This window comes from Stegodyphus dumicola, chromosome 5 (assembly GCF_044657685.1).
Source record: "Stegodyphus dumicola isolate Sdum_Otavi_A_Nest chromosome 5, ASM4465768v1".
Lineage (NCBI taxonomy): Eukaryota > Metazoa > Arthropoda > Arachnida > Araneae > Eresidae > Stegodyphus > Stegodyphus dumicola.
In genome coordinates this window covers 121,748,467-121,892,645 of record NC_140772.1, presented here as the reverse complement: position 1 = coordinate 121,892,645, position 144,179 = coordinate 121,748,467, and the positions used below count along the sequence as shown (strand labels likewise).

Here is a 144,179-nt window from a genome sequence, read left to right as displayed (position 1 = left end):
GGTCGTCTTCGAGTGCTTTTCCCCCAAATCCTCTCTTTTTTATTCTTTGCATTAGACCAGTGTTTCCCAACCTTTTTTAAGCTCCCCCCAGCATATACATAATTTTTAATATTTAAAAATTGAAATGTTCTCGAAAGAAACTTGAATGATAGCTTCTAGGAAGAAATGACTACGAAATTTTGTGAGCAAACACAGTAAGTGAACTTTAAAAACATGGAGGACTGAAATTCAAGAAAAAACTCATTTTAGTGAAAGTTTTTCATTTTAAGTATTAGTAATTTTTATTATTTAAATTTAGCGAAGTCCTTGCGCTTGATACTTGCTGCAAAGAAATTTTATGTCAGGTTCCAATTTAGATAACTTGAGTCTCAAGTCTCCTGGTTTCATTATATCCAACCGATTCTGGTTTCCTCACAAAGTTATGTCATCGCTCTTTTTACATTAAATAAAGTTTTCATTGACTCATCAATTTGCATTTCTGCGAGTTCTTTTTACTGCATATTTGAAATATCAGCCAAATCCACTAGCATTGGCTGCATCATCCAAGTTGGGAAATCAATTTGTTTTAAGTTATAAAATCTTTCAAATCAGCCGATAAAATTTTCAGATAACAAGTATAGCGGTATCAATAACAGCATAAGAAAATTTAAAATTTAAGAGTAATTCATATCAGAATAGCGGTAGTCACGCCACATTTTTGGAGCCAATGAGACTTTCAAAATTTTTGTGGTAAATAGAATATGCCTGACATAATTCAACAAAGATAATGAAAACATATAGTATCTTCCTTTTGCATCGACATAAGTTTTATTTGCTCCTTGAAGTTGTTTATTTAATATATTTAATTTTTCAAAGATATCGGCTAAATAACCCACAATTGCCTTGTTATAATCCATTAACGGATTTTTCATTTCAGGTTTGTCGCTTAAAAAATAACTAAGAGTATCAAATAGTTCCATAAATCTTTCCAAGCAGTTCCCTTTTGACAGCCTTCTTACTTCAGTGTGAAGTACAAGTCTCATATAGTCTTCATTTTGTTCTTCATAAAATAACGTTAAAAGACGTTCACATTTGGCCCTAGCTTTAATAGCATTGATACACTTTATAAATGAATTTACTACTTCATTTAGAACAGGCGAATTGTTTTTAGCTACCAGGTTTCCTCTATGAATATCACAATGCACAAGAAGCATTTCTGGATTCTCATCTTTTATCAAGTTGAAGCAACCCTTTTTCTTATTCCCTGCTTTATTTTATTTTTCAACCATCATATTAGGAGCACCATCTGCAATATAAGATGTATTATATTTTTTATTGGTATATTTTTATATCTATGTAATTTTGTAGCTTACTATAAATATCTTTGGAGGTAGTGATGCTTTCTAATGATTTACAGAAGAACATTTCGTCGGCAAAATCCCCTTTATGAATATATATTACATAAGTTACAATTACGGCCTCACTGTCTCTCAAAGTTGGTTCATTCATTTGCACCCAAAACTTTCTTATTTTCAGCTTTTCAACAAGTTGTATTTCAATATCCTCATTTAATCTTTCTTCTGAAAACAGTATTGTTATTTAGTGGCATAGCTTTAACGTCTTTGTCATCTTTTTCTAGAACAGTTTTAAATGCTGATATTGATGGTTTGATTCAATTCTCCCCTATAGTACGGTTTTTCCCAGCTTAAACGATGAGTAATGAAATTTGATAGCCTCAAGAGCACGATTAACAGTTGCATTATGAGCAGTAATTAGAGATTTTAAAATTACTCTTTTTTCAAAAATTTTCTTTAAGTGTGAAAATAATTCAAATCGGAATTAATATCAGCATTATGTTTCGCCTTCAAATGTGCCTCAAGACGACCTAGTTTCATTAATTCATTGGTCAGGCATTATTGGCATAAAAAACAAAAGTTGACCGGGTATGAAACCAAATTTTAAATATGCCTCCGAATACCGAGGAACGTTTTTTTCTTGCTTGCACCCCTCATTTCACTAAGGGCTGAAAGAAAGAAACATAAGATCTATATAAACAAAGCTGAAAGCAGCTGCTGTTGCCATTCAAGGAAAGAATAATATACCGGTTGCCATTCCTACAGTAAAAAATAAAATAAATTCGTTGGCTGAAATGTGAGAGAAACGTCTGGAAAGCACCATGTGTCAGTTATTTAAATGCCTTTAAAAGCATTTAAATGTCCATGTTTACAGCGAGAATCCTTTATAAAATAATTAAAATGCACCGCAATTTAAAAACTTTTTTACGTATACATCATTTACATTTTTCTTTATTTTGGGGAATAAAAAATGGAATTTCGAAAAATTTTGACTTCATGAAACATATTTAGAACGTCCTTTGTCCCCTTAAACTCTGGACGAGTCCATTTTCGAATTGCCCCCCTTGACAGTCACATTGCCCCCTTGTGTGGCGTGGGCCCCACGTTGGGAAACACGGCATTAGACGAACTGATTCTTAAGAAGTTTTTTAAACGAATGTAGACAAGCATAAATTTTAATAATTTACAACAAATGTTTATTAGTGAAACTAAAACTTGCATGAGTTAGCAGAGAAACATATACCCATTACTGTAAATCATTCCTGATCAAATACTTTTTGTTTAAATACTTTCGCCTGCAACATATGTTTAGTGAAGAAATTCTGCAAAAATATTTACGTGGTATTCAACATCTAATAGGTACGAAGCATTTTACTTTTCGAAATTTCCAGAAACTTTCAACGATAAAATCAAAAATGGAAGCTGGAGCTTCATATTTATTTATTTACTTTAGATTTGTCTTCTTGTGATAAGAGGGGTTTGGCGAAGGCTACTTATACTTAGTACATGCATCGTCATAAACGTAGTGAATCAAGGTAAAGAATTTTTAATGCGTTTCACCAAGATTCTGTGCCATTAAAAGGCGTGCTGCTTAATTTCTTTTTCCATTTCCCCCCTTTTTTTTATCTCATTACCTAGTTATTTCATACATTCCTAATTATACTAGTGCCGTTCGTATCTAGAAAAGATATAATTTCTTCATTGCCGAACCTTTATATTAACCATATGCAAGGCAGGCGCCAGAGCCGATGCAACCGTGCGGTAGAATTTAGGAGCTTTTAGAATTGATAGAAACATCGAGCAGCAAAATTTAAAATAGCCTAATTTTTAGAATATAGGGATGTACTAGGCAGGGCAATTTAAGATAGCGCCAGACAGCAGAATTGAGGACCCGCAGATATTGCACTCGCAGAGATTGCGGCACAATACCTAGTACCGGCCCTGACCATATGTAATGCTATTTACCATAAATGTGATCTTTACTGTTCTTCCTGTAAATTATAAATGCTAAAATTATGATAATGCGTATTTTTGTTGCATAAATATGTAATATCGCTAACCGGTGACGAGCGGCGAAAGTCACTGAACACTGTTAGTTCGGGCTAGGCTCGAGTCTCGGCGGACGGGCTGGCTGCATGGGCGTTTCAATCGTTTTCTCATGTGTCACGTGGATATGAGCTAGTTTTTGTTAAAAAGTTCTCCATGGGGCATCCTCCCGTTTTGTGTAGCGCCTAAAGGCGGAACACGTTTAAAATAATAATAATTAAAACATACATATATCTTAAATTCTTCGTCTTGAAAAAGGGGATGAAATAATGGTAATTCATTTCCAACTATAATAATGAACCTTTTATTATGAAATTGGTGTATTTCTTTTCTTTTCTTTTCTTTTTCTCCCCTCCCCACATGCATCGAGATATTTTAAAGATTTGCTTTTGAATCGATTCAAAAATGCTAATTAATTTCCTAAATCCGCTTTCTTTAAATGTGTCTTTAAATGCATGTAAGCTCGTTTTACAACAGATTTTATTAGAATTAACTAAACTAAATTATTAATTTTGATGTCTGCGATGAGCTTATTCTGTTTGATTGTATTTGTGTTCGGACAATTAAACTTCAAATATTTAAATTCTAATTTTATTTGAATTAAGATTTAGTCCAATATTGTTTATAAATAAAAACAAAAAATGTGTTAGCATTTAATCTCAGTATTTATTTATTCATTGTCAAGTTACATGGTGTTTGTATGCTCAAAATACATGCAAATTTATCTCAAGCTTCTAGTATATATTTTATTTAGAACACTTCGGGGGAAGGGGAAGTTTCCTCACCATTCACTCAAGAAACTGTCCATCATTTAATGGAATATTTTTTGAAAATTAAAAATATATATATGTTAATATTCTTAAGATCCCAAACTGCGATTTTAAGTTCATAACTGCAAAACCTATAATTTATTATCATTGTAATTATGGTTGCCAATGTCGACAATTACATTTTTACCTCTCACCAACTCTCTCTCTCTCTGTATATATATATATATATATATATAGGTAAGTGAGGTAATGCTTTCGTTCCAAATATTTGATAGCGAGTTTTCAGTGAATAAGCCCAAATTAGGGCCTCCACAACACGTTTTTGCTATTTTTAGAATGATGTCTGTCTATCTGTGTATCTATATGAGTGTTGCGATTTTTCGTCCGCGATAACTCTTATACGAAACTTCCAAAAACTTTTTTTTTTTTTTCATATTTAAGCTTATAAGGTATTTCTCCCGTCTTCTTAGCGTGCCTTCGTGGTGTAGGGGTCTGCATGCTGGGCGCGTATTCCAGAGGTCCGTGGTTCGATTTCCGGTGAAGGATTGCTCATTTTTCATCACTGATTTAAAAATAACCTAATGTCTCTACAGTGGCAACCGAACTAAAAAAGGGAGTGGATCATGATTCTTTACCACCATTTGGCGATTGGGTCTCCTAATACCCAGTCGCCCTTTAAAAGGGGGCGTATATAAGATATTTCTCCCGTCTTCTTAGCATGCCTTCGTGGTATAGTGGTCAGCACACTTGACACGTAGAGAGGTCCGTGGTTCGAGTCCTGGTGAGGGCATTGCTCATTTTTCATCTCTACTGCTTCCGAAATAACCTAATGTCTCTACAAAGTTACTTGCAATACCGTAACAATTATTAATGAAAAACTATATTAAAATATAACTAAACCTTTTCAATTTTCGTATTTATGACTTTATATCAACGGGAACAACATATTAGATTTTGGATAAAATTTCTGCATCGAAAGTGATGCTTTACTTGAATCTATGAACAGACTTTCGTAAAAAAAAATATAATATGATAACAATCCAAAACTTCTCAAATTTGGTATGGAATGAGAGCAATATATTGCATTTATAAGCATTAAATACTATGCTTATAAATAAAATACTATGCTTGGAGTTATGTTAATGCAACAAGAACAAGCTCATAATTAAGACGAGATCTCTTTATGAAGCAATTAAATGTAATAGACTCAATGCTCAGTTTTGTGCTCGTTTCAATTTTTTTATTTTTTATTTATTTATTTATTTATTTTTTATGTCGGAGCACTTTTCACAGGAATAGGACGCTGCCACCAAATATCGCTGTTTTGTATGATTTTTAAAGAAATAATATAGCACATGCAAATGATATAGCGAATATAAAAGGAAAAGTATAACAACGGTTCACTCTGTCGGAAATTCTACAGATATGCTTCTAAAATTTCTGCGATTGTTAATTCATTTGATTTGTGAATTCGAAACACTACATGATCAGATACTATGATACTATGATTGATGTGATATATTCAGATCAAAGAATGACAAATAATATGTACACCAGCACGTATAGCTATCATTGTCCACTTTGTGGGAGAACAGAATGCTAAAAAAATGAGTAGTGCTTATAATAAAACAATGAGCCATAAAGTTTATAAGCAATTAGTTTTTATTTGATTATAACGATGGACCAGAAGTGACAGTTTATACTCAAAGCTCGTTGCTATTTCGCGAATTCCATGTCTTAATATGGAATTGGCGAGAATTCATGTACTAGCCTCATCAAATCTTTTTAATACTTTACGTACAAGCATATTTTGAAGGATAAATACTTTTAGGCAAAAATTTAATAAGAATTTGAGCACATCATTTTGATCAAATTCACCATACGTAAATAAACTTACAAATGAGGCACAGATCTATTTTCTTCATCAAAATGTATGAAAATACTCCTTCCCCTCGGACAATAATTTTGTTTCCTAATTTTCCACTCCAGGGAAGTCATGTGTCAAATATGGTTTATGCGTTTATGATCCACTCTGATACACCCTGCCTCATCAAGCATGGCTCCAACCGTTGATCTCTTTCCCCGCATCTATTCCAGGTACTCCCCGTCGCCCATCTTAGGTTTACAAAAGAAACAAGCATCCAGCCTCTCTGTAAAACATGTGCTTCGTAACGAATCTTTGAATATTCGCCTTAACATATAGAGACTTCATATTCTTAATCGAGATCAGATGTTCATCTTAGTACTTTAATGTTATGTTTTTATGGTACCAATAACTGAACTAACCAATCGGATAAAACGAGCTTTGTGTGCTATTAAGCAAATGTAGACTCTTTACCGATAACAGTGCATTTCTAGAGTTTGCTAATACGTCTTTATGTAATTAAGTCTCTAAGTTCCCTCCATTTATCTGATGGATTCCATCGTTTAAATAAACCTATATGCATATTTATTCAAATCGATGCGATTTAAGTTTCCAGTGATTGATGGAAGGGAACTGTCATCTATTTAGATACTACCTTCGAAGATTTTCTTTAAAAGAAAGAGGAAATTCACTCTAGGAAGATGGGTTCGTTTAAGTGGATTTGAGACCAGTCAAAACGGATATTTTCGTTGAATTATGACACCCAAGATTTTTCCCGATTACAGTACTCCTTTTACTTCATACCTATAAGGTGGAAAAAATAAAACTTTTCTTATTCTATCTTTTCAAAGAAGGATATTATTATGAAACAGAAAATGGAAAAATCTCCATTAAAAATTCAACGCTTTCTAGTCTTTTAGTAGTCATTACTGCACATGTAATCAGTTAAAGGTGACATTTCTCCTCAAATTTCCAAATTTAATGAAGGATACTGATGGAAATTGAAAATAATAGTTTTGAGAAAATTTTGCTCTTTCGTTTTGGTTTTAAAGATTTCGAAGACATAGCATGACTGAAATTTAATATTCAATTAGTGTATAAGGAATTTCTCACGCCTTCCTAGCGTGGCTGCATGGTGTAGTGGTCTGCACGCTGGGCTGGTATTCCAAAGGTCCGTGGTTTGCTTCCCGGCGAAGGCGTTTGCTAATATTCCATCTCTCCGACTTTTCCAAAAATATATCTAATGTCTGTAGAGTGGCGCCCGAACTGAAAGGGTGTTGGATGATGATTCTCCTCACCCAGGATTTGGCGATTGGGTCCCCTAAAAACCCTAGTCACCCTTTAAAAGGGGGAGTATATAAGGTATTTCTCCCGCCTTCTTAGCGGGCCTTCGTGGTGTAAAGGTTCTGCACGCTGGGCCGGTATTCCAGAGGTCCGTGGTTCGATTCCCAGCGAAGGCGTTTGCTCATTTTTCATCTTTCCTGATTTCAAAAAAAAAATACCTAATGTCTCTACAATGTAATGTAAAGGATATACATATAATTTAATGTAAGCAGAAGCGCAAAAAAGAAAGAAAGATTTTTGCAATTAAATTAGAATTTTTTTCGACAAAACATGCAATTCGGCCAAGGGCAAGAAAGACAAAATTTTTCTGTGCACAAGAATTTAAAGTTAACATTTGATCCCATTGGGCGGAAAGAAAGTTGATGCACTAAAGAACACAAGAAGAACATTATTCAATCACTTTTAAAGCAAAAAATTCATTTGAATTATGACACCCAAAATTTTTTGCGATTCCAGTACTTTCTTTACTTCATATAAGATGCTAAAAATAGACCTTTTCATATTCTTCTAACCTGTAATGCTCCATCCCAAACTTCCTTGAAAATTTCAGTTCAATGGAAACTTTGCAGTATTCAAATGCTATAAATCTTTTGGTTCAAAGTACAATATGAATTTTTCTGTTATTTCAGAAAGCATTTATGCGTGAATACAGATTTAATTCTTAAAAAGTTCTTCAACTGCTTTGCAGAAACAGAAGAAATTGTAATTTCATGGATAAAAATGTAATGCATGTCTAAGCAGACATGTAAGGAATACATGTAGAATTGTAATAAATAATTTTGCAGCGAACGAAAGAATTCTGAAAATAATTTGAAATAAAACTAATTACTTGAAGAAGCATGTTGATAAAAACCAAAGTTATAGAGTTTATTCTTCTTATTCAATTGTAAAATAAAAAATAAAAAAAAAAAAATAACCCAAAGGGGCAATTTGTCCAGAAAGCTATTAATTTCGTTTTGGCATTTTGAGTTGAAAATTTTAAATGTCGGTTCACTTTTCAAACTGTTGCCACCAAATATTACAGCCTTGTATGATATTTAAAGAGAAGAATCTGCATGAATGTACATATCTTTCTTGCACTCTGAAAACGCAACAGTACCTAGAGACATTAAATTTTGAATAACGCCACGTGAATATGGGCATCTGGAAACTCAACTTTGGAATATATTTTATTATCTAATTCATATTTTGTAAAAAACTTTAACAAATTTTTGGTTAAAAGACTGAATGATTTTCAAAGCGAGCAATGGCAACACTGTACGGGGGAAAGGGGGGGAATTATCTCCAATGCACGAGAATGTATCGAAAATGCTAACGATATGATCTTTTTAAAATCCTTTTGTGATATTGCTGCTTAACTGAATTTTATGGTATAAGTGCGAAGAACATACTATTTAATAAAGAAAGCTAAAACACAAAACGTTAAAAAAAAAAAAAAATCTGAAAGCTTTCAGATTTTACATTACTCCCAAAGGGGCGTTTTTTAACGTTTTGTGTTTAACCTTTACTTATTAAATATCATGTTCTTCGCACTTAAAGAATTTTAAAATGAGCATGTCTTTAGATTTTCCGATACACAGTCTCGCGCGCTGGAAATAAAAAAGTCCCCTCCTTCCCCCGCCGTACAGTGTTGCCATTGCTCGCTTTGAAATCGTTGAGTTTATTAACAAAAAAATCATTAAAGGCTTACAAAGCATGAAATAGATAATAAAACAAATTCCAAATGTGGACTTCCAGATGCCCATATTCGGTGGAAACGTACGTTATTCAAAATTGGATGGCTCTAGGTACCGTTGTTTTATCACAATCTGAGAAACATATATACGTTTATGCAGCCTCTTCAATATTTCATTTCTTTAAATATTACAAAAACGAAAAAAGATGAAAGCAACGGTCTCCCACATCAGCTTACACTTAATTCGTTATAGGCATGTTTCCAAGCGTAAAAAGAAGCGGAGATATCTTTGAAGAGATTTTCGGAGTAGATAAATGTAATAGAAAACTCATTTTCACTAAAAAAGTTTCCAAGTTTTTAATAGTAAAAAGTTACTCTGGAGAACAATTAAAACTGAATTAATGAGAGTTATGCTGAGGATGACGATGAAACGGAATATGGAACACTAGCCATACTGAAGACTTGAGCAAAGTCCTTTAATTTGTAGAGCAAAGTCCTCATGCTTTTGTTATGCTATCCATGTTCCATTGATAAAAAAAGAACGTCATCATATGGCGGCTGATAGAATTAAAAGATAATAAAAGTGGGGTAATATTTTTTTTTTAGAAAAAAAGTTTCATGAAAAGTACGTAAGAAAGTTGACAAAATTTTATAAGTTGCTTAAGTTTTGATTGAGTTTGTTTGTTTTAGTTTTATTGTGAATTCTTTTGTCCGAAATAAAATATTTTCTGGATTCTTTACTTAACTGAAAGAAATAGACTGTATTTATTAATTAAAAAGTTTGCTAAAATGTAAGCAGTAGTACTTGCGCACTTGAATTTTAGAATTTCAAATAATACCAGAAAAGTCTAAGCAAATGAAGAATACGTAGCATTAAAAATTTCGTCTCTATTAATGGAGTTTTCGTTTATTCGAAATGGTTACGGTCCCAGTTAACTCAGGTAATTGGGCTATTATTGTGTGTAGCTGCTGTTTCTGTTTTATCTTAAAATTAGATTTGAAAATTTTCTCGAACACCTTGAAGTAGAATAGCTATGTAATAAGGAAATTATTACGCCATCGAAATTCTAATGTAAGTTTATGGAACTGTACTAGGATTATATTAAAAAAAATATGATGCCAAACACCACATAACTTCCTTGTATAGTGTATTAAATTTTACACATGTTTTTGCTGCACTTCTTTTAAATTTTTTTCTCCGAATTATTCTAACTTAATTAACCTTTTTCTCAAGACTCATTGAAAATGATATCAGTAGCTGAAAATTTTGAAATTAAATAGCCAGGTCACCTTTTTGTCGCGCGGCGGTCAAACTTCTTATAATTTTATTTTTTCATAACGAGTATCTCAAATATAAGTATATGAACCGGAAGACCGCATTAAAAGTTAGATTTTGTTATCTGTCAATTTTTTTTTTAAATATGGCTTTGCCAAAACATGACTGCTTTTGTCATTAAAAACATTTTTGTAATTGGAAGTATATATACTTAAGAATCTTACGTACAGATATCACTACAAAGAATTGTACAAATAGATTCGGCGACGGTCAAAATGGATATTTCCATTGAAATATGATAACCGAAATTCCTTGCGATTACAATACTTCGAGCAAGGAAATCAAAAATTAAGGCTTATCTGCCTCCCCCCCAAAAAAACGAAGTAAATATGAAAATTTATTAGTAGAGCAAGGAGGCAATATTTCACCAAGCTTACGAAATCCCTTCTTAATGCCAGAAGTCGCTATAATATTTTGACGACATTTTATTCACGAGCAGCAGCAATTCTCTCTACTTTTCTTCCTCGCATCAGTACACAAATATTTCTCTCTTTTTCTTCCGCCGCTTCCCTAAAAGCAAATTCCAAAATGGTAGTGTTGGTAGAAGGGAGGTGGAAAGCAAGCAGAAGATTGAGAAAGTGACAAATGGGTGATGATGCTACGTGGCGAGGCACGACAGATTTATAGATGATGGGTGTAGGAGGGCAATTGGTCCTCCGTCCGTTTAGAGCGTCCGTTTTATGAGTCCGGCTTGATGAAAGTTGACAGTTAGGGGCTTTAGGTCGTTACACGCCGCCCGTGTTAATAAGCCGCAGCCTCCATAAATCTAATCGAGGAAAGGGTTCAATCTATTTATTCCATGGATCATAGGCAACTCGGAGGAGGAATGGTGTCGACTAGGCTAATTGCCAATCAGGGGAGTCGTTGTTTTCACACGCAGTACGTAATAGAAATGGGGAATATTTATCGTAAACGCATCACTTTCTCCTGCTATCGGAACTCTTCAAGACCGTTATATGGCTAGGGTGGAACCTGATGTATTTAATCTGCTGGTCAGACTTTTCATCTTACGTCTACGTCCAAATTAAGTCTCTGACGCGCTTTAATAAGATTTTGTTTATTATGCACGTGAGAAAGCAGGTTTACAAATCAATGTCGTGTTCAAGGATAAAAATCTGATGCTGTCAATATGATTTCCTGTTTTATGTGATAAAATTTTTCTTAAAATATTACTTCATTAAAAATCACGCGCTTTTATTTATCATTAGTAAACGGCTGACGAGATTAAGTGCATTTATTAGCAACAGTCTTTTTTTATTTTTTTCATTTTCATTTGATTAGAGTATTTTATGATTTCGAGTAGATACTTTTGCTACTTTTAATAGCTCGGATTAGTGATGGTTGATGAATTCTCCTTATGATACTCATAATTTCCATTTAAAATTCATTTAGTATTGCGACTTTTATCAAACCAAAGTGAAAAGCATAAACACAATGAATGTATGATGATTTCTGAGGTTATAGACATCTGTAGATTAGTCTTTTCTTTTGTTGCAACACTTCAGATTGTATTACATTATATTATACGTTACCAATCGACCATGCGCCTAAACAAATGCGAATCTGTAAATGTTACCATTCCATTTGGCATAAGATTCTTATTTATCTTTCAAATTGCTTGCTTCCTTACTGTTTTACTCAAGTATTTTATGATGAATTACTTAGTAATGAATAAACTTGAGTAAAACCTACTCATCATTTCTAATTTAATTTATATTTTCTAAATTGCAGTGTTCAATATTGTATAAGCATATATAAATGAAATGTTACGAGTACGCTGATTTCGTGGATCTGTCGCAAAATTAGTTAACTTGCAGTTTTCCTCAGACCGATCTTAGAAACGGTTTGGCCGAATGGGTGTTTTCATGGTTTCTCCATATTGATAATATGAATATAAGCAGTTTTCCTCAAGAAAATCCTCTACGAAGGCATTCGCTACATGCTTTGCCCTAATTAATTAAACAGACAAATATATCCAGGATCCGAAATTATTTTTATTACAGCGAAACATGCGAAAGTATACTCAGATGATCATGTTTGTTAAACTACAAGGTTATTGAAAAAGAAACCCTAATCATAAACATATCACTCCAAAACTTTTAAACATACCTGTATGCTATACATGTTATAGCGGCGAAGAAGTGACATACATTTTTAAGAAGCATTCACATGCAAGTATTTACCAGTTGCAAGACTTTGAATTAAGAGGGGGTTTTAAGAGCATACAGCTTCACCAGACTTAAGAAGCAACACACAAAGGGGCGAGGAGTATTTCAATAAAAGAAAATGATTTATAAAAAAAACTACGGGCTGTGTGACTTAGCTTTTGCTTTCCTTTTCTTTCTTTCTCCCCCCCCTTCCCGAGAGCTTGAATTCACAACAAGAAGTTCCTATAAAAAGTCGCTTATCGTTATAAATGCGGCATTTGGTTGAGGTTACAAATCCCTATTTTCGTTTTTCAGACATTTTGACAATTTTGTATGAAAAGTTGATATTAAATGAAAATTTTGGCATGCGCTAAAGTAAAAATTAGCTTTATTAACTTTCATATTATACTTTTATAATACTTAAAAGAATCATAACTCGAATGTCGTTGTTAATGCTGTCTAGAGATTCAGAAACTTTTTCACAACTTTTAAGTCATACCTTTTGATGTATATGTAAAAAAAAAGTATGTAAAAGGAAATTCTCAGTTTAATTTTTAATATACCTGTAAATCTAATTTTTAACTTAGTTATTTTCGCTTTATATCTTAAGATGCTTATAATAAACCTATTTAACCTTCGTCATTTCAATATTAATCCCCGTCATATGATTCGTACTAACTCTAATGATGCAGTTACATACACTTCAGTTAATACTATTAAAACCTAAATTAGTCTATATTTTGTTTTTCATCTCCTCTGCATGTTTTCGGGATGTAAGTGGTAGCACATCTGGCTAACATCGGGAAGATCTAGAGTTCAAATCTCTACAAACGTATATATAAAATTTTAATATTTATTGTTCCCTGAATAGTAGAACTGTAAATATTCTAACACCCATATTGGAATCTTCACATTCTTCTCTTGCTTCCTGTAAGAGAGTTTTGTCAAGAACAAATAAAAAAAATTATTCAACTGGCCACGGTTGCTGTTACTTTTTAATACGCAAATTCCGTCATCATGAATGTGTGAAGGATTGGATTATTCAATTATGGCAAAGCACACGAGGGCTAGCTGCCTAAAGGGAGGGATGCCTTCGTGGAGGAATTTCTAAGGGAAACTGGCTCTTGTATACGTTATGCATGGGGAAAACCACGAAAATGCCCATGCAGCCAGCCCGTTCGCGGTATTCGAACCTCGGACCGAACTACCAGTGTTCAGCGTCTTTACCCCTCGGCCGCTGGTGGGCCTGAATGTATGAAGGAAAAATTATAATGAAAGTATTTTTCATCCCAATAATAATAATGCATTTTTTATTAACCTAAGGAAATACTACTCGGGATGTTATTCGCACAAAATTCGACCTGGAGAAATATTCATCAACCGTCAATGAGATGGTTAAGTTCGAAATACACAGCATTAAATTATAACTCAATGCCGCTTCACCAGAATGAAATTTTATCTGAATAATAACAATAATTCCTCCTTAAAGTAGGAGACAATAATTTACTTGCTATTATAGCTATAAGTAGTCAGGTTAATGTTATTTCAGAAGTGCTTTGTGTTATATTTATAATTATGAAATTTTAGGTAAAGAAATTTGTCTGCTCCTGAAAATTTCTAAAATCATTTAATTGTCATGCAAAATTAGGATATTAAATAGAGGTATCGAATAATTGTAAATTCTCTCTTAAATTATTTTATTACTGTCTTTACGTTATGTTACATTGCCTAAATCACAATTGTATTTTTATAATTATGACGTATATCAATTTAAGAAAAACATAAACAAATGCTTTTATAATCTAATTAATAGTAATTGCTTGTACTTAAGTAGTGATGCTGAAAATGAAACATACTGTTGTGATAATGTTGAAGAAAATAAGAATTCTTGCGAAAATGTTTAGCTAAAAGAATTATTAAATGATTATAGACATGCATTTGCGAAAAGCAAATTTAATGTAAGTTGTATTTATATTTAGCCTCCAAAGGTAATATTAACTTCAGAACTTTTTATAGATTGTGAGCCATATAGAGTAAGCCATAAGGATAATAATGAAATACAAAAATGAATAGAAGTATTGCATGTAAGCATCATAAAAACAGCATCCTTTTACTGCAGGCCCACCAGCGACCGAGCGGTAAAGTCGCTGAAAACTGGTAGTTCGGCCCGAGGTTCGAATCCCGCGAACGGGCTGGCTGCATGGGCATTTTCGTGGTTTTCCCCATGTGTAACGTGTATACGAGCCAGTTTCCCTTAGAAAGTCCTCCACGAAGGCATCCCTCTCCTTAGGCAGATAGTCCTCGAGGCTTTGCCATAATTAAATAACCTAACCTAATCTTTTGCTGCACCAATAAATATAGCTTATAAGAAAGATGAGAATTCAAAAATTAGCTAATGTATTGATTAAAAAAAAAAGCTTAAACAAATTTAACAAAGATTTAAAACCCGTATCTAGAACAGATGCATTTGCTAGATTAATTAATATATAAAAAACTGTTTTCTATATTAGATCCAATATTTGTTTATTGGCATATAAAATTAAGCGAAAAAGAATACTGAAAGATTAGCATTCAACAACGAACATTGGTCTTTATGAATTTAACAGGTTACCTTTTATTTGGAAAATTCTCCAGCTGTTTTTCCAAGAACACTTAATTTTAAATCGATATCAAATTCAGTTTGCTTTATTTTGATAAATATCATAGTAGTTTCTCAAAGCTTCGAAAAACATTTAGAACACTTTAATGTATGATATATGTAAGTTGGAAAACGTAAACCTAAAATATTCAAAATGCTCCTTTGGTAAAGAAAAGATAAATTTTCTAAGCTATGAAGTTCAAGTTAGGAAGTATCAACTCAGCAACTCAAATATTAAAGTTATAAAAGCTCTCCAAAAGTTTTTAACATCTACAAAGCTTTCTTAAATCTATCAATGCCGCCGAGACGGTATAGTGATTAGGGGAACCTATTGCGGTACCGAAGGGCTCGTGACTGAACTCCGGAGAAGGCATGGATGTGTGTAAATGTGTAGTATCTTTGCGGCATGAGGGCACTCTAAATATGAGGTGAGCCGAAAAACTTCTCGTGTTCTTTTGTGCAAGGGGAGAGGGATGGGAGACCCTCGGAGCACCCTTCGCGATGCTCTTCCTAAAAAATTGTTGAAGTAGAAATCCAACCTCCTTCAGACTCTGGCAATCGTCCTTCCATGAAATACATGGACAAGACAACAGTGACAAACGTATGAACGAATATCATAAATTTATTCAAAACTGTGCAAAAATTAGAGGCCCTTTTAATCAGTTTATAAGATATTTCTCCCACTTCTTAACGAGCCTTCGTGATGTAGTGGTTCTGCACACTGAGCCGGTATTTCAGAGGTCCGTGGTCCGATTCCCGGCGAAGAGGGTTGCATATTTTTCCTCTTTTCTGCTTCCAATTAATCTAATGACTCTACAAGTTCACTTTAAAAATATATTAAATAGTAAAACTGCTTTTCAGAATTTTAGAGATGCTTTAACTTCCAAACCCATTTTAACATTATTTAATTCAAATTATTCCTGTATGTATTTGTAGACGTCTCCAAAGAAGCTGATGATGTAATGAAACGAGAGCAGCCAGATTGTACTTTAACCTCTTAAAATACCCTTCTCATGAATTAAATATCCTATGAAAAAATTATGCAATTACTGAACTATAAAGTCTAGGAGTTATATATCTGTAGATAAATTTTATTACTATTTGCATGGAAGTTATTTTACTGTACATACTGATCATGCTGCTTTGTTTGGATAACATTATAAAGCATTCAACAGGTAAATTATTTCGAAAGTTTTTAAAATTATCTATGCATGAATTTGATATTAAGTACTATTGAAGCTGATATGTTAACACTGTAATCCTATTCGTCAATATTTATATGAAAAACCAATTTATTGTCTTTAAAAAAAGATTGGAGATCATAAAAATTAGGTAACTTTTGTAATCCTAAATATAAGAAAATAATTGTTTTGATTACAAGGAAGCAATGTTTTGACAGTATAAAATTGTGAGACTTGTATCTCTCCATATAAATTTACTTGAAAAACTCATATTGAATTTGGTCACATTTTTTTCTGCTTTAAATTAGTTATCACTTTTATATTACTGGGCAGATAGTTAAGCTTATTATAAATTATTGTAAGCATTGTCAAGAAAGTCAATTTAATAAGAACAATAAAGCAAAGAAATTTGGTCTAATGTAATCTCTTTCCATCTGTAAGTGAAACGTTTGAAATTCTGTTAATTGGTACTGTGGATTGTTTAAATAATTATCATTCTTCTTAAAAAGTATTCGAAATGCTGCTCATTATATATGGACATTTTCTTCCAAAAAGTGTAAATGCAGATATTTATATAAATTTTTTAAAACAAATTTTTAAATTCAAATTCCAAAGAAATTTCAAGTGATAGAAGGGCTGCACTTATTTCTTCAAAAGTTAAACATTTTTTTAAGAACACTATGCTGCGTAATTATTAACTATTGCTAATAGACCACATACTAACGAAAAGTAGAAAGAGTTATTCAAACTTTTATAATCAGATTAAAATGTAAAAAAAAATTCTTATCAAGGTATCATTGCGTGGATAAAATTACTGCCTCACATTTCTGAAGATATAATAACACACCTCCTTTTGTAACAAAATTTCTACCATTTTATTCAATGTATAGCAAATTATCATAGATTCCTTAATTAAATAGTAGGATTTATATCTACCAAAAGAAGAAGGGAAAAACATTGCACAGAAAAGGTCTGATGATTGTCATAATGTACACAAAGAAAGTTACGATACTCATCTTAACATAAGTAGTTTCAAACTTGATGATTTTGTAATAGAAGATGAATTTCAATATCGCAGTACTAGAAAACGTCAACATCCTTTTCCAGGCCCTTATCACACCAATAAACCAAATCTTCACACTAAAAGCAGATTTGAAATTGTGCGCTCTACAAGACTCAGAGCTCCTAACCCTGTAAACGAGTTTAATATAAATGTTAGAAATAATAAAATAATTTTTTAAACTAAGGTAATTAAAAAAAGTCCAATTCCTTCTTTAGAATTCTTTTATTTTATAAACTCTATATTACCAGATGTTTACCAGATGTAACAATGTTTTAAACATGGTGAAAACTGGAAAAAAAAAAAAAAAAAAAAAAAAAAAAACCTGATTTTTGGCAAATCATTTCCGAATTTGACGCTTTTCTAATTTACTTCCTTTCCTCTTTCTTTCTTTCCGGCCCACTAGCGGCCGAGCGGTAACGTCGCTGAACACTGGTAGTTCGGTCCGAGGTTGAAATCCCGCGAACGGGCTGGCTGCATGGATGTTTTCGTGGTTTTCCCCATGTGTAACGTGTATACGAGCCAGTTTCCCTTAGAAAGTCCTCCACGAAGGCATCCCTCCCCTTAGGCAGATAGCCCTAGTGTGCTTTGCCATAATTAAATACGCCAACTTTCTTTCTTTCCAGAGTTTTTCCATTCAAGAATGATGTGTATCTCATTATATGAGATAAAAAGCACGGTATAATAAGTAACTGATTAGAATTTCACAGTAATAGCGCATACGTTGGCTAAGCAACTTCCTCTGAACAAAGAAATGCATACATGTTAGCCGCATAAATAGAGGGCTGAAGTGTAATTCGTTATCTGCCAGCGGTAAACATTTCATGAAAAATCACTATGCTACCTTAACAACAAATAGCCCGAACCAACCAAGCCGTTTAGAGGAATCGAATGTTTAACATGCCAGAAAGAAAAATTTTCTATTTTGAAATCGCACTTCGTATACAGCCTCATCAATAACGAGGAATACTTTAATAATATTTCAGTTACAACTTTTATATACTTCGTCAGTGAGGCATGTGTGGAAGCAGTGGGTTCAAAAGAATCGGGCAAGTCGCAAATTGGTAATACACCACAAAATGTTACATCAGCACAGGATGACTGACACTTTAGGTTCATGAAAATGACAAACCGTGCAACATTCGAGGACTGCTATACGTGCACAACATCCAATTGTAAGTCATATTTGCACAACATTCGAGCACTGCTTTATGTGCATCATTCTCAGCTCCAAAACACTGCCAGCGTCTGCTGAGCAATAATGCGCATGCATTTCTTTGCGCAGGATACCTTGACGTGAAAGTATTCATGCCTGCGGCTGCAATGAGCTCGTAGGAATAGCAGTTGGCTTGCATGTTGGGAGCAGATTGTCATTTCGGATGAATTCCTCTTCAATACGGGGTAAAACGATAGTTGAATACTCATTAAACGTCATAAGAGCGAATGCCACTTTCCGAAGTGTGTTATTCAGCATCATACCGAATGATCGCCGAGTATGTTGGCGTGGAGCGCCATTGGATACGATGAGCGATCTCTAAAGGGTGAAAATACTCTCTTCAGAACCGCTACTTCAGGAAGGTGTTGAGCCCGAAATAATACCATTCGTTCAATACATTCCTGGAGCAGTGTTTCAACAGAACAGTCCACTGCATTGCTAGATTTGTTCAAGATTTTTCAGATATGTTAGATATCGCTTCTTCTTCGGCTTGACCATTCATTTTGACATATCGCCTATTGGATGTACGGGATTTTGTGTATTGACAATTCATCCCACAGTGAATATATTCGGATCAACTTTCGACTCTGTCAGAAGCAGGGGCAGGGAAAGTGGACGGAGTACCAGAACTTCGCCTATGGATTTACAAGTGTTGCCCCGTCTGACTACTGTATTAAGGCAACATTCATCACGGAGCACACCTCGGGAACTGGCTCAGAGAGGAATGCACCACACAGTGAGCAATTTTGTGTTGGTATTTGGATATAGCTTTAATGCACATTTGTATTTCATTTTTCATAAGGGCACGCTTTTTTTCGTTTCATAGAGGATCTTATTGGATCCATGCATAAATATTTCATTTAGTTTACGGCATATTTCTACTTAAATAAATTTACAAATTCATTAGCATTTATATAGGAATCTGCTCACTTCTCTGCATTTCTGTGCTGCTGAAATATTATCCGTTCATTTCTTTCGTCATATGTAACTCTGCGAATATCATCCCTGTCTGTAATTTTTCGAGAATGTTTTCTGAACAAGAAATAAAAAGCGTCATCGCTGCTATACGTTTATGAATCGAATTTCACCATTAATAATTACGTCATTATCAAAAATAATTTATTACATGAATCATAGCTTATAATATATGAAAAACTGAAAGGTTATCGCTCGAAAACAGAGTTTCCATAAGAGTTTTAGCGCTGCACCGCTACGCCCTCTAAAAAGAATTCTAAATTGACCTGATAATTAATGATTCACGTTATTGAACTATTTATGTTATTCGGATGTAAACTATATTAACATTTAATCAGGTATTCTAAACTGTATGATCTTTAGTTACGTTCATTTTGTAATTTTCTTACACTTTTATATCGAGAAAAACTCAGTAGAAAAGAAAAAAAATTATTTAAGAAAGTACTTGTATATATGATGAAAAGAAAATTAAAAACTAAAAAAAAAAAAAAAAATCTCAAAGCTTTCAGATTTTACATTACGCCCAAAACAGGCGTCCCGGTGGCTTCTCGAATGCGGTCAAGAGGAGGACCTTGACGTTAATTGAGAAAGGGAAAATAAGCAGGTGCGTTAGGGATCATAAGGCAGATTTACTGTAAAAGAAAAGTATTTTTAGGTCTCATTCAGTATTCTACAGAGCTCTCTATTCTTCACTGTAAGTCAGTAATGCATACAAGGATACACATGGTACTAGAAACTAGAATGGAAGCAAATTATATTGGATACGAAAAGTTTTGAAGTCAAAATTCCATTTAATTTATTTTAATTATTTATTTACTATATCTATTTATTACTAATTATAATGGAGTGGAATATTTGAATTGGCTGAATATTTAAAACATTATGACTGCGAGAATATAAAAAAATTATTTAACTTCATTCTGAAGAATTTTCCGCAGTCTAGTTTGCGTTATTTTATTCATAAGACTCAAATAAAAACAATTATTGTTCATATGTCATTAGAAAATTAACCAAAAAGCAACGACCACAATGTAATCGAAAAACAGTTCTTAGACGGGAAAATGTTGAAAGGCATTTGGTTTTCTCAGATACTCAGCTACTTCGCATGCATGTAACATAGTATTCGAAATGAAAACTCAATATTTACTGCAGATTCATTGATGTAACAAATATCTGTCTTTCTACTCCTATGGCTTTAAAAAACATGTTATTTGCCTTACAGTTTATCGTTCAATAATACATTTTCATTGTACAAAATTGCATTCATTCGAAGAATTCGATTTCTATTTTCCTCTGTATGAAACTGAATGTAGAGAAGTTAGATGTTTAAACGACCCCACATTTTCTCGAGATCCCGAGCAAGATTACCCCTCCTTTTCAGCTCCCCCCGTGAAAAAAAAGGTTGTAAATTTACAACTTGACCGCATATAGGCTGATTTCGGCGTCTCATCCCTAAGGTAATACCCCCCAAAGGGGTGTTTCTTTAACATTCTGTGTGTTACCTTTATTTATTAAATATCATGTTCTTCGCACTTAAAACATAAAATTCAATTCAGCAAAACCACAATATAATTTTAAAAGAGCATATCATTAGAATTTCCGATACACAGTCTCGTGCGCTGGAGATAATTTTTTTTTTTTTTTTTTCCATACAATGTTGTCATTGCTCGCTTTGAAATCGTTGAGTTCTTAATCAAGAACTCATACATGCTCTACGAACTATGAAATAGATAATAAAACAAATTCCAAATTTGGGCTTCCAGATGCCCATATTCGAGTGGAGACATACGTTATTCAAAATTGGATGTCTCTAGGTACCGTCTTTTATCACAATGCGAGAAACATGCACACATTTATGCAGTTTCTTCATTATTTAATTTCTTTAATTATAATACAGGGTGATAATATTTGATGGCACCAATTTGAAAAGTGATTCAGACTTTCAAAATTTTCGAAGCAAAATGCCAAAACCAAATTAACAGCCCTACTGGGCTAACGCCCTTCGGTCTAATTATATACTAATAAGTGGATAAATTTAGTAATGTACTGTTTACTAATGCAACAGAAAATCAGATACTAATGTTAACCGATTAAAGATTAATTGAAGCTTCAGAAAACTTCTACAAACGTCTACAGCAGATGAAACAATTCAGATAAAAAAAAAAAAAAAAAAAAAAAAAAAAAGCTGAAAAATTATGCTGAAATTCACTAGACAGGAAGGAATGGAATTTGCTCAATTTAAGTTTCATTAATTCATTAAATTTTATTCATTACTGGCAAACATTTTCCTTAGTTAAGGCTAAAAATTAAAAATTGTGAGTTCGCAGCTATGCATAGAAACGCAATTAATAGGTTAAATAACAATATATTAATAGGTTAAATATATAATCAAGAGGTCAGTTATATATACATATATATGGTTATTAATTATTAGGTCTGATAATTGGATTACAGCAAAATACTAGAAGGTTAACTACCGTAGGGATGGGATGACTTCGTGGAGAATTTGAAAGGGAAAATGACTCGCACTGGTGTACACATGGCAGAAAACCATGAAAACTCCCATACAGCCAGCCCATTGGTGCTATCACTGCGCGAGAGGCAAGCTCTTTAATTTATTTTCTATTTGTCATTTATCTTCCAGACAAATAATTTCCAAAATTTCATCCTTTTCTACTTAACAAACTGAATAAACGCATTTCTTATTTTACATAACTAATTTTTTTATTATTGTTTTCAATTCCTTCTTATATTTGATGCAGTTTGAAATATATTCATAATATATCCAATTGTTAATTGTGAATATTTTCAGCATTAATATAAGGGATTAAAAAAGTTTCTAACGCTATGTATTATATTTCTAGGGATTTTAATGCGCTATTCATCAATTTCTTTTTAAACCCTTTGTCAATATTTGTACTTTATTGCTTCTGTTGTGTATTAGAACTCATTTATTGTGATCTCGTATTCATATGTTATATTTAAATAGATTTTTTTTTTTAAATTTTCAACATTATTCCAATTAAAAAGTATTTTTAACATCCTATTAATTAATTACTTTGGTACTAAATAATGGTTTGCACGCCACTTTACAATAATGAGATTTGCATTCTAATTCAGACTCCATTAGCCCTATTTGCAAAGTAAGACTTCATATTAAAAGTTTCTCTAATAGATGAAATTTATAATAAATCTGATTTATGTGTTTTATAACAGTTTTAATAATTACTTATTTAATAAAAATTATTTAAAAAACATTATATAACATTATTTAACAAAAAAATTACATCACCAAATTTAATAAAATTTACTAATTATTATAAAATATATTCCTCTTTATTATAATTTTATCAAGAAAGACATTTCGAATGCCACGAAAAAGCTGCTTGCCATTAAAACTGTTATCCCGTGAAGGAAAGCCATTAACTAAATCGTATTTATTACACAACTACATCACAGTGAAAGGATAAAAATGCTTAAATTTTGAAGTATTTTTAGGTACAAAACAGGTAAAAATCAGAACCACAAATCCGGCTTAGACAACGATAGCAGCTGTTACAAGACTGGGCAAGGAGTCGAGCAGACTTTGTACGGCAGTTACGGATAATGCAAGTGAAGCGGCTTCATTTCTGTGCCCGAATTATTTCTAGTACTGATTGGCGAATGTTTTCATGTCAATCTTTTTCCAGCTGGTATGAGATCTGAAGAACGTGCCGGCCAAGCAGGAGTCGACCACCGTAAGTATTGAGAAAAGTAGGGCAGCTTGGGAAAGGTCACAACCCATGGAGGTAGGAAAGGGAGGAGGGGCCATTCCGCGCTAGAAGTGAAGCACTGCTTTGAAGCTTGGGTCACCAGACGGGGTGTTCTTTGTTTACATTCAGAAGCTCGCTTGACAAGATTCTGATAGTATTTCGACACACGACAGTTCCACAGAAATCGAAAAAGGGACACTCTCGCATGAAAGAAACATTCATAGTGTAATGGATAATAGCAATTTGTACAGTTTACTGACATTTACGCAAAAATCCATCATTTTTCGATAACTAATAACAGCGATTTTGATTATGAATTTGTTTTATAAAATTCTAAGCTGTTGCACTACAAAAATATAGATTTTAAGAAAATTGCTAAAAGAGATCTGCCAAAATTCATTTTCTAGATGATTTGAAAAGTTTGAAACTTGATGGCTAAATGTAAATATAAAATTATGTATGTTAAAATATTTGTAATTAGGCACATAGGTCAGATTAAGTTTTTATTAAATAGAGTAACGCATGCAAGGGCTATCTGCCTAAAGAGAAAGATGCCATCGTGGAGGAATTGTGAAGAAAAACTGACCTTTGAGTGGGTATTAAAAATAATACTTATAATTTTCATTCAAATTATATTCATATATATTTTTTATGTAAAACTTTCGGGTGTATGCTAAATTAGTGTAAATTACTTTACACGAAAAATATAGTGAATGTACAGAAATTAAAGATTTGCACATGCCGGAAATGAAAAATAGGAAATATGTATGGGTATTTATGCATGTGCTTGCAAAAAGCATGTATCTGCCTTTGACAAAATACTTAAATATTCATTAAATTATTTATAAATGTATTTGAAATGAAGAATTTATTCACTTATAAATAACACTTATAAGTACTGTGAAGAAATCTAATGATTAAATGTATCTAATTTATAATGATTATAAATGTTATCTAAATATATAATAACCTTAATATTGAATTGTAAACATAAATTGAAATCCTGTTGACAAATACGTTATAAAACTATTTAAGCAAGAATTGTTCGTATTGGAAAGCAATCTGTTAAAAGGTATTGTAAAGCAAATGCTACGAGATGCGCACTTAAGAACGTAATAAAGAGTTTTGGAATATGTATTGTTGAAATGAAGGGTAAAAAAAAAAAAAAAAAAAATCTGATAAGTATAATTAAAAGAATTATTCCCTTTACATTTTATAATAACTCAGTTACAAGTTTTAAATAATACTTAAAAAAAAAAAAAAAAAAAAAAAACAAAACTTATTTTATTCCCTTTCAGAAATGTTCAGAGAAAGTCAGCGAAATACTTATTTAAAGTATTTCGCTAATTTCTAATAATTCTCTAATTTAAAATGAACCGAATAGAGCATTAATTATAAATTGACTTACATTTTTCGATTTAAAAGAAGCCAAAAAATCATGTCATATTTAAGAAAGTATTTTAGGAAGAAGCTCTATAAATAGAAAAGAAATAATGCATAATTTTAATATTAATAATACAATAAACTTTGATCTTAATTTTTGTACCTTAACCGAATAAAATCGAATTGCCTTATTTTTTTTTCTAATGTAATTAACGAAAACTTGTGAAAATATTTCATTCAAATTAAACCATTCTGAGAAAACTGTCCTGTGAAAAGTATAGCATTTAATTCCGTTCAGAATGAAATGTTGTTTAAAAATATGTTGTTTTCACATACTTAGGACTCTGAAGTGTTGTAGAAAAAGAAAATATATACATTTATATGTATATTTGCGACGTAATTACAAAATATTTACACCCGAACGCGTCAAATCCCATAGAACTCAATGGTAAATGACCCAATGTATTGGTCACCACGTAGGAATCGCCGTTGCTTCAGAGCAGGGTACGGAGAAACTTGTTTAGGGCGACTCCATCTTACTTCCTACCTCCATGTCACAACCAGCAGCATTAAAGCTCAGTAATGTAAAAGGACAACTCACCGAAGTAGGGGATATGCCGTCTAGAAGTGAATGAGAAGTGAACTCAATTAGCACACCATGCCATCAATCCAAATGCGGGCCGATATGAAGATGAAGAATACGAGTTTGAATATTCGTTTTATCGTTGCTTCGCATACGGATACTGCCATTATTCTGTTATAAACAAAAGTGAAATTCGCTAGAAAGCTAACGTGGCCCTTGTGAGTCACTGAAGGCCCTGATTCCTGTGCAGTAGCGTCGAAGGAAAGCCGAAACAATATTCGCCCTACTGGACATTCCGCAGTGTTGCAGACGTCATTATATCGTGCGCATGGACCTTATAAGAGATCCATGATCGTGCGTGGAAATACTAAGTACTGTGTAACATACGATGACCTTCGGCCGTGAACATACCCAGTTTCATCAGTCGAGGTACATGACGTGGCTATACTCTCCATGAAGGTGGACGATGGTGAAGGAGCGTTGAGATACCGCAAATCGCTATTTGTATCTTTTAAAATCAGCCCTGTCATAGATTGCTTAGTTTTGCTTTTAATCTTCTAATAACTAAAATTGGGAAGTTTTCAATCTAAATTTTGTGGTGAATGTAGGGAAGGAGGTCGATTCTTTTGGAATTAATTCGAAGTAGCAGTGTATAATAATGGAACCTTAATTGTCATTTTATCTAACAATTTAATAGTCTCAACATAAGTTTTTCAGAAACTGATATTCAAAAACTGGCTCTATCTGCCATTCGAAAATACCTGCCGTTGTGAAGAAATAGAAATTTGGCTGCTCGCTCACCTTGCCAGTTTTTGTTTCTTTCCCAAAATCGCGGTTACAGCAAGTTCTGTTAGTTTCTTTTCTTTTTGACTTGCTTTAGGTTAAATTAGATTAAATGATTACATCAAAGCATCTCTGTTTTCTTCCTATGAAAAAAGATGCCTTTCTGAAGGACCTTTAAAGGGACACAGGCCAATATTCACGTTATACATGTTGAAAATGACGAGAACTTCGCTGTTGACAGCCCGTTCTCTGAAATCTGAACTCAATCGAACTACCATTGCTCAACGATCGTCCGCTTATGGACACTGACTTGCGTTCCCAGACATATATGACCTCTTCTATTCACCGACTATCTTGCGATAATTCGTAATTTGGAAATTTTATTTCCACGATCATACAACTGTTTACAGTACAACTGTTTACAGTTGCACACCTCACCCTCTTAGCGGAATCGGCTATAATATAATAAAGGCAATAACAAATAGAAATAACACCAGGAACCATCTGAAAGTTTGTGGTTATGATGCTCTTGTTGTGCCTGTTGCGTTAGCAGTTGTATAAACATTTTGTGCCATTGCCTAAGAAAAGGTGGGCGCCATCAGTGACCGAGTCATTAAGACTGCTAAACACTGAGAGTTTGATCGGGTTCAATCCTAGGCGAACGGGCTGGCTACATGGTTGATTTTTCCCTTGTGTAATGTGAATATGAGCCATTTTCTCTTAGAAAGTCCTCCTCAAAGACTTCCCTCACGTTTAGGGAGATAGCCCTTGCGTGTTGTGCCACATTCGAGTGACGTAGCTTAATTTTAAAGAAGAGTCAAAACAGGTTCATATTTGTAGAGATTAAACCTACACAATGAGATTTTTCCACTATCGGGAGCCGAAATACCAGTTTTTCACAGCTTTAACCAATCAGTATTAGTACCCTTGCAATGAAGTAATTCCATCTGGAGCAGGAGATAGCCGTCGCAGCTTTATGCAAACAACTATTACCAAATGTAAATCATAGTATCTATTTTGAATAGTCAACCTCCATCGCATCGTACATGATCAATGTTTATATATGTATATTATATTCATATATATATACTATTCAAAAGAATGTACTATATTCTTTTGAAACAATTTTGTTTGTACTTAGCAGCTTTGAGCGCTAGTTACCTAGTTTGTTTCTCTGATAATTTTTTTCAAAATGAAACTTTCATGTTCTAATATTTGTAATTCAGTTTCATTTAAAATTCAATTATTAACTTTCAATTTCCTTTTTACGAATAGAGAATGTTTGTTAAATTTCAATTTTAATATATATATATGTGTGTGTAAGAAAAATAAAGAATATATACTAAAAGATTAAATTAGCAACTTAAATTCCTTTCCATATTCTAAAAGTAGTAACCTCTAATTGCACTGCGTCATTTCGAGACTAATCCATGTCATATGTTTCTTACATAATTCTGATGATGTAAATGGAACTAAATCAGCCAATAGTAATTTTACAACAGTATTAACTATCCAGTCAAAATGTAAAATGCATTGAGAACCAAAACTACCTCAGTCTGAATTAAAATTTCACCCTGAAATTAATCCACTTGCTTTCAACGCTTTGGCCAGTTGGACTGCTGTTTGTCTGCTCCTTCTACCTTACTGCAAATTTATCTAAAATGTAAGCTTTTTGGAATAGGCACAATTAATATGCCAATTTGATTGTGGTCACAACATGTTTCTTGAAATAAAAAAAAAATGAAGATCAACACTTCACGCGATCAAAATTCCTGCTGGTCATTACTTCTGAGTTTGATTTTATCACACACACACACATATATATGTAGTATTTTAATTGCGTTAGAGGAATCCGGTACTTTTAACAGCTTGCAGTCGTCATGGCCAGGGGATGCATATTTTGATGCGCTGCAACTTAACGTCTACGTTAGTAGTTATAAGGTAGTTGGATAGATGAAGGCATCAACCACAAACTAGCCGTATGTAGCCGTTTCAAAACATAATTTTATTCCATCATAATTCAAATCAGATCATTTTTGTACATAAGGAATTTAGCCAATCATATTTAAATACGATAAATTTTATGTGCACTGATTTTAAATGTACGAAAATGAAGGAAGTAGTTCCTTGCGAAGAGTTTTTATACTATACTAAGTAGTATGATGCATAAGTACAGCTAAACTGTGACTGGTTACTTTTATATTGTTATGTAATATGGAAAGATCTCGAATTTGGGAGAACAGATGAACTCAGGGGGGAGAACACCAAATTTAGAATAGTTAATTTTGAGGTTGCCAGTTATTTCTTAGATATATTTATAAATTCGTTCATATGTCTTGATAATGTGCTTTTAATAACCTTACTGTGCATTCGGGTGGGTAACTCTCTCACTGTATATCATTAATGAAATAATCTTTCTGCTGAAAATTAACTATTTACAAACATGTTTCCGTAGAAATCGAATTCGGATTTATCTTTTAAATAAATAGTATTCTACAGTTCTATTTGTATAATTATTCATTATTACTTTGAATATCTTTATATCTGTAACTACTTAATAATACTGAGCTACAGTTTTCGTTCAATATCTTTATACCTAATATACTTTAACAAAAATGAGTTACGGTTTTTGTATTTGAAGTATAAATTTTCAAATAATTAGAAGTGACATAATGCTTATAATATTTGTTACGAAATTCCATTGAATAACCATGAATTAAATTCCACTTATCGCTTTCGAAACATTGAATTTAAAAGTTTTTGCCGTTTTTTCTTAAAAAAAAAAATGTTGCATCAAAAACAGAAATTTCAAGCAAGCTGCCTAAACCAAATATTTTGAGTAATTAGAAAGGGAAGGATTTATTAATAAATCTACGATTTTGGGGGTTTTATTACATTATTGCAAAGCCCTCAAGGGCTATCTGCCTTAAAGGAGGGATGCCTTCGTGGAGGACATTCTAAGGGAAACTGGCTCGTATACACGTTACACATGGGGAAAACCACGAAAACGCCCATGCAGCCAGCCCGTTTGCGGGATTCGAACCTCGTACCGAACTACCAGTGTTCAGCGACGTTAGCGCTCAGCCGCTGGTGGGCCTAATAAATCTACGTATCTTAGTTTTAATTAATTGGATTTGTAAAAAACGTTTTTTTTTTTTAAATCAAAATTACAAAAAGTAATATTTCTGCCTTTCTCAATTTAAGCTCAAAATACAATTCAATTTATCAACCCGGTGAAATCCATAAGAATTGTATTTATTTTTTTTGTAAGGTACCGTTATTTAAAATATGACGAAATGAAAATACAAACCGCCTGTTCCACCGAGAGAAGAAATGCTATTAATGATTAACATGCCAAGTTTAGCAAAGGATCACTAAATGAGTAATTACTTGAAATCTGACATTCAAGGACTGTTAGCGTAGAAGTAACTTTGAAGAAGAAGAAAACTACGAAATCTTGGCGGAAGTTTGGAAGTATTCTGCTTTTATTTGGACGCGCATTATTTTACCTAAAGTGAGACTACTTTTCCATTTGGTGACCTGACAACGACTGAAATGCCATTACTCATTTTTACTCAGTGAGCACCGGTTATCAGTTTGTGAGGTCAGAGTTGGAAAGGCTTTTCTTTAAGATGATGTTGATATTGAAAGTTTGCGAATATAACACCATGTTGTAGGGTTCCTGAACAAAACGCTGTACCGAAATCATTCCAGCGGCATTTATTTCCTTCTTGTATTATACCATGTAATACTATCGCATATTTTTGGAACACCCTTCCATCTATATGTATATAAGAAATTAACGTGACTGATGCCTTATTTTGAAAGGTCTTTTTAATAGTATACTCACTTAGGTCCAAATGAAAAATTCGCTCTAGCACACTGAGTAGCGTAATGTATCTTGAGCAAGAGACTATTTTAGAGTCCTTTGCTGAATTTCAAAACCAAATTTTGTTTTCCTAGTTCTCTTAAAGAAGCATGGCTATAACAAGGAAGCAATGTTCTAGCTAATTTATTCATATTTTGACAATTTTTATAAAATTTCAAAAATAAACATATAAAGTATTTTCTATACTCAGCTGTAAATATAAATAACAATAGATCCTCATTTTCTCTGCGTTTAAAATTTTTATGCCAATATTAAGTCTCAATATTTGTATTAAGAAGAGAAGGGGGGGAATCTGAATTTAATTTTTGTTACAATTTGACAAATTAGAAAATGAGAAAACCGCATAAAGGGAAAATTTATTTTCAGAAGACGAGTTTCTTTATTGATTATAAGGTTCTCAGATTCTGCATGAACTAATTGCTTAATCACCATATGAAAATTCAGTCAAATTTAACAGAAACAAATTAAGTGGAGAAATCACATTGAGCATTAATAACGTAACTATCTCTTCCTCAAGCTTAATTTCACTTCCTTGTACGAAGTAAAGGAAGTATTGTACTGTAACAAAAATATCCCTTTTGACCGCTATCGAATGCAATTTAACGATGTTTTTGTGCGATATCTGTACGTAAGGACAGAATAAAGGACTCTTTTCCCCAAAACGGGTTGCAAAAAGGATTTAAAATGGATTCAGAAGAGATTTATTCATAACGTCTGTATGTACGTATGTATGTATGCATCTCGCGTAATTCAAAAACGAGTAGCCCCAGAACGTTGAAATTTTGTATATAGGGCTGCTATAACAATAGTTGCGCATCTCCCTTTTTGGTTGCAATCGGCCACATAAAAAGTATGTGTATGACACATACTTTTGATTATATATATGTAATATATATGTAATGCACACACTCTGTTACTCGGCTCCGTGAACTCAGTTTTTTATTCTTATATGTTGGTAAATTATGCTTTTTTTGCTTTCAAAATGATTGAATTATGTTGTCGTTACCTTCTAGTTAAGGTTTTTATGCATTTATTTAATCTGTTTGCAATAGTTGCAATTTTTGCCAGCTGATCGAATTGCTTGTTTTTGCATAGAAGCTCTAATTTTATTTGTAAAAATAGTTTTTTTCTAATTGTTTTAACTGTATTTGGTGCTTTATATTTTTCTATATTTTTCCATTTTTAATAAAGATATTTTGAGATTTTATGTATTTTTGCCTTGCCGCGAAGTGAGTACTGAATTAATTGAATGAGAAATATATCTATAATGAAATATGTTTAAATGAAATGCAGGAAAAAATGAGTGTAATTTATTATTCCGTACAAGGAAGTCGTATGGTGTACAAATCAGATTTTTTAAATTCACCTGAACCCTAAAGAAGGTAAATCTCTGTTTAAAGATAACTCAACAACTTGCCTGGCTACCAACTGCTTCATCTACGGATTGACCAGCTCACTGAATCCACGGACATCGTTATTGTTTTGTAAGTAGTTGGGTTACATTTAAACTAAACTCGGCGACACAAACAGACCATAGACAGGCATGGCCGGCAGGGATATCTGGTTTCTAGGCCATGGGCTTCAAGTAGCTTGTGCATCTTAGCCTGGACAAGTGGTCAGCTTGTCGCAGACCCTCGGTGCTTAGTCCCCAAGCGAACTTGGTACTCACTTTTTATCGACCCACTTCAGGGATGAAAAGCTGAGTCAACCTTGCCCAGCCCGAGGATCGAAGCCCGGACCCGTGGTGCTGCTGCGTGACGCGCTGCCGCTGCGCCACCGGGGCCTCTGGATTACATTTAGTACTTTAAATTCTAAAAAGAGTAGGACAATTAATTTAAAAATTTTTATTTATAACACATTTTATAAAAAAATGTTAACATGATTTCCATTTTTAAACAAGATGAAGTACTACTATCATTGGAATAATTTTTTTAAAACTATTATACACAAAAGAGGTCTTAATTTTCATTATTTGCAAAAAACATACAATCTGTTTACCATATTTGGACACAACTAAATTAGAGTAAACATTACATAAATTAGAGTAAACATTAAACAGGCTAAGATTCATAGTAATATAAAGTTATTTATAAATGACTAAAATTATTCGTAGGAAATAAATGAAATTATAAATATGACTAAAAGGGATCTCATCAAATGAGATATTTTATAATATCTTTTCAAATGCTGTCATTTAGAACTCTTTCACGGTAGTGCATATATTGTACTAAAACATTCAAACAGTAAACAGTCTAATGAGTAATTATCATACATGTTTAATCACTAAGCTCAAGTATTCCATGAGGAAAATTTAGGTAATCTTAATTACAACATTTAATAGGTAATATTACATAGACAATTAGCTGATTTCTGAAACCTCTCTTGTCAGCAATTCATCATTGGATCAACCAAGGAATCGTTTAGAATTTATAAAACAAATTACTTCCTGTGCACTTTCTTTGTAATAAGAAAAATAATTAAAACCTTACCGACAGAAAATATGACAATAGTATAAAATGCGTTCATCAAGTTATAATTTTATGAAACAATTTTCAAGCATTTGAGATGCTAAATAAAAAAAGATATAATAAACGAACTAAACATATCGTCGGTATCGCAAGCCAAAACTATTAATTTGTGCATATTCTCATGTACATCAGTCTTTTTATTTTTAAGATTTTTTTAATGTTTTAATATCACTTCAAAATATATAAAAAAGCATTATTATGCAGAAGTCTTAATTCGATATGATTTAGCATTACTTTAACATTTGATAATGATTTTCAAACGCACCATTGTTGTAGATTTTACATTATATGCAAGATCTTTCTATGAAAGGAATCAAATTTAACTATATATATATATATATATATATATATATATCTTTAAATTTGTTACATTATCTACTCAGTAGATTCGAATTTACTAACGTTTTGCTATTATTAATTTTTATTCCTGTTTAAAAAAAGTATCTACTTAAGATGTTTCTAATTTATCACTAATTTCAAATGAACTGGTGACTGAAAATCTTTGGCGGATAAGTACAATATGCATACTGAGAGTCCAAACTATGACTGTCAATATATTGAAAAGTCTACCACAGGATATAACCTTCGCACTAAATATCTGATGAAGTGTGCAGATAAAACCATTCAGTTAACATAATGCTTACCAGAGGTTAAAATACTGGTTATTTGCGTAAAATAAGTTTTGCAACACCTCTTAGCATTTATGAAAGTTTTTTTCATCTTCCTTCAACATGCTGAAATACAAATTTTCTCGTGAATAACATTTCTTTGTTCATTCGCGTCAAGAAAGATTGGTAATTTAAGAATGTATAACTGTAATGCATTTTCATCTTAAATTTCGAGTATTCCAAGACGCACATTCAGAGTGATCATTCCTAAAGACTATTTCCTGCGACTTTTTGAATCCAGTTTACGAATACAGACACTCTAGAGTAGATACCGGGAAGCTGTTTTCGGGCACATCCGACACCAGCCGATACGATACCAATGATGCTGAATGTCTTCCCATCTTTCATAATCAAAGGTCCTCCGCTGTCTCCCTAAAAAGGAAGAAAAAAATTCAATTGAAAGAAAGCTTACACCGCATATTTACTGATATTAAATTTTTCATTAGTTTAATCTACCCATTTTCCCAAATAATAATTTTTTAAACAAATAGCAGAAACGACACAAATACCAATAAAATACAGAAAAAAAAAAACTGTATTTTAAGTTTTTGATATTCGTGTAATTCCCTTCTTTGAATTTTCATTGAATTTGAAAGGAGGTTGTTTCTTAACTATAATATTTGAATGGTTACTAAAGCTCTTAAATCAAGACTTGTGTAGAGCAAATGTTTGTTAGACGCCAATATATAAAAGCAAGCGTACTGTCACATAAGTGGTCGACAAATAGATAAAAAGTAAAAAGGGTCTATATTCAGCTATACTTAACTTAGAAATAACATATTAGAAAATTTTACAAATAACAGCAATAAGCATACTTATAAGTTCTGACAGGCCAGAGTTTAAGATTTTTCAGAACTCGCAATCATAGTTTACAGTGATTCAATTGTTTTCAATATTGAGGATATTATGGTGAAATTTTAAAGAAATTTGCAAATTATGTCAATTTCCATTTCTTCATCAATTCAGTTGTTACAAATGTGCTACAAATAATAAGTGATATATTTGTTATGTATAGCATGTGACATATTGCACAAAGTTGTATTTTTATGCTCCTAAATGCCTAAATAGGACTGGTGTAATTGAATATGAAAAACAACAGGGTCCTGCAGATAATTAATATATTATCGACAAAAATAATGTTATCTTGAAGAGTTAATGATTACAGGAAAAACTAAAAAATCCTTTTCGATCAAAACATTTCCAGCGAAATGAGCCCCAGTAAAATTACCAGTGTTTAGCTGTCTTACTCACTCAGCTGTTGGTGAACCAAGTTAAACTTTGCATACTGGAAACCTTTGAACAAGATATGTGGAGCTTGTGAAGTAATTAGTATTCAGATGACATAGTACTTAGATGACGAAATACTTTCAAATTTAACGTCCCTTCTGTTCCTATCTCACAACAGGATTAAATTCCTTTTCTGGAAGATGGGTTTATTTAATACAACTTTTAATTTTTATTATTTATCAACATTTTATTTTTAATATTCATTATAAAAATACAAAACTTTAGTAGTTCTAAATTTTATATTGAGAATGGATAGACAGTGATTCTGACTATAGAATCTGTTAGTTTTAAACTGAGAAAACAAGGTATTTTTATAACCAGGAGTTTGGTCTTACCGTCTGAATAATAACTTATTTCAGCGGATGGACGTTTTGCCTTACTCCTAATAATGAATTTAGTTATGGATCGAATGCATCTTAGTTAAAAAATATTGCTCAGTTTTAAAGATATCATAGTAATCAGTTTCAAAATATAGCCTTAAGGAAAACGTGTTTAAAATCAGTTCCTTTGACCCTAGTGCTGGTAAAGAAGAGAGTGCGAGGTCCTGGGTAAAGAAGAGAGATTCCATTCCATGAGCATCTTTCTTTTAAAATTAGGTTGGAGTTCAGTTTTAAAAAGGAAATTACAGTAGAACCCCGATTATCCGAGATATTGAACCGGGGCTAATTCGGATAGCACAGACTGAAACAAAGAAAACTTTAATAATCTAATTTTATCCTACATAATGTAGGGAATTTACTAACATACAGGATTCATGCAGGCTGATGGCGATATTAGACATATGTACGTTCAAAGGTACAGATATACCTATAATAGTACTAAATATGATACGTACTATAACCTTGAAAATATGTACCTGTATTACAAATAAGGTGCTGTACAATATACATATCATATCATATCAAATATTTTTTTTAAAAGTTGCAACAGCCTTCTATTTGATTGTGCTGTCTTGTGTCCTAAACCGCCGTACTGTTTAGACGTCGCAACATCAACATGTCGGCTGGTGACCTCTGGTCTTGCTGTTCACCATGAATAAAGCCGTCTGTGTATCTGATCTTGGTTTGAACTCATCAAACATTTCAAATTGTTCATCATCTTGCATCAAATTATTCACATCTTCTCTCGTTACAGCCTCTATAACTTGTAGCTGGTTTTAAGATAGCTACTATTTCTTCATCACCTGTTTCCTGAATTTCTGTCGTTCTTCTGTCATCGTCATTCGGCGAAATATAGTTTCAGAATAGTAAATTTCTTCACGTCGTTCAACGATTCTTTAGCCGGTAAATGACAGCTTTTCAACAACTATTTTGTTATGTTCTAAATCTTCTAATAAATGTTTTAAGTGTCTTTGAGAGTTTTAAGAGAGAGAATGTAATTCAGTTTTAGGGTTCAGTTTGAACGATTGCTAAAATCAAAGTTTATAGATTGTTTACTTTTGGAGTATGTTGTTTTAACAGCTTTTTATTTCTTTGTACGAAGTAAAGGAAGTACTGTAATCTCGAAAAATTTCGGGTATCCTATTTCAACGACACTAGAAGCCATTTAAAAGACGTTTTTGCGTGACATCTGTACTTACGAACAGAACAAAGGACTATTTTTTTCAAAACAGATTTTTTTTCATGACGTCTGTACGTACATATCTATCTCAGAAACGAGCAGCCGTCGAACGTTAAAATTTTGTATATGGGACTGCTGAACGCTGCTCAAGTGGACTGCCGCCCTTAACTATAGTAAGCCTTACGGTATTTGTTTCCACTTGGCAGATGCTGTCTAATCATGAATCGCTGATCCGACAGCATTTATTATTTCAAAATCTTAGGTTTCATAATCGCTCATTATTTTACATAGGATCTTAGTATCTATAACTGCCTGGTTGTTAACTCAAGTTCTATTTTAACTACTACGCTGCTAACTATACTACACTACTTTGACATGGGCAATGTTGCTATAATTCCTTTACACTACAATACTACTTCAATGTTTTACACTAGACCACACTACATTTTACACTGAGTACTATACATTGTAACAATATCATATATAAATGCAAGACATAGAAGAATATATTAATGCAAGACATAGAATATCCTATATAAATGCAAGACATAGTAAACCTGGTTATAAATATAATACGATAATATTAGATCATTTTTCTATCGCACAATTTCGAGTACAATACAATGCCTACGAAACTTTACACTCTAGTACTATAAGCTACAAAAGTACAAACTCGGCTAGAATTGCATTTTACATTGGGTACATTACATTGTGATTCTATTATATATATGTACAAAATTTACAAAATATAAAGCATTAAAGTCGCATAACCTCACACTACTACTTATACAGATATACTGAAAAATTACTGTAAATACAGTAGCTCTATATCTTGATTACAATCCACACTGTACTAGTTAGCTATATTATCGCAAAATTAAGAAATAATATACAATGTTAATCAAACCATACACTGTTATTCATTATTGATGCAGGTACCCAAAGATAATACTATAAATGAAAAATGCTAAGGTTAGGTTACAACAATACACTTTTCAAAACCATTCCTAGTTAGCAAATACAGTGGAACTACCAACAACTTGATTTAAACATTGATATTTCAAGCATAAAGCATAATCCAATTTATAATCTGTACTCTAACTAAAAAAAAAAAAAAAAAAAAAAAAAAATTTTTAGGGTAACAATATGATTCTTTCAGTTATGAGACTTATTAATTGTAGGGTAATCTAAAAGTCAAAGTGTACAAAGAAAAATTAAGAATCTATACACCAATGTGGTTAAGTCACACAAACATTGAACAGTTCAAGGTTCTATATTGAATTAACATTCTATATTGAATTAACATTGAACAGTTCAAGGTTCCTTATATATATGGGACTGCTATAACATGTAGTTGTGCACCTCATTTTTTCGTTGCAATCGGTCATGTCAAACAGTATATTAATATATATATATAGAGAGAGAGCGAGCGAGATATTGCCACGCTATTACCCTGTTCGGTGAGCTCAGTTTTTTTGTTTTAATTTTATGTTGGTAAATTGTGTATTTTTTGCTTTAAAAATGATTGAATTGTGTTGTTCTTATATTACAGCAAAAGTTTGGTTTTTATGCCTTTAGTTAATCTGCATACAATAGTTAATTATCAAGAATTAAAAAGTTTAAGGGGCTAAGCCTAACAAGGCAGCTATTTGTTTGCATTTGAAATTCTTAGTAGAATACTGAATTAAGGTGGTTGGTGCACCAGTTGGGTTTTCGCCCACTGCTTGTTTTTGCGTAGAAACTCTAATTTTAATAGTAAAATTTTTTAAAACCGTTTCTAACAGTATCGAGTATTTTAGGTTTTTCTGTATTTTACAATTTTTAATGAAGATTGAGGTTTTGTTCATTTTTGCCCCGGCCTTTAAGTGAGAACTGAATTGCTTGAGGGAGAAATATACGTGTGATAAAATTTGAGCAAATAAGTTTAAATGAAATGCAGCAAAAAAATGCGTATAATTGAATAGGCAGTACAAGTTAGTCATATGTGGTGCCCACATCAGATTTTTTTTTTTTTTTTTTAGAGTTAGTATAGCGTAGTAATAAAAACATGGTTTTATAGCATTCATTAGAGTGATTTCAGCTCTTTTTAGTACAATATTCTTTCTAATATTGAATCGTTAATATCCATAGTAAGATAACCTTACTTTACCATTTGCAAAACATTAAATTTGTACAAATAAAAGATATAATAATTTTCATTAAAGGAAAAAATAATTCTCACTTGACAAGCATCTCTGCCTCCTTCTTTGTATCCTGCACAGATCTGATAATCATGTATTTGAACATATCCATCATATTCATCCGAATACCATTTCGCACAGATGGAGTTATTCAAGATGGGGACTTCAACTTTTTGCAGCCGTTTAGCCTTAACTGTAAAATTAAAAACAATCATTGAAACTCGTGTAAGAAACATTCTGTTGTTTACAATATAAGAAATTATTTTTAAAGAATCACAAAAGAACCATATTTTTAACTGAAATGTATAAGTTAGTTACGTATAGTAAAATTATTTCAATTTGTCTAAGAGTAATTAATGCAAAAACTGCAGCAGTTTCTAAATTGAAGTTTCTGTAAATACATTTCTTTCATTCATTTATTAACATTACTTACGTTTGTCTTTCCTACTTTCGTTTTCATAAGTCTTACTATATTATTAATAAAGTTAGTCACTCTTATTGCAAGAATTGGCTAAATTCAGACGATTAGTTAATGATTTCTTCAACAATCTTCATATCCGTTTGCATACTTTGTTTATTTAAATAGCTATTTCATAGAGAAATTAACATTAGAGAACTTGTCTTAATTTTGAAATTTATTAATTTACTTTCTAATTACAATCTCGCACGTCTAGTAATTTTCCTTTAACTTAAAAAATTCACACATTTTAAAGATTTATTTACACAGAATAATTACTCAGGAAGGAAAATAAAGTTAACTTTAGAAATTCATTTATATAAATTTTCAATTTGTTTTTATGTATTAAATTTAAACACTTTTAGTCCTTTTTTTTAAATATTGAAATTGACAGGAAAAAATGATAACATGTATTAATAATATTTATATTTATTTTCTAGATTTCTATTCGTTTTCAGGCAAAACATATTTTCTTTTAAAAAATTGCTGATTATACAGACCAAGTATAATATACCTTTGTCTCACCTTTGTCAATTTCATTTAGCCAGCCCCATCCAACTACGGTTGCATTTCGCCCCTCTAGCCTTTGATCTGGAGGTGGCAAACAAATGGGTTGTGCGTATATGTCAAAAGTGAGCGGAGTCCTCATCTTCAGAAGAGCCAGGTCATTGCTATATCGGCGAGGATTTCCAAATTCTGGATGAACTGATACTTCATCTACGTAAATATCCTTACCACGAATACTGGCATCTATGCTAACGTCAATATCACCTGTACGGATCCGAAAATATCGAGCACTGTACCTAAAAAAATAAAGACACGACAATTGTCAAGTTCATGCGAATTAACTCAGGACTTACTCCGAATGTATGCAAAACTGTTTGTCTATCACAAGAACACTTCCCGACAGAATGTCTACAATTGTCTGCAGTTATAAAAATGAGTCTCTCTTAGCATCTGTTGAAGGAATGCAATTAAATTTGCTATATTGTTGCATTTAATAGTGAATTGAGGATACTTTTTTTTTTCCTTTATGTAAAATATTCGTTATAATATTCTTTGCAGGTGAACACTCGGCAAAAACGCAGTAGTTATATAACTTTTCCTACTTCGAATGTTACTGGAGACCATTTCCAGTTAGACATATTGGCTGGAATAATTCTTGTGATAGACCGACAGTATCTAAGGAAAAGCGACACACTTTATTCACAAAAGTCAATTTAATTTAATCAAAATTTAATTTAATCCAGTTAGACATATTGGCTGGAATAATTCTTGTGATAGACCGACAGTATCTAAGGAAAAGCGACACACTTTATTCACAAAAGTCAATTTAATTTAATCAAAATTTAATTTAATCCAGTTAGACATATTGGCTGGAATAATTCTTGTGATAGACCGACAGTATCTAAGGAAAAGCGACACACTTTATTCACAAAAGTCAATTTAATTTAATCAAAATTTAATTTAATCCAGTTAGACATATTGGCTGGAATAATTCTTGTGATAGACCGACAGTATCTAAGGAAAAGCGACACACTTTATTCACAAAAGTCAATTTAATTTAATCAAAATTTAATTTAATCCAGTTAGACATATTGGCTGGAATAATTCTTGTGATAGACCGACAGTATCTAAGGAAAAGCGACACACTTTATTCACAAAAGTCAATTTAATTTAATCAAAATTTAATTTAATCCAGTTAGACATATTGGCTGGAATAATTCTTGTGATAGACCGACAGTATCTAAGGAAAAGCGACACACTTTATTCACAAAAGTCAATTTAATTTAATCAAAATTTAATTTAATCCAGTTAGACATATTGGCTGGAATAATTCTTGTGATAGACCGACAGTATCTAAGGAAAAGCGACACACTTTATTCACAAAAGTCAATTTAATTTAATCAAAATTTAATTTAATCCAGTTAGACATATTGGTTGGAATAATTCTTGTGATAGACCGACAGTATCTAAGGAAAAGCGACACACTTTATTCACAAAAGTCAATTTAATTTAATCAAAATTTAATTTAATCCAGTTAGACATATTGGCTGGAATAATTCTTGTGATAGACCGACAGTATCTAAGGAAAAGCGACACACTTTATTCACAAAAGTCAATTTAATTTAATCAAAATTTAATTTAATCCAGTTAGACATATTGGCTGGAATAATTCTTGTGATAGACCGACAGTATCTAAGGAAAAGCGACACACTTTATTCACAAAAGTCAATTTAATTTAATCAAAATTTAATTTAATCCAGTTAGACATATTGGCTGGAATAATTCTTGTGATAGACCGACAGTATCTAAGGAAAAGCGACACACTTTATTCACAAAAGTCAATTTAATTTAATCAAAATAACAGGTTGATAAGGAGTGGGGAAATTACTCATGAGCGCAATGTCATGATCTTAGGCACCTGTATGTAAAGATTGGCCAAAGCCAACTAATTCAAGAATCTGCGACTGTCCCTGCGTTATTTCACTTTCTCTTTACACACTAGCGTCTGCATCCCAAAACAGCAGCCTATGCGAGAGGCGATTCTATTATTTTCATCGGGGAGTAGGTAAGTTAGAATGGTTTTCTGAGGAACGCCGACGATAGTGCACGATGTTGGCTTACATTAGGAAGTTCAGAAAATTACAAAGATGGGTTGCCTTAATTTCTGCGGTTACATTCAGAGAAATATTAGGCAGTTTTTTTTTTTTTTTTTGGTTTGTTGATAGAGGGCAAATAGATAATTTACCTTTATAAATCCGCGTTTATCTATTTAAACTTCAGCAGATTTAAGATGAAGTGAATATATTTAACACAACAGAACGCAAGCTTAAGACTTGTAAATCTTTTAAAAAACAATACATCGATAATTAAAAATATTATTTATAGTTCATTATTAAAAACTCTTTATAAATGCATAGTTATCATATAATTAACAATTCATTCATGCATTATCTCATTATTTATTATAATTAGAAGTGAAGATATTTTTTACAGTAATGTTTAAAAATTTGCTGTTTTCTTTTAAAAGATTTACAAGTCTTAAGATTGTGTTCTGTTGTGTTAAAATATTCGCTTCATCTTAAATTTTCTGAAGTTTAAATAAACAAACTCGGATTATAAAGGTAAATTGTCTATTTGCCCTCTATCAGCAAACCGAAAAAACTGCCAAATATTTACCTGTAAGTAACCGTAGAAACTAAGGCAATCCACCTTAGCAATTTTTTTAACTTCCAAATGTAAGCAAACATATAGTCCACTGCCGTTGCATTCCTCAGAAAAGTATTCTAACTCCCCTACTCCCCGATGAAAATAATAGAATCGCCTCTCTCATAGGCTGCCGTTTTGGGATGTAGACGCTAGTCTCTTTACACTGTTATATTGTGTCACCATCTTTTAGCGCAGATGGGAAGTTCGGCAGTGCGTGATCCCAATTTCTTTGAAAGCGGTAAATGACTTTGGCGGGGTTTCTTAGAAATCAAATATCTCACCGCCAATGAAATGTGGGTTGATCTTTACATTATCGTAACTTGGCGATTTTTGGCGACCAACTCTCCTACAGCAACTTTCTATTTTTTTTCCCCGCCGCCATTTTGTCTTCACGAAGTAAAGACATGTTTCTTTTCTTTTTATCTACTGAACACTTCTTCCAACAATCCACTAGCCGAATTTCCCTTATGCTAGAAATTTTATCTAACAAAACTGCTTAATCATGACAAATATTCACTGCAAAATTGGGAAAAAGTGCACAATACCATACTCCTTACGCGTTTTTCAAAATAACACATACACATAAACCATGTACACGTCGACTTATTTTTACTTAAAAAAACATCCCAGACTTACACAAAAATGGCATTGCGCACACTCTTCACTATATCCATGTACACTGCTTTTTTCTCATAAATTAGAAAAATTTCACGAAAATACATGACAATTTTCTGAATCTTTAAACCCGGTAAAAAGAACATATATGAAATTACCTGATCGCGAAAAAGTATATACCCTTTCCAAATATGAACATTTCCACATATAAAATAAATAAAATATCCAAAAACTTTTACCTCTAAATCATCTATTATATTATAAACGTCACCAACGAATTCATACCGCAAGCATTACAAATAGTTAGTGTCAAATATTTAAATTATTTCCATGCACGTTTACTTCAACTAAAACGTATACCAAATTCCTACAAACATAAAATTCACAAAATAACTATCATTTAATTAAAATATAATTAAATTCAAAAACACTACTTAAAATATAAATAAGCACATACATTAAATTAATAAAAATTAGCTTACAATCCTAATTACTTTAAATCATTGTTAATAACAATTTTCCCAATAATACCAAATTACTTTACTTCCACCTTACATTTAGAACAATGCATAAAAATAATATCCTCAAATAATTAAAAATACTAACTTACCTAATCTTCTTCAGAATCCTGATTACGTGTCCGATAAACTTTTCTTATTTCTGTTTCAGGATCTTTAAAATCATACTTATAGTTCACAGCAAGGTACCAAGTAAAATAAATAACTTAATAAAACATCTTTACTTCTATCTCGCACAACCTTAAAGAAACACTTATTACTACCCCTTTCAATCCCACTAAATACCCATTTCGAATTCACTTTAGTTAGGGTCATGGGATCCAAAAATTAACGAACACTGTTTCACACAACACAGAATAAAGCCAAATACAAAATTTCCAGATTTTTTCCCGATTTCCCCCCTTTTCCGATTAAAGAACCGTAATTCGTCCATTAATATCACATGACATATCCCATGATCTCTCATTTCCCTCACACAAAATAATGCGTAATCGGAACTGAGTACTGCTCACATTATTATTAAAGTCCCAGGTAGTAACCTTTATCGCCTCCAAAATGTCGCCAAACTACCAGTTACCATATTCTAAAGATCAGCCGAAATGTGCACACAAGCAATACTCACTGCATGAGTTCGTAACGTTACATTCATAGTTAGTCGTAGTAAAGTTGCTGCGCGTAGTGACCTCTAGTGAAAAACCTCTTTCTCTCCTCCAATATCTCCTTATAGTGATTACGTCAAAAAAAGGGGCAGGAAAATGAACATGTCTGTCTGATATTGTCTTACACAGACGCTTTGATTCTGACTATTCAGGAGCCACAGACATTAGCAAAAACCTACAGCCTACTTGAATGACACCCACATTATTCCCACCAAGCAAAAATACAGATTTCACTAAATCTAGAGGGAAGGAGTGAGTGACGGAGATTGTGAGTATCATCCTTTTGCATTAATTCGTATAGCGCTGCGTGCATCTTTATTAAAAATATATGCATAATCGAATATACTTGTATACATATGGTGTAAGCCGCCGAAACGGTACAGTGGTTAGAAAAGCCTGACTGCGATACCGAAAGGCCTGGGTTCGAATCCCGAAGAAGGCATGGTTGTAACTGTTCGTCCCTTCATAGGAGGCGATGGTAGCCCACCTATTAGGTGCTTTTATAATAAAGAGACCACCACGTCTGGCCTTGTATAGATTAATGGACTGGGTTACACTGTAACTGTTCACAATCTGCTATTGGAAAAAAAAAAAAATATGGTGTTGTAATATACATATTTTTGGGTGATATATAGTATAAGTCATATATATCACCCAAATACCTATAGTGTTTGAACGCTCAATCATAGTCTCTTGATAGAGTCATATATAGACATTATACTGTGTTATGTTCACGTATTTGTACATTTCTAGTGCAATCATAGTCATAAGCTTTAAGTAAAATAATATACATGTTCATAATCATATCGATAAGTCGAAGTCATATTTACAGTTATATTCCTAAATTAACAAAGTTCATAAGTTCCTGTATTAATAAATTGTTTAAAATTTCTTTACTGCTGAGGAAATGTACTTTATGTCATTATACATATGTAGTGAGGCACAAGTCTGTTCCATGTGCGGATAGTTTTCCCATGATTTAGGTTATCTTCTAATTAAATGTCATAATTTGCTTAAGTAATTAGAGTGTACCTGTCTATTTGTTTTTAAAATTTTTATATGTATACTATTGTTTAACGATCATCTGGATTTCCTGTTTCTCCACAGGTGCAGAGTTAATACGTCCGATTCCAATTTGTGCGAAATTAACGAAGAGATAAATGACCATGCCCCGACATGTATTTTACTAATTACGTATTAGTAATATTTCTGTGTGATATGCAATGTACGATGCGATATGCATACTAAATATGCAGTGTGTTGGAGGAGCACACTTGAAGAGCACGGAAAACATAGGAATAAAATGAAGCGAATTTTTGTTTAGTCGGATGACATGATTTAAAGTGTGGTGGATGGCAAATGGATGATGGTTTACGGTAAACTGTAGTACTGAAGTTGGATGTGTTACGTGTGACGAGAATGTCGAGAAACGGAAGAGAATTGCAAGTCTCAAGTTCAAAAGTGAACTGAATAGCAGGATCAATAGAAATCATTGTTGAAAGAACTTTATTTAAATCATCTTTATTACCTTCAAACAGGGTAAAAGTATCGTCTACGTAGCGGAACCATGCCAGGAAGTTTAAAGTTTCAAACAATTTTGATTCCTATTAATGCGTGCAGATATCAGCCAGGATCGGACTGAGGGGCTTCCCATGGCTAATCCCTCAGTTTGCTTGTAATATTTATTTTGGAAAACAAAATGTGTTTGTTTCAAACAGAGTTGAGTGAGAGAAATTAGCTCATTAATTTCGATGCAAGAGAAATGAAATTCGCGAAGTCTGGTTTCTAGAGATCTTAATACACCCTCCACTGGAACACTGGTGAATACTGATTTTACATCAAAAGAAACCATGGGTAAATTTCTAGGAGAAATGTTTTTAACATTTTTTACAAATTCTATTGAATTTTTTATGGTGTAAATGTTATTGTCTAATAGAGTTGAAAATCAACTAAATATTTAGCTAATGAATACGAGGCAGTACCTAAATTTGATACAATAGGGCGGAAAGGAATACCACTTTTATGAATTTTGGAAAGAGTATATAATCTGGCACAATTCGCAACAGATGGGATAAGCGAATGTTTCAAGTTGCCTGAAGTGATTTGTGAAGATTTGATCGCAGTTTTTATTTTTGACATGTCCGAAGGTGAAGGATCTTTAGGGATCGGATTATATGGTCCTTCGTTTAAGAGTTTAGTGAAACCATCAATGTAAGTGTTCTTATCCATGACGACTATCTGGCCACCTTTGTCGGCCTTTGAAATGATAGTATCCGGGTTAGAATGAATTTCGCGCATTGCAGCTCTTTCTTTCGCAGTTAGATTTTGTTTCAAAGGTTTATTATTATCCTTTAAGTTTAAGTTACCTTTAAGTTAAGCAGTAACCTTTAAGTTTGTTTATCAGTGTTTTATTGTTTATCCCTTTTTTAATGTCCACTGCGTTGGCTTCAAGTAGTGATAGTTCCAAAAAATTTTCTGGAATTCTTATTGTTGTGCTGGTACACTAATTCGGTAATAGTTGCTTTGAGATTGTTTTTGAATATTTACCTGAAAAATCAAATAATGCGTATGGAAACTGCTTGTCTAGCACTTGCTCAGGTGTGCTTTTACCGAGGTTTTATGAGTATGATGAAAATTCTCAATTAAACTGTTAGAAGTACAATAGAATGCGGTGGTATGGATATGTTTGATCCTTAATAAATGAGTGAACGACCGGAAGGAGTGCAATTTAAACTAGTAGAAATAACCCGTGGAATGCTCAAACGGAGAATCCAGTTAAATGTTTCTGCTGCCGTATTGGCTGTAATATCAGTTAATAGAGTTTCTTTAATTCAGCGAACGAATCTGTCAGTAAATGTTAAACAATATTTTTAATAGTTAGATGGCGGTAGTGGTCAAACTAGATCCATGTGGAACATGTTGGAATCTGCTGTTAGGAATTCCTATATTGTGGACAGGAAAATTCTTGCAGGATTTTCTATATTGTGAACAGAATAGTTTATGCATGTGTATAGATATTCGTCTTTTGATAAGGAATGCAGGTCTTTGTTCATAAGCGGACATCGCTTTTATTTGATGGCCAGATGAAACGGGTAGTTGTCAGTTTAGTGTATCTTTTATTGTTGGATGGGCTAACTGATGCAATTGGTCGAAAGCAAGTCTCTGAAATTCAGAAGGAGTTAGACTTACCTGTCCCGTAGAAGTATCGTAATAAAGTTTGACATCGGCATTTTGTCAAAATATTGGTTTTAATTATAAGAATCTTTGGACTTTCAACACAATTTCTTCAAAACTAACATTTTCTGGTGTTTTTGCTATTTGAGCGAAGTCTAATATTACTCGGCATCGAAATAGCCTCTGTCTGAGACAAAGCATCAGCAGGAGTACTTTTGTTCCCGATACGTATCGAATACAGGTTTCAAACTTCGCTTTGTAATTTAAATGGTCCTAGATGTTTCGGAGAACATATATCTAACTTTTGGTGAAAATCAAATATTAGTGGTCTATAGGAGAGATTTCCAACTCAAATTGCAAGCGGACTAAATGCATGATCTGAAAAGTTACTCATGGGCCTCAAAAAAAAAAAAAAAAAAAAAAAAAATTAACTAAATTTAAGAAAAGTTGCTACATATTTTTGAAACACATATATAAAAATGATACAAGAAAAACATTCAAATTCATACTTATTTCCTATATGAAATCTAAAAGTTGTATCTGCAAAAAATTTCTTTTGGTGGCAGTGTGTAATTTAAACATATTGACAGCTAAATATTAAAATGTTCAGATTGACGTTTATTCATATAATTGAAATATATTGAAGTAACTTCTAAAAAACTTACTTCTCACTTAAATTTATGAAAACTTCCCAAGAGGCAACGCCAGATTAAGATTACAGACCCTAAGCAATTAAGACATTTTGGCTCTCACTCCCGCCTTTTCTTCTCATTCCTTCCCTCTCGGTCATAGTTTAGTTACACTTTACATTCCATGATAAAATTGACAATGGAACATTTTTGTGGTGCTCCGTTTGCTGAGTCCTTTAATGAGTCCCTAAGCACCTTTTCTTGGTGCCCCCCTTTCCCCTAATGCTCTAAAACATGTGCTTATTTTGCTTAATGGTTACCCCCAGTTCTGCAAAATGCAAAAAGAGACAAAAACTTCAAGATATATCATGGCAACTTATTCTCTTTCATTTATTTATTAGATGTTTGTATAACATGTACAGAAAAAAAAAAAAAGAAAGAAAATACTTATGTGTGTGAATAATTGTAAATTTCTTTGTTTCTTATGACACCTTTCAGGTACAACACTTCATAGTATTTCAATTTTTATAAAGTCTGCAATCTTCGAGGAAAATTATGAAAAAACGCATCTACATGACGAACTATAAATCCTCATTGGTAATCTGGTTCTTTTCGTTGACTTATTAATTTTCAACTGCGGAAGAGAAAAAAAAAATCTGTTTATAAGTAAAGTTCTCCGAAACAAAGTGATTATTCTTATTGTAAAAAATCGTAACTGAGGATATTTGAGTTTTGACTAGTAAAAGTTAATCAAATTTGTGTGCTCAAAATATTTAAATACGGCTTATATCACAGCATAAATTAATTAGTTTCATTTTTATAGTTTCAGAAGCGTTACCCATGTTCGTTTTTGGAAATGAAAATAATGTGAAATTGGGATCCAAAGAATAAAAATATTTAACTTTCTCTTAAGATTCGTGTTATAATAAATTACTTCGGGGGCCGCCGGTTTGAATTACTGGTCTATAGTGTCGTGACAGAATTACCATGTTCTAGCATATGTTTGGAATGTTTTATGGTGGCGTAAATTGCACAGAGTTCTGTATCAAAAGCTCACCACTTCTATTGAGACGACGATAATGAGCCTAGACATTACTTTTAGTTTCTCTCTGAGATTAAAAATAATGTAAAATCTCGAACTTTTTTTACATAAATAAAGTATTAAATGTTATCCGAGACAAAATTTAATGATAAATTTATAAAATTCGGTGGAGTGCACCCCTTTTTTAGAACTTAATACCTGTCATTACAAAGTGGAATATTGTATTCAGAATGATTAATAATAAAATAAGAAATAACCTGTTTTGCTAGCCGTATGCTCTTCGAGATAAAATGTTTTTAACTAATTGTTCATGACGAGATCCATCAGATTAAGAAAATTAATGATTTATTACGGTATGATCACTTTGACATCCTGTCTTTACGCAGTTTTCATAAATTCATCAAAGCATGTTAACTATTATTTTAATTATTCGTCTTCACATTGCACCATTAGTCTTCATATTCAAAATACAATAAACCTTAAATACCACCTTTTTAAGCTATGCACTTTTGAAAGTAACTAGTATTTCTGAGAACATAAAACACTTGTATTAAATTTCACGTCTCTAAGACGATGACCACCACAGTCCGTGCAGGGTCGTCTTAGAGAGGATAATGTTTCTCCTTAGATAGTGCTCGTCCGTAAAGATCACGGCATGCCACTTTCCTTGAGATCATGGAACGCTGAAAACTTTTCTTCCTATAAATTAATGATCATTGTTTCTTTACTATACGCATTTCGGTTTATAAAAGATTTAAAAAGAAAAACTGTTCTTTCTTGAAACGGAGAGAAATTGTACTAAATTAAGCCCAAAACAAGTTATCTGAAATTTTCTTTTTTCCATTACCTATTACTTACAAGTAAATAGATATTTTATAATGTAAAAAAGAAATCTAAACACATTGGAAGCAAAAGGAATGGACACTGAAATATCTGCCCAAAAGAGGATTTTTAGATATTCATATCAAAATTTCCTTCGTATTAAAAATGACACAAGAAAATAAACTACTAGAACAAAGTTCTCAAAATCTTTTAAAGTTATGTGAAATTTTGGCATTTTATATTTCCAAGGAATCATTTATCAAGAAAATTTGTGAGCGCTGTTTAAACTAACAGTACTTTAGCATCAGGTGTAAAAGATCAAAAGCAACGGCAACTTAAGAATTCTTTTTCGGCCTTCAATGAAACTGTATATTAATGCATTTAATTTACACCTTGCAAAATAAAAATAACAATAACAATAATAACATAAAAGATAAAAAGATACAAAAAGTCTGAAAGCTTTCAAATTTTATATTACGCCCAAATGAGCGTTTTTTTTTAACGTTTTACGTGTTATCTTTATTTATTAAATATGTTCTTCACACTTAAACCATAAAATTTAATTCAACAGCAACATCACGAAATATTAAAAAAAAAAAAAAAAAAGCATATCTTTAGAGTTTCCGATAAACAGTCTGGCGCGCTGAAGATAATTATTTTTTTTTCCGTAGTGTTGCAATTACTAGATTTGAAATCGTTGAGTTTGAAATCAAAAATTCGTTAATTTTTTACAAAATACGAAATAGGCAGTTCTATATCTTCCATTCTACTGGGCTGAATGACGAAATTTAACTTGCGTTTTTCATGTCTCGAAAGCGCGACTTAGGGCATGCATTAGACTTATACATAGCATTGTTGTAACATAGGTATTTTGATACAAAATCGGAGTTCTAAAATAGCATACCAATTTTTTTCCATATTTCGATTCTACGACTCAAATTATGCTCAAATATTAAATTTTCTAAAATTTGATGAGAAACTTAGAAATTTAAAAATTTATTTCAGCACCAAGAATCTTGGCGAAAACGGAAAAAAAAATTGGCTTTTGTTTTCCTTTTCCTTTTTTCACTGTGCACGAGCGGAAGAAAGGTGCATCGTTCATTCTTTCCAATAAATTTAACAAAATACGTAAAGCACGTATATTACTTCTAACAAATATGCCAAATTTCCAAACGTTCCATTATATAAATTCAAATATATGTTTTGAAATTTTGAATAAAGAACTCTAATTTATGCCTAGACATGTATCTACTTTAAGGTGATGGTAAAAATCTTATAGGTTATAAATAAAAAAATTCGAAACATTTTGTAAAAATTACTAAAAAATACAAGTTTTAAAAACAAATCAGAAAATATCTGCGGATTTTGTTTGGATTGAACCTAAATTTCCACCTGTGAAAGAAAGAATCAAGTAAGTGTAGTTATAATAATAATAATAAAGAGATATTAATAAATATATACCAAACTGGAATTAACATGGAAGAACTAAAATTTTGAGAACTAAATTTTTTTAAACTACTCGTGCAATTAGCATTTTGGCATAATTTGAGGCGTAGAATAGATATATGAAAAAAAAAAAAAAAAACTGAAATGTTTCAGATTTTAAATTACGTCCAAAGGGGCGTTTTTTTAACATTTTGTGTGTTACCTTTCTTTATTAAATATCATGTTCCTCGCACTTAAACCATAAGATCCAGTGCAACAGCAATATCGCAAAATAGTTTTAAAACGAGCATATCTTTAGAATTTCCGATACAGAGACTCACGCGCTGGAGATAAAAATGTTTTTTCTGCACAACGTTGCCATTGCTCGCTTTGAAATCCTTGAGTTTGTTAATCAAAAATTCGTCAAAGTTTTAAAAAATAGGAAATCGATCATAAAACAAATTTCAAATTTCAAATTTGGTCTTCCACATGCTCATATTCGTTGGAGGATTACGTTATTCAAAATTCGATGACTCCGTTTCTAAGAAACATTACTTTTGTATTCATCTAATTCCAGTTTGTGCTTTTATTTTGAAATAGGTTGACTCACTGTTTGATAACCTTACTGCATTGTCTCAATTAAGATTACATTAACTCTATAAATTATTTATAATTAGCACAAAACTACTATTAGACAATATTTTCTTGTATTTTTCCTCTAATAATGCACATATGCTTTTATTATCTAATAAATTCACATTGATAAAACCTGCCCCTAAACTTTTTTTTGGGAAAAAAAGTAAGTCATTATTACCGTTAAAACTTATATTATAATATCAAAAAACATTTAAATTAATTTTTACAGTCATTTTACAAAAACATTTAAATTAAATTTTACGTGGGAAAGGTGTAATATAAATGAAAAATAAAATAATGCACATACCTTTTGACGCAATGAGCGGCTGTTAATACCCAGTATTTATTGATAATGACACCACCGCAATAATGAGTCGTTAGTAGCCGTACAGAAACCTGCATTAGAGAAGGTAAACCTGTAATTTTCTTATTTAACAATTCTAACATAAATAATAATTTCTTCCCAGCCATTTACTGCTTTCTATGCCAAAAATTCACGAAATGCTTTTTGAGAATGTTCTTGATTTTAAATGTACAATGAAATATAAATTTTTTTAAATTAAAAACCGAAACAAATTTTAAAGTGAAATCTTCAAAGTATTTTTTAAATTAGAAGTCCACAAAAAATTGTCATATCATATTTATATGAAACACTTTCAATATGCCTACATATTCAATCTTTTAAATTTTGATCTTTGTTATGCGTTAATATTTTGGTTAGATCATAAAGGCATAGTAAAATAACGATTGTAATATCTTTGCATATGTCAGCACTGTTGCTTTCCAACTGTTTTTCCTGACTGTTTTAAAACTATGATCCCAAATGCAGTCGGTTCAGCCATCCAGTGGACATTTAAGAGATATAAGAAAGCGGTTTTGGTCCAAGATAAATTTAGAGAGCACTGAGGACCAACTGCCACCCTATGGGCAATACTCGCAAAAAGCGCCGAAAAGTTTGATTAGCACTAAAATTCACAGAAAGTATATTTCAACAAATAATTTTAACCTCTAGAAAACCAAACCCTTCGCTGACATATATGCTTAGATACCGAAACGCCTAAAATTCCATTTGGAAATCTACAACAGCCCCCCCCAAACTAACGAACAAAGAGGTTTGAAAGTTTTAAATGATATTATTCCTAGTTGCGTTCGATTGCATATTTTAGGGGAAGAGTAGAAAAGTGAACATGACGATCTCGGTCATTTGGACGGCTGCGGTCGTAGCTTTTTGATGAAAGGGCCACAGCAATTGTGTGTGCTTCTATCTGTAAGTTTGCACAGGTGAATCGTATCAATAGTGAAGTTCGGCAATTTAAAATTGCTGATGACAAATATGACACTAAATTTCGGAAAATTAGCGTAACTGCACCAAGCTCAGCCCTCTGACTAATAATATCGTATTAATTTCTTAATTAACCAAATTTCAAGCAATACACCATCACTTCAATATTTTTTAATTAAGAAAATTTTAAAATTCTTTCCTTGTTTTTCAATATAAAATGCAATTACTTCAACTAACTACACTTCACTAACAGGGCACTTCAACTAACGGGGCCGATATAGAATCATTGTTTGAAGTAGAAGACTGCGACCCAAAAAATTTTGATTTCCAAAACGAGACCCCCCCCCCCAATGAGTAATTTTTTTTTTTTTTTTTTCCTTCGAAAAGAAGCTGGTAAGTTAAAAAAAAAGGTTGAAAGCCTATGATTTAAAACATGTCTTTCTTATCGTTGGCTAAATGTGTTGAATATATGGGTCTTGTATAACTAAAAAAATTAGATAGAAATGTGTGTCTTAAAATTCTGATATTAAATACTTTAATTCGTGAACTTCTGTTTTTGCATTTTGCAAGATAATTTCTCGTTCAAAATCAGCTTCTTAAAAAGCTACAGGCAAAAGATTGAATCGTGCTGTTTTTAAGCCCTGGTGCAATGTCTACAGATAAAAGAATTTTGAACGGAAGACCTTTATTCTTCGTATAATTTCGTCCTTCAGAACGAAAAAATTACAGAACCGATCGGTAAACTGCTTTAAATTAATCCAACTTTCTTTTTAAACATAATTTAATTTAAAAGTCTCATAAATCAATTTCTTTTTCTAACATGCTTTCGCCCCCCCATAGTACATAAATTATATACAAATGGAAAAAAATACATGAATAAATAAATAAAAATAAATAAAGAAAGAATAAAAAATCTAAGAAATTATCAAAAAGGCTCTAAAGATGAATCATTTACTATACAAAAATAAAAATAACATATGTTTACAGTATATATTATGATCACATGTCTTTTGAGATAGCGGAACAGCCATTCCGTGCTTTCAGAAAAGTTATCCTTTTTATTGTGATGTGCAGAAATAATCTCCACAACATCACCCGATTCCCGTTCTTTAACCTGCTTATAAAATTTCAAAGCCTTCTAATTAATAATGTTGCCAACTATGGGAATTCTCTTAGCCTATTATCTTCCATACATATCCAGAAGGATTTTAATGGAATAATTTAGGATCATTGTGGCTTCATTTAAACTAAACTCCTTAGCCACAGATGTTGAACTTCGTCCGGTTTCAAGACACTCTAAAACTTTTATCTTAACTTTCAACAAAATTGCTTTTTCATATGTTTCATAATTTCGGTGATACTCGACATTTAGAGTTAATTTATATTGCAGAATATGCTAGTCATCCTCAATATCCAACCAAATCCACACAACTGATTAAACTGTACTGCGCAGTTTCTAGCAATTTTCGCCCCTCCTACATACTTCTCTGCGCATGCTGACTAGTAAGTGCATGCAACAGGCGTAAAATATTCTAAAAGTGAATAATATTCCCTTTACGCATTATTAAAATAATTGTTCAGTTGTTTTTTTAATAGCCCTGAATGGCTATTAATTTCGTTTTGGCATTTTGCGCCGAAATTTAATGTCTGTTTCACTTTTCAAATTGTTGCCACCAAATATTATCGCCCTGTGTTATATTTATAGAAAGTAAATATAAAGAATCTGCTTAAATGTATGTATGTTTCTCGCATTGTGATAAAAAAACGGTACCTACAGCCATCTAATTTTGAATAACGTACGTTTCCACCCGTACAGTCATCACTTGCCCAGAAAAAGACTACCCAGAAAAAGATTTTTCAGTAAATTCATCTCTACTACACTGACTCCCAATAAGTATTTGGACACCTACGATAGAAAAGAAAAACTAACTTTATTCAAAATTAATAGTTGGTAGAGCCTCCACGAGAGGTCATTACAGCGTGGACCCCCCGGGGTATACTTTCCACAAGTCTTTGTATGACAGCTAGTGGCATTTTCTTCCATTCGGCTTGGAGAAGACATAGAAGTTCCTTCACCGATTTCGCACGGGTAGTGCACCCCTGAATTCGGCGATGCAACTCGTCCCAGAGGTTCTCGATAGGGTTCAGGTCTGGACTCTAGGCAGGCTAGTCGATTCGATGAACTCCATTGGCACCATACCAAGCCTTGGTTAACGTCGAAACATGACAACTGACATTGTCGTCCTGAAAGTAACAGGGGTCCAACCCGAAAACTGCCACAACGTAGGAAGCACATTGTCATCCAAAATAGTGCAGTAGTTGAGCTTACCATGAATGGGGACCAAGGGTCCCAGCCCATACCAGGAGAAACACCCCCCGACCATAATTCCACCTCCGCCGAACTTGACTGTTGGCACAATGCATTCTGGCAGGACACCTTCTCCAGGTAGACGCCAGACCTAGACCCTGCGATCCGAAAGGTAAAAGGGTGAACCTTCATTCGTCACTCAAAGAACCCGTTTCCACTGATCTACGGTCCAATTTCGATGTGCTTTGCACCACATTAACCGAGCAGCGCGGTTGGACTTTGCGATCAAAAACTTATGGGCAGCAGCACGACCATGAAAACCAAGCAGATGTGCTTCCTTACGGATGGTATTCATTGAAACAATACTCCCGTATGCCTGTTGAAACTCCTCGCGGATGAGGGCCATCGGTTGGAAGCGGTTCTTCCGAATTTTTCTGGACAGCACTCGTCGGTCTCTATCTCCCAGTTTCGTTGGTCTGCCGACTCGGGGCACATTCCGGCAATCACTGCTCACCTTCCACTTCTTAAGCACATAGGCCACTGTCGATTTTGGGTACTTCAGATCGCTAGATATGTCCCTTAAAGATCGGCCACATTTCTGATACCCGATAATTATACCTTTCTCGAAATCAGAGAGCTCCGAACTGCGAGGCATCTTGCATGCGACTAAAGCCGATGCTGTTTCCTACACGATGTATACCGCGGATTCCGTGACGTACCTTAGGATTGCAGATATCGTCATTTGCATAGGTTTCCAAATACTTATTGGTAGTCAGTGTATAAGTGACACAAGTTATATCAAGATTGAACAGCCTGAACAAAAAAGTTATATTATCGTCTAAAGTTTGCTTCTGTTATTAACGCGTCAATAAACAGAGAACGTGCATATCAGCAGACGTATGTAATTATGTGCATAAAAATACTTTTAATGATACGAGGAAATTTTAATCAATTGTGATGAAAATGGGAAAACACCTAGGGGCCCATTTTCAGACAAATTTATGAAATGTCAGTAGGAAGTAGCCTACCATACAAAATTAATTAATTCAATGTGTTGGTCATAATTTAGAACAAATTTTAGTGAGCCAGATAAATGCGTCTTCTTTTTATTCTTTGCTATTAGACATTATTCAAGATATACATCGAAGATGAATCAATTGAGTGTTGTTTTAAGTTATGTTTATATTGGAAGAGTTAATTCAAAACCCATAAATTTTATAATTAAAGAAACATTCCTCGCATTTTATAATGTAAAAGCTCATTCTTCCGAAGGTTTGAAAGAACTCATTCTCAGTTTCTTGACTGAAAAGAAATTTCAATTAAAAAGCGTTATGGATAAGATTATGGCTGGACTTATGTTATGAGTTGTATCCATAATTGTCCTCCAGCAAAAGATAAAAATTATTCAACCATCTGCAGAATATGTACACTTAAACCTCCTTATTAATGACGCTGTGAGTGGTTGTAAAGAAATTACATCACTTTTTGATATACATTACAAAATATGTATTTATTCTGTGGGAAAATCATAAACCGATGGAATTCATTAATAAATTTTATTGCCGAATTAGAAATATTTTTAAAAAAACTAAACCAGAGTCTTTGATCAGCTAAGATTCGCTAAATGCATTTAAGATTCGCTAAATGCATTTAAGATTCGCTAAATGCAATAAAGTTATGTTTTGGTGGTATTTTGAATGTTTTAATTGAAATCTACCTTAAAAGCAATTTTAAAAAAATCTGTTTTTCTTTTTTGTTTTGTGGATGTGTACACCACATGACTTCCTTGTATTGGAATATTAAATTATACGCATTTTTTCTTGCATTTCATTTAAACTTATTGGATTGAATTAAATCTACATCGCCGACAGCGCATAAACCACAATAGAATAAATGCATTCTTTAAAATCCACTCTAGTATTTGTTTACCATAGCGACACTCTGGCGCTAAATTCACTTAACAGTATTAATAATTATATAACAGTTAACTTATATAATAATTATATAACGGAAATTAAGTTAACTGTTATATAATCCAATAATTATATAACAGTTAACTTATATATTTCGTTTATATTATAACTCAGAATGCACAAAATTTATATCATTTAAATTATCTAATCGTTGCCACATGTTCTATTCAAAAACTGTAATAAAGCTAGAATGATGTATAAAAGAAATTAAGCAAACAAAACAAAAAAGAAACAGTTTTTCACAGACGATTGAGTATTTCTCATTTAATTAATTCAGTTCTCACTTCGCGAGAAGGCAAAAATACATAAAAACTCAAAATATATATATTAAAAATTACGAAGTAAATCTGAAACACTTATTTCCTCGAAAAAATTCCAGAAAGAATTAAGCATGATTTAATTGGCAATAATAAATGAAAGCGTTATCTTTGTTGTTGCGAAGCTAAGTTTCTCTAGATTGGCAACAAATCCACTAGTCTCCTGTTTCAAATGTGAACATAAATGGCCGCCATTAAAAAAGGCTTAGCGGCACTTAGACAACTTTAAAATTGTTGATAATTCTAAAAGTATTGCCCACAGATTTACTAAAGGCATAAAAACCTTAACCGGAAGATAAAAACAACATAATACAATCATTTTTAAAGCAAAAAATGTGCAATTTACAAACATATAAGAGTAAAGAAACTGAGATCACTGAGCCGGGTAACAGAGTGGATATATATATAAATATATTTATATACGTTTGGTGCGGCCGATTGCAACCAAAATACGAGGTGCACATCTACATGTTATAGCAGTCCTATATACAAAATTTCAACGTTCTGAGGCTACTCGTTTTTGAGTTATGTGAGATACGCACGTACGTACATACGTTCGTACAGACGCCACGAAAAATTCTCTTCAGAATTAATTTTAAAGCACTTTTATAATTTTTTTGAAGGAAAAGAGTATTTTATTCTGTCCTTACGTACAGATATCACGCAAAAACATCGTTAAATTGCATTCGATAGCGGTCAAAATGGATATTTTCGTTGAAATATGCTGCCTGAAACTTTTCGCGATTACAATACTTCCTTTTTACTTCGTACAAGGAAGTAAAAAAGAGGAATGGAAAAATGGTCTGCTAATTAAAAAAAAATAGCAAATTTAGAATTTATTGTTATTGTATGTGTATGAGTAAAGTATTAAATGAAACAAATTACGTTTCTAAAATATTACAGAAAAGTAATATATGTCTAGATGCAACTACGCAATGTTCAAATAATGCCTGCATAAATGCAAAGTAACTAATTTTGCAAATAATGCAAAGTAACGAAACGAATTTGAACTTATTTTAGCAGAATCGAAACATTAACATGACCGAAAAAGGGAATATTACTTCAGAATTTCTAACCAAGAGACAAAATAACACCAAAATGTCATTTGGACTAATTTTCGACTTGCCATATATTTCCCTCCCGTGAAGAATATTTTAGAATGAAAGTTTTTAACTGCGTTTTAAACATTATTTTAGTGCAAATAAATTACTGACGTATTGGCATGATAAATGTGAGAGATCAGTTTGGTTTTTTGGAACCTCGTTATATAATCCATGTTAAAGAAATTGAAATAATATAAAAATGTAACAAGTTAGTAGATATTTATTCTGAAATACTGTCGAAAAATTTATTTTACAATTTATAAATGCACTACAGCTGTGGAAAGATGACCTTAATGAAAATATGGCCATTCAAGAATCTGGGAACTTAATGTTAAAAAAAAATATCGTTCAGTGGAACGTAACTTCTATGAAGTGTAAAAAATAAGACAGTTTTCTCTCTTTTTTTTTTTAACGATTCCTGTAACTGTTACTACAGTAGAAAGATCGTTTTCAAAGCTAAAAATTATTAAAGATGTATACACGAATGCAAGTTTCATGCTATTTGGATGTTTCCTGCACGGTGCTGCATTTTGGATGGCCAATAGCTTATAAACTTTTTGCTTCGCTGATGAAATTGTTTGAAAATACGTGTGTATTCATATAAGTATCTGTTTTTTATTAATATTGTGAATTATTTGAAATTATGTTCAATTTTTACTCTAAGGTAGTTTTTGAAATTTTTGGAATGGAATCGCAATCACCCAGATGTTTATACGGCTTTTGAACTGATATTAGGTGTCGATCCTTGGAACAACCATGAATCTCATCTTTAGCGTTTTTGAAATTCCGAAAACCGCATCAAAAGGACCACTTTAATTAATAAATATTTATTTTAGAAATTTTCTTTAGAGAAATGAAAAATATTTGCATAACTAATAAAGCAAAGGATCTAAAAGAGCAATCTGCCTAAGAAAGGAGATGCTTTCGCAGAGGACTTTTAAAGAGTAAATAGATGGTCGATGCCTGAATACTGTGAAGAAGGGAAATTATTAAGAAGTGTTACATTTCTGTTTGTAGTTAGCTGCTTGATGACAATTGTATTATGCAAAAAAAAAAAGTTCCTGCTTTTCATGTTTAGTCATTGAATCCATATTACCAGATAATTTGATGCAGCAAATGAAACAAAGAAAAAAAAAAAAAAATTCATTCTGCAAGCGGATATTTTTATGGAATCAAATTGAAATATGTTATCTGCCTTTGCCACTGATTATCGCAGCCTCCACTGAAAAACTAAGTCTTAAAGTTATCCATTTTTATATAATATCGCAGATATCTTAGTTATCTACGATATTACTTAGTTATCGTAGTTAAGATCATTATTAGTGCAAAGGGATTTGAATCCCGAAGGACTATTAGTTTCGTTTTGGCATTTTGCGTCGGACTCATAAATGTCGGTTCACTTTTCAAACTGTTGCCATAAAATGTTAAGAGTCCTGCATTATATTTGAAGAAATTAAATAATGAAAAATCTGCATAAATGTATGTATATTTCTCGTATTGTGATAAAACAACGGTACATAGAGTCATCGAATTTTGAATAACGTAATCCTCCAACGAATATGAGCATGTGGAAGACCAAATTTGAAATTTGAAATTTGTTTTATGATCGATTTCCTATTTTTTAAAACTTTGACGAATTTTTGATTAACAAACTCAAGGATTTCAAAGCGAGCAATGGCAACGTTGTGCAGAAAAAACATTTTTATCTCCAGCGCGTGAGTCTCTGTATCGGAAATTCTAAAGATATGCTCGTTTTAAAACTATTTTGCGATATTGCTGTTGCACTGGATCTTATGGTTTAAGTGCGAGGAACATGATATTTAATAAAGAAAGGTAACGCACAAAATGTTAAAAAACGCCCCTTTGGACGTAATTTAAAATCTGAAACATTTCAGATTTTGTTTTTTTATTTCTTAATTTAATTTTTTGATTTTCAATGTTCTCTTATTTTCGACCGTCTTTTATTATGATCTTCTGAAGTTGTGCTTCAATTTTTGCCGTAATCTCTTATTTTGAGAGTAGATTGGATTATTCGAGTTTTGGTAACGCACACGAGGGCTATCTGTCTAGAGGGATACCTTTTTAAAAGACTTTAAAGGGAGGGAAACTTTTTAAGAAACTAGCTAATCTAAATGCTTCATGTTTTATTTAAAATTTAAACCGTGATTTATAAACTTTTTTAAGATTTCATATTCACGTTATACATGGGGGAAAGTCATGAAAACGCTCATGCAGCTAGTCCGTTCGCTGCATTGAACCTAGATCGGACTATTAGTATTCAGTGATCTTTCGGTTCAGCTTTTGCATGGTCAATTGCATTACTTCGGTTACTGTGCCTCAACGATCCTCGCGGGCATGACTGTGAAAGGAACGAGGGTTTGGCTACCGCTTTCTGATTACTAAACAGACGTAACGAATTCGGTCGTGCGTTCGTTTCCTCCCGTATCGTGGCTTTAAGAAATGGCATGCAGGCGCAATTCCTTCTGCAAGGCAAGGATGTTCTTTAGGCTGGCAACTGAAGTATGACAACCACTGCTTGCTCCAGGTCGTCTATAAGAGTCATTCACACTAGGGTTTATCTGAACTAATGGAGACATCTGGCATAGCCAACATAGATCCACGGTGCTCTGAAAAATCTGAATTTCACGTATAGCGGAGCTAGATGACACATGGAACTGACTCCATTAGCTCAGATAAATCCCACTGTGAATGGCTCATTACGGGTTTACGCATTCTTCGTAGAGAAGTTTTTTCGCGTCTAGGTAGTATGTTTGTTCCTTTGAGTTTCGTTTATATAGGTGTTTTAGCAAGGATAATTCAAAGACTTCTTCAACATATCTGCAACCAGCTCAGTTCCCGTTGCTGCAGACGGCAGAAACGTATTAAAACTTGAAACAAGGGTTTTCTGCATCTGTGTCCCACTCCGTACAACTCCCTCGATACTCATCAATGAATTAACGACAAGACCGTTCGTTGTTTTTCTGCGCACTAGCTCAGGTTTTTAGCCTAGGAAGCAATGTAATGGTAACTTTACTTACCGCCCATGGGAATTCTCCTTCATAAGCTTCTTTGCCGCCGACGATTCTTCCTCTTCTTGCATATCGCCTGCCACACTGCATCTTTGATTCTGTGTCATATTATAAAATAAATAATTTTCGAGTACACAATACCCAAAACAAGCATGATCAGATAAGTCTGATATTCTACTAACAGCAATAAATTAAAAATTTGGTAAACATCTATAAGTATACACATTTCTACAAGTATACACATTCTACAAGTTTTACACATTTACAAGTACACACATATACAAGTATACATTATTCAGTTTCAGAATTATTAACAATTAAGGTCTGTTACGAATTCGTAGAAAAACTAAAAGAGATTAGCTACATATAATGGAAGTATGATAAAAATACGTAAAAGCAACTCACAAACTACAGTTACCATATAAAAATATCTGATGTGGACGCTACATGATTTCCTTGTACGGCCTATTAAATTATTCGGCCTATAAAATTTTTTACTTCGTACAAGGAAGTAAAAAGGGTAATGTTGTGAAACTGCATGTGTGTGTCGTTTAAGGAGATATGCAAATGATTAGAAGTTTGGAGTAAAAATGCATAGCATTAAGAAATAGTAGTAATAAGAAGTTTCAGCTGTAAGATGTCGTCAATTTAATTTACTTACTACGCCAAACACTAAAAGTTTTGTATTAAAAATTTGTTACGATAGACAAGCTGTTCTGCTCTAACAATTTCCCCCACTCGGGCAAATTACTTTCATAGTTTAGGATCGATCGGGAGACGGACAAGATGGTTTTCCAATGTGGCATTTCCTGCCAGTTTATCCGGGAGCTTTCTCCAGAGCGGCTAGGTAAACAGGTAAAAGTGCATGGAACACCAACGGCTTCACTACAGAGTCTAACAGGTATTGCCTCAATACACTAACAAACTATAAAGTATGAAAAACTGGAATTCACCGTATGCTTTTTGTCCTTAATAACATTGGAGATTCGATCATAGCTCCGAAAACAATTCTAAAGTGAATCCGGAAAATTTGTATTAACGTATAGCATTTCATTCGAATCATGGCGTATTATTATGCCTAGAGTCTCGAACGTCTTCTTCGCTGTTTAATTCAGCCTTAGTCGTTTGCCTGTAAATTTGCACAAAAAAATAAGAATTCTTTTAATAGGGTGGTTTTTAGGTTCAAACATATTCTTGACCTATTTTAATAACCAATGGATTCTTTTTTTTTTTTTTAATTTTTGCATACGTATTTACAATGACAGCACAGTACACCACAGCGATTATTTTTAACTCCATATAATACTTTCTTCCTTTTTCCTTTACAGGAGTAAGTAAACAACTCAGTAATGCAAAGGAAGTACAATACAATAATGCCCGATATCTAGATCGGAGAGAATAAGAAATATGTATAATAATAACAGTTCTCTCTAATTTTTTTTTTCATTTTTTTTTCAGTTGAAGTGACTTTTTTTACATATTTTTCGCACATGCGTTGCTTAAATAACAATGTAGTTACTGCAAAATTTTAATTTTAATACCATAGGATAGAACCTAAAATATCCTCTAAATGAAGCTCGTCCAGGATCTCTAACACATTACAAGAAATTCTGGCGACTTTTCCATCTGATCTCACGTTCACAGTAATCGAATATTAAGGTTAACAACAATATAGGATTTGTTAAAAAAAATCGCCGATTTTTAAAGCAAAATTTTCGAACGGAAATACAAATAAATTATTTTAATCACGAATTGCTGGATAGAATTGGTAGCCCTTTAAAAAAAAAAAAAAAAAAAAAAAAAACTTAATTTGCACTTTGTAATTATGCTGGTAGGAGAGAATAATTTTCCTACTCTCAGAGGTAGTGTTTTCTGTACTTTTGGCTCATGCTCTGAATTAAGAAGCATAAAATAAAAAACTTTTAAAACTAACTGTTTTAAGTTAAAATGCACTAAAAGGGAAAAGTATTTTTTTCACTACCACAAGATGTTTGATAATATGCGAGTAAAAGCGTGAATAGCCCATATAAGCATTGTATTGCGACATTAAGAGAATTTTAAGAAATAATGAATCTGATAGTATAAGGTATTACATATATCTGAGTGATTATATTCAATTCATTGATTTTTTTTCCTTCTTCTTTGAAAACTTTGATTTTGAATCATGATTGCTAGTAGCCCAAAGATTTTATTTTTATTCGCAGAGAATGTTGTGATAGCTAAAAGACATAGTGTTACCTTTAGTGCATTTAGCTAAAAAAATAATTAAAACACGACGAATAATTCAATAATTGGAAATTTTAAAGAATCAGATGAAAATTTTGATATATATTTTTTAAATCAATGTACTGAGTGTTAAATATTTCATAGAATTCTGTACCTCAGTTTCATGTAAATAAAAGTTTAAATCAATGTTTAACCACTTGCGCTACGATTAAACTTCACGGTTGCGGTGCCGTGCGCTACAATATATGAATATAACAAGCAGTAAAGTGTCTCATTTACTCCGCTCCGCGCCTGCGAGTGCAATCCAGAACTGTAACTCGAGAAATAAACAATCTCGTTGTTAGGCGACGTTTATATTTAAAGTTGTGTTTAAATAAAAAAGATTTATTTGAAAACCTTTCGAAGACTTGCTAGTAAATTTTAGACACAGCGATAATCAGCTTAACGTTTATTAGGGTTTGGAGCTAATTTACACTCCCAAGCAAATAAAATTCTATACATATATTGCAGAACACATTTTTGTTTCTGTATGGAAATTTTAATAGTTTATTTGGGATAATTTTTTTAAATTCCTACTTACGCATGGTCTGAAACTGTGCAGAATATAAAATTGCTGCATTTCCTTCCGTTTCAAATTCACTTTCATCACCCTTTTCTGTTTCAAGCTTTGAACTTCGAGTACTTTCTGAAAAATATAAATCTGTAACTACGAGCAATATATGCCTGTTATAATATAGAACTTAATACCAGAACATATTATAGTCATCGCTTTTTGAAGAAGTAATATTTGTATATAAAACAGTGCTTATAATAGAAACGAAAGATTTTTTGTAATCACATTTCCTATTTGCGATACCTGTTCTAAAAAGCAAAAAGAAAATTATGCTTGTAAATAAAACTAAGGCGATATTAATTGAAAATACTATTAAAAAGGATTCTCATCGGGTAGAACATTTTATCTTAGCAAAATAAGTTCAGTTTATTGAAAAGAATGACATTACAAGAAAAAAAGTGTCAGGAAAGATGAAAATTAAAAATTATTACCTTCATGCAGGTTTAAAGTAGAAATTTAATAGATGATCATACGTACATGCGAAGAAAATACGAACAAACGCAGAATACTGAAAAGTGCAAATCAAAGCAAAACAGTTCTTAAAAATCAGGCAGATTTTCTTGCACGAAAAAGTGCATCACTATTACAGTCAACAAACTCAAATATGTCATACCACTCAATAAGACTAAACGTAAAGCAGTCTATGAAAAGCAAACATCAGTTGAAATTGTTGGATAGTATTAAGACGAAACAATGGAAAGCGGAAGATCCCGCTTGCCTGCCCAGATTATCCAAGACGTAATGCTGTGCCCCCTTTTTGGCTACTTACAGGCCATGATTGCCTGAGCGAACATGTTTACCTAACTGATATATTTGATCAATCATTTTGCAGACTCTGTGATCTTATGGAACCCATGACCATAGCCCATCTTCGTCCCTATGGGCACTTCTTGGTTAAGACTCCGAGACCACACAGTATTGGCATGCCAGAGACTGTCTTAGGCAATGACTTTATATCTTATTATTATATTTTATTCGGAGAAATCAGTGGATGATTTCACATTAGCAGCTGATGGGCCATTGGTTGACTGGGAAAACATTTGAGGACTGCCTGCTTAATCCTTTGAGTACTGAATTATTTGAAGATTTTTTATGCCTATGGAACGGATTTAATTTGTCGCTATATGGATTAATATGTAAAAGTAATACATTTTATTTGGAATATACTTATGTTGGTGACATAATAAATCACCGCAAACATCAACGCCTGCTTCTTAAATTCAGATCACGAGTCAGACTCGTCCACCGTAACTTCGCCCAAGTAAACAGATGACGAGTCTCACTCGTCAAATGTACCCAAAGGGTTAATATTCTGTTGATGGCTTCCTCAGCCAGATAAAAGCAATAAAAGTTTATATGCAAGGGGGATCAAATGAAAAGGTACGAAACGACACGGTGGGTACAAATGTAGACTTTATTCAAAATATACACCATAGGCCTGAGCACAACGATCCCACTGATGAACAAGCAGCAGGATTCCTTTTTCCCAGAATTCCTGTGGCCGTGACGAGACCCAGTCCTTCACAGCGTCATTGAGTACGTCGTCCGAGTTGAAGCGCTTCCCTTTCAGGTGTTTCTTCAGTAGACCAAACACATGGAAATCGCAGGGCGACATGTCCGGACTGTAGGGCGGATGGTCCAACGTCTCCCACTTGAACTTTGCCAGTTCCATGTGTGTGACTCTGGAGACGTGTGGACGCGCGTTATCATGGAGCAGAGCCCCACCCTCCGTGAGCAGCCCCAGGCTTTTGTTCTTGATGGACCTGCGTAGGTGTCGGAGTGTCTCACAGTACACATCGGAGTTAATGGTTTTTCTGTGCTCGAGGAATTCCACAAGTAGCGGACTTTGAACGTCGAAAAAGACGGTGAGCAACACCTTGCCTGCTGACGGCACGACTTTGAATTTTCTAGGGGGAGGTGACGACGCATGCTTTCACTGCATGCTGTCCCGCTTTGTCTCTGGCTCGTAGTGATGGCATCAGGTTTCATCACCTGTGACGATCTGCTCCATGAAAGTGGGGTCTTCCTGATACCGAAACAGATGTTGCAGTGGACCAGCAAAAGGAACCATACGCAGTTCCTTTTGCTGGTCGGTGAGCTGCTCCGGAACCCAAGCGGCAGATACCTTCAGATATCGCAACCTGTTGTGAACAATTGTCCACACCGTTCCATAGCTGACATCCACCTTCACCGCCAACATTCGCAATGTGACACGCCGATCACTTCTTATTAGGTCGTCCACCTTGTCGATGTGATCGCTTGTGATGACAGAGTTTGCCGGGCCTGGTCTCAGGTCATCACCCACACTCTCACGGCCTGCACAAAAACGGGCACTCCCTTTTCTGACAGACTTGTCAGAGACATATTTCTCCCTGTAAACTGTCTCCATCCGGCGATGAATAGCTGCCGGTTTCTCACTTCCACTTCCAGAAATCGGATAACACCTCGCTGCTTCACAAAAGCCGAATTTTGCAACGCGAACGCCATCCTGTCCTCACACGGCCTGCCGCATCATTTGGATGCCGCTTTTGACAAGAGCCTCTTCTCTCTCCTGCGCATGCGGACGCCCGCGCATGTCAGATCCCAGTCAGAGACTCCAATCGCATCCCGAGATGTCTCGCTACGTTCTCCCATGGCGGAATATGCAAATATTTAACTGTTACGTTTTTACGCCGTTTCGCACCCTTTCATTTGATAACCCCTTGTAGTTTCTATAAAATAATTCTGCAATTATTGTACACATTATGTATTAAATTATGAAGAACATTTCTACTAATTGCACTATTATGGGAAGGAAAATCAAGTACATTGTATAATATTTTTAACAAAATATATTATTTCACAAATTACAAAAATAGGAAAGGCAGAAAACTTTAAAAAATTAAGTAATAATAATAAGCTTGAGTAATGTATTTCCCGCATAAAATTGTAATTAGTGGAATATTTCAGTCAGTTACGGACTAATTGCACAGGAAGATCAATGCAGGTTGCGTAGTTAAACTGATTCAGTTAAAGCATAGAGGTTTGCTTTATTTGATTACGACAAAACAATGGAGAGTTGTTTTCCTAACGAGAGGTATGCTTTCGTAAAGGACTTTGGCTCGTATAACACTTTACACATGGCTCTTATACATGTTACACACCACGAAAACGCACATGCAGCCAACCAGTTTGCAGAATTCGAGCACTTACCAGTGTTCAGCGACTTAACGGCAGCTATTGGGTCTCAAAGCATACAGGACTTTCTGCCTAAAGAGAAAGTATGTCTTTGTGGAAGAGTTAAAGGAATTTTATTTCGCATTTGCCTTTAATTGCCTTATTCATTCGAATCGGATGCACAGTGTGTTGTTCAGCATGATAGAATTTTGTAATAATTTTCAAGAAATTTTAAGGTAGGTTATTTGAATGGTAACGCACACGAGGTCTATGTACCAATTGAAGAGTACTTCCTTAGCCCCTTCCGGTAAAATGACGAGTCTATCATCATTGGTTTTTCATGCCATATCGCACAATGACGAGATACACTGTCATGCATACTGTTGAATATGATAATTAATTTAGTTTAAAATTTCTAGTGTACTGAATTTCGCAACACCTTTTTTACTTGTGGAAATATCACGGATCCTATCACATATTGTTTACCGTTAGAATTTCTTGGTACAAGTCACGGCCGAATTGTTGTTAGTCTAAGATTTCATTCTTGTAAAAATTTAGTGTGAGCATCGGTCAATATATATTTCTGTAAAGGAGAAACGGTACTTTTCCGTTTGGCCGGCGCAAATTTCTATTTCGCCGGCGCAAGCGATAAAGTTGCCGAGTGTTGAGTTTCATGAAGTGTGTAAGATTTATTTATGGTTGGTGTGAAGAATTAACTTCAGTTAAATGGTGTGAAAAGTTCTTTCAATATTGTTCCAAAATTCAATATTTAAATATTTTTTATTTATGCATTCAAAATAAAAAACCGGTTGGTTTTCGTACCGGAAGGGGTTAAAGGACATTTCAAACTGAATGAGAGGGGAGGGGGAATCTGAAAGCTTTCAGATTTTCTATTATGCCCAAAGGGGCGTTTTCTTCATTTAATACATACACGTTTCGAGAGGATTTAGGCTAAAATATTTAAAAACAGCATATCTTTTCCTGTACAGTGTTGTAGCTGCTCGCTTTAAAAACGTTGAGTTTTTTAATCAAAAATTTGTTAAGTTTCACAGAATGGGAAATAGATTAAAAAATTCGAAATTCAAAATTATTTATCATCATTTTCTTCTCTCTTACGCCACATACAATTCAACAGAAAAAATTCTTAGGATTTTAAAAGCAGCATAGCAACATTTGTTTAGAATTCCTGAAGGCGTATTAAGTTTCTTATTAAAATGACTTGCAAAACTCTTTTTTCGTCCTTTTATTATCAACTTTTTATGTTTTAACTTCATTCATTAATATCACGTTCTTCGCACTCAATACACATAATACTGAATTCAGTGCCAAAAATTACAAAATATTTAAAAACAGCATATCTTTAGAATTTCCAATAGATAGTTTCGCGCGCGCTGGAGATAAAAGTGTTTTATTCCGTATATTGTTGCTAATGCTCGCTTTCAAATCGTTTAAAGTTTTGTAAAATATGAAATAGATTCTAAAATAAAAACAAAATTTAAAACTCGGTGTCCATATTCGGGTGGAGAACATTAACTGTTGTTCAAGTACGCTCAGTTACGAATTTTCGTATCGAGAGTAATCGCTTTGGAAATACCTTAATGTGCGAAAGTTTTTTTATAAGGAAAGAAGCCGATTCACTGAGAGCATCTGCACTTCGTGAAGAAGCTAAATTGTAGCAATTTTTCATCAGTACAGGGGCATTATACAAACAAATTTTGTATTCACATACAAAACTTACAAAAAATGCATATTATGCAAACATATGTATTTCATTTATGTGGCGAAAAAATTTTAATAACAGAAAGTGGCTATATATCGTCATTAATAATTATTCTCAAGTTTTGTTCCACTTGTAAAATTTTCATGATTTATTTATTTAAGTTACTTAATGATTAATTAAACATATTAGAATTATTTGAAATAAATATCTGACTAAATTCTGAAATATTAATATATTTAGCAGTCATTATGTTTCAATTACAAAATGTATTGAATCAAAATACTTTGCAATCAGAATAAAAAGATTTTGCAAGTCTCCCGCCAGAACATGGGCACCTGAAAGGCCGAGTTTTGAATTTCGTATTTATTTTATAATCTACTTCATATTCTATAAATCCATATTTCATATTCTCTAGATTTCAAACAGAAAATAAATGCATATTTGAATTTTTTACCTTTGCGTAGATATTGTTTATGTATATTTTGACTAAAAAGCCATGTTTAAAGTTCAGATTTCTTTTTAATTGATAAGAAAATTTTCTTTCCTGTCAGCTATTTCCAGATTGTGCATTCGGCCCGCTTGCAATTTGAGTTTGAGACCAATGTTTATGGTATTCTATTCCGGCGTATAACGCGCACTTTCAATTCAAAAAACATCTCGAAATTTAAGGTCTTGTTATACTCCGGATATAAAAATGATAGATTTAATGATAAGGAAAAGATGAGGATATTATTTAGATTAGGAATAGATAAGGAAAAGATAAGATACTATTTAGATTTCGACATGTACATGCGAAAAAGAAAAATGGGACAGGTCTACATCTCTCGTTCTACTGCGCGGATTGAGGGAATTCAACTTGCGTTTTTCATGTCTCAAAAGCGCGACTTAAGATGTATATTAGATATACATTAGCATTGTTCTAATATAGGTATTTTCACCTAAAATCGGACTTTTTCTGAAATGGTATGCCCATTTTTTTTTTCCATATTTCGATTCTACGACTCAAATTATGGCAGTGTCAGGTTTTGCAAAAATCGCACGGGTAGTTTTTAAAAAATTTACTCTCAAATTTTTTGCTCCTCAATATTGATTGAAATTGGTATATATTTGTTAATATCTCTTTTTTTAATAAACTTATTTGATTCTTTCTTTCACATTTTGAAATTTAGGTTCATTCCAAATAAGATTCTCCCATATTATTTGGAATAAAATGGGAGAATTTTATTCCAAATAAAATGACTAAAGTTAATGGTAAAAATTATTTTAAAATATAAAAATAATTTTTATAAATTTTTCGAAAAAATTTTGAATTATAACCCACAAAATTTTTTACATCGTCTTAAAGTAGATGTATTTCTAGGCACACCTAAAAAAAGTTAGTTTTTTTATTTAAAATTTTCTACGATATACATGAATTTACATATTGCGCGTTTTGAAATTTGGCATTTTTCTTACAAGCGATAATAATGCCAAATGGGTTTACGGAGTTTGTTAAAATTAATTTAAAGTATGAATGATGACTTTTTCCCGCTCGTCTGCAATGAAAAAAGGGAAAGGAAAATAGGTTGTTATAAAATTAAGAAGTTCGCCAAGTGAATTATTTGTGGCCTAAACTTAAAAAAATGCCGGAAGTTAATTTTTTGAATTTCTCCGTAAATTTCGCACCAAATTTTAGAAAATTACCTTTAACGACGAATTTTTGATTAACAAACTCAACGATTTAAAAGCGAGCAGTGGCAACAGCGTATGGAAAAAAACATTTGTATGTACAGCGCACGAGAATGTCTATCGGAAATTGTAAAGATATGCTGTTTTTAAATATTTTGTAAATTTTGCCGTTGAATTAAATTTTATGTGGCTTAATTGCGAAGAACTTGATATTTAATGAATTAAAACACAATTGAAACACAAAATGTTGATAACAAAAAGACGAAAAAAGAGTTTTGCAAGTCATCTTGTTAAGAAAACTGAACATTGATATTATAAGCTGAGAATGGAAAAGTAAAAAAAAATGTATTCCGACACTTAACACTCCATCGGAAATTCTAAACATATGTTGCTATGCTTTTTTTAATTTTGCCGTTGAATTGTATGTGGAATAAGTGAGAAGAAAATAATCAGTAAATTATGATTAATAATAAAGCTGAAAAGAAAAAAAAGGGGGATGTTAGCAGGAGTTAGTGCAACAGCAAACTGATAGCAACGAGCTCAGCAAGAGCGTAAAAAACCTTAACAAACCCTTCTGGGCGACCGTTAATAACTGAAACCTTTAGCTTATTTTTAAATTTTATTTTATTTTTCCGGGTTAATAACTGAGTACATGCAAAACTAAAAATAGTCAATTACAAGTTTTCATCCAATCTACTGTTTTCGAGACTATTTATAAATTTTATTTATAGAAGGAAAAAACCCCAAATCAGAATCAAATAAAAAATTTATTCATCCGAAACTTTAGCCAATTTTTTAAATCTGACTTTTTTTAAATTATAAAACACTAAATTTATCTAATAGTTATTTCTTACTGAGAAGCATCGTTTCCTCCTTCGTACTGATTTTGAATTAACTTTCTTGTTTCTAAGTAAACTTTCTTGTTGTTTTCTGGTTTATAAATCTGACCACTTCATCTCCGATTACGAAATAACACGAATATGTACAATCATAGGCAAGGCAAGAAATATTAATTTTAATATCGTTGGATCTGATTTACAGGAAAAGCAAATTCACTTCGAAAATATATATTTGTATAACGAATATCTGATAACAAAAGGTATATATAAACGCTGTTTTCAATAAGTTAGTTCCTTTATGAAATAAAATTTTCTCAGCAGCTCTCTTTTTCCGCTAAATTAATATTGATATCAAAAGTATTATAATTTAATTATTCTGCTTTTTTGAAAATGAAAAGTTTCAGCGAGCATTAATAGCAATGAAGGAAATTATATGGCCAAAATAACGGAAAATCCATTATAAAATTCTAGTGAAATTCTCAGAAAGCAGACCATGAAAGTTTTTTTAAAGAAGCAGTAAAGCTTTCAATGTTGTAACTAACAATATCCCCACTAGATGCCGCCACACTACAACTGTACTTTACCAGCTGTGTTACATTAGGTATTTTCCACATTCGATTTTTATTTCCTTTTCTAATTTAGTGCTAGTGGTTTTGGCCGTTTTTATATGCTTCGTGTCACCTTATAATTTTTAACATTTGACAACAAAACTTTGATAAGAAGCTGCGAAATGAGAAATTTTAGGAGGTCTTGTTTTAAAATGAACTGGATATCGAATTATTTTTCAAATTTCTAAATTAACAATAATTAACATGGATTTATTAATAACTCAACAATAATAACTTATTGTCTAAATATTGCCTGATAGTCAATATTTTACTAAATGAACTTGGTAAAAACATTTATTTATAACCATAATTTAAAAATTCATCCCTTTTTTTTAACTTTTAACCAAGAAGAAGAGTTAGAATAGATAAAACAGAACTTTGAAAACTGGTGCAGTACAAATCAGTCAAAATAATTTACTTCGGAGAGATAGAATGAACTTTAGTTCAACCTTAAAATTTTTAAATTTTCCGCAGATTAATTAAATTCAATGTTAAAAGAAGGCCCTTCATTCTCTAATTTCATAAGATTTAAGCCAATATTTAATCTATCGTAAGCAGAGTTTTGTTGTGAAAAGTGGTTATCGTTCTGCCTTTGGAATCTGGTGAATGAATGGATTTTTTCTTGACTTTTCACACGTATGACGTCAGTTCATGTCAATTGCCCTTAAAAGAAACTTTTCAAAACGCTTTAGCTTCATGCCGTATACAGAGATGTAGCTATGGTTTTCAGCGCCCGGGGACACCTAAAGATTTTGCGCCCCTTTCTCTGTTCCAAGAATGGAAAACATTTCATTATGAAATGTGTATAATCAATTTGGCGCCCCCTGGATGCTGCCCCCGGGGACGGATATCCCCCCTTGCCCCACCCTAGCTACGCCACTGGCCGCATAGGTTTATATCTACGATTTATTGCGACTGGCGTAGCTAGGTTGGGGCAAGGAGGGACAGCTATCCCCGGGCGTAGCATCCGGCGCCGAATTGATGTTATGAAATTTTAGAATTAAATGTTTTACATTCTTGGTACACAGAAAGGGGCGCAAAATCTTCAGTTGTCCCCGGGCGCTGAAAACCCTAGCTACGCTTCTGTTAATTGCGAACCATATTGATAACGCTGAAATTGCAACACTAGGAAGATCGTAACAATTTGAAATTCGCAGATTGATAGACATATTAATAATTATATGCAAATGATTAAAAGTTGGAAATAAATATTCAAATCATCTATATTCAATATGAAATAGGATCCCTATACGTTGAAATGCACGCACTTTATATGCTTTGATGAGGTTATTAATGAAATAGTTTAATTATAGTATGAGGAATATTTGTGCACGGAAAGCGTTAACACTGACTACTTTTCCAGAACCTACTAGTGATGTTCGAAATGTGCTCGTTGGGAGCATGGGTGTAGCCAGGTACTGAACAAGGAGCTGCAAAATTCAGGAAAGTAAATTAGTATTAAAATCAGACACGACCACCAGTAGTCGATTAGAAAAAAAGAGAGCTAAATATTAGCAGTCTTGCCCATACCAGCGAATTAGCTGTCTGCATCAGCATTTTTCACGGTTTTCATGCTTGAGTCATAAGGGTATTGAGAAAATGCTGCTCATTTATCAACTGATAGGACAAATACTGTTTCAGCAGTAAACTTCTGAAATAAGAGCCAATTACCCGCTACTTGTCTGTATTCGTTAAATTGAATGTAAATAAAAGGCTGTCTCGACTTCAGATAACCAGCCGAATGTTGATTATTTGCACGACAAATTGTGAAAAGATCAAACCAGTAGTTTTTGAATAGAAAGTTTATTAGAAGAAGAAAGCTAGCAAACTTTTGGATAACTTTTCCTGGATATTATTTGAGCAGATATTTGCTTAGGGAGCGCAGATGCACGTACCCTGCATCCCGTTGGCTTCATCCATGTATGGGAAACAGGTTCGGATATAAGGCATGTCGCGACAACATGTCATACGATGCAGACTATTCATGATGGCAGCAACATGTCGTTAAGTTTTGTCATGTTGAATAATTACTTAATAATTGCTGATAAATATTTTGAATAAACTGATGCTGAAGGAATACTTTACAAGAATAAACTTACCACTAAAATGTGATCACTACATAATGTTAAACGATCAGTGGTTTGGTTTTTACAGTTCATTTTATTTTAAATAATAAGGGAAGAGCACGCAAGTGCTATCTGCTTGAGGCTATAGACGCTTTCGTGGAGCGCTTTGTAATATACCTGGCGTTATCCCCGTTACACGTGGAGAAAACCAAGCAAACGCTCATGCAGCCAACCCATCTGCGGAGATCTGAACATGGGAATTGTTATTATATAAACAAAAAAAGACTGAACGGACTATTCCACTTCATATTATTACTCCAGGAGCAAAGCTGGTATACTCTCTTCTGGAGGCTTCTTGATGGCATTGACCGTATTGTCTCCAGAACAATCTCTAACCATTACTGTTGACGAATATAAAATGACACATATTTTTGAAGACGATAGTCTTTCATTCCACTCTCTTTTACCGTTTAGATACACATCCTGACAACCTTTGAAAGCGATGACATGGAGGCAATGGTACATTCCTAGCCGTACGACTCGTTACTCATAGACTTGCAGGCACCTTCTGATGGTTTTGTAGACACTGTTGAAACTTTTAAGCTAAGAATGAAATCTCCAGGTCCATTCGCATTTTAGTATCATTACTAGCGGGCTGAGGAATAAAGGCCAATAACATGAGCGGGCTGAGAATAAAGGCTCCGAGGAATAAAGGCCAATAACAGCGGGCTGAAGCCCAATGTTATTGGCCTTTATTCGAAAGTTGGACAGCGCGTTTCCCGGGATCGAAAGTTGGACCGAACTACCAGTGTTCAGCGGTTTTCATTATATCTGAAAAGCGGTGCAAACAATGATAGTTTGGTCTAGGTTAAAATCCTGGTAAACAAGCTGACTGCATGGGCATTTTTGGGTTTGTCCCCATGAGCAGTGAGCCAATTTCCCTTAGAATATCCTTCCCGAATGCATCCCTTAAGTAAATAGTTATAGTGTTTTTTATTATAATTTAATAAACAATCATTATTTAAGCAAACAGCACACAGAAGGAAAGAAAAAATCTAGAAACAGTACACAAAAATGGGAACAATTGCGATACTTTGATTTCTAAATTTGTTATTTAATTCATTATTATTTAATATCTGATTATCCCAGTTTCAACATTCAGTAGAACTACCGGTTTTGGGACTTTCTAATACGAACAGAAATTTCCTACAGAAAAGCTGAAATTCTAATTCCCCCTTTCGAAGTTGTAATATTTTTATCTAGGAAAGTTTTTTATTTTCAGATACGTTGGCGATAAGTTAACGAACTCTATTTTCTGATAGATATGCGATAAGTTAACCAACGCATACGTATTTATCTCACACTTGTTTTTTGACTGCACCTCTATTTACAGGCTTTAAATTTAGCCATGATTTCGTAGAGTATTAACCATTGGTTACAAAAATGTAAATATCTGCCATATTGATTTTGTTCTTACAAAATGCTTTATTGTTATTTAAACGAGAACAGAACCTATAAGGCATAAAAGACAGCGAAGCCAACGTTTTTCAGGAATTCACAAAGTTGCCAATGAGTTAGGTGACTTTTTCAGGATGGGGGGGGGGGGTAGAATAATCAGAAAATATCATATCAAAATTTTAGTAACGGTGTTCAAAAGCCGTTGAACTGATTTATAAAATGCAAGTTATAAATAATGAGTAAGCCTAAAAAAATCTGTTAATTTTACTGTTCACTGTATTTTACTGATAATTTTCTTTTAACGGAATAAGATTTTTAAACTCGTGTTCTCTGATTAAAATAAATAAAAAAATAAAAATAAGAATTACTAATCAAATTCCTTTATGGTTTCATTGAAATAAGCACTAAATATAATTTTTAATTATTAATATGTCATGAAAATACATGATAAAAAACTTCATTGCAAACATAAAAGTTACGACTAAAAGATTTCATATTTCACCAGTTTGGTTACACTGAAAACTGCCAACCCATGTATGTACATTTTTACTAATCTCAAATATGAAAAATTATAAGTTGCAAATATGATCAAAGAGATACGCATAATTACAAAGCATAAAAGCAAGTTGCTCATTAAAGGATTTAACCTTTAATTCAAATATTCAGTTTTACGTATAAGGTTAAAAAGTCAATTTTTAAAATGCAACATAATTTATAATTTGAAATTTTTGTTATCATAGTTTAAGTAATTGAAACTTAGTCTTAGACTCAAATGGCGTGATATACAGTATCACAAATAAAAAGGCATCAGTTGTTTAGCTAATTCAGTGCGAGTACATAACAAAAAAATACGAGATATAAACATCTTCAAATACAAAAAACAGCAAATTTAAATTAGATAATAATACATTTATGCCTGCGTATGCCAACATTTTACAGTAAATAACGCAGTACTGAAGTTGTAATAAATAAACACGTGTAACTATTAATTGACAATTATGAATTACTTTCTAATTAAAGGAAGATGTGAAGACTGCCTCATAAATACGGATGCTTTATAGAGACAAAATCAACTAATCCGTGTATCAGAATATAGTTTGCAAAAAAACATCTGTCACAGAGACGGATATTTTTGGGGGGGGGGGAAGCAAAAGAATAATTTTTTTTTAAATTTTTTCTCTGGTAAATGTTGCTAGTAGAATACTGTAGGCGCAGAATGAGAAACATGAGATAATACACCATTTATTCATTTGCATTTGCTAGCAAACAGTAGTACGACTGTCGTGACTTTGCTAGCAAACTGTAGTATAATATCTATTATTTCATCATGAGCTCTTGCTTACTCATCTTCTTAAAGGATGAAAGGATTCAGCTTCGCACATTTCAGCGACATTAAAGTTGGAACAACCTTATGGATATTATCATCTATTGAATATTCTTTAAATGCCTCACATACTTGGTAAAATATAATGTGTCACTTACTAATTCTCTATAGCAAGGAATTAAGACATAGTGAAAGTAGTCTACAAGGGAAACTAAAATGCACATTTATATGAAAATACTATAAAACTGCGTAGCAGTTCCCTGCAGTAAAATTAATTAAGCACAGGAATATTACTTTATGTAACAAAGAAAACTATTTCTGCTATTATTCCCATTTCACTTAACAAAATGTCTTCAAGTTTTGATTTAAGGAAGAAAATGCTGCCTCATACTAATTTTGTAGACACAGTATATTAAAAAAAATACTGCAGGATTAAATCATTTCAGTAGATGTTCTCATGTACTAATAGTTTATGTTTACGATAAATTTTTCAACTACAACAATTTATGACACTTTTTATTAATAATTTACGAAACTTAAATTTTTGTATATGCCCTGTAAAAAACATTTTAAATAATAACTGGAAAAAAATTGCTACACAATCAGAATGACATTTATTGACTAAATGTTTAAACAGCTCGTAAAATTATTATTGTTGACAATTTTTGTATAAAGACGTTCTATAGCGCAGATTTCTCAAAGTTGTCTTTTGAGTAAAATAAATTTACGTCAATCCGATATAGATAAATTTCCGTTTCTATACGAATGGAAATTTTCTATAGAAAATGTGAAATTCTCTCTCTCGAAGCTCCAATACATTTTTCTAAGAAAGTGTTTTATGGCTACAGTTTCAGCAGTTATTCAGCAAATATTTTACATCTTGAAGCATGAGGTATTTTTTAGGTCGTTAAAATAGGATAAAAAGAAACTTGCTATCTGGAACTTTCTCTGTAAGGTCAAGTAAAATATAAAAATTTAAATTTATACAGTTTTATTAAACAATAGCACACGATTAAAATTCTCATAGCCTGCGAGGTCTACCTTATACGATTCATTTCTTAGAATTAAAATCAATAAACCAGATGCTTAGTCATGTGAAGTTTTTAAAAGACCCTGAATAAAGATGCAGGCATCACAAACATCTGCTATAAAATGTAGTAATTCAGCTTCTCTGTATCTAAGGAGAAAGCATTCTTCCATTTCTAATTAACTAACATTGCGTTATGGAAATACGATTAAAGATTTTAAGAATGGAAACAAACTTTTCAAAATTTGAAAAAAGCAAACTAACCAACCAACCAACTATTCAGTTTATGACTAATGTTTAATATCATTGTATTTAAATTGATTACAATAGGCTGAATAAGAAATATCTACATTTTTCATAGGATGATACATGAAACAAAAAAAACGTGTTTTTAATTGAAATTTTTAACTGAATTGAATTTAGTCTCTGCATGATTGAAGAGTCAGTATTGAGGTCTTGTTACTACTTGTCTGAGATACAAACTTATTTTCACACAAGACGAAAACTAAAAAATTCGGTTTAAGGAATTGTTTATTATTTAATACATCTGGAAATCTTGAAGTCGCCCGAGAAAAGAAGTACGAAGAATATATATATCAGCGAGTTCGGAGAAAAGGCAATTTACGTCGTGAACAGCAACCTGATAACATTCAAGTCTGAGGAAATAAAAACATTTTGAAATGCGTGCATCAACAAGGGGCTTCTCAGTGGGACTCTTCATTGATTTTATGATAATTTTTTGGCACAAATGTAATAATCATCCTATCATGATTATTTTTACACATATGACGCCGGAAAGACTGGCTTCACAAACAAGACATGACAAGAATGTATTACGATAAGTGTTGATGAAATCATTTCGTTAATGTATGTTTTAGATAATTTTTGCTATTTAAGAATGCTACGTATTTCTATATCATTCAGAATTGTCGTTAGATTCAGAAGCGAATATGAGGAATATGTGTGATACAGAGTTAAATGTGGAATTATACGAAGAATTTTATTCACGAAATGAAGCTGATATTTTGCTAGATGAACTATCAAATTATGATTTTAAAAATATTAGTTTTGAAATTAATGGGACTCAGTACGTTCCACGAAGAAAAGTACTCGGTTTTGGTGATGAAGGACTTGGTTACGAATTCTCTGGAACGAGCATTTGTGCAGAACCATGGACTCAAACTCTTCTAAATGTAAAAGATTATGTTGAAACGATAACTGGTAAAAAATATAATTTTGCTTTATTGAACTATTATCCTGACGGAGTGGCGAAAATTTCAACGCATAAAGACAATGAAACTTGTCTCGAACCTGAAAGTGATATACCTATCATCAGTTTAGGTGCAAAACGTGAAATGGTATTTACCAGGCGAAATTTCACATCTCGAAGCGTGGACTTAACTCATGGAACTCTCCTTGTAATGAAACCCCCAACGAATCAATTTTGGATGCACGGAATACCCTCTCAACCTGACGTTAAAGATCCTAGAATTAGTATCACATTCCGAAACATAGAAATTTCGAAAATTAAAAAACGACGCTTGGAAGATAATGAGGATGAACTTCCAGAGGATGACTGGTTTGCCCACTATATGAAGTCTGTTCCTGAAAATATCTTCATGCCGAATAATCGAGAACAGAAAAAAGAAAGTTCGAAGTTGATTGCACAGTGGACTCTTGGTTGGGGATATTTTGTGTCCATAAATCAGTTTGAAAACAGAATGAACATTCATCTACGTGAATGTGTGGAACAAAATAAAATATTATACCCTACTACACGCGGTGTTGTTATAACTCCTGCAACATGGCAAGAATTTTCCTCAAAAATATATGAATTTAATCTTGTCTATACGACTGCCAGCATCATTTGCAATAATGAGTTGGTAGTTTTCAACAAAGAAGGTGAGTGTATTTTTCAACAAGTTTTTAAACAAGATGAAAATTCTTTTAAACTAAAACCTACATACCTAAAAGTAAACTGTGATATTTTAAAAAAATTAAAAGAAATTATTCCTGATGTATCTAATACTTTATATAAAAGTATTTTTGAAATTATTTTACCGTTGCAAATCAAATGTAAAAACAATTGTTCGGATATGGTAAGTGATGATGATGAACTTTTTAAAGAACTCATAAACTCTATCAAAACTGAATTAAATTCAGTGATTAAAAAACTATTTAAATGCGAAGGTTGTATTGTAAATCATCCTTCACAAACAAGACATGATTGCATTATAATAAGTGTTGAGGATAGAATTAAATATATTGGGGAAGATATATTTTTATGTATTAATTTTAAAAATATAAGAGATTCTTTAAGGCAGAAAAAAATTTTTCATTTATTTTGTAATAGGTTTTTTGAATCGAAATGTTATGAAGATTATAAAAATGCACTAATATAAGTACAGCTATTCTATTTAAATTTCTGTCTTTGGTTGATGTTATGAGTATTTTTTTTCCTTATGTTTTTTTTAATAGAAATATATTGAAATTTTAGTTTTAATTTTAAAGCAAACATGTATATCAAATATCAGTAAATGGATATTGTTGTTAATTTGATATTAACTAATGAAAGAAAATTCTAAGTATATTTTATGTATAATACAGAAACTTGTTCTTTGGAAATAAATAAATGTATTTAAATAGAAAAGCTTCTTGGTGAAATGAATGTATTTTTATTTTTTATAACAATTTGTTTACAGTGCAGTATATGCTTCAAGTGATTCACTCGTGTTGAAAATTTAAGAGTTTATGAAGCGATTATTCGCTGAACTTATGTGATATATTTGTAAGGTTTCTTGAATACGAGTAATCTGAAGAGATATTTGAAATCTCATGAAAGAAACATCAGATGTAGTGTATGTCCTAAGAAATTTAAGTTTGTAGTTTGAAAAGTCGCGAAGCTTCTCGTCTTAGAATTTTGTAGTGAATAATCACAAGTTCTTTTCATGTAAAAAGGATATGAAAACTTATAAAGTTACTTTTAAGAGTAAATCGTGATAAAAAATATTTAGTGAGCATAAGAATTTAAAACAATATGAATCTTTACATCGTATTGAATGTTCGGACATTTTTTCAAGTAAAACAGAATTTGAAGAAAATCTCACGAACCTTTTTTTTTTTTTTTTAAATTTTGCCGGTGTCAAAAGAAACAGAAATATGCTGATGATGATGTTTTGAAACAGCATGATACTTCTCTTCTTATAAATTGCATCCAGTGTTTACAAGTGTTTAAAAGTAAAAGTGATCTCTTACACCACATTCGAATGCGACATGATTTGATGTGAATCTTATAAAAACGAAGAAACGTTGACATCGTTAATACATGCAAGTCTTCTAAAATCGCAAGTCTTAATAGTATGTTCGCAATTGAATCGATTTGCTAGAACATAGAAAATGATCATGTCTTAGATGTACTTCTTGAATATACGAGGGCTATCCAGAAAGTAGATTACGTTTTGGAATAAAAAAATAAACAAAGTATAGGAAACAAATTTTATTATATACAGATGAAAGCCACACTCAAATACTACTTTTCTACATAGTCACCATACAAATTAAGGCATTTATCGTAGCGATGTACGAGCTTGGAAATTCCTTCGTCGAAAAATTCGGCCGCCTGCGCCTTCAACCACTTCGTTACCTCTTCTTGCAGCTGTGCGTCGTCATCAAAACGCTGCATAGCCAGCCACTTCTTCATTGCTGGGAATAGGTGGAAGTCGCTCGGTGCCAGGTCGGGACTGTACGGCGGATGAGGAAACAACTCCCACTTAAAAGATTCAAGAACTTTACGAGTGACATTTGCCGTGTGGGGCCGGGCGTTGTCGTGAATCAACAAGATCTTAGAGCTCAACATTCCTCTGCGCTTGTTTTGAATTGCTCTTCTGAGTTTTTGGAGAGTTTGGCAATACCTTTGATAGTTTATTGTAGTGCCTCTTTCCAGGAAGTCCACCAAAATTACACCTTTTCTGTCCCAAAAAACAGTCGCCATCATCTTCCTTGCCGACATTGTTTGCATGCATTTCTTGGGTTTTGGGGGAGAACTTGTGTGCCCCCACTGCATTGATTGCAATTTCGTTTCACAGTTCACATGTTTCACCCATGTTTCGTCACCAGTAACGATGCGATCGAGTAAAGAGTCACCATCCTTATGGTAAGCGTCCAAAAAGTTCAACGCTACAGCCATTCGCTGATTTTTGTGGTCCTCTGTCAAGATTTTTGGAATCCATCTTGCACAAAACTTGTGGTAACCAAGCTTTTCGCTGATGATTTCGTGCAACAAACTTCGCGAAATTTGTGGAAAACTCAAAGAAAGTTCCGTTATTGTGAAATTTCGATTTTCACGGACTTTAGCATCGACTTTTTCGAGAAGTTCGGCGGTCACTATGCTGGTCCCACTTCGATCTTCGTCGTGAACATTGGTTCGGCCATTTTGAAATCTTATGACCCACTGACGCACTCCACCTTCAGTGATAATGTTGTCCCCATACACTTCACGAAGCTGCCGATAGATTTCTATCGGTTTACAGTTTTTTGCAGTCAGAAACCTTATTACTGAGCGCACTTCGCAGCTCGCGGGATTTTCAATTAACGCAGACATTTCAAACCGTCACAGTATCTGAACGGAGCACAGCACGAACCTCTCACTAGCACGGCTAGATGCAGACTGAGCTGCGCAACGCTCTGACCCCAAGATGGCCGCGCTAGCCCCGCCCCTAGCGGACACAGACGGAAACGTAATCTACTTCCTGGATGGCCCTCGTATAAAATTGTAGTTAGTAGGGGAAAAATGAGTTATGATGTAGTTTTACACTGAGTTATATCGGTGTTTGAAATGGTAATCAATAGTTACATTTAAAATGTGTCGTGAGTGTGAAAATGCAGAAATAAAAGAGCTTTGGCGAATTTAATAAACTTGGTTCAATGTGGTTGATGGAAAAATTTGTTCCATGTGAATTAAATAGTGTAAGATATGAACCTCTTTCTCTCAATAGTTAATTATTCAATTGTAAGACAAACTTTAAATATATATGCATATAGTACATGTAATGATTAATATTACATTGATTAATGTAAATAACTGATGATATGTGTATTAACATAGTGAATGTTCGCTTTTATGAAGTTCTAATCATTACTTTAAATACCATTCATAAAACTTTTATCTCATATATACAAACATGACAATATCTATTGAGTTTTCGTTTATTCTTTGGAATGTATGAAAGTTTAAATATTTTTTTTTTAATTTAATGTAGATTGAAGTAAAATATCTGTATCTTTCTTCATTTCAATCGGTAATATCTGTATGCTGGTAAAGATACATATGTTCCTAAGAATTATACACTGTGTCACATTTTTGACGATCTTCTTTCATTCATATTAGCTAATAAGAGAATTATTGAAGTTAGTAAAGTAATGAAAATCAACGTTATTGAAAGAAAACTCTAAAAGCATTTACATTTCCAGAAATATATCAAAGTTCCTTTTCTTAAAATCAGCAGGTGTATCGTAGTTTTTATTTCTATTTCATTAAAAGCTGAACTTGTAAAATAAAAATTTTCTATTAGTGTAAGGTAAACAAAAAGAAAATCAAGAGACAATCCGTATCATGAATGAAATTCAAGTCTTACATCGGATTAAAAAGAAATACTCTGAATCTAAATGTTTATGCCTATTTAGCACAAAATGCGTTTATTTGTGTTATAAATTTAACTAAAACCATTCTTATAACAGTATGTTGCCTTTAAACTGGGTAAAAGTGTTAAGTATATTTTCTGATGGTATTGATATACTTGTCAAAGAAGTTCTAGAAACCTCAAATGTCCAAAGAGCATATGATAAGAATCTCCTTTCCTATCGCTACATCAGTTACAGGTTAAGGGGTGGCTTGAATGGATAAAGGAAATGTTTGTGCAAAAATATAGTAGTTCTATTTTGAAATGAGAAATAATTCGCTTTTTGTCAATTAAGGAAACTTGTGGTATTATTAAACAGAATGTCAGTGAAAGACATTGCGTTTGCATAGTGAATTATGAAGGTACTGAAAGGTAGTAAAGAAGGTGAATGAAAGAATTAATTTGAACAAATAAGGTAAGGCTATCATTAAAAGAAAAAACTGTTTAAAAGATGTATGTTAGAATTAAAAGTAAGATGTTAAAATTTAAAAAGATGTAACAGAGTAAAACCAAAGAATACTGGTAATTCCTATCTGGAAAACAGTAATTTGAGTACGATATTGAAAAAGTTGGTTTTAAGAATTTCTTTATGCATGTGATGCAAAACAATTGCTAGTTTATCATGAGTGCTGACATAGATGCAATTAGTGCAGGAAAAATAGTAAAATTAGTATAGTTAGTGTCTCTAAAACATGAAAAAATAATAGTGTGAGCAGTGTAAATTCATTTGAAGTACTGAAATATGACATAGACTAAATATCAGAAAATGTAAGAAATATTTTGGTATGTGTGGATGAAACACTGAACGTGGTTGTAAAATTAGAAATGAAAATTATCAACACACTTAAAGGTAATTGGGATTTAAAACTAAATATGATGTTAGAAACTTTGAAGACCATAAAACTATATGAGAAAGAAATACATTTAGATATAAATGGTATTAAACTGTAAAGTTGTGAATGGAAATTTCTGAGTAAAACCTGTAGATGATCTATTATGATCTAGGAATAAAACAAGTATTATAAATATTGTAAGGAAATATTTGAATATGGAGTAAATGAAAACAATCCATATCGTTAAAATGAATAAAAAGGGATAAAATGTTGGAATTTCGAGTGATGAGACAGAAATAAAAACATTATAATAAATAAGTTAAGCTAGAATTAAGAAATATAAACACAGAAGGGAAATCATGAACGTAAGAAAAGCAATTAACAGTTATAGACTTAAGTTTTTTTAAAAAAATATTCGGTAATGTAAGGAAGATATTGTTAAACACGTGAAAGAAATTAGAAATTCTGTAGAAAATTTAGTAAAAGAACTAAGATCATGAAAAATAAACGTTTCTTTTTAAATACAATTTCATACCACTAAGTTAAAGTGTGTATAGAATACTAGAATGGTTTAAAAAAAGTAAATGAAGTTAAAATTCAGAATATATTGAACATTATAACGTTAAAAAAAGTGTGAAATTGCATCTAAAATTAAGTAATGTAACAAATAAACAGCACGTGCGGGAACGTTTGTGAAATATAACGTATAAGTTAAAAATCAGGTATTCTGAAATTTATGAAAGGTATGAAAAAAAATAGTATGTGGAAATTAAATAAAATATTACAAATAAATTAGAAACGTTAAGTATTAAAAAATATGACAGTAAATGAATATGTTATTATGAAACAGAAAACCTGAGAAATAAGTTTCATGAAAAACTAGAAAGGATAAAAGTATCAGAATAAATTGATGAGTCGATTCAAATTCCATTTTCTTAAATAGGCTTTTTTACCTGAATCTGAATGTATCACATCAGCTTAGTGGTTAAAATCTTCAAACTACTGAGCTGGTGAGATATTTTGTTTGAGAGTTCAATTCTATATTTTGAATAATAGAGTTTTTTTTTAAAAAAAAAATAGAAATTTCTAAAATAAATTATTTTCTTTTTTCGTCCCTAGAGGACGCCATGACTCCATTGCCAAATTAAAAAAACTAACTTTAAATGAAAAGCAGGAGGTCTACAACTCAATCAGTAGTCTACGAACAACTCAACTCCACTCGAAACCACGCCTCCTAGTGTGATGACGTTGCCTTTGGCCCCGCCCTCTGTGATGTCATTGACCACGCCCCCTGACCCACCTGCCGCAGAACCCCCATTTTCTATCTACTGCGCACCGAGTGAGAAGGTAGCGCAATCTTATTGCCAGACAGAGTCGTAGCTAGGGTTTTCAGCGCTCAGGAACAACTGAAGATTTCGTGCCCCCTACTGCTTGCCAAGGATGGAAAAAATTTTATTCTAAAATGTCGTAACATCAGTTTGGCGCCCCTTGGATTCTGCGCTCGGGGACAGATGCCCTCTTGCCCCGCTCTAGCTACGCCCCTTTTGCCAGAAACAGTACCGAAAATTGAAAAATAAATTTAATAGAATTTTAAAAGCGTTAGGAAGCATTGGATTGGGATTAAAATCAGTAACTTAACAAGATAAATGTTTGTGAATGTGAAAAGCTTGAAGAAAATCCAATTTATTGAAGGAAGAAGCTTTTTGGATAACTTTTGCGCACCCGAAGTCAAAATTGTGATCCAGCTACGATTAACTATCACCACGACAATTATTAATGTTATTTCTATCTGTGGAATGTCCTTTCTGATTGCGAGATGACAATTTTTTAAAGGATAAATCAATGAGAACGGGAGAAAATTCTTCGTCAATGACGACTGATCTCAAATAATTGAGTTCATTTGCAAGAACAGATTCTGAGGAACAATCTTTGAGAGCTCGAAATATAAAAAGAAGCCGTCTTTTGCTGGGTAATATGAATGAGCATGGGAGGTATAAAAAAAGAAAAGGTTTGTGGTAAATAGTAAATCAATGCTAGCAAGTCACAACTTTTAATTCTTAGCAAAACTAAGAAAAACATTGCTTTTAAAGACCTCTACCTTTTTCAGGAAGCTGTTCCTCTGGTCACTAAGGCCAAATACTTAGGAATTATTTTGAACCAAAGGCTCACATGGTCTAATCACATTAATAGTGTCAAGAGCAAAGCCATGGGCATAATATGCAGATTTCTCCCGGTCATTGGGAAATATTCAAATCTTAGCTTGCGTACCAAAAAACATATATATACCACTTGCATTCGACCGATACTTTGCTATGCTGCTCCTGCTTGGAACACGGTCACTCAAACTCAACTGCATCAATTACAAGTAGTGCAAAACAAATTTCTGCGCATTATTACTGATTCTCACTATCTTATCCGCAATAAACTTTTACACAGAGACTTAAAACTTGAGACGATTCCAGATTACATCAGAAGATCTAATGAAAAATTCTTCAACAAAGCTGTGCAATGTGACTTTGTTAATTACTCCCAAGTTTTTAATTATGAAATTCTCTTCGAAGATAGAAGCGTCAGACCACTTGCAGCTCACACCTTCATGGGAGGAGACGACAACTTTTTCACTTAGATCCTCAATTGTTAGCAATTTACACTTCCAATGCATCTGATTTTGATTGAAGTTCTTCTGTTGCTTCGTTGAATAATTGTATTTAAATTGTGTTGTATAGTTGTTTTGTATTGTGTGGTATTTAGCACTACTGATTGATGTTGTTTAATTATATTTGAATTTGTCATTGGAACTATTGCTGTAGTGTATCTTCTCGTATTGTTGTCATTGATTTCCATTGTCTTGGGTCCTCCTTGAAAGCTATGATCGCTCGTCACCTTTTGCGAACTTGTCCGATTGAATTGTCTTGCTCCTTTTGGTACTTCTCTTCTTCCCCTTACCTCCATTTTCTCATCTGAGATTTTCTCCACGTCCGGATTTATTTATGTCAAGTGCCCTTGCGCTTTAATTTTGGAACCGGCAACATTGCTCTTCGCAATAGCTCGGTCAATTATAGAGTCTAAGTCTAAGGTAAATAGTAGTTCTGAAATTAGATACATTGCGGATTATAAGAATATCAAATAGCGAAATTTAAATCATTTTAATTTTTGTGCAATTATTGCGATCTTAAATATGTCGATCAGTTGCGGGTGAATATTTGGCTACCGACTATTTACTCATCATAGATCTCTTTTTACACGTTGAATGCCACGCTAATTTCCCATGGCTCTCCAGTCTAGACAACATGAATTTCTTACTATGCGTTGAATATTTTGGTGACAATTTAGTTACGACAGATAATTTTTCCCCCCGAACGGAGGGTACATTAGCCACTTCTAAGGCTGGACGTAGTGGCCATTTTATTCTGGAGGCACATAATAGGCGACCACCGTTACCTCCTATGAAACGACGGGCAGTAACAACCCTGCCTTCTCTAGGATTCGAACTCGGAACCTTCGACACCGCAGTCGGCTCCCCTAACCACTATAACATCTGGGTAGCTTCAACAAATGAGTTGATAAACTTGTCAACTCAACAACATGAGCTTAAAAATTGCCGGGAAAATCTAGCGTCACGCGACGATTTTGTAAAGTGTGCTACCATAAAAATTCGTGAAAACTAGGTAGGCTAAAGGCAAAATACTGTACCAAAAAATTTGTTACATATTGTGGAGACTGCACTAGTTCACCTTTCATTTGCATGGAGTGTTTTAATACAGCACATTACAAAATGCGCGCATAATATTTAAGCTTACATGTTACATACATATAAGCAAAATTATTTTTGTATGCTCTATATTGCATTAATTTCTTCACACCATTTTAGTAATAATATTGAAAAATTTTTAGATACTGAAAATTTAATCGAATTATGTTCCGAGTAATCTTGGCCTCGCTGGTCACCACGGCGTTACGAAACTCAATGATGTTCACCCGGCGACCTCCATGGCATTTAATGCATTAAAATTTCTTCGATGTCCAGGAGGATCAATATCGATATCGTTGGTAGCCCTTTTACTTCCTTGTACGAAGTAAAAAGGAAGTATTGTAATCGCAAAAAGTTTCAGCCATCAATACTTCAAAGAAAATATCCATTTTCACCGCTATCGAATGCAATTTAACGATGTTTTTGCGTGACATCTGTGCGTAAAGACAGAATAAAGGACACTTTTCCCCCTAAAAAATTATAAAACTGATTTAAAATGAATTCTGAAGAGAATTTTTCGTGGCGTCCGTACGTATATATGTATCTCGCATAACTCAAAAACGAGTAACCTCAGAACGTTGAAATTTTGTATATAGGACTGCTATAACATGTAGATGTGCACCTCGTATTTTGGTTGCAATCGGCCGCACCAAAAGTATATAAATATATGTAGTATATATTTATATCTACTTTGTTACTCGGCTCAGTGATCTGTTTCTTTATTCTTATATATTTGTAAATTGTGCTTTTTTGCTTTAAAAATGATTGAATTATGTTGTTCTTATCCTCCGGTTAAGATTTTTATGCATTTATAGTTAACCTGCATGAAATAATTCTGGAATTATTAACATTTAAAAAGTTTTTTTAAGTGCGGCTAAGCCTAATTTCTGATTAGTATGCCATCCATATTTGTTTACATTTAAAACATACCAGAATAATGAATTTGTTGCCAATCTAGAGCAACTAAGCTTCCCAATAACAAAGTAACGTCTTCTTTTATTACGATATGCTTAATTCATTATAGAATTAACATTTCAGTTATTAGCTTATTTTTATATAAACACTAACTTTTATTGTAAAAATTGTTTTTTAATTGTTTTAACTGTATTTGGTGTTTTATGTTTTTCTATAGCTGTAAAATTTTAATGAAAATATTTTTAATTTTATGCATTTTTGCCTTGCTGCGAAGGGAGAAATGAATTAGTAGCGCATGCACACTAGGCAAGAGGCGCTGAATCATCTGCGAAGTTTTTTTTTTTTTTTTTATTATTTGTTTAATTCCTTTTATATATCGTTTTAGATTTATTATAGTATTTGAATAGAGCTTATGGTAATTCCTCAGATGAAAATTTTTGTGCACTCTGAGTTTTAAAATGAATGTTAATGCTATTGAGTGAACGTAGCGCCGAAGTGTCGCTAAGGTAAATAAATATAGTGAACTTTAAAGAGTGTATTTATTCTATTGTGGTCTAAGCGATATGGACAAAGTAGATTTAATTCAAGATTCGTTAGCTGTTAATTCAATATGTTTAAATGAGATGCGAGAAAAATGCGTACAATTAAATATTTCATACAAGGAAGTCATGGGGTGTACACATGATATTTTTTTAGAATGTTGTGGGTACAAATTTTCCACAGGTAATTGTTCCAGTCTATTATGTTTGGTTGGTCCTATGCAGCTGTGTCTATTCTCCCATTCAGTAAAGTCCGAGTTCCTTTACGAATGGATATTTTGTTGTCACAATTTTTCATGTTGCATCTCATTGTTTATCTTTTACAAATAAAGTACTAAATCGTATCCATTAATACATATATTTTTTTAATATAGTACCTATAACTAACATAATAGTAAGCCAGATACTAATTTGATTAATAGTTCTTCAAAATGAAAAAAAAAAAGAAAAAAAAAAGACAGTAATAAAGGTTACTTGCTCATACAAACAAAATGCGACTTATCGAGAATCAGTCGGGAAAGCACAAATGTTATGAGCGTGTTATAACGTCAGGCTGTTCCATAACTGAAGCTAAATTGCATTGCTTGGCGAAATTTTTCACGGTCGACGGGATAATACATTAAGTACCAAAATTTTCCATACATATTGTTGCGTACATACGGATTCGTAATAGATTGAATGTACTCAGAACAGATAAAAGTTTTTTTTTTTTTTTTTTCCCGGTACCGCAAAAATACTCGCAGAATTCTTCTCAGTATCACATCACGGAGCGCAATCAGTAGTTACACTTCATACTACTAACAACGTTAAGCACAATGAAATGCAAAAGCTCATCTAAAAAGCGAAGCTGTCACGAATATTTAAATACTCCGAATTATCTAAATCTAAATACTCTGAACTGACAGCAGAGAAATTGATACTCCCCCCCCCGTCGTTAATAGATTTTTCCTGGCGTCGAGACATCCCTAGAATCTTCGACTGAAATTATTCGAAGGCACGTGAAGACCGAATATGGTTACAGTTACATTATAGGTTCAATTACAGATATTTAGTTACAATAACTATTACAGTTTTACAGGGACCGGTCCAAAATGTCGGCAAATTTGGCGACTTTTGGCGATTTTTCTCCAAATTTGGAGACAAAAATTAGTCACCTAAAACTTTGCCCGATTGACGATATCTCGCCGATTTAGCGAGATGGCTAGTTACCTGAATATTAAATAGACTTGTCTTTATAATCTTATTTTTCAGGCGGAGCTTCGTCTGTTTCCAGCATTTCATGTTACATTACACGTATTGTAGTATGTAGTACATTTCATGTTACATGCTACAATTTCACATGAAATTTCACAAATTATTTACATATATAGGAAATCAGTAACAATATATATAAAGTTTGGTAATCTTCTTAGCTATCAAGAACTGGAACAAAATTCTGGATAGACTGACAGCAAATAATCGCTAAATTAAAAAAATAACAAGTTAGCCTTGACAAGGTTTTAAAATAAACGTTTTTATTAAATTAGAACTTAAACATAAATACGCTTCTCGTGCTTACAATTCAGCCAACCACTTGTAGCGAGATAACTTAAAATAAAAAGTTTAAATTTAAAATAAGCTGATAGTTAGCGATTACACAATTCAAGTTAATACGAAGTTGGCTCACAACTCTAACCGGTGTGGATATTCAAATATAGGCAATCACAATGCAAGGTAGAAGAGAAAAAAATCTTATTTGAGCAATCTAGAAACGTGAACTAGATAGGCACAGCACGCTTTGTCTTACAATCTAAAAACCTAAGCTTAAACACGCGAGCTAATTTGCATTCTTGCGAGAAAACTGAAGAGAGAAGTGACAGTAAATAACGAAAACTTAAAATAAGCGATTAAATTAACATAATAGAACGTTATATATATATATGTATATTATATAGATAGCAGATTTTACTACTTTTTGTGTTGTTTGTATATCTGTATAAATATTTTGTTTCATTTGTATAATATTTATTGAAATCAAATAGAAGGTAATGATGCCCTTGGTAATTTGCATACTGGTAGTCATTTCAGAATATGAAATTGAATCGATGCATGACCAATCATAATTTTTAAAAAAATGTAGCAGAACGGCTTAGAAAGAATGAGTAAACAAAAATTCTAAAATAAAAAATAAGTTCATTTCGAATGAAGCTAAACCTATATTACAGCAATTTAGTTAAAGCTGGCTTCTGCATTGAATAGTTGACATTAAGAAATATTTAAATCTGATAAAAAAATTACGGAAGAAAAGTAAATAATGCACAAGGTGTAACAAAAGGTCTTTGACTTAATTTTTGGTAAACAATAAGTTAGACAAAAAATAATAATCATTACATCAGAAGAAAAATGAAACAGCTGAGTAGGTGAAAAAAATAATTCCCCCCCCCCCAAAGTCTCATGCAAATCCGCACACCTACTCTTTTAACGTGTACTAAATATTCAACGCGCACATATGCAGTTTGTTTTCTTTTGCCCTCATTTCACGTTAGCTTCACATTCTAATAATCAAAAGTGATCACGGATGTTTTCATGTTTAGGAGAATCGAAGTTTGCCTTCATCAAATCACAGCTTGGGTACAGATTTCTGTTGTTCTCGAAAGATAAAATTGCAAAGGGCGTCTTTTGTTTCGTCCTAAATTGGGAAATGTTCATAAATTAACGCCTATTTTCTTGTGAAAGTGTTTCCGTCACTTAAGTTTACTGAAAAAAGCTATTGGGTTGGGAAAAAATTTAATTTCGGTATGCACAAGTAGATATCGTTATGTTTGTTATTCTTCCGTCAATTTAATTTTTTTTTTTCTTTTGAGGTTTGCCAGCTGACACTTTTATGTTGGCTATACAAACAGATTCCATGTATTTTTGTTTACAATTGTTAGTTTACGGTCTTTTTTAATATCGGGTGGGAAAATAAGCATTTTCGACATATTTCACTTTTCTAGTTTCATAAAAGCAAGAAAGTGGCTAAAATTCACAAAGAGATACATGAAGTTGATTGCTTCACGTATTGATTGCTTCATTCAATATCATGCATATGTCAGAATGAGTTTAAATAATTTCTTTCTGGAGATTTTGAAGGAGACCAACGTTCTGGTCAACCTTCGGAAGTTGATGATGACAAAATTAAAGTCCTAGTTGAGTCGAATCGTCATAAAACTGTACGAGAAATTGCAAAAAAATTAAATGTTTTGCAACACAACAATTGAAAATCTCATGAGATGTCTCGAACTCGTTAAGAAGCTAGATATTTGGGTTATGCGGGAATTGAAAGAAATTCACTTAATACAACGAATCAATATTTGTGATATGCATTTCAAACGTAATGCAATTGACACTTTTTGAAGCGAATTATCACTGGTGATGAAAAGTGGGTGATCTACAATAACATTAATCGAAAAAGATCATGGTTCAAGCATGATGAAATCATATCGAAAGCTACATTGCATCAGAAAAATATTATGCTGCGAATTTCGTGGGATTACAAAAGTGTTGTGCTTTTTGAACTGCTTCCAAGCAACCAAGGGAACAACTCAGATGTTTACAGCCAACAACTTATGAAGCTGAAGGAAGCAATCAAAAAGAGAAGGCCAGCATTAACAAATCAAAAGAAATCGTGTTCCACAGCCTCGTACATCTTTAGCAATACGTACGAAATTACTGGGGTTTAGTTAGGAAGTGATATTGCATCCCTTATATAGCCCCGACCTTGCACCCATGGAGGTAAAAAACTTACTTCCTACCTCCATGGTCTGGAAAGAGGGTGGGTTATATTCAATGCGGTGTCCATACGAATGTTTTTCTAGGGTTTCGAAAAAAGAGGGACATAATTTGGAGTAAGAATACACTTCCGAAGGAAATCGTGGAATTAGGAGTCGGACGTTTTCTCTGAATGAATGAAACCACAATAATTAATATATTTTACGTAAAGGAAATTATTTGATAATGAAAATTTTTAAGTTCATAAGGTGTGTCATTTCTTTTAAATCAACAGCACTTAGGTACTACATATAGAATTCTAATTTCTGTAAGCTTTTCATTCATTATTTTTAAATGTATCATTTTAATATCCGGCGTATAATGCGCACCCGTAAATTTCGATCTTATTTTTTGTATTAAATGTGCTCGTTATACGCAGTAATATACGATATTTAAATGAAGTAGGACCTCTATTAGTAGAGATTCCATACAGTATAGCACAGCAGGACCTCTATCAACTAACTGAACTAACTGACCTTTGTCTTAAATGAGCCGGCTATCAATTTATAAGAAATCATTAAGAAAGTGCAATAACATTCCAAAATAATACACCAAAAATAAATAAGATTCCTGAATTCTCTTACCAGTGATTCGTTGATCAAAAATTCGTTGATCTTTTCGCATTTCTTATCAGTGATAGGTCATTTAATGGCCTTCCTATTCTGCATTATGATAAAAGAATTAATGCTGATTAAAAACGAAAGCAAAGCTAACAATCGGGCATTAACTGACAATAAATTCCTAGTTATGTTTCAAGTGATAAAAGCTCAGGTGTTGTTTAGGAGTGGATAATTGTAGAAATTGCGAATTAAGTTACGAAATTTGATTGATGAAGAAGTCATTTGTGCCGTAGATCCCGAAAACCATAAAAATATGTTGAGGATGACGATGAAGCGGAAATTGACGATTAATCATGCGTGCTTAATCGCCTTAAAGAAATTCCTTTAATATCCATCTTTTGTTGATCCTTTAGCTGTACGCATGCTTCTTGATCAAAACATCGCATGATCGCGACTGTCAAAGAGGAAAAATAAATAAAACCTGAAAGCTTTCAGATTTTATACTACGGCCATTTTTTTTAAAATCGTTTTGTGTGTCAGCTTTATTTATTAAACATCATGTTCTTCGCACTTAAACCACATAAAATTTAATTCAACAACAATATCACAAAATATTTAAAAACAGCATATCTTTAGAATTTTAGACAGTTAGGCTCATGCTTTGGAGATAAAAATCCTCCCTCCCATTTCCGAACGGTGTTGCCACTGACCGCTTTGAAATCGTTGAGTTTGTTAATCAAAAATTCGTTGATTTTACAAAGTAGGAAATAGATAATAAAACAAATTCGAATTTCAGACTTCCAGTTTTCCATGTTCGGTTGAAAGATTAGGTTATTCAAAATTTGATGGCTCTAGGTACCGTTGTTTTATCACAATGCGAAAAACATACATACATTCATGCAATCTTTTAATATAATTCAGGGCGATAGTATTTGGTGGCAACAATTTAAAAAGTAATTCGCCGTTTACAGTGAAACGACGCAAAATACCGTTTCGAGAATAATAGCCTTCCTGTGCCTTTGGCCTGGTTAAAGGTAATACGTGTTTTTTTTTTTTTTTTTTCCCAAAAATCGGCAACTTGTTGGTTGGTTTGAATTTAGTGCCATTTTATCATTGTTATTTAGGTTTTCCTGCCATTTTGCGACGATGATGAAAATCTGACTATGTATTTCTGCATAAGGGGTCGGATGCTTTCTTGGACAGCTTTCTAAGGGAAACAGGCTTGTATACAGTTACACATAGGAAAAACCACGAAACCGCCCATGCAGCCAGCCCGTTTGTATGGAATCGAACCCAAATCGGAACTACCAGTGTTTTGTGACTTAAGCTGAACACTGGTAGTTCACTTAAGCTGAGCACTTGGTCGCTGGTGGGCGTAAGAATTAAGATAAGCCGAGATAAATTTTAATAAAATGAACACTGGGTGACCGAAAGTGGCCTACTAATAGTTGCGTTAAGTTGAATCCTTTTCCGGTTTTATGTGGGGATAATTAATGTTTTTTAGATTATATAACAAACCACATGAGTTATTTTTGCTAGGGTTGCCATCGCAGATGACTTTCTGAGGCTCGTATTCATATTACACATGGGAAAAACACACAAAAGCTCTAGTCGATAGTCCTTTACATGTGGACACTGATGGGTGCGCATGTGGATAAAGTGAGCCGGATATTTTTTTTAAGACATCAGGCGCTAAACATTTTTTCTATAAAATTTACATGGGCCAACTTAAAATTTCCAGTGAGTAAACTTACTTTTGTTATAAACTCGTTTTACTTTAAAAACTTTTCATTGATAATACTTATTTTGATAATAAGAACACTGTTGCAAGGCATATGGGAAGGACTTATTTATATGTACTCGATACGCAGCGTTGGCGCACATATCTTTCTGCAGAAAATTGCTTGTCGGATGTTGTCCTATACATAAAGAACCCACCCAAAGCAAAAAAAGTCTTTCGTACCCTATCTTTAAAAAATTTTTACGTTTTCATTTAAAAAATACATCATTTGGGGTTGATTACTACATCTTATTTTTACTGACAACATATTATATACATGATGAGCACGTACTGACATTACAACATATATAATCAGACTTCAGATCAAAACTATGTATAGCTGAAGCGAAGGAAATAGGAATCAGAATCAGTTCCTGCTGAAAATAAGTTACTAATAATTTTCTTTCAATTTCTCTTACAGCTCATGTTATAGAAATGCTAAATGTTTGTTGCATTATTTGGATAGTTATGAATCTTTTATCTGATTTGCACTATGTGAGGAGAAGTAGAAGTACCTACGTAGCTTCGCAAAAATACAATTCTAGAATGAATAATTCTACGGGAAATAAAAAATTAATACATGAAAATCAATGCAAGGAGAAGTGTAAACACGCAGAATCCTATAAGCTGGCTAAGCAGAAAAACAGCTGCGAAACGTCGCTCACTTTAAATTTAGTTTTACTTAAATTCAGATTATTAGAATGTTGATGTTTAAATTTAAGTCCACGTATATGGGCTTAGCAATCAAAGACAACTTATTTGCTCATTTCTAGTCTAAATTTGGAGAAACAGGTTTGTTTACAAGGTATGAATTTCCTTGTGTTGTAAACGTTTCACAAAATAAATCAGAAACTGCAAATGAATTAGTGACAAAGAGAACTGTTTTGGATTCATGATTTTTCTGAAGCATTCTCACAGAGATCTACAACCTTATGTGATGTTTATAAATGTTGATGTAGTCTGTAATTAAGAACCGCACTTTAGAACCATTACAAAACATTACGGAATAACAGGCAATGTAATCCGTAAACTCGTAGAATCCTATAAGTTCTTGAAAAATCATAATAAATCAAAAAACAGCCTCTGTAAATCAAAAAATGTTCATGAATGCATGTGCACTGGCTTTATGCCGTTATAAATTTACAGCTTTGGTAGTTAATTGTTCATTAATATTCAAACATCTGTATAATTAAAAATTTAGAAAAAGAGCATTTTTGGTTATACGGAAAAATTTGTAAAAATAGGTATCAGATTTTTATTTAGGCTCAAAAAATTCTCAAGAAACAGCTTAACAAATTTTACATCGCAAAATGTAGATTTTCAGATTAGTTTTATTTGCTATTGTTTAATTTTATTTATTGGTTACTTTGCTGTTATCGGGACCGGATTCAGAAATGGGGGTACGTGTGTATGTGTGTGTGTGTGTGTGTATGTATGTACATGCATTTGTGAACACATCCATCCATAAGATAAAACATTATACGCAAAACCTAAGATTGTTTCAAGTTCAGTACCTTTCAAGGTTAACCTTAGCAAGTTTTTAACTGCCAAGTGATCGATCTACAATAGCGCACGTTCTAAACCTTGGGGCTCTTTTCACTGTCAAAACTGTGGCTGTGACTGTTTGTGTGTTCCAGGTTGGTATTTCTTTGCTTAAAGAGTCTTCATTGTCCGTTCCCCAGCAGAAAGAATGAACTAATAGACAGCCGTCACTACATCCATTATGCTGAATCTCACAAAGGAAGAGTACAGGAGTTTTTGAATTGGGTTTCCTGGAAAATGAGCCGGTATCCATAGTGTTATAGAATTAACGTTAACTAATAAAAGCGTCAGGGGATCAGAAGCTTCCAAACATTTACTGATAAAAATTCAACCATTTTTCCAAAACGAAATATTTTTCATTGCTTTCTCTATCTAAATACCATGAATAATATTAAACAACATTAATGAATAATGAGATATTTTAAATACTTTGCCTTTAAATACGAAATTAAGGTAAAAAAAGTATTGGGGCATTGCGGTACCAATGTTGTAAACACGCAATTCTAGCAGGCTTTTCATATAAAACACCTGAAAAAAAGGTTTTTAAAACTAGAAAAGTTTAAGATTTAGAAAGCCGTCTGTTAACACGTGTTGAAGAAATTGAGATTTTTTTAGATGCATGCAAACTTAACAATTTTTCATTGGAATTGGGGAAAAAGGAGAAGAAAATATGTAACCCATTGAATTTAAAATAAAATGTGCTATTCAGTTTAATTTTGAAATGCTATAAAACAAATCTGTTTTAAAATAAAAATCACGAACAAGGCATCCAAGATCAAGTCTGATCCAAGATTCATTGAACGCGAAGAAAAGTAGAGATCGTTAGAAGTATGATTTCTAGTTCTAAAACCCGTAAAGTTAGACCGACTTTAAATGCCCAACGCAATCTACTAAAGCAAAAACTGTTAGAAATGTTTTGAGAAAATATAATTCTTACGTCCAAATAGCTCTAAAAATTTCTTTCTCAGAAAAGCAAATCAAAGGGCATGATCATAATTCTGACCTGTTCCTGTGATATTAAGACAGGCTCTAAAATGTCTCAGAATTTTGGGAATTCTACCATTATTTCCAGATTAAAGTAAATTTAATATTTTGGAACAACAAATAGTATGACGTCCGAACGTCAAATGAAGAATCTTAGTCTTTCAGGTGGTTACATGGTGGAGGTAGCCTTGCGGTCTTGGGGATATGTGAGTACTTGCGGCGCTTATTTTATTAATGGCAAAATTAATAATTTTATCTATTTGAATAGTTGAAAGGAAAATTTTAAATAAAGCACGCAAGGAAATGGCACAATGTCGCATTAAAACTGTATCAAGACGATGATCAGAAGCATCATGCACGTAATTGCAAACTATGGACTTTGGATATCTATCTCCATGTAATTAACACACTTATGCTTAGTCCAGACATTACTCCTGTTGAGCATATTTTGGGGTAATTTTGCAAGACAAAAGTAAAAAAGCGCAGAATTTCCAACCGAAATGCACTTGGAGGAAAACTCATCATAAAATGGGTTTGGTTTAGTTGATTATAGCAAAGCGGGCTATGACTAGCTACCTAAGGGGATGGATGCCTTCGTGGAGGACTTTATAAGGAAAATTGGCTCTTATGCACGTTAGAAGTAAATTTCAATCAAAATCTTATAAACCCACACGCAGAACACTCAGTAAATTCATGAAAAGGGGCCCAGGACATTATTAGGGCAATTTTTACATAGTTTTTTAAATACGTTTTTGATGCATTTACCTCAATACTCTTTTGATCATTACTTTCTGGTTTGTACACGAAAACTGACAAATTTGATATTTTAAATAAATTTTAAGGTTTTCAATGTTGTTCAGCTCTAAGATACGGTATAGAAAAAAGTATTTCGTTTAGATTAAATACCTTAAAAAATATCTGAAAGCTTGGTTCTTCCTCAATACTCTTTTGATTCATTGTGTATAAAAGGAGAATAAGAAGAATTCCCCTTTTTCTGTACTTTATATCACTAGTAGAAGATTTTCCTATTTGAAAGGCTGGCTGCATTTGGAAATGATACTGAGTGGGAAAAAGTATCGAAAAAATTCAAAGAAAGTTTTTCTTTTGTGACTGACGCAATAGAATATAATATGGCGTATATATTGAATGATTCTCAAATGCGGCAATTTCTGTCAGTATTTTATTGAAAAATGTACCTAAAATACTGATCTTAAAAACTACTAAAAAATCAACCAACTTAATGCCATATTGGTTTATTAATTGATTAAGTCAAAGCGCATGATAGCTAGTTGTTTTAGAAAAGACGCCTTCAGTAGTTTCTTAAAAACATTTTCTCACATTTACGGTATATATAAACCTCAAATCGATGTGCAGCCAAAGCTTTCAAGCCACCTAGAGTAAAATCCGAGTCGAGCTACCAGTCTTCTGAAAACAATTAATCCCCGAGGAAATTCAATTCGCTAGGTAGCAAAGTAAGTAAAGAATTATTTAAGTAAAAAAAAATCCCACAAAAACAAATTGCAGCTGATGTTGCAAATTCCAGCTGCGAAGAGAAAAAAATTCCTTAAGTTTTCAAAGATTTTCTTGCTTTTAGAATTTTGGCTACAATACAAGAAAGAACGAGATAGTCTTATTTTGATAAAAGAATACATTCGTAGAATTTTGCAATTTGCAAGTAAAAGTAGTTTTTCCCAGTTATTTTCTGTGAATTTCATGCCAAATCAAATTCATTAGCAATGGTCACCTGTGCTAAAAAGTATTAGTTATTACAAAATAGAAAGCAGTAAGATATGTTAGGTTTTAGGTCATTTGTTATGACAAAGGGTCGAGAGTTACATGGCTTAGATTGCTTTGGTATATTAGTTATGGCAAAGCACTCGAGGGCCATCTTCCTAAGGGAAAGATGCGTTTGTGGAGGACTTTTCTAAGGGAAACTGGCTCGCATACACGTCATATACACGGGAAAACTACGAAAACACCCATGCAGCCAGCCTGTTCGAACTTCGGGCCGAACTACCAGTGTTCAGCAACTTTACGGCTCGGCCGCTGGTTGGTCTGCACGGCTTAAAAACGATGCCTTTCTTGTAGTCTTATGAGAAATGCCGATTCATTACATGCGTTGTACATGGGAAAAATCACAACGCACGATGGGTATCTAAAGGAGGAGATGTCTTCGTGAGGAACTCTTAAGAAAAACAGAATCTATACACACATGAGGAAAACCGAGAAAATCAACTATACAACCTCTCCGCCTACATGCTACTAACCTATGTCAGACTACCAGTCTTAAGCTATCTTAACCACTCGGGCACCTGTAAATGCGGTAATACTACATTTTCACACTAATGAGCAGTAGCAAATCCAAACTTGATAATGAACCAAATGCATCAGTACAATTTGATTATATCTCATATTATGTGTTATAGAAGTTTCAGAAAAGTGGCTATAAATTTTTGTTTCTTAAATATTAATTCTAGATGCATATCAGATTAAAAGATTTCTCAAAAGAAAGAAAAATTTTGTTAAACAACTCATTGATGAAAGTTCAGAGGACTCATGAAACCTGAAATCTCTTACGGTTTTTGAGAAGCAAAAAGTTCAATTAATAAAACAATCATTCTGCCTTAATGAGCTAAATTAAATGCATAAAATTTCATATAAAATTCACGGAGATATAATAACTAACTACTGTATAATGCTAGCAACAAAGTTAATAACAAATTCTGCTTTACTCTATATTAATCACCAAAAGAAGCAATTTTTGTATTATAACTTCTTCTTTCCCGGCAAAGCCGTGTATATACGCATGTACTGCCTCATCGTCTGCGAAGATGGGCATGTTGAAAACTTATAATTCCAATGAAAACTTTTTCCCCTCTCATCTCTTGTGTTGTCATCGGATTTTTACATTTATGGTTTTTTAATGCGCTGATCAATTTGAGCAGGAAAAAAAAAAAGTGTTGCCATTCGAAATTTCGAACTTTGTTCACTGTAAGCGTAATCTTGAGAGCTTTGTCTTTTAAATCATCACAATCTCGAGCGCATACCTTTAAAAAATAACATCTGAAATTTCATTTCGATTGGTTGAGAGGATAAGCCCCAAGCGGTTCGTATATTGTGGAAGTTTTTTTTTATGACATTCCTGTATATTTAACTTAATCGCGGCAAATAAGCAGTGTAAACGCATGTAGATATTTCTGTAGAAAATAGTTTGGCACGGATTATTTCAGATTTACTTCCAATCATAAAAATACTTCCGGAAAATGTCATTAGTATCCCAAATAAACAAGATAACTATTTTCTGAATAAGAGAAATATGCACGTACAGCATTCTCGTGCTTATCATTAACAATTAGGCAGGAAATGCTCTAAAGAAGATTTTAAAGATTTTTCAGTTCTGCATACAAATTAGAAGCACTTTCTTTCAGCTTACTTCTCTTTTCGAAAGCGATTAAAATGCGAAAGGCGTCTTAAGGAACTTAAACTGTTGGGAATTTGGATACTTTTTTTATCTGCTGATTGCTCGGCGAATTATGTTTGTAGTATTTTCTGTTGCGTTTGCCTTGTTTTGAAACGCTGAATAGATATATACACATCAAATTTAGTGAATTTCATTTATTATCTTCCAAAAAAGGCTCATTCTATGGCATTAAAACGCGTAGTTGTTGGTAAACTGATCAAAACACTACATGAGTGAAGTTTCAAAATTTCATCTAAATTAATTTTGCATTTCCGAAAGGGGAAGTTTGAAAATCATTATGTGAGATAAAGTATTAAGATTTTAGAAATTTTTAAAATTAAAAGTGGTAGTTTTCATTAAATTTAGGCCATATTTTCAGGGATTATGATGAAAGTAGTTTTCCGTTAATTTCGAAATCAGGCAGTTTTTAAATAACAAAAGTGAGCATTTTTATTTTTCTCACTACTCGCGCTCCTCGCAACTCATCGACAAGTCTGGTAAATAGCAAAAAGTTGTTTGGCTATGTTTACGGGTCATTAATACTGTTCCGTTTATAAATAGTTATAAAAAAGACGCGTTTTGTAAGAAGTAAGAAATTTTATGTGGCTAGATGACCGATATTTACATTTTTACAGCCGGTGGATGCTGCCTGGAGAAATGGCGATTAAATATAAAAGGAGCAAATACACGTGTGATACTGTCACGCGTGGGTTGACTGTTGTCGGTTGTATATTCAAAAATACAGCAATTTTATGGAATGAGGAAACCGATAAGGCTGATAATCGAAATGTACAGAATAATTATATTTGGGGCCTTTGAATAGCGGCTTAAACCAATAATAATAAGAAGAAGAAGGGAAAAAATTTCTGAAAAGTTTCAGATTTTAACGAACGCCGAAAAGGGTTTGTTTTGTTTGTTTTTACACTCTCGCTGAGCTCGCAGACTGCTGTTACACTCATTGCACTAATCCTTTTGGGGCGCACCAGCGGTCAACTCGCTGAACACTGGTATTTCGGTCCGAGATTCAAATCCCGTTTCATGAGCCGTTTCCGTGATTTTCCTGTGTGTAACCTTGTATACAAGCCAGTTTCCCTTCGAAAGTCTTCCACGAAGGCATCACTACACTTAAGCAGATAGCCCTTGAGGCTTTGCCGTAATCACACAAACCAAACTAAACCTTTTTTGCTTTATTATTAAGCATTATCCTTTTTTTTGCACTTACGTCATATAGACTTCAACAGAAAAATTACAAAAATTTTAACAACAGCATAGCAGCATACGTTAAGAATTCCCAATGCAGCGTTGAGTGTTGGCATACTTTTTTTCTGTCTTTTCTCAGTTCATAATATCAATGTTCAATTTTCTTACGAAGCCCACATAAAATTCGATTCAACAGCAAAATCACAAAATATTTGAAAACAGAAAATCTTTAGAATTTCTGATAGACAATCTCACGTACTTGAGATAAAAATGTTTTATTCCGTGCAGTGTCGCCACTTCTCGCTTTTAAATCACTGAGTTTGTTCATTAACAATTCGTTATAGGTTTAGAAAATATGAAACAGATTAAACAAATTCGAAGTTCAAAATTCGGTTTCCAGGTGTCCATGTTCAGATGGAGGACTATGTTAATGAAAATTTGATGGCTCTAGGTACTGTTTTTTCCCCTCACGGTATGAGGAAACATGCATACATTCAGGTACATTGTTCATTATTTAGTTTCTTTAAATATAATATAGGGCGATAATATTTGGTAGCCAACAGCTTGAAAAGTTATACGTCGTTTATAGTGATTCAACGCAAAATGCCGTTTCGAGACCAACATCCCATTCGGGACTAACGTTCCTTTTGGACTAATAAATAAATAAATGCAGCTCATTTAATACATATATTCTGCTTAGTGACTTTCGTACCACTTTCACAGCAATGAGGTTTATAGTAGATATTTTGTTAAAAATTATTTTTTGATTTTTTAACATGGGAAGGGATACTCATCCAAAAGTGGAAAAAGTACATTTCATATCTCATCGATTTCTTAGTGCTGGAACTCATCTTTTATTCGAGAGCCAGATTATCGCTAGCCCCATCACTATAGTCTTAAAACAGGCACTTCTTCCCTTCCGGCTTGCCTCGCAACATTGGTAACAACTGCGGCAGAAAACTAGGCCCCTCCTTTTCGACGCGTGATGTTTTTCCTATTTCATTTCCATTTAGCGGTTCGTGTTCGTGAAAAATCCTCAGATGAAGGGTACTTAATATGTATAAAAAACCTATGGATAATACTAAATCCAGTGCTAATGTAAATCCTGCCTCTAATAATGCCCCAGATAATAATAATCCTGTGATGAAAACTGCTCATGTATATGTCAAATCCTGCTACCAAAAAATGTGATACTAATGCCACTACATCAGAAGATTCTGTTTTCAGTGTGCTGTTAGATATTATGAAATTCCTCAATGAACTGGGGAAAATGTTTGAGGGAATCTTCCTCCGTGACGTTCTAAATAAAATTATTTCAAAAATACCTGAAATCCAAGCAACCAGCAATTCAATAGACAAATTATTTGTTATTTTTTCGATATTTGAAGATATCTTTGGTGCTGGGCACAATAATTAATAGCCTATTTGTTTACTACGTTCACTTGGCTTTTAAAATTGTTCTGCCCCTAATCACGTGTATATTTTACCAATTGTTCCTTATATATTTTTAACCGCAGTGCTTTCGGTATTTGTAAACATCTTTGGTACCTGCACGAATACTTATTTATTCTTACTATTCCTTACTGTGCATAATTAATATTTACTCTCTCCTAGTTTTATATATATTATGGTTACCATTTCAGCATCTCGCATATATTTGTATTTATTGCCATAATATAAGCTTCTGCTGTTATATCTCAAAGGATTCAGAGTGTCAATTGTTTCGCGCTATCTTATATGTTTATGATTCTCATAGCTACACACTTCACTTGACCACCAGTTCGACGGCTTTCACCTTTCTTCTATTAGATTTCCCATAGCAATTTGTTATTTAATCATACATAATCTAAATTCTAAAATTTTTTTAAAAAAAATTCTTAATGAATATTTTTAGGTTAATACTTCTCACTACTCGAAACCTTATACCTTTCTACATGGGGCAAGGCTTTTCGCCCAGGTACCACCGGGTGTACCAAAACACCGCTCTACTGGAGGCCTCAGATGAAGGGTAACTTGACTATTATCTCAAATGAGATGGAGAAAATAAATGACGTGTGGTGGATGAAGACGAGTATTACAACTGCAAGTGGAAAGGGTCGAAAAAGGCCTTGAATTGCCTAAATCTAAATAACAGAGTTGCCTGGTAACTGAGTGGTTTTATCCCCGGATTAGATACTAGTGTCGAATTGACATCTCCGCTTGTTATTGCCGCAATTCCAACCTATTAATTACGTAAATTAAATATCAGTCAGTTACTTTTCGATAAGCTTTCACAAAGATATCCTTTCCTGGGTTGGTACCCTCATCTCTTTATAATTAACCAAATTGCTTATTACTTGGAAAAGCATATGCGTTAAGAATTTTCGTGTTGAAGTGTGTGTGTGTGTGTGAATATGGCAAAGCCTCGAGGGCTATCTGCCTAACAGGAGGGATGCCTTCGTGGAGGACTTTCTAAGGGAAACTGGCTTATATACACGTTACACATGGGGAAAACCACGAAAACGCCCATGCAGCCAGCCCGTTCGCGGGATTCAAACCTCGGACCGAACTACCAGCGTGTTGAAGTGAGACTTGGTGAAAAGTATTTTTTTGTTATTCCTAAATAAATATCTTCGTCCAAAATTAAAATATGTTTCCATATATACGCATGTCTTCTGAAAATATGGTGGTGTGTTGGTGTATTTAATTATGGCAAAGCCTCGAGGGCTATCTGCCTAAGGGAATGGATGCCTTCGTGGTGAACTTTCTAAGGGAAACTGGCTCCTATACACGTTACACATAAGGAAAACCACGAAAACGCCCATGCAGCCAGCCCGTTCGCGGGATTCGAACCTCGGACCGAACTACCAGTGTTCAGCGACTTTACCGCTCAGCCGCTGGTGGGCCCCTTCTGAAGATATGAAAAGACAATGCTAAAACATTATGACTTGATTTTACGATTGTCTTATAAGAACACGATGACAAGAAGATTAAAAATAAAGTGCTTAATGATAATTTAATAATAAATTTTAGGCAACTTTAAAAACATTTAACTTCAAGCAACATACCAATAATTTAGAGTAACCTACTTACTAGAAAGATAGTTGGTATAGAAGGAAATTTAATTTTTACTACAATCTTCCAAGAATTGTTCTAGTTTCTGTGCCCCGTTCATTAACTACACGGTTCAAAGACCTAATTTGTTTTTTCTTGTACGTAACTACTCGGAGCACTATTTTCAATTGAAGACAAAGCCTAATTAATTTTATTTTGTATAGAAAATAATAGCAATCAGGGAACTAAACCAAATTGTTTAATTTCGCGAGTATAATAGAGTTTATTAAAATGTCTGAATTCTTATCTTATATAAAATTATAGACTTTTTGGAATGCTGCGTGATAGTTATTTACACAACACACTATATATTGAAAAACACTGATTTCTTTGTCTATTTTAAATTTAATATTGCTTGAATACTCTTCGTTAAAATTTTAAATTAATGCCAAGCTTATTCATGATATCATTTTACTCATTTGGCAGAACACACGAAGGCAATCCATCTATCTACCCTAGGATAAACAGCTGTGGACACAACTGACAGGTTTGTGGAGGATATACTCGAATATTTTTATTCGATTAGACAGTTCGGAAGTATAAAAATCGTGATGAATTAAAAATATGTGTTAGAAACGTTATGAATTCTTTTAAAGTAATTTAGCAATCAAAACATTTTTATCCCCGAGCTATTTATTATTTACAAATTAAAAATATAACTTTTTATTAAATTAATTATTAAAAGGCAACATGCAGTTAATTAATGATCGTATTCAAGTTTATAGTCAGCCTGTTAGAAGCTTGGATACAAAAACTTACGTAAGCATATGATCACAAACTGATAATCATAGCCTTATATAATGCGACCGTACTGCAAGAAATGGAACTACAAATGGAAAAAGCAAAATTTAATCTCTTAATTTCGCATGCGATGTGTTGTTTACCTTCAAAAAATTCATCTCCAGACCTATTTGAACAAAACAAGTGAATCCGCAATTGAATTTCCTAATAAAACAATATTTAAGAGTAACCCTTGGGCAAGAATTGCAAAATCTAATGGCAACCGCACATTAGGTTAGTAGTCAATAAAAACCAATTACCAAGCTCGTCTGGATGTTCGGGTCAAAGGTGAGTGACCTTAGAAAGTCGGAGGAAAAAGCTGTTGAAAGCGCAGTTTGGAAGGTGCGGAAATTTACAGTTACATTTCCGGGGTAGGAATTTTGTTAATCGAAGTTATCTATCGCACGACTCATTCATTCAGACTTCTGTTTATTAACATAATTATCGTTGCTTCGAGCTTCAGAGATTTGTTTTGTAATTTCGATCATTTTAAAAGAGAAATTTATCTAGGGCTCTCAGAAAATTGCATTTCATTATTTCTATTAGAGTTTTTTAGTTTCAAAAAGTACTATCCCAGAGGTTGTCAATAAAGCAAGAGAATTTCATAGTTTCAGCGGATGCGGTCAGTCTTTTGTTTAGCTGTTTAGTATTTAATATTAGTTTATAAATCTAAAGAACTACTTTTATTCAAGTTTTGTTATTTATCAGCATGTTCTGTACTTTTTGTTGATTAAAAAAAGCCATCTAAATCCATATTCATGTGCATGTGTTTTTCGAATTTTGGAAAGATGGGAATGATCAGTGGTAAAAGGGGTGGCATTGAGCAAAACAGGTTGAGAACTACTGCACTCTTTGCATATAACTTAAATGCCGATTATTAAGCCTGCTTCTGAATTTCGCTGAAAGGCTTAGCAATTTTTTTTTCTTTAACATTATTTCAAATGAAAAATAAAATTCGTCTAATGATTTGACAAGTTGAAAAGTGAGGAAAGTCACTTATGGTCGGAAAAGTACTTAGAGGAGGATATACGTATCGCTTTTTGCAGCACTTAATATTATACCTGAAAGAATATCTTAAGTTTCATTATGAATCAAAATGTGCCCTTATTTATTGGAGTTTTCGCTTTTGAGTTTTCAAACAATCCAAAACAATGTGTTCATGAATAATATTAGTAAAATAGGAAAAAAATACTATGGACGAAGATTCATTTTTCTCAAATGATGATAAAGAAAAAAAAAAATGTTTCCCATTACTGACCGGATTCACAAGCGTTTTTATACACAGTAAAATTAATTAAACTTTGTCTTTAGCTGAAAATAGTGTTCTGAATTGTTACGTACAGCAAAAAATAAACTAGGTCTTTGAACATTCTGCTTAAGTGAATGCGGCATCAAAACTAGATCATTTACTGGAAGAGTGTAATACACATTTCTCTAGTACTTTCTGCCCAAGTATTAATTATTTTTTCCTATTTTCCTAATAGAAAAAGATGCGATGGAAGAAAATTTATTTTCCTAATGATGATAAAGAAAAGAATTCATTTCCCATTGCTGATCGGACCCACCATCGGCCGAGTGGTATTCAGATCGGCGTCGAATCCTAACAAAGGGGTGGCTAAATGAGAGTTTTCGTATTTTTCCCACGTTCAGTGTGGATATGCGCCCGTTCATTTAGAAAGTCTTCCACGAAAGCCCCACCAGTGACGGAGAGGTGAAATCACTGAACACTGGTAGCTCGGTCTGACGTTCGAATCCTGGCGAACAGGCTGGCTGCTTGCGCACTTTTATGGTTTTCCCCATGCGTAACGTGTATACGAGTCAGTTTCTTTAAAAAGCTCTCTACGAAGGTATACCTCCCCTTAGGCCCCCGAATGTTTTGCCGTGATTAAATAAACTAAACCAAATATACAAGAAGGCATCCTTCCTCATTGGTAGTCCTCGAGTTGCTTTGCTTTAATCAATTAACCTAATCTAACCCACTACTGAATGAGTGGGTAATATGACTGAAAAGTAACAGCTCGATTCCGACAGTTGAACGAGATCGCTGCATGTATTCGTTGCCTGCTGTTTTCCTAATATATAACGTGGCTATTAAGGCCCGTTCCCACTGGGGTTTATCTGAGCCAACGGAGTCAGTTCCATGTATCAACTAGCTCCGCTGTCCCTGCAGTTCAGATTTTTCAACTTGCTGCCCTATGGGAAAAAACTGGTTTTGGAGACGGGTCGGCTACGTCAATTGTGTTCGTTAGCTCAGCTAAACCCCAGTGGGAACGGCCCTTTACACTTTGCATAGTCTTCATAAGCGTCCCCCTTTAAGGCAGTTATTCGAATGCTTCGATCTACATTATTATTTGTTTTGCTAAAAATTGTTAAATAATTTTTTTTTTTTTTTTTTAAGTCTAGACTCAGTTTATGGATTTTGAAATTTCTGTTCTAAAACTTTGTTTCGTAATAAAAGAAAATAGTAATAAATTGTTAATTTTAATCCAAACTGATTCATTCATGTAATGCATATTTTTAATAAGGGGAAATATTCAAATAGATAAAATAGATTAAATAAAATAAGTTTAAACGCATATAGTTATATAACCCTCTGGCACAAGTATAAAATTTGAAAAGTATATCACGGAGAAGCTAATAATTATTATAAGACAAATATGAAATATTTGTTACAAACGTCTTCTGTTATTAATATAATAAATTTTATAGCTATTCCAAAGGGAAATACGTAGATTTTCCAACAACCAAAATACATTTATGTTATCATAACCGGTGAATAACTCCTTTTCTTGCTCCTATTAATAGTTTGTGCTCTGACATATCTGTCGATATTAAATTAGATAACATGCAGTGCTTTCATTTAAAAGAAAATACTCTGACAATACACACAAATAAACATAAGTATACAAGTACTCCAGTACTGGAGTAGTTTTTAATAAATAAGTATGAAGTAGCCCACAATACATTTTTACTATTATTACATGATGTGCGTGTATGAGAGAGACTATTATTTCGTTCACGATAACTCTCGTATCATACTTCCTATTCTACTTTCCGCATTTAAAATTTCTATATTCGTATACAGAGTTGATTAGATTTGGGTAAAACTGAAGAATCAGAGATGATACTATACAGGAAGCCAATAACACTCTTTAATGGGCAACGAAGTGATACTTTACTTGAAACTCATAACAGTTTTTAACGAAAAACTTATCGAAATATAATTCAAAACTTTTCAGTTTTAATGTATCAGTTTTTCGCATCACAGCAATAACGTATTAGATTTTGGCTACAACTGATAAAGCGGAAGTGACACTGTAGTAAAGCTCTGAACAGACTTTCATAAAAAATATATGAGTATCTCATATTATGATATAATCCAAAACTTTTCAGAGTTGTTATTACCCGAAAAGGGACGTTAGTCTCGAATGGAATATTAGTCTCAAAATGGCATTTTGCATTGAATCGCTATAAACGACGTATAACTTTTCAAAATATTGTCATCAAATATTATCCCCCTGTACTATATTTAAGGGAATTAAATAATGCAGAATGAATGTATGCATGCTACTCGCATTGTGAAAAAACAGTGATACCTAGAGCCATCTAATTCTGAATAACCTAGTCCTTCCGAACATGGGCACCTGGAAGCCGGAATTTTGAATTAATTTTATTATCTATTTTATATTTTGTAAAACCTTTAACGAATTTTTGATTAACAAAATTAACAATTTCAAAACAAGCAGTGGAAACGTTATACGGTAAGAAACATTATCTCCCGAGCCCCAATGTCTTTCTGAAATTCTAAATATGCCGTTTTTAAATATTTTGTGATTTTGCTGTTGAATCCAATTGATATGGCGTAAGCACCAAACACGTGATATTTAATAAATGAAGTTAACACACAAAACGCTCATAATAAAGACAAAGTTTTTTTTTCTAAAACCATCTTAGCAAGAAAACTGAACATTGGCATCATGAACTGAGAAAGAACAGAGGGGAAAAAAAAAAAAAAATTGCATGCGAGCACTTAACGTTCGATCGCGAAATCTAAACGTATAACTCCTACGTTGCTTTTACAATTTTTGTAATCTTGGCTATTGAATTGTATATGTCTAAGTGCGAAAAAACAATGCTTAATTAATAATGAAACTAAAAAGACAAAAAAAAAAAAGTCTTAGTAGGAGTGAGTGTAGGTAGGTAGACTGGGAGCTCAGAGAGAGTGTTAAAACCTTAACAAACGCCTTTGGTCGACCGTTACAGATTTTTTTTAAAAATAGGTATGGGACTGAGAACAGCATATTGCATTTATAAGCATTAAATGAATTCTTAAATTATGCTAAATGCAATGAGAATAAACTCACGATGAACACGAGCTCTCGTTATGAAGCAATTAAACTTATTAGACTCAGCGGTCATTGTTTTATTTTCACTTTCGCATCTATTTACGTTGAAACTCTTTTAACCGTTGGCGGAAATTTCGGCAATGTTCACCAATCGCCAGTCGTTACTGCGGAATTCTATAGGAAATGAGTCATCCAGTCATCCATAATTGGCGCTAAAACACACTACTTGGCAGGTCGACGGGATAATACGTAAGTACCAGATGCGCTATGCATGTTTTTTTAAGAAGCAATATAGGGAATATGAAAAAAAAAAATGTATGGAAACAATTAACATTCCATTGGCAATTCTATTGAGACGATGATTTTAAAGATTTTGTTGTTGAATTTTATGTAGGTAAGTGCGGAGAAAGTGATGTTTAATAAATGAAGCTAAAATGGCAAATAAAAACGTTGGTCAACTTATTAAGATTACTGATATCAAACTGAGGGAAAAAAATTTAAAAAGTGTATGGCAATACTTTATCGGGAATTCTAAAGAAAGGCGGCTTTTAAAAATTTTATTGTTAAATTTCTGCTATGCAAATCCAAAGCGCTACATGATCAGATGATATATATTATACGATATATGCGATAATTTCAAATCAGTCTGAGAACGAATGTGGCGTGGACACGTATAGTTACCATTGTCCATTATACGAAAGAGTAATAAAAAATGAGTAGTGTTTATATTAAACATTGAGGTTCGAAGTTTATAAACAAATTAACTTTTATTGACAAACGATCAACAGGAATTGATAGCTCATTCCATGTCTTAAATATGGAATTGGCGGAAGGTCTTATGTTGGCCATATTAGATTTTTTGTATTCATTTTTTCAACAACTGAAGAGTGGCTTCATAGCGACTGTGTTAGACAAATAGAGAAAATGTATCGATTTTATCAATTAGTTCTAAAATCAGTTTTAACCTTAAATGAGATGGTTAAGTGGCATTTTTCAAGCGTAAATTTTAAATGCATATCGTTCTGGATATTTATTAAAGCATATTCTATAGCAAAGAATCTGTTCTTTTTCTTTCGGTCAAGCTTTAAAAAAATTATGTTTTATCCAATTAATATTTTAATATATGTTACATGCTTATACGAAAGGAAATATTTTTTATTTTAGCTTTCAAACTCGGAGAGGAGGAAGAAAAATATCTTTTGAATAATTGTCTTTTGAGGAAGTAATCTGCTTTCAAACTTACATCAAATATTAGGGGAATAACCTTACGCTTTTGGCACAAAATTACTTGTTGTAATTTCCTGACGAAAAATTAATTTCCTAGCACTTTGTTCCTATGGTCTTTTTATCGTGCATAATGAACTCGAATTCTTAAGGACCGTTTTGCGGAAATTATTGGAGAATAGTATGACCTTGAGGTCAAAGCCAACCTGCACGAACGCAGCAAATTACCTGTAGTCACAAACAAGACCTGAGGTTCCTCCATGCAGTTCACTGCGGGTGGTAATTCCCCTCTCCTCGGACACTGCCCCTAAGTTAACTGACCATATTTTTGAATTTCCTTCCGTGTTGTTAGCAAAGTATGATAGAGTATTGCTATGAATCTGTGATTCAAGAAAATCAGTTTTTTTGTCTAGCTCTTTCTAAATCACATAAAACTATGCATTCCAGTATTAAGACAATACAGGAAAAGAGCAGATTTCAGAGTTAATATAATTTTAATACCAGCTCCACAGCTTTATTTAACACCACATTAATTAAAAAAAAAAGAAAAAGTAAATTTCGCTTTAATAGTTTTAATGAATTTAAGTTTTCTTATTCAAAAGAAAGGTGGACATTTAATTTCTGAAAAGGTGAAATGGATCGGGTCATTTTAAACTAATACAAAGTATGCCAAGGCTATCTGCCTAATGCTTTTGTGAAAAGTTTAAAATGGGAAACTACGCTCATGCATACAGCCCGTTCACTGGGATTTGAGTCCGCGTCGAACTACCAGCATTCGGTGATTTTTAGAACACAGCCGCTGTGGGTTCCCAGTATTTCGGATCAAATATGTTCAAATGCGCGAGGAAAAGGTATTTAATGTGTCATATTTAACGCCACAGTATATAAATGCTATAAAAACAGAAATATCTGTAACGATAATAGATATTTTTTTAGGGTAAAAACAGTAATAAGAATGGTTTGTTTTTTCTTATCTATCTATATCATCTGCATAATTCTGTAGTTTATAAATTAACATGATTACCAAGAACAATATTTAGCCAGGGAGTTTCGCTTTTACATAATAGACTGAGCATTACAAAATGTAGAACTGGAAACGTAACAAGAGGCGTGTAGCTCAGTTGCTGGAATTGTCTATAAGTTAAGGTAGACACAAGTGATAAGAAGCAATCGTTATCGTATTTTGTTTACCTAATGACTCATTTAGAGTGACGACTTGCAAAAATAGCTATCGCACAATAATATGTTTAAGATATTCTAACGAACTTTAATGTAGGGATCAGTAAAATTAAGTAGTTCTATGACAAGTAAACAAGCTCTAAAAACCTTCGTGTTTAAATTGTTATTCGGTATTATGAGGCACTTATTTGTGTGGCAAAAATTATTATGTTAACAATCTTTTTCAAAGCATTAAAGTTTAATAAACAACTACCTTTATGAATTTTTCTACAACAGTCAACTTTTGTTTAGTATTTAATGAAATTTCCGGTTTTTTTTTTTTTTTTTTAAATGCAAAAACTTGTAAGAAATTTTGCATAAATTAGTGTTTTCTTAATTTTAGCCGTTTCTTTTAAAACTTGTCGAAAAATACTATTAATGTGTTCAATAATAGTGTGAATTTTGAATTACTCACTTTAGCCACACGCGTATTGTGCTAGTGTTTTTATTTTATTTATATAGTATTATTATTATTTTGCATTAAATGGAAGTCAGACTTATATTTGATAAAATAATGAAGTTTAATTTTTGTTCACATTAGAAGTTAAGGGGAAAAAATATACATGCATGTAAATGTGTGAGGAAAATGAAATGGATCTGAGAAGCATAAATATACTTGAACTTGCACATTTGAATAAAACAAATTTAAAACTTTATCGGAAATTTAATCTATTAAGCAATGCATTCACAAGTACATATTTTAATAGATATAATCACGATCATAGTGTTCATACAAGAATTTGAGTAAGAAAAAGAAACAAAATATCACTTAATATATTGTAGAAATCCAGAACTATATAAAGTTTATGCTATAGAAAGTATTTATTTCAGACTTATCAAAACAAGAAGTAAATTTACTCAACATAATAAAAGCCATATAACATATACAAGGTGCTAGCAATCGAGGCTTTTAAATGTTCAGTCTTAAGAAATGAGTCAACTAAGTGTTAAACATTTTATATGATAACAAGATGAAGAAATATGTGGACAAGATAAAAAAAAAGAGGTTGAACAGTACATAAGATTATACAGAAAAGAGGAGATATTTTGGTTAGATAAACTCGCAACAGCAAATTTACGAAAAACCCTGAGCGAGCTCGAACGAAATTTAATGCGGAACTCTAAATCAATCCTTTGAGTACATTTATAAAGTATAGAAGAAAATAATATGCAGTTACAAAAGCCGTTAGAGAAAATAAAGTACACATGTTCTACAGATGGAAAAGAATATAAGCGAACGTAATTCGAGCTGTGCAAAAAACGAGAAAGAAGCATATACATGCACGCAGAGAATTTATTTTTAATACTAAAACCTTAAGTTAGTAACTTATTTTATGAACAAGCATGACTTGGTATAAACGTTTTAATGCACATAAAAATTATTAATTGCACTTTAAATAAATAAGTTAATTTGAGATTATTGAATACCTTATTTGCAAATAATACCAAAAAATAGGAATATTAAGAAGAATTAAAACTTAAAGCTTTCAAATTAGCTGGAAGTTAAATTCTATTGCCTGTGCTTTCCTACCTAAAAAAATTTAGTCATTTACAAAACTACCCTTTATGGTTTAGAAAAGTGAATTATTAAATTATTAACTTGTTTAAAATATTCGGGCTTACAGTTTACTTACAAAACTCGAAAAGGATAAAGACATATAAAGAGATTATAATTATAAAAATATAGCATTATTTACCTGTTGCTGGTGTAGTATCCTCTGTCCAAGTTGTGTTTTCTTCAAAAGCCTTTGTTTCGTTATAAAAATACACTGTCGTTTCCGTGATCGTACTTGTCGGCATGCCTCGAATGCAAGACACAATACACGCGCACAATACGAGAAGAAAGTATTTCACCTGCATAACTGATGGGTTTCTAAAGGGCAAACACCAGCGATCTGGTCTCATCGCATACTGGAGAAATGAAATCCAACACACGTGAAAACACTCTCCCGGACGACAAAACGACGAATGGACGAATGGAGGCGGGGGTCGAACTGGGTTATTGGTCAGGAAAGATCGTTTGACAGGTGCGGCGCCATTGTTACGACCTACTGACCCCGATAGGGGTCGCATTTCGGGGAACGGTAATCATAAGGTGTGGGGGTGTCCAAAAAGGTGAGAGTTCTATAGTCAGAGAATCAATCGCGAGCTCCAGAACTTTTCCCCAAAACAGATAAGCAATAATCGCAACTCCCCCTAGCGAATAATGAAATATTTCGATAGCATTGAAAAGAGCAGTGATTTTTTTTTTTTTTTTTTAAACTTGATTTTATGTTCTATAACTTAAAAGCACAGTTAACAATTTAAAGGAAAATAGGTCAGGATCAGATTCAGATCTGGAAATATTTTTCATTTATAGCCTTGAATGCAATCACGCAATCCGAATATCAACTTCATAGTTCTTTTAAAATACTATTTTTCCTCCGTCTTACTCTATGTCCACTTCGTATTTACAACTCAGATCATTCAATAGTGAATCTTGAGGTTAAACTCGGCAAAATGTATTCTTTAATGAAGCTGGTACTAAACAACATCTAAATGGTATTCAAAATAAAAACAAACGAGTTTTATATAATTTGAAACATTGAAAACGGATATGAATTAAAATATTAGGATTGTTTATTTATTCTTGTTTTTTAAAAAATGTACCAAGATTTTTAATGAAAAATCGTTGCTGTGGCCTCGGAATGTGAAATGGATGTAATGTAAATTTGAATGTGATGTGAATTCTCTTCTAACAAAATTACCTAACATGTTCTTATTTTTTCATATCGCTTGTCTAATTTTATGAAAAGCAGTTTCCGAGGTTTTCAAAATACAGAGGTTCTGGATAAACATAATTTTCAAAATTGTTGTTGCTTATGCTCACTTGTCTGACGTAGTCAGCCGAAGCCAACGAAATTCCTTGTGGCAAGGAGCTCTAGACTACGCCTGCCGTTGGCAACAGCCTTGAGCACCATTCAGGTGGCAGTGTGATTTAGCTGAGTTCCGCCCCCTAATTTTGATAGAGAGCATCCCGTGGGCGGTTCCGAAGGTCTCCCAACCCTCTCCCCTTCTACCAAACCACATGAGAGGACTTTCGGCTTGCCTCATATTTAGAGTGCCGCCATGCCGAACCGACACTATACATTTACAAACATCCGTGCCTTCTCCGGGATTCGAACCCGGGCGCGTAATGGCAGACCGCACATTGAGTTGAACAGTGTTAAGCGAATTTCGCTTACTGCGCATGCTTGATGGTGTACCTTTGGCGCGGGGAGAAATATTGGCGACTAGGCAACCCTACATTAGCTTATTCGTGATCTCCATGGCTGTCGAGTGTGTTCGAGTGATGTTTACAACTGCAATGTTGTGGAGCTTTGCTTGTTAGTTATTTTAATTGCACTTGCTTATTTTTCTAATATATGTTACATTTTATTTGTCAATAACAGTGCATTTAATATTTGTTAACATATGTTCGTAATAATTCGTTATTTAGATGTAATTTGTTTACATGTTATAATTCAGTGTAAACTGGAGTTTCTCGCTTAGTTTGTTAGCGTATATTCGCGCTTTTATTTTCTCATTTCAAAGAATTTAATAACTAGCATTAAGGAATTGTAAAATTTCTTCAGTGTTATTTGCAAGCACTTTATTATATTCCTCAGTGTTTATATATGTACGAATGGAACTTATGGTAAATCCTGAATTGTTTTTATTGCTTAAAAGTATAATGAATAAATTTTCAACTAATATATCCTAAATTTCAGTCTTTTTCTGAACGAAAATTTGTACAGTTCCAAAGGAATGTGCAGAATTTCATAAGTATTATATCTTACATTTTGAATGCAAACACTGCTTCACATTACTTCGCAATAATTTCAGCTTTCTAGTTGTTTGAGCAGTACAGCAAAAAATAGTATTTTAACACAGTAATTAACTTACATTTACATTATACTCTATCAAGATTTAAACGCCAGATTTGTTTACAATCAGATGGCGGTACATCTACCATATACCGTATTTATCTTCTTTTCAAATCGCGCCAACATAGTAATTAAGCCAAATTGTTTTCTGGGCATGCGCAGTATGTATGCGACATTCGTTAAACACTGTTCAACTCAATGTGCGGTCTGCCATTACGCAACCCGGGCCCTTCGGCATGGCAGTCAGCGATGATAACCACTATACCGGTTGGGCGGCCTGTTTTCAAAATTAATCTTAACTAATGAGAGAACGATTAATATTTAAATTTCATTGAAATATTTAGCTCTACTATAAATAATGAAGAATCTCTCACTGTGTTTGTTTGTCTTCTGTCTGTTTGTATGGTCTGTATTTATGTATGTATGTTTCTTGCTTTGTGAAAAAACAGAAGGACCTAAAGCCACCAAATTTATAACATGCCCCAAACATAGTCCTCTTCCTAACGTGTGCACCTCGAAGTCTGCTAAATTTACCCAAATTGTCTTAAGCCTTTGCTAGCCGTATTTACCCGCGTGATTCGAAGGGCTTGAGCCAAAATTTACAATAAGACTGTGAACTGCATACTTAAAATACTTATGTTTTAGCGTAAATTTGGTGTTCTGTTAATCCGGAAGAAGAGGATTCTGGAAGAAGCGACGATTTTTGTTTCTGTAATTACGTGAGCCATTTAAGCAGCTAAATTCTAATAAAAAGGTTTATTTTAAAACTTCTGAGGTAGGAGTTATTTCACTAGAAGACGATAAATCGCCTGCTTGTCAACACGGAGCCAGAATTTCGCAATCAAGAAGATAGGTTCCGTACACTGGAATCCAACGTGAATAATTAAGTGCGCCTAGAGACAGCAACTTTCAGCTTTAGTTCTGCAAGTCTGGAAGCGGGAAGAATGCCAGGAAGCCCAGTGGAAGGTTTCGAACATATAAAGTCAGGAGTACCGCTTTCTCTTGGGCGAGTAACATAAGGTTGCAATGACAAATGTCCGTCTCGAAAGGCCAGGCAATGATTTGGTATAAAGGCACCTGGAAGTGCTTATTAAGTGAACCCGGAAGTGAGATGCATAAATTTGTTGTGTTTAAAGCCGCATAAGTGAAAACATTTTAAGCAGCAACGAACAGAGCTGGGTTAGAGTAGGAGGCTGTTCGAAAAATATCAGATGCTAGGATGCTAGGGAAAGAGCTAACGTCATTGGCAATTGAGAAACGTATAGATTGTGAAACTGTTATGAACGCGACAGCAGACGTATAAGTTGGGTAGTAAGGTCGCCTTATTGGTAAGCATTTTAGGGCAGTGAAAGAGTGGGCTTAGCTGAACTTGGAATTGTTCGGAAAATATCAAGTGCTAGGAAAAGAACTGATGGTTTTATAATGAAAAACGTGGAGATTGTGAAACGGTTGTATGGGAAAAAACCGGATGCGGAAGTCATACAGTTGATTGTGCTGACGTTGCTATCACACACGTAGGATTTCGTTGAAATGAAGAATACCGGTCCGTTGAAAGAGTTGTTCGAATTAATTGTGAAATATGGAAGCTCCAGGGTGGTCGAAATGGTAGCTACAGTTATACATTTGGCGGAAGAAATGACGGGAAGTTTGGCAGAAGAACTAGGATGGATACCGATAGAAAAACTGGCCGAGGAAGCAAAGTGTCTATTGCCAAGTGGGGGCGAAAAAGGACCTTGCCAGAAAGATGAAAGTGGGTGTTGAAAACAATAAGGCGCGTTGTTTAAACTGAAAGAGGTGCTGAAGGTCAGAGAGATTTAGCACCGAAAGTTAAGCAGAAAACTTCATAAATACAATTGAATACAGTATTTGAAAAAAAAAAAAAAAAAAAAAGTTGCCTCATATGAAAGTAGTTTGGAAGGGAATTCCGTCAGTAACCTTGTGGAATGGGCAAGCATCAGTTGCATAAAATTTAATTAAGGGGGGCCTCACCAATTTGCCAACAGCTCCAGACCAATGAACAATAACGAAATTTTCTATCTCCCGCCTTAATAGGCGAAAGGTAAAGTAAAAAAATATATATATATCTGATGTGAACAGCACGTGACTTCTTTGTAGAGCCTATTAAATTACACACATTTTTTGCTGCATTTCGTTTAAACTTATTTCTTCAAATTTCATCAGAGATAAATTTCACATTCACTAATTTAATTCTCACTTCGTGGTAAAGTAAAACTACATGAAAACTCAAAATGTCTTCATTAAAAATTGTAAAATACAGAAAAATATAAAATACCAAATACAGTTAAAAACATTAAAAAAAATTACAATTAAAATTATAATTTCTACCCAAAAGCAAGCAATTCGGCCAGCGGACAGGAAGACAGCTATTTCGGTGCAAAAAACTGAAATTTTATTTTGGTCCCACTTAGCAAAAAGACACTGAAAAGATGCAGTAACTGACTTAATTCACTGTTCTACTAAGAGTGTTAAATGTAAACAAATGGCAGCCTAGTTCGGCTTAGCAACCACCTAAATTTTTAAATTGTTGGTAATTCTACAACTATTGCGTGGAGATTAACCAAAGGCATAAAAACCTTAAACGCGATGTAAGAACAACCTACAATTCAATCACTTTTAAAGCAAAAAATCCACAATTTAGCAACATATAGGAATAAAAAAACTGAGCTCACCGAGCCGGGTACATACGTTTGATGCGGCCGATTGCAACGAATCTTTTTTGACGAATTTTTTTTTCTACGAGATACATACATACTACCTACGTAAAGACATCAAGAAAAAAGCGTCTTCTGAATCCATTTTAAATCTATTTTACAATCCATTCGGGGGGGGGGGAGGAGGAAGGCTGTCAAGCAAATATTTGGGTTAAATTAATGCGAGAGATGTTCAAATAGATATTTTCGTTAAAAATGTGGTACCCAAACTTTTGTCAATTACAATACTTTCTTTACTTCGTACAAGAATGTAAAATTGCTGTGAAGTGCAAAACTTTATTTTCATTTCTCCCTTGTTTTGTATTTGAATTACTAAATGTAATTGCTAGAAAATGTCATTTATCCTTTAAATCAAATATTTGGTTGAGACTATAAATCTCTATTTTTGTCTTTCAGATATTGTGAAAATTGAGCATACAAAGCAATTATTAAACGAAAACTTGGTATGAGCTAATCTAAAAAGAATTACGTTAATGCTTATATCATACTTTTATAATACTGAAACAGTCATAAGTTAGAATTAGTTAATGCTCTCCAGAAATTCAAAATCTTCCTACAAAAACTTTTTAAGTCGTAGTTACTGCTATTAATTTGTAGCATAGTTTATACTAGTTTTTATTCCTTGATAAACACTAGCAAGTATCTTTATAGTACAATAGTGTTAACTTATTTCAAATTTATTATTTTATGTAAATAGTCCTAATTTAAAAAATTAATTTTTTAAAGTTAAAAATTCAGTTTGTTAAACAGTTTTAAATTCATGCCAATAATGTTTTAATCGATGTCATTTTATAGTGTTATTGATCTTTCACTGAAGTTACTTTAAAATTATTTAAATTTCTTACAGACCCCATATTTTGAAGTTAGAAAAGTTTATTATTTATTACGTTTAGAATTACTACTCTAAGTGATAAAATTTAAAACATCTGTAATTTATAATACATGCTTAATAATTATGAGCATCTGCAGTTTCATAATTAATAAAAACATTTCTAATTCTTTTTCTCTCTCTATATATACGTATACTATATTGGGATTTTTAATTTGCTGTTGGTTCATTTATTTTAAAATCTATATCGTGTATTTGTTTTTATTGAAGATATTGTTGTCCATTAGAATAAAAATATTCTTATATTGTATTCAAGAAATTTATATTTAAGTGATAATTTTTATGAACTTTTGCATCATTAACTGTAGTTAACAAAAGATGTTTCTAATGCCTTTGCACAGATTAATGTAGCTTATTTTCCGATCTAGCAATAGGGTTCAAAGAAAAATTTTTATGAATAGCATATAGCTATTATATATACATACATATATTTATCTGCTAAGTTATGTTAAAAATATTTCTAATTTTTGTAATTTATAATACAACGAGTTCATGTGATAATATATCCTACTTATAATTCTTATAAAAATTTTCAGAAATATTGGAATAAATAGCAGATTCTCCTAATGCTAAATATTTATATAATTTTTTTTCCTTCACTGATACTTTTATAATCTAATCATTACGTTTCATAAGGGTATAATTTTATTCATTTATCGAACATGTAAATTTATAATTTAACACCCTTTTCTTGCTTATTAGTACTGCACCTTCCATTTCTTTATATTCTTCGAATCATAGCATCTCATTAAACTAATTTCAAGAGCTCTTCCATTTCTCAGCGACCAAGCGGCAAATTCGCTAAACACTTGTAGTTCGGGGTTAAATTCCAACGAACGAGCTGCCTGTATGACAGGCAGGTTTCATGGTTTTTCCCATGTGTAATGTTTATATAAGCCAATTTCATTTACAAAATTTCTACAAATCCCTTCCCTATAAACTGGTAACCTTCGTGTTCTTTACTATAAAACAATTAAACTAACTCTATCAAGAATTCTACATCTTTTGTACACATTTAATACGGAAATAATAAATTTATTATTCGCCTAAAAAGGACGTTAGTCTAGAATGGGGTATTTGCTTAGGAAAGGCAATTTGCTTTGAATCCCTATAAACGGCGTATCACTTTTCAAACTTTAGCCACCAAATATTACTGCCATGTATTATATTTAAAGAAATTAAATAACGAAGAATGTATGCAAGTTTCTCGCATTGTGAAAGAACAACGGCACCTAAAGACATCAAATTTTGAATAACGTAGTCTTCCACTCGAACATGGGCATATGGAAGTCCGAATTTTGAATTTCGAAGCTCTTTTATTATCTATTTCATATTTTGTAGAACTTCAACGAATTTTCGATTAACAAACTAAACGATTTCAAAGCCAGCAGTGGTAACGCTGTATGGAAAGAAGCATTTTTATCTTCACCGCGCGAGGATGTCTATCGGAAATTCTGATAATATTTTATGTGTAATTGTGATTTTGCTGTTAAATCGAATTTTATGTGGCATGAGCACTGAGAGCGTGGTTAATATATAAATTAAACACTCAGAGCGTTAATAATAAAAAGACAAAAATTGTTTCTTAAAGTCATCTTTAGTAAGAAAAACTAAACTTTAATATGATGAAATGAGAAAAACAGAAAAGCATCATGACGACACTTGAGACTGCATCGGGCATTTTGAACGTATACTGTTATGTTGCTCTTAAAATTTTTGTAATTTTGCTGTTGAATTAGATATGGCAAAAGTGCGAAGAAAATGATAATTAATAATAAAGTTAAAAAGACCAAAAAAAAAAAAAAGTATAGTAGGAGTGAGTGTAACAGCAGATTGGTAGACTGCGAGCTCAGCGAGAACGTAAAAAAACTTAGCAAACCCATACGAGCCGTTAAAATCTGAAACCCTTCAGATTTTTAAAATTATTTTTTTAACTTTAATTTGTTAATTTATTTTTATTATACTATATAAGAAAATCATAAGTTAAAACAACCTGTTAATCTTATTCAGATATTCCCGATTATACTATACAAATTTTTGTATCTCAGTTTTGGTTTAAAAAAAATTGTTTTAACCTATTAATAATTGCATTTGAACTGCTGAGAGGAGCTATGTTAATTTGTAGCGTATGTTAATTTCCTTTTTAAATAAGTTTTAGAATATCTTAGTATAAAATTTAATTTATTTGAAATTTACAGTATATGTAAGTACTTCCAAAATATAATAATATTGTTACTAGATTTCACGTAATGCAAGATTTCGTATAATAGATTTTTCATAGTTCTTTGTAATACATTTCATGCTAAATTTTTATTTACTTTTTCGCCTTTATGTTGTTTAATTTTATCAGCAACTTACATTTTTACTTATATATTTGTTTCTTTGTTGCTTATATCATTGGCATTAAAGTGTCTAGAGCAGAGATTCCCAACCGGTGGTAAGCGTACCACTCGTAGTATGCAACAGAAAAACAGGTGGTATGCAAAAAAACAAAGAATTTTTATTATTAAATTCAAGAATTAAGTACCCAAACATTCTGTTTATGTTCTTTTTCTAACACTCGTAAATTTGTACGATTTAAGCTTTGTTCAATGTTAATAGCCGCTCATTAGACTTTAGCAAAAAAATCAGTTTTGATTTTCACAAATATTCTTTTAGTCATAGACGTAATAAAATTTGTCTTAAATGATGCTTTTAAAAGGAGTAATGGAAATGGATGTTGTATTTAATAGGAAATAAAAATAAGTTCCTATATAACGATAATAGTATCTCATCAGTTCTTTTAGAGCTGATCGATTTATTAACATGTCAACACTTTATGCCGCCACCATTTCCGGACTCATAGGTGTGCTCTATTTTCAATCAGATAATTTTTTTTTTTACGTCGATTTACGGTCTCTAAGAGCAGGTATTTTGTCTTTTTGTTGCTTTGCATTTCTAATTTTTCTACGAGATTGAGAATATTGTCGTTTGTTTCTGAAATTGTATATTAAAATATATTGTGCATTTAAATATTTGTAAAAATATAATGAAACAAACCGAGGTTTCCAAAAATGAAAAAATGACTAGGATTGACTAAGCGAAGAAGTGCTGATTCACAGGTGATGCCTTTAGGACAACCCACTAGCACTTAGAATGTTAAAAAGAAAAGAAAAATTGTTTATAAAAAACACAATGAAAGCTATTCATCATTTGGGTTTACTTGGAATGGAGATGAAATGGACCCTCAATCTCAGTGTGTTGTTTGTGGTGAACTATTATTCAATCAAAGTATGAAATCATCGTTTTCTAAAAGACATCTTGAATCTGAGGATGCCAATTTAAATTATAAATTTGAAGACTATTTTAAGAGGAAATTATCGGAGTTAAAAAATAGTAAACAAGCAGTGAAAAAGCTTTCGAAGCTAATTACCTAGTAAACCTAAGAATTGCCAAGACTGGGCAGGCTCATACTGTTGAAGAAAACCTTATATTACCAGCAGCTAAAGATATCTTTTTAACAGATTCAGCGAAAGGCGGCTATTGAAGTTTTGTTCAAATATAACTGAAATTTTATTTCGTGAACAAAAATAACAATTAATAGAAATTTCCTGTAATCGAATTCTACACAAGATTTCAAAAATAACACCTTTGTTAACTTCTAGCTGAACCGAAAGAAGGAATTTAAAGGCATTTCAAATAAAGCTATAAAATTTTCATTGCCTTTTTGCACAACCTATTTGAGTGAACAAGGATTTTCTTCCGTGTTATATTTGAAAAATAAATACGGAACAAAATTAAAAGTGGATCCTAATTTACAAGTGCATAAGACTAGACATAAAGAAACTGATCCTCTTAAACAGGTCCAATTTCCACGCTAAATTTTAGAATTAAAGTATTATAACTTAAATTTTTATAATTAAAATGATAACCAATATTTAATCTAATAATTTTTATGTGTGCATATTTAATACAAATAATCAGTAGGTTGTGCAAAAGGCAATACATAATTTTTAAATACTTTTATTGAGAAATTGAAAGATGATCGTTGTAAAATGTAGTGGTGCTATTCAATTTTTTTGGTCAAAAGGTTGAGAACCGCTAGTCTAGAGATAAGCCTTCGATTTTTCACATCAATATTTACTTGCATTCGTTACATAGCCGTTGCAATGTCATTTATTATTTACGCTGCCTTCAAAGTGTTGCCGTTTTGCAACTGATGTTTAAATTTATCATTAAAACTATTTGGCAAAATACCATATTTCAGGAGTTTACCATTAGATGCGGTATGAATTCTTTAATTAATTTCTTTTTCAAATTGAAACTTTATCTACCTAGGACTATCTAAGACAGTTATCTATCTTTATCTATTAGGACGGACAGTACTGTAACCCGTAAAATCCACAACACTTGATATCGCTGTTTGAGATTTAAAATATTTGGCACGTGAGAATAATTGGTGCATCTTCTTTTCTTTTCACTATCCAAGAACTCCTACAAAGACACATTCAATGTACCATTCCTTTTCAAGCTTCGTAAGGAACTCTGTAATTACTCTGGAAGACCGCTTAAGCAAAACCCCAGAATAACACTGCAGTATAGCGGCATCACAGTTGTAGCAAACGAAAGTTTTAAGATTAGGAAAAGATTTAATTGAAGATCTTGAAAGCTTTGGTATGTCTTCCCGACATCATTTACATGATGTTACGCTTGGCCGTATCGTTTGAAAGAATGAAGAAAGGGGAAAAAAGTAACAGTTATTGTCAAGGAGTTCACCCACAGTGTTATTTCACAGCGATGGAAAACATTTATAACAACTGGAATGTTTAGCCAGTATCATGATTGTGTTAGATGTATAGCGCTTGCAGCAGACAGATACATTAAGGATTTGCTGGATTTATTTTTATTAAAAAAATTGCTCTATCGGCAAAAAGAAATTGGCGCACCATAGCTCAGCAGGTAGCGAATGAGTTTCTTGCTGACCTAAGACAATGGATCTCCCGAAAAACTGTAGCCAGATGTTTGGGAGATAGAGGACTAAACATTCTCAGATCTGTTGCGTGTATTCCACTGTCCATACAGTATCGTACCGCCCTTTTGCAATGGTATTGCTAGCATAGCAGCACCACTGGAGGAGCAGAACTGAGCTTGCATACTATTCTCGGATAAGAATAGTTTCAAGCTGTCATCAGATTCAAGACTCCAACTTATGTGGCATGACAGTGGTATTCCTTACCGTCCAGAAAATATCCAAGAAAGGTGCCGATATCCGAGATGCATTATCATAATTTGGGAGGCATCCTGATCAATGGGCCTCACGGCCCTACGTGTGGTTGCAACTAGGACTATGACTGACCAACGATACATTCCTGGAGTTCTACTGCCATGTCATCGAACACTCAGTGTTCAGGATTGACAAGGAGAATATTCAACCCCTCGTATATATAGCCAGCCCATTTTGCAGATCTAAGCCCTATTGAAAATGCTCGGGATGCTCTGAGGAGGCGACTTGTTGGTCGAAAATATCTTAAAACGGACAAGAACACCCTCATCGGTGCGTTAGCAGAGGAGTAAGATCTATTCCCTCAACAGCTAACTGCATAATGCGCTGCAAAACATGACACGACATGTGGAAAGTTGCATCGCACTACACGGTGGACATATCTCATACTAACACTTTTCCAATGGTGTCTGCTGTCGTTCATAAGCATTTTCCCATTTCTCCATATACACAAAATAACATTGTTTTACTTTTGGATGCTTCAAAACCTTCTGCAGTTTCCTGAACAATAAATGTCCTTTAGCCTAATGCTTGAACAGTGTGGCAGCGTATTGTTTTCTGCTTAACCTCCACCCCTATCTTAATGTTATGCAACACTGCAGTTTGAGATCCTGTAGGGTTCCTAACTCCTTGTCTAAGATTATCAGAACTTGTATTTTTCTTGATTTGCTTTGGAAACATGAATGGTCCTGAATTGGAACAGGGAGCTTACTCAAGCTATGTTCAGGAAGGTGTGAAGTAGACAACACAAGCAGGAAGGGTATACGAAACCCTTTATTTTCAATACTTATTTTCAATACAGGATCTTCCGATGCAAAGACCAACCACTTGTGGTCTGAACGTAAGAATATAAAAACTACTAACTAAAACTCTAACTAAAAACTAACTTTGAATTAGTATATACAAATGCCTAGCACTAAGATTGGCCTTTATTTAAAGAAAGGTACGTATGTAGTACGCCAAGCTGCTTAAACCACAATACGTTTGCAAATAACAAGAGGGCTAAACCTCTGGCCTTAAAGGCAACCAGCAACAGAGTGAAAACTCGTAAAACTACAATGGTAAGCGGCATGCTTCCTAAAACTCCTTCTCACTCTCGCTTGGCAAAAAGCCACAACTTAAGTACTTGTGCGTTAGCAAAACAATTTGCATAAACAAGTTAAAGCATTTAATTCTGGCCGGAAGTAGAAAATAAGAAGTGATAGAAAAATAAGAAGTGTAAGTAGAAAATAAGAAGTTTTAAAATAAAATAAACGTTAGTAAAACTTAGGATCCTTACAAGATGAACGTCGAGGAACCTATTGAACTATGTAGCGACTTATCGCTGAGTTAAAAACAACTAAGATGCACACTCGAGAAGGGATAAAATATATCATTGTATTCACTCGAAATAAGAATAACAGTTGGCCCCTTCACAGGCGTATAGGAAGCCTCTCACCGAGCTTTAACTCAGAATAAGAAATAAGAAACTAAACTATAAATAACTAAAACAAGACTTTGTCGAAGATAAACACTATTACCTAATGTAGTTGGCCTTTAAATTAAACTAGCCAGCGAATGCCAATAGGTACGTATAATATGACTGAGCGTAACAGCTTCAAGAGTGACTTACCCAGAAGGCAAACACCTACTGAGGACTCCTAGCATTCGGAAGATACTTGATGCTTGGTCAGTATACTAGCCTGAGCAGGTGATAGTGATCCCTACTCTTGCCAGTTATTGAAAGAATCCCGTTAGGGCCTGACTTGTGATACAACCGTAAAGAATATTCTCCAAAAGAGATAAGTACCTGGCGGGGAGAGAACAGGCTGAAGCGCTTTGCTTCTAAAAATTGAAGACCGTTTAAGGGGGGGTCTGGAGACTGCTCGGTGTCGATGCTGCTCGATGTTTTCCCAGAATTCCTACATTTGCAAAGATAAAATATCAACTAAACACAAGTAGTAAAAGCACTATGGAATTCTGCTTTCTCATTAGTCATCTCGATTGTTCAGTGCAATACGCATCAAATGAGCCAAAAATCTATTTTCCTCTAAAATGTCGTACTCCAAGATTTTTTCGAAATTTGCTGGGCTATTTCTCAAAGTTCGCTCATAAAATCTTCCATTAACCCGTGTTGTGAAATCCTTGATTGAATCTATTTTTAAATTTGTTGAAACAGAAGAAACAGAAGCTTGCAATTTAAAAAATCTATTTTAAATTGCAAGCTTCTGTTTCTTATAAAATACGGGACACTTGTGATAATTCTAAGAGCTTTACTTTGCAACACCAGAAGTTTTTTGTAGTCTTTTTCGCTGACAGTAGTCCAGGGGAGACACGCATACGTAATAAAAGGCCTAATAGATGCGATATAAATTCTTCTCTTCAAATTAATACACAGATGACCATTTTTAAGCAGTGGGAAAAGTTATAGATTCTTCTCTTCAAATTACTAATATACAGTTGATCATTTTTAAGCAGTGGGAAAAGTTATAAATTCTTCTCTTCAAATTACTAATATACAGTTGATCATTTTTAAGCAATGGGAAAAGTTAGAACAATATTCCATATGCCTTTCCACACACTTTGGCTATGTAAGTGGACCAGGTGAATGACCTATTAAAGGTAACTCTCAGACAACTGGCGCTGCCCACTCTGGAAACTAGGGTACCAAAGAGCCTTACGTCTTTTGTGATAGCTGTCATTTTGCGGTATTTCCTAGCCAGCATAATTTTTTGATTTGCCAGGTCGAATACTGATTTTCCATTTACAACTGCGTTTCTAAATGGCGGGGATCTTTTACTGTATTTTGATGAACGCGTGATTTGGCGATTTGGATTTAATAGCAATAGCCGTATCATCGGCGTAACAAGCCAGGAGCGTGTTATGGTCTTCTCTGAAACTGGGGAAGTCGTTGACATACAAAATGTTAAGTATCGGCATCAAGATAGAGTCTTGCGGAACGCCCGCGTGTATGCTTTTAACGCTGGAGATCTCGTTTCCATGTTTAACATCATGGTGGGACTTCCAAAGAAAAATTTAATCAGCAGAACCAGGTTACAAGGCAGTCCCAACTTGATCAGTTTATAGACGCGGTCAAATGCCTTCCCCCGTCCAGCATCAGGAAGCACTCGAAGTTAGTTGAACCTTCCTTAAATAATTATTCTAACTTATTTGCATTTCACCCGTTTCTAAAAACTCATTCTGTTAGGCAGTTGTAAGAGGAAACAAGAATTGATAGGAAAGGATTTCAAAATTAAAATAACTGTTATAAAATTAAAATATAACTTACAATACGTTCTTAGCAATTGTTCGTTAGGGAACTTATATTAAAATTCCTAGTCTATTTCAGAACATTGTAACTGTTACTTCAAAGGAAAGATGTCAAATTAATAATAATTTTAATTGATGTAATTCATAAGAAACCTAATGCTTTATAGTTGTCTAATTTATAATACTATAATAATTTATTCAGTTATTGTAATTAAAGAATGATCTCTCTAATGCCTGTGTTGCGTTTATTAATACCTTTTATTTCTTATGTTAGTTCTTGCGTGTATTACTCTTATTCCAATTATTAGTCTGTTTAATTAGTTATTACATTACTTCTATTTTCTTTATTTCTTCTTTTATTCTATAATTATATTTATCAATTTTCTTTTGTTGTTACAAACTTTAGCTACTATTTGGCTTCGAAAAGTAAAATTTGGTAGTAACCTTTCAACTTTTTGAAAAGGGAGAACTTAGATTATCAGGTTCAATGTTCCGCCTTACTTGCTTTGGGAACATTCAAAAACCTGACTCGGAACAGGGAGCTTACTAAAGCTATGTTCAATAAATGTGGGAAGTAGACAAGATGCACAGGAAGGGTATACGAAACCCTTTATTTTTCACTCTTTACAATGATTTCCGGACTTCGGAAAACAGAGACCAACCACTTGTGGTCTGAACGTAAGAATATAAAAATATTAACTAAACTCTAACTTAACTTTGGAATAACAAACAAGGGCCTCCGAGAAGATTGGCCGTATATTAACAGGAAGCCGTATGTAGTACAGAGAACCGTTAACACTACAATACGGTTAAAATTATTAAGAGGATTAAACCTCTGGCCTGGAAGGCAACCAGCAACCGAGTAAAATAGCTAAGGCAAGCGGCCTGCTTCGACTAACTCCTTCCTCTTCTTTGCTTTGGCAAAAAGCCACAACTTAAGTACTTGGCCTTCGCCAGACAAATTTGCATAAATAAGTTAAAGCTTTTAATTCTGGCCGGAAGTAGAAAATAAGAAGTGATAGTAAAGATTTAAAATAAAATAAACGTTAGTAAAACTTAAGATCCTTACATACTTCCCGCGAGAGTTAATTAGTTTGAAACTGAGGTCTAAAACGACCTTGTTGAAAACTTTTAGCTCTAGAATCTAACGCGAGGCCAATCTTTTACAAACATTTCTCACTAGAAACTAGAAATTTAAAAAAAAAAAAATTGTTTTTACATTATCAGCTCCATGGAAAATTACTTTTCATCTGTACTGCATCTAAACAGGAGCTTTTAGTTGAAATCTGGTTCCTTCCAGAGATCTGGAAGGAAAACTAGTTTAATGAAATGTTACACAATTAAATGGCAAGTCACATGAATATTTACATTTCTCTTAACATTCTTATTTCATTCATGACTTTAATTATCTCTCCCCGTGCTCTCTGACATGTGTTGTAAAAGAAAACACCAAACACGAATGTGTTTATGGAGAAGTGTTCAACACTGCCGCCTACAATCAAAACACTAACGTGTTAAAATTCAACATAACAAGACCTCGTAACACACCTTATCTTCATCTCTAAACCCTGAGGTACTATTCTCAAAGTGGCTAACTCTGAAGTGTAGCGTCAGAGAGCCTAACTACATTCATTCAACCTTTAACACATATTCACAATAATTTGGCTCTTTTTACAGTCACACGAATAAGTTTAAAATTTTTTTGGCATTACTTTCACTTTTAACATATCACAGTATTTCTTAACGCTTAAAATAACAGTTCACATTGTATATAAGAACATATTAACATGCCGTTAATTTTACGCATTTTAAAACATACATTAGTAGTACATTGTTAACTTCTATTCTTTTCCAAGCAAGTGCCAATTCTTCTACATTGAAATACTACATTTCAAAAGTCTTTCAGACTAAAACTTCTTTCTTGCCAGAATGTTTTAAATAAAATTTACACAATAACTTTTACAATATTCAAGTATTTACACATTCCTATTATACATCAACTTTAGTTTTACTCGCGAGTAATTGAAAAACATAATACCAAAATAGGTAACAACTCATTTCTCGCCTTTTTGGCGATAAAGGTAGACCTCACATGAGGTAAAACTTCTTGAAATCTCCCACTTTCATTAAGAATGAAAGATTAACTTAATTTTGCAAAATAACATAAAATTTTATTTATCTTTGTGATATTCGGACATTCTTTTCTCTGCCCAGTCCTGGAAGGTAGCGAAGATTCGTGTTTGATTTATCCTCCTTCTTGTGCGGGCTCGCCCTTCAGTGCCTTCCTCTAGGAGCTTTCTTTTCCCTTCATTTCGGTCACCCTTGAATACCGTCTTTTTCGCCTCTGCCTGTGGTCTTGGCCGATGATGGCCGCTGGTCTTGGCGGAACCGGGACACTTCTCGTTCGTTCCTGCTTGGATCTCCTTGCTGGCCGTTCAAATTTTCCTTGTATCTTTTCCTCCGCCGCTGGTGGTCCTTCCGCAATTCGGCGACATTTGCTGCGTAGAGTCCTGTCTGATGAGTAGATCTTCTGTTTGGGAGCCGGGTTATAGTTGCCGTTATTTCTCCTGGCTCTCTTTGCATTCGTCGTACTTCTCCCTTCTTCATTCTGGGGGTGGTCGTGCGCTCTCTTTTCTGGTCGGTGGAACGGCTTCTTTTTCTTGTTACCTTCAATTTTCCAACGGGGAACTTTCTTTTCAATTGCTCCTGCCTGCCGTGCCTGCCGTTCCGGATCCAGCAAAAGATCTTTAAATATTTGCATTTTATTACGGTCATAGTATGGTTTTATCTGGTCAATGTTTGCGGAGCATGTTTCACCATTCCTGGCTTTTAACGCCACTACAGCCTGAGTTATTTTTTCTATGACATATGGTCCTTCAAATCGTGGAAAAAATCTGGCGGTTTTATCTTCTGGTGCTGAAGAAAGTGAATGCTTAATTTTTAATACTTCATCTCCTACTTTATAAGTTACTCCCCGTCGTTTCATATCATAATAGAGCTTCTGTTTTCTTTGTGCTACTTCAGTGTTCTTTTTTGCTTCTTTAATTAATTTTTCTATATCACCCATTTTAAATACTGGGGCTCTTTGTTGAACATAAAATAATCTATCTAACGGCGTTATAATCTTTCTGCCTAAAAATAGCTCAGCAGGAGTTTTGCCCGTTGTATCATGTCTTGCGGTCCTAAGGGCGAAAGCAAATTCATTGACATAGTTATCCCAGCTTTTATGAAAATTTTTAACATAACTACGGATAATTTTTACTATATTTCTATTGACCCGTTCCGCTATATTTGATTGCGGCCGATACGGGACCATTTTTAAATGACGTATGCCCAGTTTTTGGCACATGTTTTCAAATATATTACTTGCAAATTGAGGAACATTATCCGATATAACATTTAGGGGCGCCCCGTATTTTAAAATATATTTATTTAAAATAGAATCAGTAACTAATTTCGCGGAGGCTCGTTTTAAGGGAACAATTTCGGTCCACTTACTAAAATGATCAACCATAACAAGGAGATACCGACTTTTATTTAACTGACTTTTTGGGAAAGGGCCCAATAAATCGATGCCAATTATTTCATTTGGAAAATCGGATTTAATACTATTTAGAAACCCGGCCGGGCGGAAATTAACATAATTAACTGCTTGACATGTTGGGCAGGACTGGACATACGCCCTTGTTAACTTTTGCAGTTCAGGAAAATACACTGCTTCGCGTACGCGTTGGATAGTTTTTCGAATACCAGCATGAGAAGCTAATTTGCTGTCGTGTAACTCCTGCAGGATATTTAATCTAAGACTAGCTGGGATAACAGGTCGAAATTTGTTGTTGGAATTTGTAGTTTTTGTATAAAATAATAGACCATCTATTAGTTCGTAATGGGCCGCCCTATTTCTTATCGCCACAATATCTTGGTGGCTAAAATTTTCAGGATCCTTTAAATACTCATAAATGTTTCCGAACTCAGGATCCTTACCCAGTTCGGTTATTACAGTTTCTCGGGAATTTATTGTACATGCTGTGAGCATTGCCACCTTTACAGTATTACCTTCTTCATCTATTTTTATTCTGGATAGGGCATCTGCTACGATATTTTCCTTTCCGGGGGTATGCTTGATTACCAGATTATATTCTTGTAGCTTGAGTGCCCATCCTATTAACCTTGGGGATAAGTTTTTCCCTGAGTACAATCTAGTTACCGCCGCATGATCAGAATACACTGTTATTGGCGCCCTTCCAAAATAGACTCGGAACTTTTGCACTGCTAACAGAACTGCAAGTGCCTCACTCTCGGTCGCGGAATAATTTCTTTGTGTTTGATTTAAAGTTCGACTAAAAAATGCCACGGGCTGCTGATTTTGCGAAAGTACCGCTCCTACCGCATAATCCGAAGCATCCGCTGAAATTTCTAAATTCTCATCCTTTTCCGGAAATTTCAACACAGGGGCTTGCGTTAATGCTTGCTTTAATTTTTCGAAAGCACTATTGGCTTCGGCCGTCCACTAGAATCTTGCCTTTTTCCTTTTTAATTTTAACAATGGCTCAGCGATAGCTGCAAAATCTTTTATAAAGGACCTATAATATGAACAAAGTCCTAGAAAAGAAGAGAGCTTCTTTGCCGTGTTCGGAGTCGGATACTTTTGTACAGCGATTATTTTTGATTCGTCTGTCTCGATTCCTTTCTGAGATATTTTGTAACCTAAATATTTTAATTCAGGGGCTGCAAATTTGCACTTTTCGACATTAACTTTTAGACCGGCCTCATTTAATAATGAAAACACCTGTCTTAAATCCTGTACATGTTGGTCCAGATTATCACTAGTAATAATGATATCGTCTAAATAGATAAATGTGGACTTTCCAAGAACAGGCCTTAGCACAATGTCCATACATCGCTGAAATGTTGCCGGTGCCCCTGAAAGGCCAAACGGCATGCGCAGGAATGCATAAGTGCTAGACTTGGTTATAAAAGCAGTCTTAGGCACGTCCTCCGGTCTAACCCCTATTTGAAAATAACCAGTCGTTAAGTCTAAAGTCGTCATGTATTTGGTAGACGTTATGTTCCTTAGAATTTCTTCAATAATAGGTAACGGATATACCGGATATTTAGTTATGGAGTTTAATTTACGATAGTCAATCGCGAAACGCCATCTTTTTGGATGTGTTAATGGATAGTCATTGTTTTTCTTACATAAAACCACCGGGCTAGCATAACTACTTGAGATGGGCGTTATGATCTTTTTACGTAACATATCGCTGATGTGCCATTCTATAATTTTTTCTTTATTCTTATCATACCGGTATGCTTTGTGGCGAACTGGCATTGAATCTCCGGTGTCGATACTATGGTTAGTAACTTGAATAAATCCTGGAATATCACTAAATAACGAAGCAAATTCACTTACCACTTGTTGGATTTTTTGTTGCTCTTCCTTAGGCAGGTGGTCAAGGTTTAACATTGGTGGTTCTATTTTCTCTTCTCGAACTGGTTTCATCGTCAACTTAAGGGACGCTTCATTAAAATCCAGTGTAGTCGGATTCCTTAATTCAATAAAGTCTTGTACTTGGGGAAGTAACCTCGGCAAAATCACTTGAATTATCTCAGGATCCGGACGGTTTCCATACAAGAGTTTGAAGACGTGAATTTTTCTTAAAATAAAGCTTGAGAGTTTTTCGATTCTTTGCTGATATATGCTGAAAAGTTCCGTTTCTAATTTCGCACGATCCCTTACGACAGGGAAGGCTTTTACTAGGGCAGTCTTGAAATTTTCGTAAGTATAGGTGGGACTTCCTGCTTGACCCAAGAGACTTCTGCCTATACATTTGAACCAATTAAGCGCTTGGCCCCTCAAAGCGCTGGTAGCTAAGGTAACATTCTGGAACTCATGCACGGGATACATCATGAAGTGGTCCTCCAATTTTTCCAAAAAACTGGTTACCGGTGAGTTTCCATTAAATGTTGCTTCTGGTTTCATCGCTGCGCGCATGGTCTGGACGATGTAACCAAATCCTTCCAGGGCGTCAGCTGGCATTTCTGGATTCTGAGCCGCTTCAGCAGGCAGCACAGGTTTTTCTTGAAACTCGGCCATGGTTATTTTTCTTCGTCGGGCGCCACTATCAGGTTCAATGTTCCGCCTTACTTGCTTTGGGAACATTCAAAAACCTGACTCGGAACAGGGAGCTTACTAAAGATATGTTCAATAAATGTGGGAAGTAGACAAGATACACAGGAAAGGTATACGAAACCCTTTATTTTTCACTCTTTACAATGATTTCCGGACTTCGGAATACAGAGACCAACCACTTGTGGTCTGAACGTAAGAATATAAAAATATTAACTAAACTCTAACTTAACTTTGGAATAACAAACAAGGGGCTCCGAGAAGATTGGCAGTATATTAACAGGAAGCCGTATGTAGTACAGAGAACTGTTAACACTACAATACGTTTAAAATTATTAAGAGGATTAAACCTTTGGCCTGGAAGGCAACCAGCAACCGAGTAAAACTGCTAAGGCAAGCGGCCTGTTTCGACTAACTCCTTCCTCTTCTTTGCTTTGGCAAAAAGCCACAACTTAAGTACTTGGCCTTCGCCAGACAAATTTGCATAAATAAGTTAAAGCTTTTAATTCTGGCCGGAAGTAGAAAATAAGAAGTGATAGTAAAGATTTAAAATAAAATAAACGTTAGTAAAACTTGAGATCCTTACAAGATGATTTAATGACCAAGCAGTTAAGATTTCTGAATACTGGTATTTCGACCTGAGTTCGAGCCGGGCGAGCAGGCTGGCGATATGGCTGGTTTATGGCGGTTTTATACATGTCTGAAATGAATACGATCCTTTTTACTTAAAAAGTTCTCCACAGAGACATCCCTCTCCTTAGGCGGATAATCTTTATGTGCTTTGCTGTATTCAAGTAACGTAACCTTATAAAACTATGGCGTTTGAACTTCTTATTTTACTTTTCTAAAGCAATATTTTGCTTTAGTATATTTATACTAAAGTTTGAGTACATATGTTATATCATTGTAATACTATTATATACCATTAGCAATTTAAACATTAAGAAATTTAACTGAATTTTAAGAAAAGGAAAATGCTGATTTCTGTTTTTTATATTCTCATCTCCATTTGATTTTTGTATGGTAAAGTAAATTCCAAAAGCATCGTTTTCGATCAATCTAAATTGTTAGAGAAGGAGATCTCTGGAATAAAATGTTTTTTGTAATAAGTGTGACGGTATTTATTCATAAATATAATTGGCACAGGGGCCATAAGGGTAAGAACCACATGCTTTTTTTAGCAATGATGACTAAAGGTTGGTGCAGGGGCCAAAAGGAATATTCCATGTGTTCGCGGTACTTCGATACTTTGGTACACACTGTGGAGACATTAGGTATTTTTGGAAACAGGCAAGATGAAAAATGAGTAAACGCCTTCGCCGGGAATCGAACTACGGACCTTTGGAATACCGGCCCAGCGTGCGGAACCACTACACCACGAAGGCACGCTAGGAAGGCGGGAGAAATACCTTATAACACACTGGCCAATGAATTAGAAAACTTTGAGATTTTCACCTGAATGCGTGTTAGGGATAAAATATGCAAATTTTTCTATGACGTGGGTTATACGTGGTTAGATGCTAGTATAAGTAAGGTGTAAGAGTGCTTTTTCACGATGAATGAAGTAAAAAGGGAAAAACAATAGATCTTTCACCATTGTTGATCCCCGTTTGGCAGGGGCCTCGATTTAAAAGACAGCAAATATCACTGGGCTCTCAAAAGCAGCCATATAAAAGGTTTTCAAAAGCTGGAATCAGAACCCACAGTCTTTCTCTAGAAGACGTAATTGTGGTTCGTTGGAACACAGTTTTCCAAGAGAGTGATCGGCGGCGTCTCCGATGAATTGTACGGCAGAACAAAGACTCTACTGTGCTTGAACTAACACAGATCATCAACCAGGGCTCTTCCCAATAGATTTAAGATAGAACCATGGGCAGAGAATTGCAGAAGATGGGAATGCATAGTTGAGTGCCTGTGAGAAAAATCACTCATTTATGCCCAACCTGCAAGAATTCGTTTGCAGTGGTGTCGGGAAAGAAGATACTGAACATCTGAGGATTGGAATGGGTAATGTGGTCGGATGAATCACGCATATTTTATTAATTTCGCATTACGCCTTATTTTGCATTAATGGAAGACATCGAATTTGGCGAGAACCTCATGAAGCCATGAATCCATCTTACCTTACTCGCACTATGTAAGGATCTGGTGGGAGTATCATGATATGGGGCATGTTCTGCTGGCATGGAAGTGGTGACCTGATGTTTCTCGAGGGCAAAAAAACAGCATGAGATACCTAGATATACTGACATGGTGCCGGAAGTTTTCAAAATTGGTTCGCTGAAAATCAGTCTAACTTCCAACACCTTCCCTGGCCAGCGCATAGCCTGCATAACCGATAGAAAATGTGTCGGATATTGTGGAAAGACGCATGCAACAGCACTCTCCTTTTCCATCTAACTTACAAGATCTAAAAAGATGCATAGCCAATGCATAGTATTCTCTGGACGTAAATGCACTCCAGAAGAATGTAGACTCGATGCCCAAACAAATCAGAGTACTTATCCGTGCAAAAGGTGGTCCAATAAAATATTGATCTTGGGTTTCTAATTCATTGGTGTGTGTGTGTAGTATACTGGTTTCCAGCATGAGAATGGTTTTCTTGCTCTTACTATTTCCACAGAGAATCCGTTGCGAGGCCTGATGATTGTAGAATCCTAAGTGGTACATTCTCCAAGTGAGATAATATCAGATAGGAAGCGAAATTGAAGCATCTTGCTTCGGTGAGGAAAATGCCATGAATGGGAATTCCTGGGAGAGTAGGTGAGGTCCGGAGAGCTTACTTGCTGCAGGAACATCTATGGTGAAGGTACCATTTCATGTAATATTGTCACAGTATACAAAAAAAAAAAAAAAAAAAAAAAAAATTGAAATAAGTAAACGTATATATACAGGGTGTTTCATAGATCATGGGAAGAACTTGGAGGGTTAGTGCAGCGCACTAAAACATGCATTTTTGTTATGGGAATGTAGGGTCTAAAGTGACGGGTTAAGGCAGGAACGGAAAAAAAACAACGCGAGAGGAAAATGTGTTTATGTACAAAATTCAACGCAAAGTGCTTCTTTGTAGCAATACAGTATTCACAAATAAATGTTCAAAATTGCGACCACCAGCAGTAATACATGCTTGGTAACGTCGCAGAAGGGATTGACGAACATTTTGAAAAAGACAGGCATTTCGCGCACGCTTGCAGCAGCAATAAATACTCGTGCAACGAGGTCTTCCAGTGAGTCAACAGGAGTCTCTTAAATGATGCTCTTCAGATGGCCCCATAAAAAAATCCAAGCTGGATAAATCTGGCGAACGGGGTGGCCATCGAACGGGTCCGCCACAGCCAATCCATCGGCCCGGAAATATCCCATCCAAGTAATTGCGGAACTGCAAATGGTTATGGGCTGGTGCACCATCATGCTGAGCCACATGCGCTCACGAACGACAGCCGGAACATCCAGCAGCAATTCCGGCAGCACCTCTTGCAGAAAAATATGATAAAATAAGCCATTTGTACGTGCAGGTAAGAGGTATGGGCCTATGAGGTAGTCGTTAACAATACCCGCCCACACATTCACGGAGAAGCGGGTTGGGAATGCATGTGGACGTGTGCTGTGTGGATTATGAGTTGTCGACACGTGCATGTTGTGACTATTGAAGATGCCGTCCTGTGAGAAAGTTGCCTCGTCCGAGAATAGCACATCCGATAGGAAATCCGCCTGCACCGCACACTGCTGCAAGAACCAATGACAGAAATGAACTCGAAGAGGGTAATTTGTCTCTTGCAAGGCTTGGACTCTCTGCAAATGATATGGATGCAAACCATTTGCATGCAGTACTCTCCAAACGGTGGAATGACTCAGCTGCAGACGACGTGCAATAGCTCTTGTACTTGTCTGAGGTGATTCATGCATAATGTTCAAGATGGTTCAAGATCGAACATCGTGTGCTTCGGCATACGCCAGTTCGGAAACTGTTCTTGGTACAACCGCATAATTGCATGTTATAACATTGACCACATAATAAACACATAGCGTAATACTAAAATGAGTATATATCCGTTACAACATTAATGCATACTGTGGGATACAATAAAGTAAAACTGTATAAAACCTTACATAGTGTTACAAAACTGAAAACAGCAAGATACCATGTAGCAGGTTCTCACATTAATCAGGCTCATAGAACAAACATGTATCATTATTCAGTAGATAACCGAAGACATGCTTTTGATATAAATCTTTTAAATGTACCAATAGGAGTTCTAACTACTCTGATGTTTCCATCCTTCTTGCATGCGGCATGCAACCCGTGTAGAAGGAGGTAGAATATCTTCTTTGTATAGAGCATGCGGACTAGATGTTGCATTGGCTTTGACAAAGTGCCATATATTGCGTTGCTACAAATGATTAAGGTAATCTTGATGCCATATTTTCCAAATTGAGCGAACTCACAGGTGCTTAATAGTTTTTTTACCATCTTTGCAACCATCTTTCTAGTATTCTGCCAACATGGCAGCTTTTTTTTTTTTTTTTTTTTTGATAGAATTAATAGTGCTGGTTTCGCTACGGAATTTAGTGGACATCCAATCAGAAAATGCCAGGAGTATGTAACTCACAATTCGTAAATTCAGAAGTAGCTAACGGACGCAAGTGCAAGATTCCTTCAGTTTTAAGTGATGTTTAAACGATTTAACGCTTGCCTTACGAAGTGCTCCAAAATTATGAGTTCTGGGAGGATGAAACTTCCAAACAATACCTTCTGAGGCTAAATAACTAGTTACTCCAAATTTCGACTATTTTACTAAATTTCTCAACCGCTGCAATTCTGAATGTGCACCCATAAAATTTATTACATTATCTGAGAAAATAATTGAATACTTACCCTAACGGGCAAAATATCTAAGGCGGCAATCAAAGGCTCAAATATAAGGTTCGCCAGGAATTCAAAATGAACCGCTTTAGTAGCCAAACAGATAAAAATGTCAACATAAATCTTTTACAAAATATATTTTCTCTGCTCTTTATATTTGATTTGAAAAACTTAAGTCATTGTCCGTATTAATACATGGCAGGCTTGGCAATATTCTTTCAGACGGAAATTTACGCATTATTTGACTCACAGCAGTTGAGTTTATTTTAAAGGAAGGTAAGCATTTATGGGCAACTTATTTTGCTAAGCTGCGGTCACGACACTGTTGATATACACTATATAAGAGAGCCTGAGACCATGCGTGTAAATCTCTTTTGTGGAAGTATTTCTTTATTGTGGAAGCTTTGTTAATTTATTTTCTGATAAGACATATTTGATTGTAATTCAAGTTAGAGTTATTTAAATGAACCTCTCCAACGTGTTATACCTCTCTCATTCAAGAAGGGGTTACGAAATTCTAACTTACTCTTGTTGGAAACTGGAGGACTGAATATTAGAGATTTTTTAAAAGCCGAGAGCTCTCCAGAAAAGACGTTACTTGGAAACCTTGAACGAGATAGTGTCCAGCCTTGTCGTATTCTTCTAAGTCTAGTAGATCCTGGCGTTTACATTTGGAATATCTGGCATTGTAAATAAATCTAATTGTAAATCTTGAAATTCTGAATTGTTTATGCAATTATTTGCCATATTCATAAGCTCATCCAGCGTATAATTCATTTTTGATAAAGCTAAAGTTGCAGTTACAGGAGTTTTCCTTTCAGTTAAATATTGGTTACCGATAGGACTCACAGATGTCTTAGTTATGGACACATATTCTTTCTTAAGCAAATAAAATGGTCCATGCCACCACATTTTATTCGATGCTGTTTATTTTGGATTTAGATCTCGAGAAATCAATTCGGCTGGCTTGTCTTTTGATGAAACGTCTCTCTACATAATATTTTCTGCGAGATCTTGTTACCTTATTACTGACAAACGTTTAAGTAAATGTGGAAATGGGGCGATCCAAGCTAGAACGATCGTTGAGTATAACTGCAAGGAAATCTTCATCGATATCTAATTTCAGAGTGGAGAGAATCTTCTTCATCATGTATGCTAGAAAGGGGCATGCACACAGTTCAGATCTCGATATAGAGATTGTTTTTAAAAGCTGAAACTCGCAATTTAATGATTGAAAATACAGAATTGCTCCCAATGCTGATTAAAAAGCGTCAGCAAGCCCATGGAGTGTGGTATTCAATAGAATTCATTCTACAGATCCTCCAATTTCTTTTGCTAATATTCTTACACAGTTCAATGCAACGTTTTGTTCCACAGTAGAAGGAGGCACATCCTATCATTTCGATCAGTTCCGTTTTCGGTCGTTAAGGGACAAATGCTAAGAGACTGATATCCGAAGAATAAAAGTGGACTGTAATGAGCATAACAATTGTTACGAATTTTGTACATTTCACGAATAATTTTAGGGAAATTATACGTGAAACTATTGTATTTTTCTGTATAATGTCACATGAAAATTTAAAGAGATGATGCTCTTCCAGAAAAATAAGAATAGAGGGGCAAGTCTATTTAACAATAAGTAAATGGCTATCTCGCTAATTTGGCGAGATATCGCCAAGTTGTCAACGGTTTTGGCGACTAATTTTTTATCCCTAGATTTATTGAGAAATCGCCAAAAGTCGCCAAACTATGCCGACATTTTGGTCCAGTCTCTGCAACATGTATTGAAACTGAATAACTGTAATTGATTTCATGTGCCAGTTGTAGCCGTACCCGGCATTCATATGCCATCCAGTAATTTCGAGATATACTAGACATTTCTTAGCGGTTGGGTGAAAACTATATAAGGCTGGAAAGAGCCTCTCTCAGTTGTTAGTTGCTTGTTTGGAGTAATGAGATATCAGTCTTAGCTTCGATCTTTAGATCGGAGCTTTGCATTGCTTTGTGTTTAATGTTCTTAGTTTGAAGTGTGACTACTGATTGGACTCTGTGAAGAAGAGCCGTATGAGTATTTTTGTGGAAAGTTTCAGAATTGCGAAGTGTTTCTTTTGGTAAAATAACTTTTATCAAGCTATTGTTGTCCCTGTGTGCAATCAATCTATTACGAACCCATACGCACGCAATAATATTTTACGAGCGTAATTATTCAAATAGACGCTTTCCATTTACCATATTTTTAATTTTAAACACTGTTTTTAATTTTTTGACATTTTTTCCGCTTCTAGTTTCGAAGATACTCTGAATTTTAACTTGTTTCTTATATCTTCTCTTCACAATGACATTCCTATTTACATACCGCTTTTGATTTTACTTATTTTTTTATGTAACTTAATTTTACATGGGTTTTTTTCACATATTTAAATTTCTTGAACGGACTGAGATTTTTAAATTAAAATTTTACATATGTTAGTAATTATTTGTAAGCTATACAGTGAATAGTCCTTACTTAAGTACGTATTTTATAGTTCTATTTTAATTTGCTTGTTCTGCAATTTTTAATTCTGTAATAGACTTGCCATTACTAATTCTATGTTTTAAATCATTACTAATTCATTCGCATTTTCAAACTTTATAATTTCGTGAATGTTTATATATTTTCTTATAATTTTTAATATCATTTATATTTGAATACACCCTTTTAAGCTCTTGGAAATTTAATTTTAAATTTTGATTACCTTTAAGCCAGCTTGATATATTCTGAACATTTAGAACGAAATCTGAACTTCTATTCCGAATTTTAGAGTCATATGAACCGTTTCATGCGCTCATACACAAACTTTAACATTTAATACATAATTTTAATAATTTAATATTATTTTGCTAATTTATTGCATTTATACCACTATTTATAAATTCTAGGCGAAATGACTATGGTAATATTACCTTACTACATTTTTCCTACGCTAATTATGGCTACGTCTGCTTTCTTGCGAAAGGAATTAGCAATTATTTACATCTCATGCACAAAGAAATTTATAAAATCAACATTTTCTGTTCCGAACCAGATCTGAATTACTGCTATTCAATGGTTTTACTCAGTTACATCTCTTATTTTGACACTTTACAAAATTTTTAATTGCTTTTACTTTTAACTCTAATGTTCCTTTAAATTCCTTGCTTCGGATTTAGTTCAATACCAGCCTAATTTTACCATCAAATTCATTTATGGTCTGTTTCATAATTTCTCAGAGTACAATTTTTATGAATGAAAGAATTGAATATTTCATCATTAGTCGTTTCATAATATCTGGTTGTAACGAAAGTTTTCTGCCAAAAAACTTTCATAATAAAG

General features: G+C 33.4%; 1 protein-coding gene across 2 annotated transcripts; it reads right to left on the bottom strand.

The window, feature by feature from the left end:
• Window positions 1–31,817: 31,817 nt before the first annotated feature.
• LOC118189482 (mite allergen Der f 3-like) lies at window positions 31,818–115,912 on the bottom strand. 2 transcript variants are annotated; one of them, XM_035360088.2, is made up of 7 exons: window positions 115,496–115,909; window positions 64,208–64,312; window positions 61,411–61,499; window positions 51,697–51,785; window positions 39,182–39,459; window positions 38,241–38,392; window positions 31,824–33,544 (listed from the first exon to the last, which is right to left on the bottom strand). In XM_035360088.2, exons 1-7 carry the CDS (start codon window positions 115,869–115,871, stop codon window positions 33,380–33,382), a joined length of 1,254 nt encoding a protein of 417 aa, XP_035215979.1. In that variant the 5' UTR covers window positions 115,872–115,909; the 3' UTR covers window positions 31,824–33,379. The 2 variants fall into 2 exon arrangements, with proteins under 2 accessions (XP_085673130.1, XP_035215979.1); XM_085817004.1 differs by lacking the exon at window positions 64,208–64,312 and having other exon boundaries at window positions 31,818–33,544; window positions 115,496–115,912.
• Between the last annotated feature and the right edge of the window lie 28,267 nt (window positions 115,913–144,179).

Excerpts from the sequence above, each read along its gene's own strand:
- LOC118189482 (XM_035360088.2), bottom strand. The coding sequence starts at position 115,871 with ATGCGACCCCTATCGGGGTCAGTAGGTCGTAACAATGGCGCCGCACCT. Across the intron at positions 64,313-115,495 it reads GGATACTACACCAGCAACAG|AAAGTACTCGAAGTTCAAAG; the intron begins GTAAATAATGCT and ends TATATTTTTCAG. Across the intron at positions 39,460-51,696 it reads GCCGCTCATTGCGTCAAAAG|GTACAGTGCTCGATATTTTC; the intron begins GTATGTGCATTA and ends TTATTTTTTTAG.